At 40.2% G+C, this 144,179-nt stretch overlaps 4 protein-coding genes across 11 annotated transcripts in view; 3 read left to right on the top strand and 1 right to left on the bottom strand.

The window, feature by feature from the left end:
* The window catches only part of ATAD5 (ATPase family AAA domain containing 5), a 29,510-nt gene extending 11,254 nt beyond the window's left edge, over positions 1 to 18,256 (top strand). Inside the window, exons 11-23 of the mRNA XM_087710321.1 lie at positions 1,274 to 1,370; positions 2,534 to 2,613; positions 2,911 to 3,056; positions 3,139 to 3,289; positions 4,704 to 4,865; positions 6,480 to 6,592; positions 7,347 to 7,440; positions 9,500 to 9,564; positions 10,833 to 10,998; positions 13,051 to 13,229; positions 14,778 to 15,604; positions 16,412 to 16,576; positions 17,593 to 18,256. Coding sequence (XP_087566447.1) covers positions 1,274 to 1,370; positions 2,534 to 2,613; positions 2,911 to 3,056; positions 3,139 to 3,289; positions 4,704 to 4,865; positions 6,480 to 6,592; positions 7,347 to 7,440; positions 9,500 to 9,564; positions 10,833 to 10,998; positions 13,051 to 13,229; positions 14,778 to 15,604; positions 16,412 to 16,576; positions 17,593 to 17,665 — 2,318 coding nt within the window. The 3' untranslated portion in view covers positions 17,666 to 18,256. The remainder of the gene's footprint in view (positions 1 to 1,273; positions 1,371 to 2,533; positions 2,614 to 2,910; positions 3,057 to 3,138; positions 3,290 to 4,703; positions 4,866 to 6,479; positions 6,593 to 7,346; positions 7,441 to 9,499; positions 9,565 to 10,832; positions 10,999 to 13,050; positions 13,230 to 14,777; positions 15,605 to 16,411; positions 16,577 to 17,592) is intronic.
* A 6,398-nt stretch (positions 18,257 to 24,654) lies between these two features.
* On the bottom strand, positions 24,655 to 33,562 carry TEFM (transcription elongation factor, mitochondrial). Its single transcript, XM_087710320.1, has 4 exons — positions 33,356 to 33,562; positions 29,865 to 30,292; positions 28,169 to 28,315; positions 24,655 to 25,321 (listed from the first exon to the last, which is right to left on the bottom strand). Exons 1-4 carry the CDS (start codon positions 33,393 to 33,395, stop codon positions 24,884 to 24,886), a joined length of 1,053 nt encoding a protein of 350 aa, XP_087566446.1. The 5' UTR covers positions 33,396 to 33,562; the 3' UTR covers positions 24,655 to 24,883.
* A 74-nt stretch (positions 33,563 to 33,636) lies between these two features.
* On the top strand, positions 33,637 to 48,168 carry RNF135 (ring finger protein 135). The gene is made up of 7 exons (XM_014066403.2): positions 33,637 to 33,730; positions 33,892 to 34,230; positions 37,445 to 37,639; positions 38,823 to 38,958; positions 41,195 to 41,272; positions 43,240 to 43,341; positions 45,177 to 48,168. The coding sequence occupies exons 1-7, from the start codon at positions 33,647 to 33,649 to the stop codon at positions 45,701 to 45,703; spliced, it is 1,461 nt and encodes a 486-aa protein (XP_013921878.2). The 5' UTR covers positions 33,637 to 33,646; the 3' UTR covers positions 45,704 to 48,168.
* Positions 48,169 to 52,227: 4,059 nt separating this feature from the next.
* On the top strand, positions 52,228 to 108,574 carry RHOT1 (ras homolog family member T1). 8 transcript variants are annotated; one of them, XM_087710311.1, is made up of 22 exons: positions 52,228 to 52,468; positions 59,706 to 59,764; positions 61,109 to 61,190; positions 62,674 to 62,717; positions 64,847 to 64,900; positions 67,227 to 67,279; positions 68,266 to 68,374; positions 70,243 to 70,344; positions 74,000 to 74,098; positions 75,318 to 75,426; positions 76,123 to 76,243; positions 77,751 to 77,835; positions 78,489 to 78,634; positions 82,109 to 82,209; positions 82,328 to 82,458; positions 84,484 to 84,567; positions 85,645 to 85,764; positions 88,642 to 88,844; positions 91,557 to 91,679; positions 101,119 to 101,262; positions 103,192 to 103,305; positions 107,195 to 108,574. In XM_087710311.1, the coding sequence occupies exons 1-22, from the start codon at positions 52,432 to 52,434 to the stop codon at positions 107,259 to 107,261; spliced, it is 2,187 nt and encodes a 728-aa protein (XP_087566437.1). In that variant the 5' UTR covers positions 52,228 to 52,431; the 3' UTR covers positions 107,262 to 108,574. The 8 variants fall into 8 exon arrangements, with proteins under 8 accessions (XP_087566437.1, XP_087566440.1, XP_087566438.1 ...); XM_087710313.1 differs by lacking the exon at positions 52,228 to 52,468 and adding an exon at positions 52,595 to 52,644; XM_087710314.1 differs by lacking the exon at positions 91,557 to 91,679 and having other exon boundaries at positions 52,229 to 52,468.
* Positions 108,575 to 144,179: the final 35,605 nt, after the last annotated feature.

The following is a 144,179-nucleotide window of genomic DNA, read 5'->3' as shown; positions in this document are numbered from 1 at the left end:
ACTGTCCTTGTGTCTACTTGTCTTGGTGTGCAGTGCTCTATAGCGTCATTTTGTGGGTAGGAGTTGAAACAATTTATGTCCAGGATATGAGGGGTCTGTAAATATTTTCACGGCCCTCTTTTGGACTCGTGCAGTGCCTCAATAGAAGGCAGGTTGACAGTAATTGTTCTTTCTGCAGTCTGATTATCCTCTGAAGTCTGTGTCTGCCTTGTTGGGTTGCAGAGCCAAACCAGACAGTTATAGAGGTGCAGATGACAGACTCAGATCTCTGTGTAATTCATAAAGCTAGAACTTCCCTTGTTTTTTTTCAACCAGAAATATATTAAAGGTAGTCCTTGACTTAGGACCATAATTGACCCCAAAATGTCCATTGTTGAACAAGACAGCTTTTAAGTGAATTTTTCCACATTGTATGACTTTTCTAGCCATAGATGTTAAGTGAATCATTGCAATTGCAATTGTTAAGTGAATCTGGCTTCCTCGTTGACTTGGTTTGTCCGAGCTGATCATGTGGCCCTGGAGCACATAAATTCATGCCAGTTGCCAAGCGTCTGAATTTTGATCACCTGACTATGGGGATACTACAGTGATCAGCGGTTCTAAGTCGCTAAATGAATGGCTGTAAGTCGAGGACTGCTTGTATAGAAAACTTCATTATTGAAGAGATTGATGAGACCTAAATTGGCTAATGCACTGCATGCTCCAGAGAATTGTAATGGGAAAGTATAAAATGAACAGCAAACTAGGAAGATAATTAACAATCAATTCCCAGACATTCCTTCTGCTACAGCAGTATAATGTTGAATCTACGATGCTGCCATTTTAATTATTTATTTAGTTATAAATCTTAAGCAATTTTAAATTGTGCTATCTCAGTTAATCTACACTTCCAATAATTTATGAATTTAGATTAATCAAACTTGTCCTTTTCTCTGAAAACCTCTTGTTAATATTCACAATTTCTTATCGAAAGAAGAAAATTGCTATCTGTTTCATGAATCTGATTTGTTTAAAGTGATAGCTAAAATTAACTGCTGTTTTAGATTCAGATATTAAACTTTGATTAATTGAAGACAGAATGAAACTTCAAGTCGTGACGCTTGGTATAATGTCAGAATGCAGTGTGCTTGTTAGAGCAACGATATATTAACTTTAATGATTAGAATTCAAACCTTTACTTGAGCTAGAGAAGTGCTAGGTTTTGATGTAATAAATGCATGAGGCATCTTAAAACAACTTTATTTTCATGCCTACTTTATTTTCATGCCTACAGATTTTGCAGGTGAAGATACGCTTTGGACCGAAAAATACCAGCCACAAAACTCCAGTGAACTTATAGGCAACATAGAAGCAATTAAAAAGCTACATAGGTCAGAAATCACTTTTAAAAAAAATATAAATGATAGCCAGCCCTTCGAGGTGGTCAAGACAAGAAACCAATACCATGAGTACTAACGCTACTTTTACTTTCTATTTGTCATAACAGACTCCTGCAAGTCTGAGAGCCCATCTCTCCCCACTTGCCTTTCCTTTTCAGGGAGGGTCTCTCTTGAGAGGTTTACCACTCTTCCATTCTTTCTGTTGACAGAAGTTGCTATTCAGAGCGTTGTATTGGCTATGGTTCTTTCTCCTCCTGCCTCAAGGGTATTCCCCCAAGCAATTACAATATTTCCGTGATGGCGAACCTATGGCATGCGTGCCTAAAGTGGCATGCGGAGCCATGTCGCCTGGCACCCGTGGCTTTGCCTGTCCCTTTTCCGGGTTTCAGGTACGCATGCGCACACGATGATCAGCTGGCCTTCCTGCGTGCGGCAGTGCCGGAAACTGGAAGCGCTGGTCTTCCATTCTCCAGCATGAGCATGTGCGCTGGCCAGCTGATTGTCGTATGTGCATACGCACAAGTAACCGGAAGACATGCCCCCTGGGAAGCAGCCCTGAGGAGCATACCTGCGTTCCCTCAGTACCAAAAAGGTTTGCCCTCACTGCAATAGTTGTTATACCTGGTTCTCTCACTGTATCATTTATCTATCAATATCTTATCTGTCAATATCCATCCACCCATACAGCCTTTTAGAAACTGGAGGGTTTAAAATAAGAATGTACATGGTTCCCTCAAGCTATGACCACAATTGAGCCCAAGATTTATGTTGCTAAGTGAAAAATGTGTGAAGTGAGTTTTGCCCCATTTTACAACTTTTCTTGCCACATTTGTTAAGTGAATCGCTGCAGTTGTTTAAATTAAATCTGGTTTCCCCATTGACTTCGCTTGTCAGAAGTTCGCAGAAGGGGATCACATGACCCTGGGACACTGCAACCGTCATAAATATGAGTCAGCTGCTAAAGTGTCCAGATTCGGGTCACATAACCATGGGGATACTGCAGTGGTCGTAAGTGTGAAAAATGGGCATAAGTCACTTTTTCCAGTGTCATCGTAACTTCGAACGGTCACTAAACGTACTATTGTAAGTGGAGGACTGACTACCTGCATTGCTGTGGATGATGATGAAGGTGGCATTCTCTTTATTTTTATTAGATGGCTGTGTGAATGGAAGAGAAAAGCCAGTTGGGAAGAAAACAGGACACAAAAAGAAAAGAAGAATGGCAGCAAAGATGGTATATTGGAAACTTTCCCCATTCTTTAAAATAAAATGTATCAGGCTTACTGTAATTGTTAATGCGAGCTATAGCAAGAGCCTAGAAGGGGTATACATTTGGTGTAAAAGATTGTTGATTAATTTGATCTTTGGAGGGTTTTGTTTCCTCCTACCTTTCGTTTTTTCTCATGGAATGTTAGGACATACATTATGAAATGAATATGGATAATGAATCCAAGAATTAAAAACCGGTCCAGGGTTACATGCTCAAGTTAAGGACTGATTTTATTGCCTGTGCCGTTCTGTAACTGGACAGACTCCTCGGAGCATCTGGACTTCGTAGACGACACATCAGTCAGCGATGAAGAGAACGTTTTGTGCAACACCATGTTGCTCATTGGACCCCCGGGGATAGGGAAGACGGCAGCCGTCTACGCTTGCGCACAGGAGCTTGGCTTCAAGGTTTGTGCTAGTGGCAAATAGAGTAGAAGGGTGTTATGCCGTTGTGTTATGAACTTATCTGTTCTTTACCATTACCTTGCAGATATTTGAAGTGAATGCTTCTTGCCAACGCAGCGGAAGGCAGATTCTCTCACAATTAAAAGAAGCTACTCAGTCTCACCAGGTGAACAAACAAGGTGTACATGCTCATAAGCCGTGCTTCTTTAACCATTACAGCAGCACTAAGTCTCCAAGTAAGATATTTCTTCTTCTTCTTCTTCTTTTGCACAGTCATTAAAAGGAAAGGATGGAGCAATTACAATTGTTATTTGACATAAAATAACTGTGTTATAGCTGTATATTTAGAGAGGGACGATTTCAGTCTTACCTGATCAATTACCATTTATCTCTGTTGCACTGCACCAGGGGTGTCAAACTCAAGTCCTGGAGGCCGGAACCGGCCCGGCTTGCGGGGCCACCCTGGAAACGATGAAGGACTGGCCCTCAATGCTTCTGCCAGCAAAAATGGGCTCCCGAGCTCTGTTTTCACTGGCAGTGGTTTGTAGGAGGCTGTGGCAGCCGAAAACAGAGCTATTTATAAATAGCTCAAGGCAGTGAACATACCTATACCCCTTCCTCCTCCTCCTCCTCCAACAACCCTGTGAGGTGATATCAGAGAGAGGGACTTCCCCAAATCACCCAGTTAACTTTCATGCCTAAGGCAAGACTAGAACTCACAATCTCCTGGTTTCTAGCCCAATGCCTTAATCCCATGATGGCGAACAGGTGGCACACGGAGCCATTTCTGAGGGCACACAAGGCGTTGCCCTGTCAGCATGTGCGCCCATGGGGAGGGTGAAAAATAGCCCAATGCGCAAACCGGAAGTGAACTTCCGGTTTGCGTGTTGGGTCGTTTTTCATCCTCCGCAGTCTCCTAGAAAGTCCCTGAGGCCTGGGGAAGACGAAAAACAGACCTACTAGAAGTCGGAAAACGGGCTGTCTCTGGCCTCCGGGGGGACAGGGAGGCCGTTTTCACCCTCACCAAGCTCCTAGAAAGCCTCTGGAGCCTGGGGAGGGCGAAAAAGAGACTTACCGGCCCTTGATCACTAGATCAAACTCACTCTGCTATCAACACATGTAGAGTCGTGCTAAATATCATTAAACCAAGCAGAGAGCCAGTTTAGTGTGATGGTTACAGGCACTAGTGTCAATTAGAAACCAGGAGACTCCAAGTTCTAATTCTGCTTTAATGATAGAACCAGCTGAGTGACTCTTAGCCCTAGGAAGGAGAAGGCACTGGCAAAATAGTTCTGATAATCTTGCCAAAAAACCTGCAGGCACTTGTGCAGGCAGTTGCCAGGAATCAACCCTGACTTGAAAGCACAACCTCATTTCTCCCCACCACCACCCACCCCCAAACAAAAAAAACCCTAACAGCACCATCCCTGAGCTACGTTTAATTTTAACAATAATTACAACTAATTCAGCTCAGCCCTATGTACCTCTTAGGATGTGGCCCTCAGTGTGCTTCCCAAAGGCCAAGTGCAGCCTCTTTCGAGATAGATTCCTTTGGAAATAGCAGATTTATATTAAGGAAAAGAGTTCTCCTTGTAATATGAACGCTAATGTTTTCCAGTTGTAAGTTTATGTATAAATTTGCTGTTGTAGAGAAACAGTCTCCCAAAAAAGAGTGGTCCCCAAGGAAGTTTTCAGGTTCACCCAGGAAAGTTGGATCAAAACAAAGCTTAATGCCCAAAACGCTCGACAACTATTTTAAATTAACTTCCAAACTGAAGAACCAAGAAGAAAAAGTACCAAGGAGCAATAAAGGTAAATTTTACCGTAGGATAAAATATATGTTTTCTTTAGAAATAAAGTACTGAGTGCGCTAATTTGCTTTGTAAAAAAATTGAATTAGGTACAATGAGTGATCTGTTAGCTGCTATGGAGGTTGAGAACTTGTAGCATGTGATCTTTGGGTATGAGGGAAATACGATTTCTCTGTCCTTTTTTTTCTTTTTAAACAGAATCAAAACCTCTATTTGAAGCCTTGTAGATGTTGTGTATAATTTGCTATGTAGGGGGGCTGCACTTAAAAATCAGCCACGAAACTGTTCTACTTCTCTTGGGTTGGCAACAGAAAATTCCTGACATCCCTACTTGGTGCACAAAAAGCATCAACGCTGAACTTACAAATATTTTTTAAAAAAATATGGCTAAAATCATCAGTATTCTCACCTGACATAAGCAAGATGTCAGTCAGAGTGTCAAAATCTTGCAAGATTTGGCAGCCTTCATATCTCAGGTGAAATTCCCAATCTTTTTTTTTCCCAACTCAATGCCAAGTGTCTATGCAAGATTGAATACTGCTGTTTCTTTGATTGAACAATTCCATTTAAAGGGAGCCAGAAAGCAGACTTTCCCTCTTTCACAGTCTCTGTCTTCTGGAACAATATTCCCCAAAGATCCATTTAATCATATACCCATAGTGTTCTGGAAGTCGCCCTGTCCCTGAAACTAATTAAATGAAAAAATAAATAAATATTTGTGTTGCCTTACGAGTTAGATTTCCTGCTGTTGACCTGTATGAGGTATAACATATCCCTGCTGCCATTTGTTTTCTTCAGCTACTATATATTGTCAGTTTCTGTATAGGTAGTCCTCAATGTACGGCCACAATTAAGCCCAAAATTCCTGTGGCTAAAATGAACATATTTTAAGTGAGTTTTGTCCCATTGTTCCACCTTTTTTGCTCAATTCTGCCTTCCCTAGTCCCCAGGAGCTCTCTAAAAGCTTCCTAGAGGCTATGCAAGGCCATTTTAGTGAAGGGGCGGGGTTTTGGGACGCAAAAAATGCTGTATTAAGTGTGTAAGATGCACCCAGATTTTCAGCCTCTTTTTTGAGGGGGAAAGGTGCGTCTTATACTCTGAAAAATACGGTAATAATTACATAAAAGAAAGGATCAACTGACTGACTACATAGACCTATGTAATGGATATAAAATGTAATTGTTGAAAGATCTAATCACTATATGGAAACATTTATGCCAGAAATGTCCCACTATGTCCAATGTTTTTAATGTTTATCTAATAAAAAACTTTTTATAATATATATGTATATATATTTTATATATGAGTCAATTGCCAAGTTTCAGAATTTTGATCACCTAACTATGGAAATGCTGCAATGGTCATAAGTTTGAAAAATGGTCCTAAGTCACTTTTCTCAGGTTTGTTGTAACTGTGAACAGTCACTAAATGAACTGTTGTAAGTCCACCTAATCTAACTATCCACAATTGTATTATATGTCATTGTAAAATTAAGCTTTCATTGCAAGGGAGCCATAATTTTGTTGACATATTTTAAGGAAATTTTACATCCCATTATTGCATTACTTTTTTTCCTTTCTGATACAAATCAGATTGTACTTTTTTCTTCACACAGAAAATAGGAAAAGCTTAACTGAAAAGAAACCAGAGTTAAAATCAGGAGAAAGGAGAAACAAGGAAGAAGAATCCAGTAATAAATGTGCAACTTCTCTTATTCTTTTTGAAGAGGTAATATTAAATGCAAGTCCTATTCTCTCTGCTACTATCCTGAATAAAGGAAAAAGGACAAAGTCTGTCTCAGTTTTTAAAAATTAATTAATTGCTAAATATATGGCTACCCAGCTCTCACATAGTGACTTTGGGTGGCTTACAACATTTTTAATTATTAATATATTAATATATTTTTATATTTATTAATTCAGAATGTAGATACAATACAATACAATAGCAGAGTTGGAAGGGACCTTGGAGGTCTTCTAGTCCAACCCCCTGCCTAGGCAGGAAATCCTATACCGTTTCAGACAAATGGCTATCCAACATCATCTTAAAGACTTCCAGGGTTGGGGCATTCACAACTTCTGGAGGCAAGCTGTTCCACTGATTAATTGTTCTAATGGTCAGGAAATTTCTTTTCAGTTCTAAATTACTTCTCTCCTTGATTAGTTTCCACCCATTGCTTCTTGTCCTACCCTCAGGTGCTTTGGAGAATAGTTTGACTCCCTCTTCTTTGTGGCAGCCCCTGAGATATTGGAACACTGCTATCATGTCTCCCCTAGTCCTTCTTTTCATTAAACTAGACATACTCAGTTCTTGCAACTGTTCTTCAGATTCCACTCAAATTTTGTTATTTCCAATAAATAGAATCCTAGTGATTCTAAATAATACTCTGTTTGATTTACCATTGCACTTAAGTTACTTTTCAGGTCCTATAGTTGAGGGCTACCTATATACAACAATTAGAAACATGTTTCAATTCTCCTAGGTTGATATAATATTTGATGAAGATACTGGCTTTCTAAATGCAGTAAAGACCTTCATGAGCACTACCAAGAGACCTGTCATTCTAACCACCAATGGTAGGCAAATGTTAATTTTGTAATTTTTCAGCTGTCTGGTTGCTTTAATCTTACATTAAATATCCATTTTGAAGACATTGTTCTAGGATTTAATTAAAACAATTGTTTGAACTCTTTTAACTTCAAGAGGACAGTTCCAAAAATGAACTGCCTAGCTACTGTTTTGTGCATTGAAAGAATATTACGGTTCCTTCGGGCAACAGTTTCTTTCATCAATACATTTTGAGGTCTAGTGCATAAATTAAGTAATCAGCCGTGGGGTGACTGTGGGTGCCAGAGCATAATCTTGTCCTTCCCCCAGAGCAGTTTTCAGGGTCCCAAAATTTAAGTTTAAAAAAGATCTGTAGCATTTGCATGTTGGAATTTCCTCATGAGATGTTTTGAGATTTTGGACAAGAGTGCCAGAATCCTGTCAGATTGGATCAGTGGTGGCCTTCAAAAATTGGAGCAACGGGTTCGCTCCCCTGTTGCTGGATGGGCGCAGCCTAGTTGGCCTCCTGCACCAGGGCGGCGGGGGGGGTGTTTTTTGCCCTCCCCAGACTCCAGAGGTTTTCTTCGAGCCTCCAGGAGGGCGAAAACTGCTTCCTCCTGGCTCCAGGGGCTGGAACAGGCCCGTTTTGGACTTTCAGAACCTCTGGTAGGCCCATTTTCCCCCTCCCCGAGTCTCCACGTAGGCCTTGCACTTACCTGGCATGATGAGCGTGGTGACTCCAGGGAGAGGAGTCACCTGGCCAGTCAGAGGTGGCCTTTGGGAGTTTGCCGAACTGGGCAGAATCCTAGCTAGAGGCTTGTGCGAATCCACAGTAGCCCACCCCTGGATTGGATGATCTTTGCAGCGTTTGCCCATTTATCTATTTTTTTTTCTTTGTCTATTTTTATTTTGGCTCCAAGCAATCTTTGAAGAATAGATTTCCGATTAGGCACCATAGTTTTTATGGACATTAACTTCTAAGTTAAAGAATGAATTCCCTTCCCTTATTTATTTAGGACTCCACTAGCTTCATCCTAGCAAAGTGAATCTTTATTAATCAACCAGATATCTTCTCACATAATTTGGTCTAAGAAACATCAAGAGTTGTTGGAAGTAAGGTTTGTCACTGTGAGACAATGTTTTGCAATTGCAAAATGAAATCTGATTTTCTAATATGTTGTTTGTTGTCCAGAGAAATAGTTTTGTAAGTGCCGTTTTCAAAAACAAAACAAACATCCTGTGCTCTTTGTTGAGGGTCCCCCAGATGGTATTATCAAGTGTTTCCCCCTCAGGAATAGTACAAAATTCTGAGAGGGTATTACCAAGGCACTTAATCAGGACCAAAACAGAAATTTTAATGTTCTTTAATGTTCAGGGAAATAAGCATTTTGCTGTAAATTGATTGTTCCATGTTTTCTAATCCATTTTAACTTTATCAGCAAACTTATTTCCTCCTCTATATCATGAGTCTAAATGGTACTGTGCCCTAAATGGTACTGTATGGCCATATAGTTAAGGTAGGGTAAAAATGGATATTTTCTTTTTGTATGTATGGCCAAGTAAGGAAAATTTGAGTGAAAATATTGTATATGGAAAACATATTTATTCTGGTAAGTGTGCACTCAAAAGGCCTGAGATTTCTATGTATCTTAATTTACTATTAGGATACTAATAGCACTTAGACTTATATACCACTTCATAGTGCTATGCAGCCCTCTCTTAAGCGGTTTACAGAGTCAGCCTATTCCTCCCAACAATTTGGCTCCTCATTTTGCCGGAAGGATGAAAGGCGGAGTCAACCTTGAGCCAGTCAAGATCACGACTCACCTGGCATAGACAAATGGCTATTATGTTATTAACCAGTTATGGCAGTGAATCTTATGCTTTTTCCATTTATTGGGTGCCTATATTCTTATTACAATAGTAATTAAGTTCAGTGACCTCAAATGTGCTGAATATTTCTACATAACCACTGTAAAGGGGATACTTTAATGCTAGCTTTCTATTTTTTCCTATCTGTCTTATAAAAACAAAAATAATTCTGTATGACAAAATGGTAAACGCCTTTATTATGAATCTTTTGTGTAGATCCATTGTTCAGTGAAACATTTGATGGCTGCTTTGAGCAAATCACTTTCAGAGTACCTTCTTTGGTAAGTTTTTTAATTCTGGAATTCCAGAAATGTTGCTTATAGTTTCTTATGATAAACCTGTATCAGGTAAAACTGTAATTATAATTTAATGCAACTATTTTATGACAGTACCCAGAAAATGTCATCCATTCAATTAATGTGCAGAAAGACATTACAGATTATTTTCACAGATAGTCCTCGACTTACGACTACAATTGAGCCCAAATTTTTTTATTGCTAAGCAAGATAGTTTTGCCCCATTTTATGACCTTTTTTGCCACAGCTATTAAATGAATCACTGCAGTTTTCAGGTACTAGCTTGATTATTATCGTATCCTTTCATATTTTCTGTTGTATTTTCCTCCGATGTTTCTTCATTTTTGGGACAGAGAGCTCTGTCTTTCAGCTTTCCACACTGCTAGGGTTTATTTTTAAAGTCAGCACTACAGAATTACACAATAATCTAATACAATATATATAAAATAAAGGCAGAGATTACATTAGAGAAGATATTTATAGGTGGCTCTCAATTTACTGGTCACGTATGGCCTTCAAAACAAAAAAACCCTGATATTCCACTGCTTTAAAAGTCTTTTTGGGTTGGTTTTCCAGATGAAAGCCAGCTTTTGTGCTATGAAATTAGTTTTTATTTATCTGCATTGCAACGTTCAACACTCTACATATCAAAATTGTCAAATTTTTCATTATAATGTACAGTATATGCTATCTAGGGATGTGGTGGCTCAGTGGCTAAGACGGTCGGCAATTCGGTGGTTCGAATTCCTAGTGCTGTGCAACGGAATAAGCTCCCATTACTTGTCCCAGCTTCTGCCAACCTAGCAGTTGAAAAACTCGTAAAAAGTGCAAGTAGAAAAATAGGAACCACCTTTGGTGGGAAGGTAACAGCATTCCGTGCACCTTCGGCCTTTAATCATGTCGGCCACATGACCACGGAGACGTCTTCAGAAAGCACTGGCTCTTTGGCTTTGAAACAGAAATGAGCACTCCCCCCTAGAGCCGGAAACAACTAGTATGCATGTGCGGGAAAACCTTTACCTTTACCTATATGCTATTTATTGCATAATAAGGATTTAAAAACAGTGCATTGTATAACAAGATTGTTAATTATAGAAACGTGGAAATGAACATCTAACATCACACTTTCTAATTGGCTTAGTACCTATTTTTAACAACACTAGCAAATAAATATAATTTGTAATCTTGCAATAGAGCATTCTTTGATATGTTTACTACAGGCAAGTGTTGTCAATCTTTTCATTTGTATTTAGATAAATGTGGCTAGCTATCTCCAAGTTCTGTGTTTGGCCGAGAATTTAAGAACCGATATCAGAGACTTTGCTGCCTTGTTAACTGTGAATAACTGTGACATCAGGCAGAGTATTCTATACTTACAGTTTTGGGTCCAGAGCGGTGGTGGTTACATGAAAGAAAAAGGTATGGCAGTCTATCATAATTACAACTCATTTAAAACTGAATGGAATTTATATGAGCCTTTTACTTTGCCTGGGCCAGATTACCGTATTTTTCAGACTATAAGACGCAATGGTGTACAAGACCCACCAAGATTTCGAAGAGGTAAGTAAGAAAAAGATTTTGCCTTCCCTCAGCCCTCAGCAGCATTCTGCAGGCTTCAGCAATGCTGAGGCAAGGCAAAAAGGCTCCTCTTTTTAGAAACGGGGGTTGCCTTGCCCCAGCCCTGCTGAAGCCTGCAGAGTGCTGCTGGGGGCTGAGAGAATGCAAAAAAGACTCTTTTTTGCGAAAAACGGCCCATTTTTTGCAAAAATGGGAAGCAGGGGCAGGGCTTTTGTGTGTAAGACGCACCAACATTTCCACGCTCTTAGGGTTGTGGAACGGTGCGTCTTATACTCTGAAAAATACGGTAAGTGAAGAGGAATTGTCTTGGGTTGCATATGAAATATATATTATAATTTAACTACATGAACTTTTAACATTATTATATGATTTATGATCTCGTGGGGGCAGAGGTGTGTTTCACATAATTTTATTACTAGTTCATCATGCAACGAAACTCTGAGCGTGCATGCTCGCTTTGTGAGCATGGGCAGTCTTCCGTGTATGCGCTTTGCTCATGTGTGTGGCTTGTACGCATGCGCACAGCTTAGAAAATGTGGCGAAATAGGATGACATAGAGCCGGGGCAGGTCGCCACTACCAATTCACCCGAACTGGCTGAATACCACCACTGTGTGGGCACAACAATACTAGCTGCCCAGGGCCTCATGTGGCCCTTGGGCCATGGGATGACTACTCCTGGTTTAAGCTTTTGCTTAAACACATTTATAGTATCAAATTCCAATACAAAGTAGAGTCATGGTAGTGCAGTGGTTAAAATGCAGTATTGCAGGCTAATTCTGCTGACTGCCAATTCAATCCTAATTGGCTCAAAGTTGACTCAGCCCTCCATTCTTCCAAGATTGGTAAAATAAGGACCTGGATTGTTAGGGGTAATATATGCTGACTGTAAACCGCTTAGAGAAGGGTGTAAAAGCACTCTGAAATGGTATGTAAGTCTAAGTGCTATTGCTATATATAAGACACGTTTTACTGTGTTGGCCTCTAAATAGATTATGAGAAGAGAAAAAGCAGAGATCAGGGAACAGAATGAGGTTTGCAGAAATGTGACCGTGTGAATATGAGATGGAATTACTGATATATAACCAAAGTAGAAGGGTAAAATTCTAGCCAACGTTACTCAAAGCAATTAATCTGAGGGGCAGATTATCCCTTGTGTGGGATGGTTGAATGTATCTGACTATGTGATTACAAGTCTAGTAATAATTTGGTAGTAGAGATAGAACTTTATTTGTAGTCATCCCATAAAGCCTGCAAACCATCCAGCCCCCTCCAGTTTACCTTGAAGTTGTTCCTTTAGGATCTGTCCCCAGAAAGTTTTCCAAAATCAGGAGGTCAAAACTGCAGCACATCTTTTATTTAGCTCTGATATACTTAAGATGCCATAGTTACTGTATTTTTAGAGTATAAGACGCACCCTTTCCCCCCCAAAAAGAGGGTGAAAATCTGGGTGTGTCTTATACACTGAATACAGCATTTTTGGCCTACCGAGACCCCGCCCCTTCATAAAAATGGACATGAAGAGGGTTTGGGAGGTCTGCAAAGTGTTCTTGGGGGCTGTGGAGGGGGAAATGAGCAAAAAATGGCCCATTTTTTGCTTGTTTTTGCCCCCCCTCCAGCCCCCAGGAGCAATTTGCAGGCCTCTCAAACTCTCTGCATGCCCCGTTTTTCACAAAAAATGAGGCGTGCCGAGGGTTTAGGAGACCTGCAAAGTGCAAAAACTTTTTTAAAAAATTTACCTCTTCAAAATCTTGGTGCAGCTTATACTCCAGTGCGGCTTATACTCCGAAAAATACAGTAAGTGAGGTCAAATATACCAGTCTGTCTAGAATTTGAAGTAAATTGATGGTCTTTTGCTGAGCTCAATATTGAGGTACAAAAATCTTTTGTACAGGGAACAGGACAGAGATCAAGGGCATACAACAGAACGTTTCCATCGAAAAATCAACGAGCTCCAATTCAAGGCAACCCATTCTTGAGGATATTCCAAAATGTAGTACTGGCTGCACTGAGAATCTTCTTGGATTGAAGAACATATTTTTGCCTTCAGAAGATTTGTTCTCATTTCTTAAGGTACATTTACTAGAATGTTTAACAAGAAATGAACCTTCAGCCAAATGTTGCAACCTGGATATTGCTAGGCCCATCCATTTGCTCTCTCTTATTTTTCCCTCAGCTGTATTACATGGTCAGTGAACAAGGGAGCCTCACCGGACTTAGGTTAAAAAAGGGCTATGTATATATAGCCACCTAGGCTTTGGTACAAATAGTCCTCGACTTACGACAATTGAACCCAAAATTTCCATTGCTAAGGAGAGTCGCCAAGCCCATGTTTTTCCCCATCTGACCACCTTTCTTGCCACAGTTGTTAAGCGAGACACTGCAGTTGTTAAATTAGTAAAACGGTTCTTAAGCAAATCTGGTTGCTCTGTTGACTTTGCTTGTCACCAAAGGGGATTACGTGACTCCAGGACACTGCAACCATCATAAATGTGAGTCAATTGCCAAGGGACTAAATTTTGATCAAGTAACCATGGAGATCCTGCAACAACGGTTGTTAAGGGTGGCCATAAGTCACTTTTTTCAGCACTGTTGTAACTGAACAGTCACCAAATGAATAGTTGTAGGATGAGGAATGCTTGTTCTTTTGCTGGTCTGCTAATTAGCTACTTCCGCTCACAGGGGGGAGTGGTTTGAGTCAGGGCTTCACTTTTAAAAGACAGTTCCTTTTCCTAATGCATTGGGTTTCTTCCATCCCCACCCCACCCAACCTCACAAATCCAAACCAACATTTTTATGCATTTACAGCAGGGGTCACCAACCTTTTGGACCTCAGGGACCACTAAATTCATAATTTTAAATCCCGTGGACCACTGGTATGAATTATTGACAAGATGGGGTCCTTCAGGCACTTAGCTTGGCCACCTGTTAGCAGAGAGAAGCGCCCGGGGTCAATCCTAGGTTTACTGTGGATTGCAGCTAGGAATCTTAAATGTGCCAAGAATGAATGTTTGTCTTGTAGCCATCCTGAGCACTAGAGCCAGCCTGACTCCCTCCCATTGACTTTTGTTCATGGGAGCACCCCGGGAAGGTCACAAATAGTAATCACACGACCTTGTGACACTGCAATGGTTATAAATGTGAGGACTGGTTGTAAGTCATTTTTCAACACAGTGGTAACTTCAAAGCAGTGGTGGGTTTCCATTATTTTTACTATTAGTTTGCTCGTGTGTGCGCACAACGCTTGTGCACATGTGCAGAAACATCTGGGAGGGTAGGTGGAGCCTCCTGCCTCCACCACTACCGGTTCACCCGATCCGGGCCTAGCTGGGAACAACCCACTTCTGCTTCAAAGGTGTTTAAATGAATAGATGTACGTCCATGACTACCTGTATGAATAAAAGGTCATTTAAAAGACAGAAATTATAACAAATTTAATTCTACAGAATTAAGTAACCACATTTGAAAATTACTTTTTAAAAACTCAAAATGTCCTTTTCTGGCAGATTTTGTGTATCTGATTTTATTAACTATTTCTGGCATGATTAAAGACAGCCCTTAAAATCAAGTAGGCTCCAAATCTCTTTTTCATTAATGATAATGAACATGTTTTCTCTACAGCATGAAATCGGAACAAAAGAAGACTGGAATAAACTGATACATCTGCTCACAGAATTCCAGATGAGGAATACGGACTTAACTTATAGCAACCTTGAAATCATCTCATCATTGCCTCTTAATATAATTCCAGAAGCAATTGAAATAGCCAGTCCTGCATGTAGCTTTATTGCAGAAAAGGCATTGAGTAGTACGTGCATTGAGATTGACTGCTTAGAGGGAGCCCCTCCTGTGAAAAAGGCTAAACGATCAAAATGTCAGAAAAAAATAGCTGTATTGGAGGATAGCGATTTATTTGAACGTGAATTAAATTACTCTGGGTTTGTTACACTGTCCCCTGACACAAGCGCTTCATGCTTAGAACAAACAGGCCCAGCGGAACCTATGAATGTTGGCCCAGTGGCACCGAAGGATGGGACATCTGTCAGTGCAAAAGATTCTGTATTGGTATCCCAATGTTTAAATTCCTTAACTGAATACCTGGACAATATGTCTCTCTTGGATTGTTGTTTCACTGAACCCACCCAGGCATCAAAGCAGGCCAGCAAATATGGAGATTTTATTTGGACTAAGGGGAAGATAAAAAACGGTCTCTCTGATGAATTTAGTGTGGAGCACACTGACTGGTGGAGTTCTCAAAGCTTTTGTGAACTAAAAGCAACAATGGAGGCATTAAGTTTTAACAAATGCTCTAAGAGCATTTTAAAAATCATGGAAAATTGCTTGAACTGTACTAAAACTCTTGGGAAGAATGAATTTGAAGAACTCACTCTCCATGTTTCAAAAGAACGAGCTGATTTATACTTTGGCCAGTCAGCAGCTAATTCCAGGTTAAGTCAAAACTTTTTCTTAGATTTTAAAGCATGAAATGGGGGGAAAGTGTCCTTACCATGTAAAGCAGAAGAACCTAAAGAGAACAAAGAGCTTATATTATTTTGATTAAGGCCTGGATATTAATTTCTCTTGCTGAATTTTAAACTGAAGACAACAAAGGCAGATACCGTCACATTGTCACATTAATTTATAATAGCAATAGCACTTGGAAGACTTATATATCACTTCACAGTGCTTTACAGCCCCCTCTAAGCAGTTTAGAGTCGACATATTGCCCCCAACAATCTAGGGCCTCATTTTACCAACCTTGGAAGGATGGAAGGCTGAGTCAACCTTGAGCCTGGTGAGATTTGAACTGCCAAATTGCAGGTAGCTGGCAGTCAGCAGAAGTAGCCTGCAGTACTGCACTCTAACCACTTGCACCACCATGGCTCTTCCATAAGGTGGAAGAGAACAGAATTCTGCTCTCTTCTAACAGAATTCTGTTTTATCAACAGAATTATTTTAGAAGTAGTCTTCTTTAATATGGGAGAAAAATTTTACAAGTCCAAGTCGCTCCTCTTTAACTTAGGGCTTTAGAAGTAGTAAAATGAGAATGGAAAATTTAGCATTATTTGTTTGTATTGAATATCCAGGCTTAAGCTCTGCTTATTACATGATTCCTGAGACTTTCATTTTTAAAAAGGATACTTCAGCTTTTGTTATAGTACAAGGAAAAGATTAAGAAACTTAAGCTGTTAATTCAGCAATCTGCTATAAATATTCACTTCTGAAAAATATATTATGTACTTTCTTTTTTACAGTGTTCATTATAATGCACAGAAGAGGATAGATTTAATTAAAAATGTGTTTTCCAGTGCACCTTTAAGTCTGAATAGCAGACAAGCCAGTGTCATGGAATATCTGCCGATTCTTCGCAACATTTGTAAATCAGAGAAACTGAAACAACAGGGGAAGACAAAAAGGAGGTAAGTTAGCTAAAGTTGCTCAACAGACTTCTATAGAAGTAAATCATTGAATTCAAAACGATTTACTTTCTGGTGTGTTGGAATACCATATATGCATGTATCTGAGTTACAGACAAAAGCAGCAATGGAGAACCTTTTTTGGCTCACGTGCCATAAGGGGGGGAGCGCAGGGGGGTCATGCGCGGGTGTGCCACACCAATAATACAATGTGTGATACCCCCCAGTGCGCATGAGATGCACTCCCCCATTTTTTGCATGCTTTTTTTCGCCCTCCCCAGGCTCCAGAGACTTTATAGGAGCCTGGGGAGGGCGAAAACAGCCTCCCCTGCCCCCCTGGGGGCCCTTCGTAGCCTTCAGGGACCTGAAAAGGACCCTATGAGCAAACCAAACCAAGTCCGTTCCCGAACTTCCAGTTTGCCCATAGAACCAATTTTTTTGTGGTCCGGAGTCTTCAGGGAAGCTCCTGAAGCCTCCAGAGGGCCTCAGGGGTGGAGGCTCTTTTTGCCCTCCCCAGGCTCCTATAAAGCCTCTGGAGCCTGGGGAGGGTGAAAAATGGCTTTTAAAAAGGGTCAACTAAGCTGGCCAGCGCGCGCATAGCAATAGCAATAGCAGTAGACTTATATACCGCTTCATAGGCCTTCAGGCCTCTCTAAGCGGTTTACAGAGAGTCAGCATATTGCCCCCAACAATCTGGGTCCTCATTTTACCCACCTCGGAAGGATGGAAGGCTGAGTCAACCCTGAGCCGGTGAGATTTGAACCGCTGACCTCCTGATCTAGCAGTAGCCTGCAGTGCTGCATTTAACCACTGCGCCACCTTGGCTCAAGGTGCAGCATGCACACTGGCCAGCTGACAGGGCAACGTCTCACGTGCCCTGACAAATGGCTACGCGTGCCACAGGTGGCACGTGTGCCATAGGTTTGCCATCCAGGTTATAAAGTAATCTGGTTAAAAATGATCAAGATGTTTTCATCTTGATACTGAAACTAAACTATTATTTCTTTCCCCCCAAACAGGTTTCTCCACTATCTGGAAGGGATTCATCTTCCTAAAGAAATTTTGAACAGCCTGGCAACTGACTTTCCTTAAAACAGTGGCCAAGAATAACATTGTAAATACAAATGTATATTCAAAAGACGATTATATTTTTAATCTTTATTTATGAAAGATGCAGATATGCCAACTGGTTGCTTTTAATTTGTATAACAGTAAATCAATTCAAATAGATCCTTTAAAAAACTAGCTTTCAGCTGATCAATACAATCAGGTGATTGACTTGGAAAAGATGAGTCTTTCTAATGTTAATAAACATCTTAATACCAGAAAACCACAACTTTTTCAAGTCAATAAGTTGATGTAGTGATAAACTTTTTAAAAAGCATCTATTTGAATTGATCTAACAACAGATCCAGATTAACCAAATATTAACAGGTGTCACTCAACAATTACCCTATTTTAGATTGAAGTGGTTGGTGTGTTGCATGCATCTGCAAATATGCAGACCTGTACATTTGTCTCTAGTGGGCAAAATCTGTAAGGGAAAACAGTGAATTTTGTAAATCCCTTTGTTACATTAACAGCTCTTTGCAGCTGTTTGTCTGCATTTCTGTACATCTTTTTATACTATTTTATTATTGTACCGTACCAACGCTTGTTTTTTAAAAGTTTCTATCCCTGCAATAAAATAAAATATCTGGAAGGAAGGGCATAACTTTTTATATGGTGATTTTGTGATGTAAAAATGCAAATTTTAGGCTCCCCTACTCATTTCTCCCTAGGTAATTCCCATGTTCCTTGTACTACTTTTAACCCTAATAATGAAGGTTGTTTAGATTAGAATAAAAGAAAGTAGTATTTCCATACTTGGTAACTCCTAAAGTCTATTGCATGTCAGTTGGCCAAGTGGAAAAATAATCATTAAAACCTCTTTAAAAAAAAAAAAAACACCCCTCTTGGCAACCTGAGGTTATGCACTTAGCATCTTCTCCCAGGCATACAATATGGCTTTGAAACATTTTACAGGTTGCTTATTTATTAAGAGAACTTTTTTATTTTTCTTTAAAAAAAAAAAACACAAATATGTCATCATTTGTCAATCATTAAGACATTGAAGTACAATTTTTTTGTTGTTGTGTGTACCCCTCCCTCCACCCCCCCACCCCCCCTCCTCCTTCCCCCCCCCGACTTCCCAGAACCCGTACACGGTATGGATTTTTAACTAACACAGTCTAAAATCTATTGAGAAAAAAGAAATAAAGAAATTAATGACATTCTAGATTGACCTTAGCTTCTTCTTACTGAACTGACTTTTAACAGTTTAAATCATTTCTGATCTTAAGCATAGGCTAACTGGAATTTCTTAGTCCCGTATTTATTTTGTATATAGTCAATCCATTTTTTCCAGTCTCGTTTATATCTCTCATTTGAATGATCTTTGAGATATGCCGATATTTTAGCCATTTCAGCTAAGTTTGTTACTTTCAATGTCCATTCTTGGATTGTAGGCAAGTCTTCCTTCTTCCAATATTGCGCCACCAACAGTCTTGCTGCAGTTATCAGGTGCAGAATCAAATTGGTCTCTACCACTGTAAAGTCAGTACATATACCTAGTAAAAATAACTGAGGAATAAACTTTATCCTTCTTTTAAAAACATTTTGCATGACCCACCATATTTTTATCCAAAATGCCTTAACCTTTTGGCAGGTCCACCATATATGATAATATGTAGCATCGAGAGAACCACACCTCCAACATTTAGGCTGTACATTCGGATACATAGAAGCCAACTTTTTAGGATCTAAATGCCATCTATAGAACATCTTGTAAAAATTTTCTCTCAGATTTTGAGCTTGTGTAAATTTCACATTTCTTACCCAAATTCTTTCCCATGTATCCAACATTATTGGTTCCTCAATATTTTGAGCCCATTTTATCATACAATCTTTAACTAATTCTGTTTCCGAATCCATCTGTATTAATACATTATATATCCTCTTTATATGCATTAAGCTTTGATCTCTTATTTGTTTAAACAGATTATCCTCAACTTGAATAAAGCCAATTTTTTGATCTATTTTCCACCTAGCCTGTAATTGCCCATACTGGAACCATGTTTGAACTACCTTCTCCTCTTTTAATACCTCTAAAGATTTTAATTGTAATACCCCCCTTTCCGAGGTAAGAAGCTGTCTGTAAGTAATTCTGTCCTGTTTTTGTGCTGTATTCATATTTTCAATTGCATGTCTAGGAATTGCCCACATGGGTATCTTGTCATTTAATTTATATTGGTATTTCTTCCAAACCCGCAATAAAGCATTTCTTAAAATATGACTTTTAAAGTTCTTATCCAATTTTTTGTTGAATAACAGGTAAGCATGCCAACCAAATACCAGATCGTGTCCCTCAATGTTCAATATTCTATCATTGGTTAAATGAATCCAATCACTAATTACAGATAATGCCACTGCATCATAATATAGTTTTAAATTAGGTAGTTTCAATCCTCCTCTCTCACGTACATCTTGCATTATTTTCATCTTTACCCTCGGCTTCTTTCCTGCCCACACAAATTTGTTGATACCCTTCTGCCATTCTAAAAGGTTCGCATCTTTTTTAAGTATAGGTAACATTTGGAAAAGAAATAAAAATTTTGGTAAAATGTTCATTTTCACTGCCGCTATCCTGCCCAGCAAAGATAAGTGCAATTTCTCCCATTTTTTCATCTCTGTCTGTATGCTATGCCAAAGTGGTTCATAATTATGCTTATATAATTTCCCATTTGAAGTTAAAATGTTAACTCCAAGATATTTAACTTTTTTAACTACCTCACATCCTAGCATCACTCCTAATTCTTCCTTTTGTTTAATATTCATATTTATAGCTAATATTTTGGTTTTTCCTAAGTTTATTTTAAAGCCAGACACTTGACCATATTGATTAATCGTATTCATTAAAACCATACTGGATTCCTGCGGTTGTTCCAATATTATGACCAAATCATCCGCAAAAGCGCGGACTCTATATTCTTGCTGCCTAATCTTGATCCCTTTTAAACCATCCAAGCCCCTTATTTTATTCAACAATACTTCCAAAGTTATAATAAACAATAATGGGGACAAAGGACAACCCTGTCTTGTACCTTTTCCAATTTGAAAAGAGTCTGTTAAACTTCCATTGACTATGATTTGTGCTGTTTGCTGTTGGTATATTGCTTTAATTGACTGTAAAAAATTATCTCCTATCTGCATTTTTTGCAATATCTTCAGCAGAAATTGCCAGTTAACTTGATCAAAGGCCTTCTCAGCATCCAAAAATATAAACGCAGCAGGGATCTGGTTGTTCTTTCCCAAATATTCTAATGCATTAATAATTAATCTGACATTACTTTTCATCTGTCTCCCTTGTATAAAACCTGTTTGGTCCGTATGTATCAATTGTTGAATGACCAACATTAACCTATTTGCTAATATTTTAGTAAAAATTTTATAATCTACATTCAGTAATGAAATGGGTCTATAATTTTTGGGTTGAGTAGTATCTTGATCTTCTTTGGGTATCAAAGATATAAACGCTGTCTTCCAAGATGGAGGGACTTTACCTTCCGTTTGAATCATATTAAATAATTCTCTAAGAGGTTCTACCATTTCTAACTGTAAGTTTTTATAGTAAACCGCTGTCAAGCCATCTGTACCTGGTGCTTTCCCTGACTTTAATTGCTTAATTACCTGCAGGATTTCCCCCGAGGTTATTGGTTGATTCAATTTTTGCCTGTGTTCTTCTCTAACTGAAGGTATTTTCTCCTTGTCTAAATATTTGTCTATGTCTAAACCATTAATTTTATCCCCTTTATACAGTTCTGTAAAAAATTCCCAGAAAGCCTTTTGAATCTCTTCCTGTTGGAACACCTCCTTCCCTCTGTAAATCAGTTTAGATATATTTCGAGTTTTCCTTTTTTTCCTAATCTGATAAGCTAACCATCTGCCAGGTTTGTTTGCATTACAAAAAGTATTGTGTTTTGCATATAATAAATTAGTAGCTACCTGGTCAGAGATCAACATGTCAAATTGAGATTTTAATATGTTAATAGCTTCCTTAACCTTTGTATCGTCTGGTTTCCTTGTTAACTCCAGCTCTTTTCTCTTAATTTCCTCTTCCAGTTCTGTTCGTTTTAACCCTTGCTTATTTCTATGTGTTTTATTTATATTCATCAAAACTCCTCTCATATACGCTTTGCTTGCATCCCATACAAATTCCATAGATGTACCCTTATTCATATTCAAAACAAAATATTCAGATAGTAATTTTTTACAATCATTAATATAGTTTTCATATCTAAATAAATTTTCATTCAGTCTCCAAGACCTTCTTGCCTGCACTACCCTTCCCAACTCCATCCAAACTGGGTTATGGTCCGAAAGGACTCTAGCTGCAATCTTTGTTTTCTTGACCCTAGAAAGCAAATCATTAGTGGTTAGAATAAAATCAATCCTTGAAAGGGATTGATGCCTGTCCGAGAAGAAAGTGAAGTCATATTCCTCTGCATTTCTTTCTCGCCAGATATCTCTCAATTCAAAATCATCCATAATGTCAAAGAAAGATTTGGGTAACTTTGCTCGCATCTTGGTATTTAGGCGGGAAATCTTCTTATCTCTCTTAGTGTCTATCACTCCATTCCAGTCACCCAATAGTATACAGGAACTATAGTCCCACTGTACTAATTTAGCATGAAGATTTCTATAGAATCTATCTTGCTGTTGATTGGGAGCATAAATTCCCAAAAGTAATGTCTTTTTCCCTTCTAAGATTAAGTCTAAAGCAATATATCTTCCGAAGGGATCTGCTTCTATTAATTCAGCTTTCATATCTTTTCTTAAGTATACAACTATACCATTCTTCTTTTCCATAGCAGAAGCTGCAAAATGTTGACCAAGTTTTGAGTTGATCAAATATTTTTGATCAGTTGACTTGATATGAGTTTCTTGCAAACAAATTACATAGTTCTTAAACTGTTTAAGATAATGAAATATTTTCTTCCTCTTCTGTGGAGAGTTCAGTCCGTTGACATTCCATGTTAAAATCTTAGTTGTCATCTTTGGTTGGTTGAAGCATTTTTAGAGCTTCCTGCACGGCCTGTTTAACCTTAGGTCTAGCTCCTCCCACTGCTTCCAGATTTGTTGTTGTAGTTCCTTGATCGATGGCCGATGATTGTTGATGCTGTTGCTTTTTAGCTTGTTTCTCCATACGTCTAGTAGTCATGCGGCTAGGTCTTGGTTCCATAGCACCTTGCACTTCTAGAGAAGAGAGATGCTCCATCTTGTCTGGTGGTTGTGTAATTTGCTGTCTATCCTGTCCTTCTTGTGGTCTTTCTCTAGGTCCAGATGGTGCAGGGTGTCCGGCCTTCAATATATTATAATAAAAATCTCGGGCTTTCCATACAGAGTTGAGGCGGTACCTTTGCTTATCAAATGTAAATATGATGCCGAATGGTGCATCCCATCTATACTGTATCTGACGATTTCTGAGTTCTTCGACCAAAAAAGCGTAGTCTCTTCTGGCTCTTAACATTTGGGGTGGTATCTCTTTCAAAACAGCCAGGTCTTGACCGCCAATTTGAAGCTTAGTGTTATAAGACGCTTGCAGTACCATATTTCTGAACTCTCTTGTAGTAAAATATATAACGATGTCTCGAGGAAGCTGCTTCTGCTTTGCCAGCCAGGAGTTAACGCGGTAAGCTTTGTCAATTTGCCAGCCTTGGTTGGTCCCTGGTCTTCCCATCAGGCGGTCAAAAGCTTCCGATAGGATCTGTTTCAGGTTCTCCTGTTTCTCCTCACGCAGCCCCCTTACTCTTAATGCGAACTCCATTTGTCGGTACTGTATCATAATAATTTCTTTTTCAGCATTTTCCACTTTTTGTTCCACCACCTCTGTTTTCAATGTCAAGTTAGCATTGGCATCATTAAGAACCTCTAGAGTATCTTCCACTCCAGAAATATGTTCTGTTAATACAGTTACAAGACTCAGCATGTCGTCTCTAATTTTATCAACCTTAGCCTCAAATTTCTCATACAACTCCTGTTTAAGTCCTTTTATTTCACTTTTAATTTCTTCTTTCATTTCTTTTATTTCCTCTTTTCTCTCCTCTCTATTATCTCTAAATTTATCTTCCATTTTAATTGTCTGTGCATTAAGAGCCTCGCTTAGATTACTCAGAAAAAATTCTTTCGTTAACACATCCCCAGCAGGGGGCGTAGGAAGCGGAGGCTGCAGCTTTGTGCCAGGCACTGAGGATGTGCCCCTGGAAGTAGAGGGTGACGACTTCAAGTTAATATTTGGTTTTGAGGCCATTTCAAAATTTGTCTGCCTGCAGTTAATAAAACTCTATTGCCTAAATATGCAGCTTTAAGTAAAGAGGCTTTTATTTTGAAGTTTAAGGCTTGGCAAAACTTTCAGTGAGTAAACATTGTAACAAGACCGTTCAACAGATTCATCACCATTTAACTTACAAATAAGCAAGGTTAATGAAGGAGTAAAATTCTTCTATTGTGAAACCAAAACATATGATAAGCTATCTCTTTTGTTTTGAATTCTTTTGAAGTCTTGTGAGAATTAGCAAAAAGTGTTCGTTATTACCGGAGAAACCAGCCTGCTCGGCGCCATTTTAAAAGCCTCTGAGTAAATAATTTTTCGGAGGAGAAAAAGAAAAGAAGCTAAAATGTTGATAAGCAATTATTGTCCTCGCAGTAAACGGATTCAGCTCGTGATAAGATTAAATCAAACAAAACTTAGAGCAGAGTGGGAGAGACCTACTTTGTCCTGCACAAGGCAGTTTGAAGTTCCCAGCACGGACAGCCGTTCTGCCTTGGGCTAGCCCCCCTTTCCTTGCAAGCACAAAAGCTGCAAAAATCGAAGAGCATTTGCCAGCAAAACAGCTTCTTCTTTCCCTCTTGCCTGAAGGATAAGAAAACCTGATAAGACGTCAGATGGAAGATCCTCTAAACAGGTACGTAGCCAGGAATTCGGAGGCAGCTGATTTTTTGCTGCCCCCACCAGTAAGCTCCTCCCAGGAAGTCCTGGTTGCTTATTTATTACTTGTCACTGATCCAAAACATGTTCATTATATAATTCTTTCATTTTGAATGCGTTCAATTGTTACCTAAAGTTAGAAATAGTTAAGATAGGTTCCTGACAACAGGAAATAATTTTGACATTAACACCTAAAGATTATTTCAACTTTTGTAATGTTACATCAAATGTCACAGATTTATTGTACGATCCGGAAGTCACACAATCATTAATTTATTTGATTCTTAAGACATTTCATAAGTGTCCAATACCAGAAGCTCATAAAAAGCTATTGCCTGCAATAATGAATCACATAGTTCCTCCTCTCTTTTCCATGAATTACCTGATAATATATGCATATACCTGGCAACTACGCTGCTTGCAAAGCTCACACGGGATGTTTGTGTAGCAGAATCCAGAAATTGTTTTACAAGGTCCACTCCACTAATTCGTGCCTCTCCCAACATCAGCCCAAAATATCTGCCTACAGCATTCCGGGCGATGCTCAGCACTTGGGGTTCCCCATCCTTTCCAAAACGTTTTTGCAATAATGCAAAAAGTACAGCTTCCATTATACGAAGATGCAACGTTACTGGAAACAAGGCAGCATTTGTGGGAGGAAGTCCAACTTTTTCCAAAACATAAAAGTCTGCTTCAGGAATCTTGGATATTATAGTAGATACCTGAAACAAACAAGTGTAAGTCAGTTTTATCAAACTCAAACAATGCAGCACCACAAATCCTAAAGCATGCATTGGTTACATTAATCTACTAGAAATGTATATACTACAATGAAATTATTTTGAACTGTACCTTAAAGGCAGTTTTCAATTACTAAGTATACAAACTCATGATTTAACTTGGTAGAGAATGGATTGGGTCCATCAAAAACTTCCTCTAGATGGGAATCTCAAAAGTGCTCTTTCAAGAGGCAACTGGACTTTCTGATATTTCTTTGAAGACATTTCGCTTCTCATCCAAGAAGCCTCTTCAGCTATGAGAAGAAACTTCTCATCCAAGAGCTGAAGAAGCTTCTTGGATGAGAAGTGAAATGTCTTCAAAGAAAGAAAAGCCAGAAAGTCCAATTGCTTCTTGAAAAAGCACCGTTGGGACAACCATTACCTGGATCACTGAGAATCTCCATTGATATCTAGATGGTGAGCTACAGATCTGACAGATTTTTGCTAGGTGAACACACTGGAGGCTATTTTTGTGCATGTCCCTGCAAAAAGTTAAGGTGCACTCTAGAACGGATTCCCATCCCCTAGGCTGTGATTGGGTACCAGGCTGTGCAAATGGTAGGCAAGTCGGTGAGTACGCAAGCGCATAAAGCTCCATTTGTGCAAGCAGGTGTGCATGCAAAACCATCCCCTCTCTGCCACTGGGAGCCAGAAAGGTTGGAATCCGCTGCCTAAAACAAAGGTGGGTGATAGAGGGAAAATAATCACATATGTATAATATGCCCATGGAATTATTAGAACTACAGGTAGTCTTCAACGTGCAACCACAATGGAGCCCACATTTTTTGTTGCTAAGCAAGATTATTGTTAAGTGAGTTTTGCTCCATTTTCCAACCTTTCTTGCCACAGTTGTTAAGTGAATCATTGCAGTTAAGTTAGTAACCGTTGTTAAATGAATCTGGTTTCCCCATTAACTTTGCTTGTCAGAAAGTTGCAAACAGTGATCACATGACTAAGGGAACATCACTCATCCATGCCAGTTGCCAGGGAATGTGGTAATGGACATAAGTATCAAAAATGGTCATAATTTTTCAGTGCCATTTTAACCATGAATGGTCAATCAATGGATGGTTGCAAATGGAAGATTACCTGTGCTTGGGATTAACACCTTCTTTTCCTGTTCTATTAGCGTTCACATTGAAATCAAGGGATAAAGTAAATAGCTAAGTACCGTATTTTTTGGAGTATAAGATGCACCTTTTTCCCTCAAAAGAGGGTGAAAATCTGAGTGCATCTTATACATTGAATACAGCATTTTTGGCCTACCGAAACCCTGCCCCCTTTGCAAAAATGGCTGTGCATAGCAGTGATAAGTTCCGAATACCGTTCCAACCGCTATGGTTGGAACAGGCCCGGCATTGCCCGCATGGACGCACGGGGTGGGCACAGGCATCATACCTGCCTGGGATGCCTCTGCAAGCCTCCGCAATGCTCCAGCTGCTCGGCGGAGCATCACACAGGTGCCAGACGCACCATGCGCATGCACGAAAGCACCAAAGGCTTAAAGGACAGGTAAGGAGCTCGGGTGGGCTGTCCGGAGCATCATACCAGAATGGTACACCTGTACCAGGGCATACCGCCTGCAACCCACCACTGGTGCATAGTCTTTAGGAGGTTTCCAGAGTGCTCCTGGGGGCTGGAGAGGGAAAAAAGAGCAAAAAATGGTCCATCCCCTCCCCCCAGCAGCACTCTAGAAGCCTCCCAAAGCCTCTGCATGCCCCCCTTTTTTTGCAAAAAACAGCCCAGTGTTTTCTCCCAATGCTTGAAAAGCCAATGTTGCCTGAGGCTGATCTGTACAAGGTGAGAGGGACAGGTTAATTCCGCTTTAACTTTCAACAGATTATTCTTCTCCCTGTCAAATGAGACTGCAAGGGAACCGGCATCCTGCAGTTTTCAATCATGTTTCCAGACTCTTCTCCATTGTTAGAATCTTTCCAGTGTTCCCTGCATAAGGTAGCAGATTAATCTATATATATCAGTGGTGGGTAGCTGTGGTACATCGCATACGGCACCTGCGCAAAGCTCCGGCGAGCAGCTGGAGTGTTGCGGAGGCGTCGCTGGAGGGTAGGACGCATATGCCCGCTTATATATATATAAGCCAAATGCCACTCATTCATCACGAAATTTCAAGAACCGTAAGCCTATAAATTTGAAATTTGGCACATATATTCCTCTTGGCTTCTAGGTGCTCGCTAAGAAAGGATTTTTCGAAATGACCATCAGATCATTAGCATTTCTTATACAGTAATTAACACACTCTGATGCTAAGAACTTCTACTCCCCCTCCCCCACCTGGAAAGCTCTATTCCAACTGCCAGTTGCCTCACATACTGTTGCCTCAGTTCAAATTGGCATACATTCCACTCCTTTACTCAGGAGTGGTCTGGGGTTCCTTACAGTGCTAAATGTCAGTACCTCACAAAAATGTCTACACCTTCCGCCTATGGAACTGCTTCCGGATTCAAGGCGTCGGGAGCTATATTCCCTTATGTGTTTCAATCACCGACCACTACTGAGCCAACAGATTGAACCGGACTGAACCACATTTCTCTTGCATTGCCCGATCACATGGTTTTGTTGCGAAGTATGGGTATCCAGCTAGTATCACAAAAGTCCTTCACACATGATACTGTTTATTTATCGGAGACCAATTCTATAAGATTGCAGGTGGCTATAACTAACATCATGAGTTTGCATGTGTGACATACAGACCTCCCCCATCTGCTGTAAAACTGTAACACTTCAAGAATGAAAAAGGCTATCCCACCGAGGCAAGATAAGATGGCTTACTGTCTCAAGGTACATTGCTGGTGTGAATGTTTCTTCCTTATTTCTGTAGTTTTCCAAATGCCAGTTCTGCACAATCAAATCTCTGTTAACATGAGCCCATGAAATTTTTTGCATGCCAAAAACAATAGATACAATACTGTTTGCAGTCTGAAGGGGGAAATGAAAAAAAAAGAGTTATCAGCATTTAAATATTTACAGCCACCAGGTTTCTGGTGGAAGTAAAAATACAAGAAGTCCTCGACATATGACTACAATTGAGCCCAAAAATTCTGTTGCTAAGCAAGACAGTTTGTTAAGCAAGATTTGTCCCATTTTACAACTTTTTGCCACAGGTATTAAGTGAATCACTGCAGTTGTTAAGTTAGTAACACAGCTGTAAAGCGATTCTGGCTTTCCCATTGACTTTGCTTGTCAGAAGGTCGCATATGGTGATCACGTGACCCCAGGGCACTGCAGCTGTCATAAAAACATGCCAAGCATCCAAATTTTGATCACATGACTGTGGAGATGTTGCAATGGTCATAAATGTGAAAATCACTTCTCTGAGCCACTTTTTTTTACTGCCATTGCAACTTCAAAGTCATTAAAGGAAAGATTGTAAGTCAACGACTACCTGTATTTCTTTTCCTAATCTTACTAGAGAACATGGAATCGCTACAGAACATAGGTAGGTACAAAATTCTTGGAACACCATACATTTATTTGGATTTTTAAAAAATATAAAGCAAAGACAGGATGGTTATTAATCTTCAAGGCATATGAATCCTAAAGATGGTCATCAATCATAAACTCAGGTGGTTGAGTTTCCATGCATTAAAATCAAGTGTATATTTATGTTGTGGTCAGCCACCGGCCTGCAGAGCAAGGACAGCAAAAAGGTTGGGAAGGAACATGGGCCAGTCCTGGAGTCTGGGGAAGGCTCGGACGAGGGCTCTGCATCGGAGGCAGAGAGTGGGCCACGGCCATCTGGGAGTTATGTGCTGCCTCCAGAGCCTCCAGAGTCAGACATCAGCAAGGCAGGGGAACAGACTCTCCTTGTTCCCAGTGCGTGCATGCGCAGAGCTGCCAGAAGGCAAGAACAGTTAAGACAGAAGGCACGACTCAGGACTAAAGCTTGAAGGTGATTGGCCACTCCCATAGGACATAAAGGAGGAGCAAAGGCGTATGAGCCTTTGCAGGAAGCAACTTGGTTCATGCTGGTCAGTTTACCTTCTGAAGTTCAGTTTGGACTATTTGCTCTGTGTGGTCTTGCCAAGTTAATTGCCAATTAAGTCTTTGGCAGCGTTTCAAGGAAGATAAAGGTGGGTGCTTATCAGCCTTATCCCGAAAACCTTTGGCAGCCTACTGTAGGACTCTTTACAACTATTTGGGACGCATTGCAGACTGTGAATGTGTTCATTTGTTATTTAAGGCTGCGTACTCACCACTGTGAATTACAGAGCTTTTCTTATCTTGCCCAACCCCATCTCAGTTACCAACCTACCTCAAAATGCAAAATAATTCACAAGTGATTTTTGTAACAATCAAGTCTCCACTGTTCTCTCCCATGTAAATAAATCACACTACTATAAAGTTTAATATTCAATTATTAAACTTTGGAAAGGCAGCTACATTGAAAGAGCAGCTCTCAATTACACAAAGATAAACTCTACATTAAGATGTAGAGGAAAACACCCAGACCTGCTGAAAATCGTACCTTTAACCTTTCTCTTTTAATTGAAGGACTGATGCATTTCCTGGCAGACATAGGATTGCATGTTTTTTTCTCTTCTTTTTCTGGAGAGTTGAGAATAAAGTTGCATACTTTAACCGCTGTTTTATACCGAAAAGAAGGCACTTGCAGTAAACTTTGTAATTCCTGAAATGGCCCATGATTGTTTCTATATTCCAATACATTATGATACTTTTTCCCTTGCAATAGTTTAACTGCAGAAAGTTCTTCTTCGGATGCTGAATTGAGGAACTGCAAAATAGCAGATTGCTGCTCAGAAGAAAACAAGTTGTCTATTGCATCTTTTGCTTCAGTTCCTGATGGAGAAATCTGTTTCCTGGCACATGTAGATTTCTTAGAATACCAAAGACCTTGAGACGAAGGAAGCAGAACCTGAAGGAAGCATCTCCTTCCTGAAAATTAAGGGTAGATTTCAATCATTCCACTAGCATCCGTAACATTAGTTCAAGCATTTACTGATGAAGCCAGGTTCCAAGTTAGAGCCAATAGAAATGCAAAGACACTTTTCTCAGTTTAGATGTGAATTCTTCAAAGTATTACTCACATATTCTAAAGATTCTACCAAAAGCCCATGCAAAGCCCAGCCTGCCCTATACTCAAACACTTCAAAATGCATGCAATAATAAAAGTGAACAGTGTAAGCGATCTGGATGATTTTGGGGGAACGTTTATCCATCATTACTGAACCTATGAAGGAACTAGATTTTTACAAGCCCCTAGCTTCTTCACAGCAGAGTGAATGTACCAGACAAAACTGTACTCAAGCAATTTGCTCCATTCTCACTGCTAAATTTTAAAAAATCCTGACCTACTGCCTAACATCTGGTTGGAGATAGTCCATGAAGATATGCTGCCAATATAACCGCAGGCCCCACCAACTACATGAATAGAATAGGAATAGAAGGGTAGGGTAGGTAGAGTAGAATAGAATAGAGTAGCATAGAATAGAATATGTGGAGTGGAGTGGAATGGAATGGAACAGAACAGAACAGAATAGAATAGAATAGGTTTATTGTCACTTTGAATGTACACTATTCGGCATATGCTGAACACAGCTCTCAAAGGGTTGCCACCTCCAGTATACGCTACATAATATAACAAAATAAATATGAATTTTTTGCCTTCCTTTAACATCAGAGTATTATTTTGGTTCCACCACAAAACCGCGGTAGACTAAAGCGCGTGTGACTAAAGCGCGGTGACAAAACCGCACTGTCAAAACCGTGCGACAACAGCGCGCCGACAAAAGCGCGCCGACAGAAGCGCGCTGTAACATAACCCTAAAAATAACCCTAAACCTACCCTAACCCTAAACCTAACCCTAAACCTAACCTTAAGTTAAATCGTGCTTCTGTCGGCGCGCTGTTGTCGGCGCGCTGTTGTCGGCGCACTGTTGTCGGCGCGCTTTTGACATCGCGGTTTTAGCACCGCGGTGTTGTCGGCGCGCTTTTGACGTTCGCGGTTATGTCGTGCCACGATTATTTTTATCCCACCTTTATTCTTTTTAGAAATAACTCAAGGCAGCAAACATACCTAATACTCCTATTTTTTCCCCACCACAACCACCCTGTGAAGCGAGTAGGGTTGAGAGATAAAACCAGCTTTTATGCCTAAGGAGACCAGAGCTCCACTTTCTAGCTTGGTGCCTCAACCAGTGCTAGACCAAATCTGTTGACGGAGTTTTCTTCAAACGTGTCCTCCAGTTGTGATGGATTACAAAAGACCCCACGCGGTAAATTGGGAAAAACAAAACACCCTATCGACCTGGAAGCAATCTTCATTTGCTTCCTGGGATCGCTGTATATTTTACAATTAACAGGGTCAGGCACTAATCCCGTTCTCCTGTATGCAAATGCGTGACCGGTGTCACCACCCCTCTTGTCCATCTAACCAACATTACTTAGAATTCCCGGGCAGCAGCAAAGGACAAAATGTTATTTTTTTCTGATCGCTCAAGCTTGGCGACACCCGCTTACCCGCTTTCCCGCTTTCAAAAGCTAGCCGGCCCTCTGCAAAACTCCCCTGTCCCTCCGCCAGCAACGCCTGCAAAAGCGGCCGCTCGGAGGGCAGGCGCTTCCTCAATGCCGCATCCTTACCGACCCAGAAGAGTCCAGGCAGGCGCTTCAGACTCATCCTCGCCTTCTTCTGTTTGCCCGGTTCCCCAAAAGCAAAGGACCGGCTGCTCTGAAAGCTCACGTGGATAGTTCCGGCCCCAGCGGGAAAAGGCTCCTCTGTGCGCCCGGAAGTTTCGCAATCTCTCTCTCTCTCTCTCTCTCTCTCTCTCTCTCTCTCTCTCTCTCTCTCTCTCTCTCTCTCTCTCTCTCTCTCTCTCTCTCTCTCTCTCTCTCTCTCTCTCTCTCTCTCTCTCTCTCTCTCTCTCTCTCTCTCTCTCTCTCTCTCTCTCTCTCTCTCTCTCTCTCTCTGTCAGATTGGATACACAAATCCCTCGAAAGGGGGGCTTCGCAGCAAGGACTCTGCGGAAAGCAACCCTTCCCTCCCCCACCCCGTCCCCCAGTCGTCAAATCGCTGGAAAACAGGGAGGCGAGACGGCCAGGGGTGTGCCCGAAGTAACTTGAGAAGCCTGCCTAAAGTCACGGCTCCCTGGACAATGTAACAAGAGGATGTGTTGTTCTTTTAAAAAAAATTGAAACATTTTGTATTGTTTTATATCATACATTTCCTTTCTATGTTGAGCAGTGTGCTGTCTAGTTGTCCAAGGTGTTAACATACAAGCATACAAACATCGTCATTATGATCATTTTTGAGGAGCAAAACTATGTTAATGTGGCACTATAGGCATATTTATAGCTATGTTCCAAATGCCTTTGTGTTTTGAGTGGGTTTTTTGGGGGGGATTTCTCCTTGTTCTACCCCACCTCTTAAGTGAAATAGAGTGGATGTTGTCATACTAAAATAATAGGAAACCATCGTTTGTCCCCTGGGAAGGAGTCACATTTTCCCTAAACGCAGCAGTAAAAAAAATGAAATGTCTTGATAAACAGCTGCAGCTGGAAAATCAATTATTTTTTTCCATGTGCTGCCCTTTTAGTTGCATCTATAAATATTCCAATATGAACAATAGGAAAATAAATTATTAGCATTCAGATAGTCCTCGATTTACAATCACAATTGAGCCCAAATTTTCTGTTGAATTTGCGTACTTGACAAATGCTTTTCTTACTGTAAAGTTTCAAGCCTGAGGTACAAATATCCTCTTCTATCAGTATTTACAGTACTTAAGAAACTGCAGTTCTAATTCTGCCTTAGGGGTGACCTGACTAGTCACTTTCCCTCAGCCCTAAAAAGGAGGCATTGACAAACCACTTAGAAATACAGAACAACAGAGTTGAAAGGGTCCTTGTAGGTCATCTAGTCCAACTAGATCTACATCTAGTCTCCTGCTCAAGCAGGAGATCCTGCCTATACCATTTCTGATCACTTCCGGAAAAACTTACCAGGAAAATGTCTATGGAGATTCTCAGTCATCCAGGTCATGATTGTCCCAAAGGTGGTTTTTTTTCAAGAGGCAACTGGACTTTCCGGTTTTTCCTTTCTTTGAAGACATTTCATAGAAGCTCTGAAGCTTCTTGGATGAAAAGCGAAATGGCTTAAAAGAAAGAAAAACTAGAAAATCCAATTGCGTTTTGGAAAAACCACCTTTGGGACTTGCCAGGAAAACCGCAGGGATCAAACCAGGTAGTTGCCAGAAGTCAAAAACTGGCCAGAAGGCATGCAGGCATGCATGCATGGAAGGTCCTTGTCTTCCATCTCAGCGACAACGAAGAATAACACGATCCGTGTCGTTTCGGTTCTGTGTGAAGCCAGCCGGGGTGAGTTCCGCCTAAGCCGCCGGTTTTTGTTTTGTTTCTCGCACCGCTCCGCCCTCCCAGGGAAAGCGGCCCAGCGGGCGTGGGCAGCGCAGGGTGGGAAGAAACTCCGGGGCCCCGGGGTGCCGTCGGCGAAGGATCTAACCATGGCTTCTGCTGTTCAGGAGCCGATGCCCGTGTTGCTGGCGACGGATGACCTGCAGTGCTCCATCTGCCTGGATCTGCTCAGCAACCCGGCCACGGTGCAATGCGGCCACAGCTTCTGCCTGCCCTGCATCCGAAAATGGGTCGCAAAGGGCCAGCCGGAATGTCCCAACTGCAAGCGTCGGGTGCCCAACAAGTTGCCCGAGCGCACCGTCTTGCTGAACTTGATCCTGGAAAGATATAACTGCCTAGCCTCCGGCGACCCACTTCCCACAGAAAACTCGCGCCTGGCGGAGCCGGGCTTCCCAGACAGGGCGAGAGGCAAGCGGGACGTCTCCCTTCCCAGGCGCGGTTTCCAGGTGAGAAGGAATGGCCTCTTGGCGTGTCTAAGGTCGGGGTCTAGCCGTGATTCTTCAGGGGGTTGACCAGCTGGCTTTCGGTCCTGTCAGGGTTATTGTGAGCTTCTAGACAAGCCAGTCTCTCCCTTCTATCTGCACTATGAAATGCAGTTTTAGATTGGTTGGGAAACAATTATTGTCAGGAAATTTCTCCTCAGTTCTAAGTTGCTTCTCTCCTTGGTTAGTTTCCACCCATTGCTTCTTGTCCTACCCTCAGGTGCTTTGGAGAATAGCTTGACTCCTTCTTCTTTGTGGCAACCCCTGAGATATTGGAACACTGCTATCCTGTCACCCCAGTCCTTCTTTTCATTAAACTAGACATACCTTATATGTATAAGTATACACATATGCACTCTAAGGAAACAGCTTGATTGGATGGACATTTTTGGATAAAGGAAGGGTTACTCCTAGGATTAACCTCATTTTGTTGCATTAGCCAGCATGAGCCTTGGAGCCTTAGTATTGTCTAACTCTAAACTCTAAAGCTTAAGCCTAAATCTAAGTAGCCTTCCCTAGCCTTTATCTTTCGGGATGGAAATCTGCTTCCACCCTCTCTAGCTATCTTTCTTCTGGAAAGAGTCAGTTTGTGGCTCCTTGGGTGTGACCTAGAGGCAAACTCCCCAGGACTGCTCTGGATATCCCATTCAGGGCTTAAATTTGAACCTGGGATCTTCTGTGTGGATAACCCCTGAAGTATGTTTGAAAGCCTTCTTCCTTGGTAAACAAATAATCAAAAAACAAATAACTGGTTTCTCCCATCTATCTTCTGTTCTTGAACCAGCTACTTGTTTCCAACTTTTTTTCAATTGTTTATGTCTTCTTTCATGGCTTTGAAGTATCAACTGTCAAAAATTGATTTTGGCCCTTTTAAAGAGACTTATTTGTGATGCAATAAAGTACTTAGCTTTGAAGGAGTCAAACACTTTAGCTGGATATATGTGTGAAAATTGTGCAGTGTGCCCTCTTTCCTTAAAAGTTATCTTTATACAACTTTCTGGGTCCTTATATTTAAGGACCCAGAATCAGCATTTTTGCCATAAGTCTTTACATTCTGCAACATTTATGCGACCATTTCTGCAGTGTTTGTACTATAATAGAAGGCAAATTATTTTTATGAGACAGTGGATCAACACCTGATCTGTTATAATCAAGGATTAGTGACAGAGGGTCAGTGGCAAAAAGCCCTGATTCAGGTGTGGAGTAGGTGTGATAAACCGTTTCTCACTGTGTCAGGGCTGTGGGAATGTAAATGAGATAGTTAAGCCCTGTCAAAAAAGCAAAGGATTTTTCAGGCTGAGTTCCGCTGTCTGATTGCAATTGATCCACTCTGAATTTTCCAATTAGAGACATTTTAGGATTAGGTATATCCATCTGCAGCATGGTGAATGTGGATACCTACATTGACCAGCTGTTGGCTGAAATGCTAACACAGGAGCCACTCCAGTGATGTTCACAGCATCTTCAATGGATAATTAGAACTGCAGAAAAAAACAATTGCTACCAACTTGCCTTCCATTGAGGACCTGTATACTGCATGAGTCAAAAAGCGGGTTGTGAAAATAACTACAGACCTCTCACATCCTGGACATAAATTGTTTCAACTTCTACCCTCAAAACAACGCTTTAAGGCACTGCACACCAGAACAACTAGACACAAAGACAGTTTTTCCCCAAATGCCACACTCTGCTAAACAACTAATTCCCACGACACTGACAATAATTTACTAAGAATGTATTACTATTATTCTTCTCTTCCTTCCTAGTATCTATCTCTCCCCACTTATGACTGTAACCATATTGCTTGTATCTTTCAATTTATATTGTTTTTATTGTTTCCTAGTACGATTTGATAGCTTATTAGTAACCTTGACTATCACTAAGTGTTGTACCTTATGATTCTTGATGAATGTGTTCTATTTTTCTTTATGTACACTGAGCGCATATGCACCAAAGGCAAATTCCTTGTGTGTCTAATCATACTTGGCCAATAAATAATTCTATTCTGTTCTGTTCTATTCTATTCTATTCTTGGATAAGCCCCCATTCCAGGAACAATCAAGCTACTGCTTGTGAGGAAATACTGGCCTTCTGCTCCTCCACATATGAAGAAGGTGTTTGACCCACAATCCCCCCTCCAAAACATTCTGAACTACCAAGGACTATTGGAGGGAGATCGTGGATCTGTTCAATCTAGAACAAAAAAAAAGAAGAAGACAGGCAAGCTTGTCTTCAAGCATATGCAATGGGTAACAGAGAACTACCTGTGGGGTTGGCAAATGGATGTCTATCAAGGTCACCCCCTAAGTGTATTGTAGACTCAACAATAGTTAGTTGGCTTGGAGGGTAGATCTGGAGACCCCAGATCTACCAGAAATTAACAGAAGAAATTCAGGCTCCCAGAGGAGCTGACACTAAAAGTTGCCCTCCAGAAAAACAGCCCTGATGGCACTAAGGAATTATCCAGATCCTGACCTTCATCGCAAGAGGGAGGGCTGTCCTGCAGAGCAGTGTAATCAATGTGGCACTAAACAAGGCATCCCCTTGTTTATTCAGGAGATGCTTGAGAAATTGACCCAGAGAGCCTCGGGCTAGTTGAAAGAGTGCAAACACTCTGGCTGGACATTGCCCAGTATTTATATGTGTTTCTCTTTCTGTTACTAATTTGTTCCCTTTGGCATTTCTTGCACTGCTTTTTCTGCATTTCCTGAAAGAGTGTTCATTAAAAGAAGAGAGACAGTTGTGAGCCGACTAGTTTCACTTTTTCAAAAGCAACATACAAAGAGGCAGAGTTGCCAGCTGATCTACTTGCTCTTGGCTGATCTCAGAAAATTCAGCAGGGGCTGGGCCTAGTTAGTAAATGGATAGAAAACTGTCGCAACAGACTGGGAGTTGAAACCATTTCTGGAAGAAGAGTATGCCCAGAAACTACATAGATGTGATTGTGAAGTCAAATGTGAGCTGAGTTTGAATCAAACTTGGAGTTTGATCCAAAAAGTACTACTTACTGGTACTTTTAAGCAGTAATGGGAATGATGGATTGTGAGAGGAGTTGGTTTAGCTCTCAAACTGTTGAAGCACTTTGTTGGAATTGTAAAGGGAAAAAATTAAATGTTGAAAACATTCAGATTTCTGTGTAGAGGTCTTTCATCAGCAACGGTCCCTTTTCTGATTTTAGGATTATATGTTTCAAACCAGAAGCTCTATTTCAGAAGCCTTCAGTTTTATGAAAAAGTGCATTTGTGATCAAGAGAAAATAGTGCTAAGGATCATTGAAGAAGAATGGAATGTGGCTGAACAAATAACAGACAAGCAGATCAATGGAAAAAATCCCATTTTGGATTTGCAGAATACATCTGAAGAAGTGATGATGGTAAATCATTGCATTAATGGTACCATAAAGATCTATTTTATTTATTAATGTATCCTCTTTATATGACCACTCATCTTACAAAACTGTAAACATATTTTAAACACTGAGAGTCCTAGAACTACGGTATTTCTGAACAAATGAGTAGGAGTGAGGTGCTAATGTGCTTTGGGGGACCTTCCATTGCAGAATAGGTTGATTTTTAGTTATTAAATTTGTTGGTCCTAAAAATATAATTTGGAAGGCATTTTGATTGCTATTAATGGAGAGACATATGATTTAAACAACAGATACCTGTATGTATAGAAGTATGTAGTTATACTACAGTATTGGGTTGAGTCCTCAGTATAGTATTCTAGGGGTCTTTTTTCCCTCCAGGCTTACCCAGAGTTCTGAATATTCTGTACTATAGATCACAGGCTGTTACCAATGCTGCTTCTCCTTTTTTCCCCCTCAGACTTCGGACTATATGCAACAAATATAGTATTAAAATTTCCTTTTCTCCATGCTGCAAGTATTGACTTATGGGAATTCAGGCAGCCCCAATTGCTGTCATTAGGTGAATCCCATGTGGTCATTAGGTCATGTGATCACATTTTTAACCTCCTACTGGCTTCCCCGTTGACTTGTTAGAAGCCAGCAATGAAGGTTACAAATGACAATTGGGTGATTGAAGGACGCTGCAACCTCATAATTGCGAGCCAAGGCCTAAATTGCGATCATGTATGATGGTACGCATCTGAGAATGATCTTGGGAGATTTGTACTATCAAAATTCAAGGCTGATGTCAGCCTTCCCAGATAGATCAGATGAGGAAGCATGATCAGCTGATCTAATTCTACTTTATTCTGAGGCTACTTTAGCAGACATTTTTAGGGGTAACTCCGTAATAAAGCACACAGAAGGCTAGAAACCAGGAGAAGCTGAGTTTGGGGTTCAACACTGACTGGGTGACTTGGGTCAGTCACTCTCTCTCAGCAATGTTAGATTCTGGTGACAAGCCAGTCGGTCGGTTCCTGTCTCAACACTTGGTCCAAAAAAATAAAAACAAAAAACAAACCAGCAGAAGGCTTGCAGGAAAAAAAAAGTTCTGTTATTCAGATTCTAATTACAGAATTGAGAGAAATGCTTACTGAAATCTTGCTGGTGCCTTGTTTAATTCTTGATTTATTTTTTTAATTGTTAGAAAATGTCATCAGGACAAGAAGATTATATTGGCGATCCCATTCAGAAGATCAGCAATATTGCCAGTGCTGTTGAAGAGTTAAGGAGACAACTGGAAGCAGCAATTTTGAGGAATTTCCCAGCGCAGCCTTCTCAGAGTTGGTGGAATTTTCATTCCCCTCTTACATTAAGAGTACACATGTGCTGACTTATTACAAAGCTTTGAATATCACTAAGGCAGGGGTCAGCAACCCACGGCTCTGGAGCCGCATATGGCTTTTTCATCCCTGTTACTCAAAATATGCATCACGACCACCAATATGTGACACCCGCCGGCATTCAATTTATTGTCCTTTATGACCCCCGGTAGGCCAACCATGGATAAATCCAAGAAAAGAAAAGTTTCAGAAGAAAACAGAATGTTTAATTCAACGACATATGCTAGTTTTGCTCAGGAAATAGTCAAGCACGGGAAGGTTTTTGTGGTTCCCAGTGTTTTCTTTTCTGTGGGAAATGGGTCCAAATGACAAAGAGTGTTTAAGGTTGCCAACCCCTGCACTAGGGAAATAAAACCACTATGGTCTGGCATAGTTATTCTAATCTGATGCTAAACATGAGAAAGATGGCGTGGTTGGATCAGATCTTACTATGACTGGTGTTCTGTAGCTACCAAATTCTTCTGGGCAGTGAATACTTAGGGTCTGATGGAAATAAAATCATAGGGCTGGAAGGGGCCCGTTGAGGTCTTCTAATCTAACCCCCTGCCCAAGGCAGATGTCCTTATATATTGTTCTTTGTAAGTCTTTGAACATGCCACTGTTTTTGCTTTTGGTTATTGAATCTTATTTTGTTCTTCCATCTGATCTTTTATATCCATGGTTATTACCTTTTAACAGACCTCACCCATCAGCATCCCTACAGTGTGTTTTTTGTCTGTTGTCTGGCAGGCATTTTTTCTAGCTTTGTCAGTATGTTAAACGCACTGGCAATGTGGACATGGAATCTCTTTGATGGAGTTTTGCTTCTCTTTACTGTCAAGTTGATTATTATTGTAGATGTCTACAGATTCTCAGTCCTCTATTGTTTGTCCCCCCCCCTTTTGAACTGTGAGCCGCCCTGAGTCCCCCCAGGGAAAAGGGCGGCATAGAAATAAAGGGAAATCTAGGTCATGGTTGTTGCAAAGGTGCTTTTTCAAGAGGCAACTGGACTTTCTGGTTTTTCTTTGAAGACGTTTCACTTCTCATCCAAGGAGATTCTTCAACTCTGACTGGATGTTGGGGAAAGGAAGGATTTATACTTCTTTCAGACAGCTGGTCATTTGAATTTTTTTAGAGTTGTTAAGGTTGGAAATATCTTCAGAGAAAAACTGGAAAGTCCAGTTGCCTCTTGAAAATGCACCTTTGGGACATTTACTATAGGTACTAGAAACTTTATAAATAAAAGACTTCACTGTTTAGCAATGAATAGTACCTTCTATTATGATATGCAGGCTTAAAAAAAAAACCTTTTTTGTAATATTTCAAAGAAATATATCCTATAGGAAAAATGTATTTAAATTTCAATTGGTCAGTGAGAGGTCAGCACAGGTTTGATCCAACTGCCAGCTGTAGACTTTATACTCAGCATATGGAGGTCCTGGCCTATATACTGTACTCAGTTTGGGGGATTCCAGTGAGACAAATCATCATTGCATGATACCTTCTTTTTCGCTGAATGCTTTTCAATATCTTATCCTTGCAACAGGAATTAGCAGCTGCCAAGTGTAGACGTGAATTTGTCTTCTTAAGCAATAGTAGCCCTATCTCCAAAATTCTTTGTTTAGGTAGAATAAATGGCTGTGGGTGCTATTGAATCACAGATCCCCTCATTCCTTGCCATTAGCTACGGATAATGGGTGTTCTTCTTATGCAACCTATGGACAGTCATTAGCTCTCTCATTCAGTTTGAATTGAAAATGTATGGGTGGTCCCATTTCCTGTCAAAATGGCCTTTCTCTGAAATGAAGTGCTGATCAAAGTGATATGGGAACCTCCTAAAATGGATCAGGGAGCTCTTCTTAAGCTGAGATTGAAGCTGAAACATAATAGCAATAGCACTTAGACTTATATACCGCTTCACAGTGCTTTAACGGCCCTCTCTAAGCGGCTTACAGAGTCAGCATATTGCCCCCAACAATCTGGGTCCTCATTTTACCAACCTGGGAAGGATGGAAGGCTGAGTCAACCTTGAGCCTGGTGAGATTCGAACTGCCAAATTGCAGGCAGTTGATAGTCAGCAGAAATAGCCTGCAGTTCTGCACTCTAACCACTGTACCACTTAAAGCAGCTATGTATTCTGCCATGCCAATTTCTAGTCTCGGTGTCTAACAGCCAGGATTTTTTTTTTATTGTGTAGAGCCTTCTCCAGGAACCAGCAACAATAGTGAAGCTGCAGCTGATGGAGCAAAAGAAATGTTCCTTTCCATTGATTCCTGTAGGTAGTTTATTAACTTTAATTGGTTTTTGGGGAGATCATAATCATTATTCCACAAGGGAATCATTTTCCACATTCTGCTGCTTATCCATGTTGTTCTGATGTTGTTACATTCCTGGTTTGATTGAGCAAAACAAAAACTCTTGCTAGCTCTTTTTTTAAAAGTACAAATTGTTACAGATTAAAGTACAACTTTGCATAGTTTTGCACATTATTTACCCAAATCACAATTACAGGAATAATATGGGATTAATATGCAGGAATCAATATGCTTGGCATAAGTATTGTTGTGGAGTAAAAATAATAAGAGTATTCTTAATCACATTTGTCTGGTCATCTTCGGATTGTTACATGGTTTATATGAGGAGAAATATTGTGAGTACTCGTGGCTGGCCTGGCAGCATCGTACTTATACTGATATGGCTCTTACCATATCTGTTTGACTGGCTCTGTCACTTATCACTCTAAACCAGGGGTGTCAAACTTGGGGCCCATGGATGCAACATGTGCTGACCACATTTACCTCTCGTTTAGCGAAGGGGAAAAAAGTTGCGATACATCACACAATGACGTGTCATCACAGGTTTGACACCCCTGCTCTAAACAATCCTTGGGGATTTCTTCAGTTGTGATACCCTGCAACCCATCACTGGGTTCCCAGGTTGGGACCTGCACAACTGGCCTCCCAATTGGCCTGGATGAAAAAACATCATTTAGATCAGTGATGTCAAACTTATGACACTGGTGACACGCCATGTCATTTATGGTGACAAGTCAGGCCTCTAGTCTAGACCAGGAGTGAAATCCTCCTGGTTCGGCAGAACTGGTAGGGACGATTGTCATTGGTTCTGTGAACCGGTAGTAAAAAAATAAAGCTTCTGAGGATCACATGGCTCAGCTGTGAGTCATGCGATCCGCGGAAGCTTTTTCCCTTGGTTTTTAAAGCATTTTTTTTCCTGCCTATTCACCTGAACTGGCAGGAAAAAAATGCTTTAAAAAGTAAGAAAAAGTTGGCCACGCCCACCCACTCATATAATCCCCTCCACCAAGCTATGCCCACGGAACCGGTGGCAAAAAAAAAATTAGATTTCACCCCTGGTCTAGACTCTCTGAAAGTTGCACTAGAAGATCTTACTCTTGCACAGCCTGAAGCATCTGAAAATTGCACAATCATTCTCAAAAACTTTTCTGGGGGTCCAGAAAATGCATGTCTTCCAGAGAGTCTAGAGAAGAGAGTCCAGAGGAGAGGAGGTCCATAGAGGCCTCTTTTGCCTGGATGGATGGGTGATGGATGGTGGGTGTGTCTGTCTGTCTGTCTGTGTGACATGTCGACAGAATCAAGTTAGGCATTTTCTGAATTTTTGGATACACCAGATCCAAAAGATTCATCATCACTGATCTAGATTATTCCTGCTCATGAAAAGGCAAAAAAAGTGTTTGTTTGTTTTTTAATTTTCTAAGGCTGCCTATGGGATCCATGTGATATACCAACTACTGTTCTTGGAAATTAAAATGATACTAGAAATGGGCACTTAGCAGGATGCCAGTTTCTCATTTAATTTTACTGTATTTTTCAGATTATAAGATTATAAATTTTGGAAAAAACGGGCCAAAAAAAAGCCTCAAAAAAGGGCTGAAGAAAACCTCAAAAATAGGTCGAAAAAAGCACTAAAAACAGGCTGAAAAAAGGCCCAAAAACATTTTTGCGGAGGGCAAAAATGGCCACCGGGTGGGTGGGGTTTGGGCAATATTCAGACTATAACAAGCACCGAAATTTTCACCCCCTTTTGGGAGACAAAAAGTGTGTCTTATAGTGCAGAAAATATGATAATTAAAATAGTAAATATGCAGGGTGGAGATAATTCTCTCCTATGCCAAGGTCAATGACCCCAGGTAGCATGTTGTCTATCTCTATTTAAGAATATGAGTTGCAAAATATTGCAAACAAATTTGAATAATTTTTACAGTCCCAAGGAATGATTCCGTGCAGGAAGCAAGCAGCTCTTCATCAGCAGCGCCATCTCCTAGTGACAGAGAATTGCCGATGATTTCAAGTAGTTTTTCTCAGTGTAAGTATGTACATTGCTGCACATACAAGAGAGTGATATTGAGATCTGTAGATGAAACATACAAACTTTCCCTTTCAAAAATAATTTGAAAAGCAGCTGTTGAATTGGTATTTCAAACTTTTTTTTTTCTGGAACAGATCATTTATATTCCATTTAAGAGTGCTTTCTTAAATTTTATTTTGCTTTCTTTAGAAGTAACACTATATAGTGTTTATTAAATAAATTGACTAGTGTTAATAAAACAAAATGAGGTTAGTTTTCAGGGGTCTTGGGCAATAATTTATTTGGTTATGTAGCACATGGCAGTAGCAGGTTTTTCAGAATTGTGTGGACTTTTATAGCCATTATTTTTTCTGTGCTGGAGAAATATCAGGTGGGTATCCTGAGAATGTACCCTTTTCTAATCTAGAATCATTCCCAGAACTATCATCCTATAGGAGTGGTGCCTAACCTTCTTCCCATTGCGTGCCAAAAGTGGGGGGAACCCACACCCATAATTCTATGCACACGATCCCCCGCGTGCATGCGTGCGACCCCCATCCTTCCCCACTTTTGGTGCATGATATACCTGTTTTTCACCCTCCCCAGGCTCCAGAGGTTTTCCAGGAGCCTGGGTAGGGTGAAAATGGCCTCCCGCACCCCTCCCCGGAGGCCTTCTGAGGCTTTAGGAGGCTTCCCTGAACCCTCCAGAGGTCAAAAAACAGTTCTATTGGGCAAACCAGAAGTCTGTTCCCAAACTTCCAGGTTGCCCGTAGGACCGTTTTTCGCCCTCTGGAGGCTTCCCTGAAGCCTCCGGAGGGAGAAAAACAGCCCAATGTGCAAACCAGAAGTCCATTCCTGAAAAACGGCCGAAAATAAAGGCTGAAGTCAACTGGCCAGCACGTGTGCTGGAGCTGACAGGGATACTCATCACATGTCCTAACAAATGGCTACACGTGCCCCCTGTGGCACACGTACCATAGGTTCGCCATCACGGCCCTATAGACTTGGACAAATGTATTGGTTCACCTCCACTTTTTCCCATGAAACCGATGCCGGTAAATGGCATCCCTTATCCATTAGCCCATAGTCCATGGCAGTATTTCTCACCCTTAACAACTTCAAGATATGTGACCTTCAACTTCCAGAATTCTGCAACCAGCATGAGTTGAAGTCTGTGTATGTTAAACCCTGGTCTGCAGAGCAGGTACTTTGCTATATGACTTCGCATAGTCTTTTAAATTATAAAACAAATGAAAATGGTAGACAACTAACAGCACCGTTAACCCAGCCATGTATCCAGTGTTTTATTCCTTATTGATTCTCATTCTACTTATTTATTTTATGTTACTGAAAACAAAACCACAGGATTCCGACTAACACTGTTTCTTTTAATGCACTGACACAAATGGATGCTTTGTCTGCTGCATCCTTTAATGAGCCTAATTGTAATCCAAAAGCATATCTGTCCGCTGCCTCATCAGATCAAAAAGGAAAACTTAAACCTTAATGAATTACCAAAGATGACCTGGGCCCGTGATGGCGAACCTATGGTATACGTGCCACAGGTGGCACACAGAGCCCTCTGTGGGCACGTGTGCTAACCAGCTGATGTTTGGGTTTCCAGCACATGCATGTGTGTCGGCCAGGTGGTCTCCGCGAGCGCTGGAGCACCAGAAAAGAGTCCAAAAACAGGCTGTTTTTTTGGGTCCGTCTTCAGGCATTTTTCGGCCATTTTTCAGGCCAAGTGCTGGATTGCAGGTAGAGAAGATGGACTGTGGACTCTGAACTGTGAACAGATTTCCTTCATTTAAGGCTCCTAGAGATCTATATGTTTTTAATTTTACTTTACTTAGGGATGTCCATCGTTACATTTGATGATGAAACAGTTGGTTGCAGCCTTGAGATCACAGGCAATAAAAGGAAAGTGAGAGTGTCTCGTAGTCGCAAACAATATGAACGCTCCCCGAAGAGATTTTGCAACGGTCAAGTGCTGGGCTCTCCGGGTTTCTCTGAAGGCCGCCATTACTGGGAAGTCAACAGCAAGGGATCTTCTGTATGGGCCATTGGTGTTGCCAGTGGGGACATTGGCACAAAGGACCGACTAGGAAGAAATGAATTATCCTGGTGCCTAGAATTCAATAAACATACCTCGGCATGGCACAACAGTCAACAAACCAAAATTGATGAAAATAGGCCTTTGCGGGTTGGAGTTTTCCTTGACTTTCCAACAAAAACATTGTCTTTTTATTCTCTCACTGATAAAGAAACATGTTTACACAAGTTTGAAATCAACGCAGCAAATCCAGTTTACCCTGCTTTTTGGATTGCTAGCTTGAATATTGGTGAGAGTTTAACTATAAATGATGTTAATAGGCATTAATTTTACGCCACAATTGTATATTGTATATTGTCTTAATAAGCATTTGCCCTCTAAAGACTCTTTTAAGATTCTGATGTTTTGCTGCTTGAGTTATGAAGTGCTTCATCTTTTCTGGCTTTCGGAATGGAAATGAGTCTTACACAGGGTGAGCATGTTGGAAGCTTGCACTCTCATTGGACGGAGGTTAGAAGGTGCACAGTTTCAAAAGAAAGTTTGGGTTCGGGGTGCATAAATACAGTCTGTCAACTACCATGATCCCTGCATAGCCAGTTGCAGATTGCCCTTCACACACAATACTTCGTTCAGCATCCATTCAAAGTTATGGCACTGCTGAGCAGAGGATTTACGACTGGTGCTCAAAGTTATGACCATAGCAGCACCCCTATGGTCATGTGATCATGATCTGGGCACTTAGCAATCCATTTGAGCTAATGACCAACTTGCCAACTATCCCGTGTTCATGTGTTTGCTATATGGAACGTTCCCTGCCAGCTTCCCCACAAAGTCAATGAGGAAACCAGCAGGGTTTGCTAGAAGTCATTGGTGCAAGTCTCCCCATCCATGCTTCCTCTCCACCCCGTCTGCGCTTGTGCCATTAGGGCCACTTGCACATCTCCCATGAACCCTTCCTGACCTACGTTCCACCTCTATGCACTCTTTGATCCACACGGCACTTCTTGCACATCCATTCCAAGCTGTGTTGCACCCTGGTGCATCCTTTCCAACCCATGTCGCACCACTATGTAGCCTTCCCAACCTACGCCACAACTTGCACACCTTTCCTGACTTGACACTGCACTCCATATCCTTTCTGACCTTCATGACCATGTACACTCCCCGATCTACCTGCCTCTTGTGTACCTACCCATCCTATATTGCACCCCATCCATCCTCCCTCGCCCACCTTGCACCTTTGGCACACTCTGTACATCCTTCTCGAGTCATGCTGCAAGCCCATGCATCCTATCAGACAAGCACCCTCGCATTCTTCCCAACCAACATCACACCTCCATGAACTTTCCCCATAATGCCTCATACATCCCTGCTCACCTGGCCCTCACTATACTCCTGTATGCTCTTATACAGTATCCCATGTCCCCACAGACCTTTTCCAAGCTGGCATGCCTCCATGCACCCTCTCCAACCTGCACAGCACCTCTCACATGCTCTCTCCCTCCCTCATCCAGAAAAAAACACTTATTTGCTGGTCTGAGACTTAGAACCTCCTGCTGGATTCCCTACTGACTTTGGTTGTAGGAAGCCAGCAAGAAGTTGCCTCGCCTCACAATCGTGGGGTACAGTTAACAAAAGCAACCAGGATTACAGGGATACAGTTGCCTTTTTCACTGCATTGCTTAGTGCTGAAAATTCAGATCCCAATTGTTATTATAAGTTGAGGACTACCTATCGCACATTCAAATGACTTTATCCTAGTACTAGTATCATGGTTGACAATGGGACATACTGGAACTTGGTGGTAAACACTTAGTGGTAAACAGTTATCTATGAAAATGGGTGGAAAAATCAGGCTGTTCGATGTCACCTAAATTTTACACATAATATGTATGTAGTGTTACTACTAGATCTGTACTATGTAGTATCCAGTATGATCTAGATTTTAATACTTTACAATCTTATACTTCCAGTAATTTATGGATGTCATCATTTTTCTCAAATTACTTCCAGTGCTGTATTCCCTAGTTTCCTGTCCTTTTGTAAAAACAATAACCTCACTATTGTTAGAGGGCCAGCAGGTAAACCAATAATTAAAATTCTCCAGCAATGAGTTCTAGTTTTTAATCACAACATAATTGAGAATCCGTAGAACATAGTTTTGAAGGTAATAAAAAAGTAGAGAGACTAAGGGGACCCCAATTCTCCTCTAATCATGAAATTCAGAGATTAATTTTTCCTATTATTTACATTCAACCCAGGTACTGTTTAGGATTGAAAGGGGTTCCACGTGTGACATCTGATGAAAATCAGAATAGAAGCATTATGATAAAAAACAATGTGGGGGATATCAAGCAGACTTAGCATTATATATTTGCAAATGAATATACTTCAGAGTCAATTATTTCAGAATATAGGAGGAGTTATTGAAGTACTTTTAAAATAAATGGACCCATAACTTGATAACAATGACAAAAGTAAAAATTAGAAAAGTAAAAACAACAAATTTCTGGAAGAACCCTCACATGTGGTACTTTGTTCAGTCCTGGAACTCATATCAAGAAATTCAGTAAGAACTTTAGAGGAATAGAAGTGGATGTGAATAAATAAAACAATACTGTGTCACTTTCATCCTACATTCTCTATATATTTCAAAGTAGCCAGCTTACAAACATATTTTTGCTTGATTAGTAAAGTTGCATTATTTATAGTTATGGTTTAGTTGTATGTTTTTTAAAGGTATATAATCACTTTGTTATATACATCCAGCAATAAAACCTGGGTTCTATATACTGCACCATGTGATAATGTGGTTTGTTTTATTTTGCCTTAGTTAAGTTGCATGACTATAATACTGTGGTTCATAAATCATAGTTTCATATTTTACTGTTTTCTGAAACCAACCCTTGGGGACTTATTCAACAAACTGGGCTAAAGACCTGCACTGAAGATATAAGGTGGTCATTGGTTAGTTGGGGTCCACTATGCCCCTAAAAGGAAGTTAAATCCAAAATATAAAACAATACCAGGGATTTAAAAAGGTTCCCCTTAATAGCTTGAAGACAGCTTAAGAACATAAAATGATGAAGAATATAAAAATAATGGAATCCTTCAAATAGAGAAAGTCCCCTTTAAATCCTTGATAGAAGTTATCACTTTTATGAGAAAGGAATCCCATTCATAAGAAAAGGTCTCAAATAATGTTTTCAACACCAAGTCATCCAGGAATTGATAAAATTATGTAGAAACATTGTAACTGATTAAATTACCTACCAGACTGTCTTAAGTTTCCCTTCTCTTTGTCAGCTTCCTTGCGGAACTGAGAAACTACAGACATGCAGCTGAAAACTCTTGACAATAATAGGATTGGGAAAATTTCACTATCTTCTACCCTACAGCAAATGTAATCTTGTACCAAACAGAACAAATGTAATCAACCAAATTTAAACACTAACCTTGTGAAAGAAATTACATATAATGACACATTGTAAAACAACAGAGAAACATTTTGTATAAAGATCGGAGCTAGGTTTTACTAGGAGTTAGGCATGATTTAGACTCCCAATTATGAGATTCTCTGTTTCTGCAGAAATAAACAGCTGAAAGTTGCCTTCCTTGCTTCAGCGTGACTTAGTGGTCATTAGTGATGGGAAAACAGAATCCATCTGAGGCTTCGGCTTCGCCTAACACCCCAAAGCCCAATCTTGCAAGATCTCAGGTACTTTTGCATTTAATCTTAATTGTTTTTATGGCTTAAGCTGATTTAATGGTTTTAAAGGATTTTTAAAAACCATTTTGGTGCCTGCAACATAATATGAACTCAGGGATGCTCCCTACTTATTCGACAAGCATAAGCAAAGTGAAAAAACAAACAAAAAAGTTCTATAACAGAAGGAATGGGGAAAACAATCTGCTCTTCTACTCTTAGGCAGCTATTCTGAGAGCAAGACACCTAATAATCAGCTAAAGGACTTCTTCGATAACCTGGTTTTAATGCTCTTCTCTGCTAGAAGCTGATTCCCCTTTTTGGGCATCTATCAGTCTCGTTTGATTTTTTTTTAAACTAAAACTTTTTTAAAAATTAAAGTCAATTTGGATGGGGTTCCCAGCAGGCCAGAGGATAAGTCCCCATGGGCAACATATTGCTCCCTGCTTTAAATTCCATCTGAAAGACAATAATCTGTCCATAAAAACAGTTATTGCTGTTTTTTTTTTTTTTTTTTACTAAGCTTGAAACTGAACCTGGGGTTCAGTATGCTGTGCTAATCTGTGTTGATCTTAATACTGAGATCTGACCAGGTTTTGGCATCCTGATAGTTTGAGACTAGGATGAAGCTGCCATACCTAAGCAGGCACTTAATAAGCAGGACAAAAGCCAGGAAGAAAACCCTTCAGGAGATGGATAAGATCCCATCAACGGCTATTTGTAACTTGTTTGTCCTCCCTCCCCCTGAATTGTGAGCCGCCCTGAGTCCCCTCAGGGAAAAGGGCGGCATACAAATAAAGTATCTAAATCTATCAGAATTATCAATGAAGATTCTCATTCATCCAGATAGAGTTGTCTGGAAGTTGAGTCATAGCACCTGGAGTTCTTTTCCTTGCCTTGAAGCTGCTTATCCAAGTAGCTTCTTCAGTGGATGACTGAAGCGGCAGTTTGACTACCATCCAAGCTAATAGCAATTGATTCCCACAATATCCATGAATTAGCCCAACACCTGTTTGAAATCAGCCAAGCTGGTAGACAGCACCACATCTTATGGTACTGAATCCCAAAATGAATTACAGGTAGTTCTCAATTTATGATCATACTGGATCCTGCCCATTATAGTTGTAAGTCATAATGATCATACAGTGGGTCACCATCTGACTGACTAAATTTTGCAAACTTTTTTTGCAATGATTGTTAAATGAATGCAGCAGTTGTTAAATGCACCAGTTTTGCTGAAAACAGAAAGTAAATTTCTGAGATTCTTTTGGCTATTCTACTAGTCATGCCCAATTCCAGATAATTTATAAATACTTAAGAAAGTGAGAATAGAATTCCAGGGGATCACAGTAGTTACATCCCTCCATAGTGAGAGATGTGTATTTACACCTACTATTTTTAGTCAATTGTTTTTTCACAAAAAGATCTGCTATTTTTTTTCTATGACTGTTGAACTTATCAAGATGAGGAACTTTATCAAAGGTCTTTTGAAAATCTAAGTAGATGTTTACTGCCATCCACATTTTTATTAACATTTTCAAAACACCTACACTTCCCGAAGCTATGTTGAACATCCTTCAACAAGGCCTCTGACATTTTATCTTTAATAGCACTTCACTATCTTATCAGATGTTAAGCTTACAGGCATATAATTTCCAAGATCTCGTCATGAGTTCTTAAAAATTGGAGTGTATCCTCTCCATATAACTAAATTTCAAAATATTGTAAATAGGTAAGTCCAGGTTGGTAAACTTAGGGGATGTTATTTATAATGGACATTCTTCCATTAAATGACCTGACTTTTACCAAGAAGTCATTCAAGGCCGACAGATCTGCCATCAGGATTGAAGTATGATTGATATGACCAAAGGCAGACCAAAAGAAGAAAGAGCACCATCAGTTTAAACACATAACTTTGCAGAGTTATAAATTGAGATTGCCCAAATTAATTTTGAGATAACATACTAGGTAAAATATACATTTCCATCTTTCAACACCTTGTTTTGAGATACATAATTGAAGAACAAGGCTATTTAGATACTTCGAGAAATCCATCAAAAATAAAAGTGATTTAGAGGACGTTACTTTAAAGCTATAATGAATTTCACAGGAAAACTATCTTGGAAGCTAAAATAAATAGCACCCAGGTTCTTGTTCATTTTTTTTTTTTGCACCACTGAGTTCCATGCACCAATGTATTTTTGTCTGCTTATTTTGATGGCCTTGTGCTAGTTTTCCTCCATCAAAGGCGTTAGGACTTTCAGTCAATGATTGACAGTTACCTAGTTGACTTTTATGTACCCATGCCACAATCACAACAAAGATATCAAGCCAATAAAATTTCATCTGTGGTAGATAAAAACTTTTTGGACACAAGATTTTAACACTAGTGGAGGGCAGACAAGTTAACAAACGCCAGAGATGCTCTTCCACGGGGTTTATGTTGTACAATAATAGCAATAGTTGTACCTCTTAGAAAATTTGATTCTATAGGGCAGCATAGACATTTCAAAAACAGATGAAACTAAAACGAATTTTGAACACACATCTCTTATACCAGGCAACAAATTCAACTCTGTTCTTCCTTGAGCAGGGAGTTGGACTAGATGACCACCGAGGACCCTTCCAGCTCTGTTATTCTATGATTTTCAAGCGATATCAACGATAAATCTATCGTATCGCCATCTCTCCAAGCAACCCATTTCTCCCAATCAATTGAATGCGGGTGTACATCATAGCCCTAAATACTTGCATGTTACTTTCGTTATTATTTTCCGAATTAAATTAAATTAAATTACAGCAGGGGGAAAAAACAACCCAAGGCACTTCTTTTCTCTTGAACGCCTGTTTTTTTTTTAAATTAAACTCTAGAATACGCATGGGTTATACACTTCCGGTTTGCTCCCTCCCATCGGACTGCCTTTCCGATTCGTATGAGCAGGAAACGCCGGTGGGCTCCTACCGAGCCCTCACAGAGCAACCTGGAAGGGAGAGAGAGAGAGAGAGAGAAAGAAAGAAAGAGAGAGAGAACTTTTCCTGCCATTGAAGGGCTGTGAACTTAGCTCCGGAAGTTCAAAAGGCGCCCGTCCTTCCTAGCCTCCCGTCTATGATCTCCCCGAAGGGAAAGGTTGCGAGAACGGGCGCGAGGGAGGGGTGGCCGCGCGGTGGAGCAAAAGCAAGCGCGCGCGCGCCGGCTGTTGGGAGGCGGGACGGCGCGAGCGGGTCGAGCGTAGTAGGCCGTGGCTCTTCCCCCCCACCTCCTCTCCCTCCCTCCCTTCCCCCCACGCCTTGGGCCGAAGCCCTGATGTGAGCCGGATCGCTGGACCCAGAAAGGCGGAGACAGAGCACGATGAAGAAGGACGTGAGGATCCTGCTGGTGGGAGAACGTGAGTGAGGGAAAGGAGGGAGCGGCTGGGAAGGTCAGCATTGAAGGAGAGGGGGAAGCAAGGGAACTGGGCCGGAGGGATGGGAAGCCGGCTCGCCGCGCTGAATGAACCACGTTGAGGGCGGGGGGGGGGAGTTGGCTGGCTGGGGAGGACAGGGAGAGCCGATGTTTGCGAAGGTAAGAGATGGCACGTGTTTTAACGTCTTCCTTTTTATTGGAACGGAGGTGTGTGTGGGGTGGTGGTTGGGTGGACCTGGCCGAAAGGTGGCCGGAGAGAAGGAGAAAGTGTTGGGGGGCGGAGAAGTAGGTGCGGGGGATTTAAGCGAAAGTAGGAGAAGGAAAGGACAGCCGGGCAGGGTATTAAAAAGCAAGAACAAAACGGGATTAAGGGTGCAGTAATGGGATTTTATAGGACCTTGGGGCGGGGAGGGGGTGGGGAGAAACAGGCTGAAGAAGAGGGGGACTAGTTTTAGGAGATGCCGAAATTTGACAAGGGGTTGTAGAAAGGGGCAGAGGAAAAGGCAGAGCGGAACTGAAGGGATAAAGGTATAATATTCCGCAAATGTAATTTTTTTTTATCTGGGTGGAAAACGGAACTCTTTGGGTATAATGATGAAGTTTGCTCCAAAATACACTATTAGGACACCTGCTGAGGAGGGCAATAAGCTAGGTAATCTCCAAACTCTATTTTGATGGGCACCCGGAGACTGGTTTCATATGGGGTTAGGTTTATTTTAAGTGTTGGGCTTGCCATTTGATGGAAGACAGATGAAGATATAGAAAGGTGCAAGTTAATTTAATCTTTTCACCTGGGAAAAAGATGTTTTTCCTTCCTTTTCGTCTTTTGTCAGGGCCATCTCATCTTCTGCTTTTATATTTTGGATCAAAGTTTTTTTTTATACAGTAGCAAGTTGCTGTCACAAGGGCACCAGCTGTCCTGTCTCAAAATAAAAGTCACCAAGTTTCCTTTGCTCCCCTAACCCCCCCCCCTGCCCCAAATCAGCTGCTTATTGTAAGATACATGCTCTTGCTAGGCTTTCATTGATTATTTAAACATTATTGGCGATTTGGGCCTAAGGCTTTTTGACTCATCTCTAAATATGGAATCCAATACAGGATTTTGGACAAATATGTCCAAAGTACTGTATGTTCCCTCAGCAGATGTCCTAATAATGTATTTTACAGCAAAATGATTGTACATAGTTTTCCACTGAATATATTTGCTGAAAGTATGCTCCTATGTAAGTAATACAAACTGACAGAGCACCTCAGAAATATATTAGATTCCAGATCTCTTGATTTATAAATTGTTTAATCCCTGACTAGTGGTCATTCTGTTTGGTGCTGATGGAAGTTATAGACCAAAATATCTGGCATTCACATGGCTACAATTAACTCAGATCTAGCTATTTACTTAACTGTTCCATGTCTTTGATAATCTGTCTTCTGGCATTCACGTTATGCTTGGCTATTAAGTGTTCTGTATGGTATATGGAATACAGACTAATAGGTCCGTAATTTAAATATGTGGTAGGCTACTTAAAGGTTGAAGTGTTTGTGAATGCATATTCATTATACAATGAGCAGCAACCTAATTTGCGTAACAAGTTGGGGAAGATTTATTTTCTGATGAGTTTGTCATTAAATGTGCTTTTTTGGGTTGTATGTTAACGAAGAATGATGTGTGAATAATGTCAGAAAATTGATGACTGGCTGCTATCGTAATATTGTGTAAAGTTACCAAGATTGCTCTGAATGTTAATGACTCTGATGTCTTATGGGTCTAGCAATTATGAATTATTGTTGAAATTTGAATGAGGGATTAATTAATTAAAATGGTTTTGGTTGATTTGCTTTATTTAGAATACCGTAGTTCAAGAATTGAGAGTTTGGACTTTTCCTTAAAGCTCTTCATGAGATTTTGGGAGGGAATTGGGAATAAGAATTCTGTTGTGCTTGTTTTCTCTTTTGACCCCATCATTTTTTCTTTTAAATTACTTGAAGACTGTTGCATATGTACCTGCCAGATACTGTGAAATATTTATAAATCAGGAGTTCCTGTTTTCCAAACCAATGTTTTCTTCTCAGCATAGCAACCTGATGCTTCCAGAGATTTTGATCTTGTACAATTATATTTTTTTGCTGCTAGCCACTATAACGAGACTGATGGGAGATAAAGTCCCAAACCTCCAGAGGGCATTAGGTCATTTATTTGGGTATGCAGGGTGACATAGTCTTGCACTGAGAATGTGCACATATTTAGCTATTAGTTCATTTATATTTAGTTTGAATTTCCAGGTCAATGGTGTTAAAAATAATCTGTGAGAATTCAGCCATGGAGAGTGTGTTTTATCTTCTTGGAAGACTTAAATAAATAATGATTTGTTTAAAGAGATTATTATCCTGCCTCCTGACTTGTTTTGTTAGTTGTGTGACCTTGAAAAATGTTTCCTAAAAGCAAGCACGATGAGATTTGCATCGTAAAAACCATAGATAGGGTGGCATTTTGAACTTTTTTGACTATTCGTTTTACGCAGATTGCAGACAACTTTTAAAATCAGAAAAGCTGGTCATGGGCAGCCTGTTGACAAAGTACAATTTGAGACAAAGTGTGTTGCCCTCAAATCAAATCAAAATATCTTCTCCTACAATTCTATTGTCTTAGACAATAGACTATGTTGCTATCTGACTAAGCATGAAGAAGCTGAATTTAAAACCTCCTGAATGTAGGCTGCAAGTCTAATTCTCGAGGACTCTGTGGGTGGGTGTTTTGTTTGTATGTGTTTGCCTTAGAGTCAGTGTTGACTCCTGGTGACTGACTGGACAGACTCCTATAGTTTTCTTGGCAAGAGAGCAGAAGTGGTTTGCTATTGCCTTCTTTCTAGAGTTGAAATAGAATGACCAGCCCAAGACCACTCAGCTGATTTTATATCTAAATCGGGACTAGAATTCATGTTCTCCTGGGTTCTGCTGTCCCAGTGATTTAACCACAACACCAAACAGGCGCTCTCAGAGGGAGTTTTAGCTGCTGGGAACGGTACTGTCAGAAATGCTTCATGTTAGTACATGTGGTTCATACATGTGACAAGACTGTTGCTGCTCAGAAGATTGGTCTGAGACCAAAATCTTCAAGCTGTCCTTTAGCTGTGCTTTGATTTGTCTAGTGACTGTTGAAATTGGGAGCCTAAATTTAGAAAATAGAATCCTTATTTAGGGAAATGTTGTTTGCCAGGGGGCATGGGGAAACTAAGGCATTCTTTGAAAGGATTAGGATTATACATATTTATTTTTAGAATGTATTATTTAATTTTTAACGTATAGTCTGAAAATATTTTTTTTTTAAACTGGCATGCTGACATTATTATAGAGCTGTCTCCTCTTAGAGCCAAATTGGTTTCATAACTTTCCGTAGCATAATTCGATTCTAGAAAAACGAGTTTGCATCACTGCAATTGACAGGTATAAATGTTGATATGTTTTTTTAATAATTCCCATAATATGTAGTACATATTTCCTCTCTCCATAAGTCCTATATCATATCAAGATCAGTTTTTTATTTAGAAGACTGACAATTCTGGAAATATTTTGAGCTGAAATTAGTTTGGAATGTTTCCAGAATGATCAGAACTGTATTGGAATGTATATAGAGGATCTTTTTTATTTGAAATACTTTGTACATCGCTAATTTAAATAGAGAATGTGTATTCTCTGCCATATTGCGTAGGTTTAGTATAAAATTGAAACATAGCAGTGAAGGATCACACATTGAGAGATACAGAGGGTAGTCTGCAAATATACATGGTACAATATCCTCGACTTACAGCAGTTCATTTAGTGACCATTCAGCATTACAACAGCACCGAAAAAAGTGACTTGTGATCATTTTTCACACTTATGACTGTTGCAGCATCCCCATGGTCACGTGATCAAAACTCAGACACTTGGCAACTGACTCATGTTTATGATTGTTGTTGTGTCCCAAGGTCATGTGATCAACTTTTGCAACCTTTTGACAAGCAAAATCAACGGGGAAGCCAGATAGATATACTTAACAACCATGTTTCTAATTTATCAACTGCAGTGAGTCACTTAACAAGTGTGGCAAGAAAAGCCGTAAAATGGGTCAAAACTTACTTAACAAATATCTCACTTAACAACAGAAATGGGCTCAATTGTGGTTGTAGTTTGAGGACTATCTGTAATTGTCAATGTTTTAAGGTTCGGGCATGAAAGGATACTATAAATATACCAATTGTTAAACTATATTTTTAGTTGTGTGCTATGACGCATTTGGTGTATTTGAAGTTTACTTGTGTGGGCAACTCATGTTTTTTGAAAACAGAATTAGGCCATAAGCTACTTTCTGGAAATACTGTGCTTCAATTTCAGCAATATTGCAGCCACTTTAACATTTTTGGAAAGCTAAAATATTTCAATGTAAACTTTTGCATAACAGAGACTTTGGACAATTTTAATAACCTTTATTAAATCTGTGAAGTGTGGAAAGCTAAATCACACCCTACATAAATTTATCTTTTTGAGTACTTGGATTGAATCTGAACAAGTGCATTACTACCATAGAAAAATACTGTTTGGTGATATTGAAGTCCTTTGGATTGATATGTGGTGGTAGTTGCACCCATGTATATGTGAATGTGTCTGTAAATTTACATTTCTAAAGGAATTGTATAATTTTCATTTGATGAAAATGCTCAACTGAACTTTACAAATCCATAATTTTTAAAATATAACAAGCTTGTGCTCATTTATATTTGTTGATTATATATAAATGTATTGGGTAAATTTAAAGGAGAAGAATGTGCCTGGTGATAGCAGAACAAATGCTAATGAAAGATTGAATACTCTCTCCTTCTGCAGTTGCCTCAAATTTGGGAATATTTTCACATATGGGCTTAACATATGTGCAGTTAAATAGGAACTAAAATTCTGCTTTTCCACAAAGCAGTTCCCATGATGTTTAGTCTTATGCCACACAAAGTCAATACTAAGCTATACATTAAAATAGACATGTCTACTTGCTGGGTTTTTATTGGTTGATTTTGTCCAGGCTGATATATGAAAATAAAATAAAAGAAATTTTTAAAAAGAAAGGAAAATTATTCTAACCCAGTCTTCACAGGCAAAAAGACATGCTGCTGTTCTGTTATGATTTTGGATAGTAAAAAGTAAGCTTGCATTGCCAATCTCAGTCAAGATATTATTATTGTTATTAATTTTTTATGCCAGTTATATACAAATCAAACATGAAAAAAAGGTTTCCATATCTCCTAGGGAACTATTTGACCATCTGCAAAAAGATTCAGTGCTGTACCAGTTTTAAAAGTATTAATAGCACTTTTATTTCTGATTGCAAGATTCAACAAGGCCTAACTTTAGGAAACTCATAGAGTCATTTGAATATCCTAGTAGGCCAACAGTCATTTTGCATGAAGTCATTATGCTCATTCAGTTCTTCCTGTAAGACAAAGACTTTAAAAGGCTTTTAAAAAAATCTTCCAAAGCCGCAGCATCAAAAGTTTTCTTGGCTCAGAAAGAAGTTAGCTTTCTCCTATTCTTTCTTACTTAATTGACATAGAATATCTATCTCATTCTGTTGCATTGAAATGACAGTTGTTGCTTTAAATGACAATATCACATGATATCTACCAGTTGTTTCATAGTTAAATACAGATAGTCCTTGACTTACAACCACAGTTGAGCTCAAAATTTCTCTTGTTAAGCGAAACATTTGTTAAGTGAGTTTTGCCCCATTTTACAACTTTCCTTGACACACTTGTTAAATGAATCACCGCAGTTGCTAAGTTAGTAATACAGTTGTTAAGTGAATCTAGTTTCCCCATTGATTTTGCTTGTTGGAAGGTGATCACATGATCCCGGGACACTGTGGCCATCATAAATATGAGTCAGTTGCCAAGCATCTGAATTTTGATCATGTGACTATGGGGATGCTGCAATGGTCGTAAGTGTGAAAAATGGTAAGTCACTTTCTTCAGTGCTGTTGTAACTTCAAATAGTCATTAAACGGATGGTTGTAAATCAGGGACTACCTGTAGTGAGAATTCTGGGCCATTATTTGGGGTGTTTCTTCTGATACTTCTTAATTTATTCTCAAACTAATTTATAGTAAATACAATTTGCTTTTCATTCAAAAATAATACTGGTATAATTCTAACCCCTGTTTCCACAACACACATAGCCTATCCAGTCACTAACCTAGTCAGATTTTATTAAAAATGAAAGTGGAGCATAATCACAAAAAGTGGGCCAAAAGTTTCCATTTTGGAATGACATGTGATCCCTTTTCCATCAATTCCATGAGCTTTGAACTGATTCCTGGCTTTTTCCTGATGGAACTGCCAGCAGCAAGCATTGTTGGGCTACTACAGCAAGCTAATACTAATGTTATTCATTGTGTGTACCGTACTTATATCACAACTGATTAGGTTTAATTAACTGGACTCACACTAGGCATGATTTGGGCTATGTTTGACCACCTGGAATTTAAGTTGACTAGATCAGTTGGTCTGGTTATGATGTTCCCCAGATATTCTAACCAATCCACAACTGACCTAGTTAAGCGTGTTGTAGAAAGAAAGTCACATCAATTGCTATCCTGGTATATAGTAATCCAGTAGTCTTCAAAAGCGTTGATCAGTGCAGTAATTTGGCAAAGTCTTGTTTGTTAAATTGAACCCCAGAATTCTTTATTATGAGGATGTTGTAGTTTTAATCTTGTTTGGAAAGGAGTTGTATATCAAGGATCCCCAGGGGTCCATGGACCAGTACCAGTCCATGTCCTGTTAGGAACCAGGCTGCACAAACGAGTGAAGCTTCATCTATGCATGTGTGGGAGCTAGATAGCATGCAAAACCATCTCTCCCTTCCCCTCCAGTCGTGGTCCTGCCACCACGAAGGTTGGGGACCACTGCTGTATATTCGTGCAAGGATTTTTTCCCCTTATTAGCTGACCTATATTAAGATTTTCTTTTTAAAAAATGAGAAAGTTTTGTAGAACTCACCATATTGATTGTACTTTTATAGTTGTCATTTCAAAGAACCATGGCTCTATTTTTTAAAAATAAGGGTTTGTCTACAGTTTTATTGCTAGTTAGCAGTACTATTGCTGGTAGTAACTCTTGACACCATCCCTCCCCCCCCCCCTGCCAAGAATTACCTATGGAAATCCTTCAGGAATGTTCATCTTCTCAATTTCACAGCCAGAGTTGGGAAGACATCACTTATCATGTCTCTTGTCAGTGAAGAATTTCCTGAAGAGGTAAGTTTTCATGACACTTGATTTTTAAAAAATCCTTGTGAAATTAAATTTCTATTTATTTATTTATTTATTTATTTATTTATTTATTTATTTATTTATTTATTTATTTGACGTAACAGATTATACATACAGTGGACAGCATTCTGCTGTGAGTTACATTTGCTAGAGTACATCATTGCCATCATCTGTAAAGGGTATCGTTACATAAATTGTATATTATATAATTGTAAATTATATAAAATTGCAATAATTGCATACTTGTCAATATACCAGATGTTCATTAGAAACAGATATGTGTCCTCTGGCGCAGTGGTTAAATGTAGCACTGCAGGCTACTTCAGCTGACTGCAGTTCTGCAGTTCGGCTGTTCAAATCTCACCAGCTCAGGGTTGACTCAGCCTTCCATCCTTCCGAGGTGGATAAAATGAGGACCCGGATTGTTGTTGGGGGCAATATGCTGACTCTGTAAACTGCTTAGAGAGGGCTGAAAGCCCTATGAAGCGGTATATGTCTAACTGCTATCTATTCATGTTTCACTATATTTTTAAAGCCCTTGATAGAAATAAAAAACTCCTAAAGCATAAGCTTAGATAATATAATATAAGTATTTGCTTCTAAAAGTATCGGTATGTATTTTATGCTATTTTCTTCTAGATACACAAAAGTGGGATTCCTTTATAAGCTTTGAAAAATGTGGGAAATTAGGTTAAAGAAATTTGTAAGTTTAACATGTACAAGTTACTTAACACATTAACCATTTCTATTCGTAGTTGATACGATGACTGACACAGTATAATAATATATTTTTGATCATTAGCGTGCAAGATTTTATTGCCATAATTTTCATTAGGCTAAAATCTGACTGTATATGACAGTCTGTGATGAATGGCTTGGTAAAAATCATTGAACATCTGAGAATGGAATGGAGAGTTCCATTGTTATCCATTATGTTCTGTGGAAAAATCAATGATAAGGAATATAGTGTTCTAGCTGTTTGCTATGGTTTTATATCAAACCTTATTAGTCATGGGATTCATTGATTAGAAAGTTGTGTAGTAGAACTACTTGGAATTGTTAGAAATAGAAATTATGTAGCAGTCAGACTTTGGAACAAACTGGATTTTTTATGGTAAGGAATGCACAATGTTGAATTTCCTTAATGGAGACTGGTGAAATCAAATAAGGTTGCAAATAGTAAAAAAATTGTATTATTTAACTGCATTTGAAGTTTCCTGCTTAAGGGGAGGTATCATAGATAATTGCTCAATTTCTCCTATTAGAGGTTACAAACTTTGCAATTTATATAAAGCATTTAACTAAGATTTCTGCTTTTCATACATCAAGGTTCCTCCCCGAGCTGAAGAAATCACTATCCCGGCTGATGTTACTCCAGAAAGAGTGCCAACCCATATAGTGGATTATTCAGGTAATTTTATAAATTAAAAAAGAGACATTCATTATGGTTTGGCTGCTCTGGGAATGGAGGTATCAAAGAACAATTCATCAGGTGTATAAAGGAAAAATATGGACAGTAGCATATAGAGCTCTAAGATTAATGTATTGAAAATCCTCTCTTCTACCCAATTAACAGTGCTTCTCTGTCTTTACAGCTTATGCATCTAATATACAGGTTGTCCTTGACTTAGTAACCATTCGTTTAATGGCCATTTGAAATTACAATGCCACTGAAAAAAGTGACTTATGACTGGTTTTCACACAGCCATTGCAGCATCCCCATGGTCGTGTAATCCAAATTCCGGCACTTGGCAACTACCATATGTTTATAACAATTGGATTGTCCTGGGGTCATGTGATCACCATTTGTAACCATCCCAGCTGACTTCCGACAAGCAAAGTCAATGGAAGAAGCTGGAAAAGTCAATGGGGAAAGTACTATTTACCAAACATCACTTTCTTAGAAGTGACTTGATTCCCCCCCCCATTAAATTCATTTATAAGATGTAGCAAACATATAAAGTTTCCATTTGTCAAATTTTTAAGATTAGAGGCAAGAAAATAAATTGGTAGAGGTTCATTTGTTATCTTCACTCTGATAATTCTTTGTTGCAACACTGTTATAAAACCTTGGGTTTACCGAGCTTGATTTAACAGATTTTACATTTAGCATGCAACATTTTAATCCAAACTTCACCCCAATGTAGCAGACAGTCTAACCTCATTTAGTGGACAAATCTCCTAAATCTAAATTCAGGGTAGACCTAACTTGCCTTATTACATAATTTTGCTGGTTATGTTACGTCACATTATGCAAGTGATACATATTGAAATATAATGGTCATTCACATTTAACAAATACTATCTCCTCAAGCTTTTACTGTATTCCCCATTCTTTTTTATTATTTCCCATTTTATCTAACTTTACTTGGGAGACTGGAAAACAAATAATTGATCAAAGACTGTCTTACATTGCACAATCAAAAGAATAACGTAGGACTTTATTTTTCCAATACATTGAACCTGCATGCTTAAATGATCTTTCTTTTCTCTGGCTCTAGAATGCTAATGTTTGTGTAGTCAAAAATGAGATCAATCAAAGATAAGGACTTTCTAGTTGTCCTTTTAATAGGTTGATAGAAAGTACAAATAGAATAGCAGATGGCTTGGGAATGTGCTTGGTTACAGAAAGTTAGAATAGTATGTGGAAATTTATTTATTTTATATCCCAACTTGTGTGCAAATGCTTAGGGCAAGGTGTAATGGAGCATCTTGAAAATCAGTTGTTAATTATGTATATAGCATTCCAAACTGCAATATTTGCAGTTTGGAATGCTATACTAATAGTCTGATTAAGACTGGAAAACATTTTGTCTCTTACTATTTAAGTATACTTACTGGCCTTTCTTTGATCATTTAGATGAATAATAATTGTAACATTCTATTCCATGCAGAATATGAGCAAAGCGACGAACAGCTCCATCGTGAAATATCTCAGGTGAGCGGAATGTGTCTTCTGTCCTGAAATAATTGTGATTTACCTATTCTGTGGAACTTGTTGAATTTCTTTCCATGAGAAAAGTCAGAATCATTCTGATTATTATGAAATTATTGTGTAATGAAAAGTATCCCCTTTCCTTACACACATGAACTGGGTTCATTACCAAACCGACCCAAAGCCCACTTCACTTACCCTTGTATGTGAACTACTTAAAGTACCCTTATAGTGAAATATTCACAACAACCTGGATTGATTGACTCTTGAGTGCTGAAAGGGAAAAATCAGACAGGAACCAGAGGCCAAATGTTTTATATTTACCTTATCTCAATTTTGGTATAGCTGATGTGCTACCTAGTAAAACAGCTTAAATAAGGAGACGGCCTTCCCGATGGGATTTTCAAAAGCATTCCAGTAATATGCTGTAATGTACACTGGGTCTGCCTTTTTCTTTGTCTTGTCTTTGAAATATAGTAGGTCAAAGATATAGAAACTCTAATTCTGTTTTTGCCCAAAGCTACTCTGCTGGAAGCCCAGTGTACACAGGTTTTTGTTTGTTTGCAGGCTTAATACATTTATGTTGCATCTTCAAAGTGATTTGGTTGCTTTAAATGAGCCAGGTTTTCAACACCTGGCAAATCATCATTTAAAAGAAATGATTTATCTGAGTGCTGATGTAGGAATGAGGAAAGCTTGTACCATGATGAATATATCCTTGGGCTATGAAACATTCTCACTTTCGGTTCTTCCCATTAGACTGTCAGTCGAAATGTCTTAACTGGAATGGATGTTTAGTAAAGTATATCCTTGCAGCTGTGTGGTTGTCAGGAACAGGCCCAGGTTTTCAAAGTCCTTCATGCCAGAATGATGGGGGGGGACGGACTTAAGCAAAAATATTTCCTATACATTTATTTTGAAATTTTTACATGGCCATTAGAACCTCAAAACTCAAATACAAACTAAGTTAAAAATAACTATAATACCATAGGCAGGCACCTGAACAAACTCACAGTGCAGCTATATATCAACGATGGGCACTAACATCCCAGCGACTGAGGTAACATCCAGGACCAAGTCTTCATGACCTTCCAGGACACCTGGAATTTTGGGATATTTCCGATCTTAAGGAAATTATTACGCATAACAGGCACTACAACAGAATGGGCCCGTCTCCTAGGTCCCATCAGATGATGTTTAATAGGTGGGACCTGGAGCATGCCCACTTTATCAGATCGGGTGGGAAAACTGAAGTTCAAGTCATTTAATCCTGTGCCATGCAAGGCTTTGATGGCAATAACCACATTGAATTATATCCAGAATTGTACTGGGGGCCAGTGTAGCACCCACAAGAGCAGGGCAACACAGGAATAATACAAACCACATCCAATGCATTCAGAATTTGGATATGCTGCAACATATGGATCAGTTGAAGCTTCTGGGCATTTTTCAAGGATATCATTGTAGAATATATTTGCAGTAATCCAATTGGGAAGTGACTAAGGCATGAGTGATTCCAGGCAGCCTTTCTTGGACTAGGATGGGCGTACAAGATGATTTTAAAAATAAACTAATGGATCTTTGTCTTGATTTGATGACTAATGAGCAGACTTCCTCTTATGGATTGAAATTTTTCAATCTAACCTCAGAACACCCATCCCATGGAACAACAAAAAAGATAGGGAAAAGATGGAGAAGAAATGCCCTTTGCACAAGCAGAACAAGTTTCTGTTGAAATAATAGGCTGCTTTTTTCAGATGCTGAAACTTTTACTGATAAATTTGGTGGGAAAGTTAGTGAATTTGTTTGTAAGTATAGTTCACTTTGAAGCATATGATTCCACATTTTCGCAAATCCATTTATGATTTTTCTAATCTTTACCAAACAAACTCCAAACAAGATTCACCAAATTACATTCAAGTTTCAAGTTTCAAAAATAGGTCTATATTTGTGTTTTTATTCTTTATGCCCACAGTACAAAACCTACAAGCAAACTGCTAGTTCACAATTTTAATATCTCATATTTATTGAATATCAGAAGGAACTATCAAGTGGTCTTTCATAATGTCTTTTAAGATATTTGCTGAGAAAAACCTTACAGTTATAAACCATTTGCTTCTTCTTTGTCCCAGGCAAATGTAATTTGCATAGTATATGCAGTTAACAACAAGAATTCAATTGATAAGGTATGAGGAAAGCACTTTTTAATTTGTCCATATATTATTATAACATACCCTATATTGTCAAAAGTATTCGCTCGCCTTCCTTTACTTGCATATGAACTTACTGTATGTGACATCCCATTCCTAATCCATAGGGTTCAATATGATATCGGTCCACCCTTTGCAGCTACAACAGCTTCAACTCTTCTGGGAAGGCTGTCCACAAGGTTTAGGAGTGTGTTTATGGGACTTTTTGACCATTCTTCCAGAAGCGCATTTGTGAGGTCACACACTGATGTTGGATGAGTTTACCTGGCCTACCACTTCGTGGCTGAGTTGCTGTCGTTCCCAAACACTTCCACGTTCTTATAATACAGCTGACAGTTGACTGTGGAATTTTTAGGAGCGAGGAAATTTCACGACTGGATTTGTTGCACAGGTGGCATCCTATCACAGTTCCACGCTGGAATTCATGAGTTCCTGAGAGCGACCCATTCTTTCACAAATGTTTGTAAAAACAGTCTGCGTGTCTAGGTACTTGATTTTATACACCTGTGGCCATGGAAGTGATTGGAACACCTGATTCTGATTATTTGGATGGATGAGCGAATACTTTTGGCAATATAGTGTACTTCTTGATCTTGAATATGTTTGCTTTCATATGTTAAGGTCGCCATTTTGAAAGATGATGAAATTGTCTTTTCTTAATTTTCTATCAATCCAAGTGGATCTTTTCTTCTTTAGTCCTAAAATGTGTGGTAGAATTGCTTTGTTTTCTTGATAGACAAAGTGTGGCCCTTTCACTTGTAATCATCTAATGCAGGGTAGTCAACCTTTTTATACCTACCACCCACTTTTGTGTATCTGTTAGTAGTAAACATTTCTAAACGCCCACCAGTTCCACAGTAATGGTGATTTATAAAGTAGGGAAGTAACTTTACTTTATAAAATTTATAAAGCAAGAGTTACAGCAAACCCCTACCGCCCACCATGAAAACTGGAACGCCCACTAGTGGGCGGTAGGGACCAGGTTGACTACCACTTATCTAATGAAAGGGCATATTTTGCTGTTTTTAAATTTAACATATTGAATGATCCAGATGAGGAAACTAGGGACCTCATCTGTAAAAGAATTCAAATAAACTTTAAATGCTATGGAATATATATTTTTTAGTTTGAGTAGAACAGAATATATGCAGTTTATGATTAAATTGTGGAGTCCTTGATGGTCTCTGAGTTTGTTATTTGTTTCCAGGCATTTCATTACTCTATTAGGTAACATCATCAATCATCAATGCCAGTATGAGGTTTTCCCCTTGTTTACACAGTAATTTGCCCTGCTAGTGTTGATGGTGACATAGTTCCTTGATTAGACATTGTTTTTTGCTTGATAGTTTGAGTGTCTTGATTAATCTCTGCTTATCTGGATATTGGCTGTTGGAGAGTAATATGTCCTGTTTCTATTTGTCTCCTTAGCTTTTTGTTGCCTCTTTTAAATGGTGTATAAATATATTTTCTTTCCATGTGTTTATTAATGGCTGATTGTCTGAATTCCCTAGCTTTTTTGAATTTGGCTTAACACCAAGCAAACCAGGGAAACAAGCAGAAAACAATCAAGGAACTACGAAGGAGAAAACCACATTCCCACCAGCACTGTCCGAGCAAGCTAATGTATATATCATAAGCAGGGAGCAAATCCCACACTCACTGGCACTGATGATGTCACCTAGTTGGGTAATAAAACATCTGCAGCAAACAACCAAGTTTAGAGAGCACCAAGAGCTCCACAGTAATTTTAGTTTTTCTGATGAAGTCTTGTGATATTTCATTTAGAAAAACTTAACAGTATTATTAGTGTTGATACATTAATATTTAGGCATGGAATGTGAAAGTAATTTGAATTTAGTGAATATTGCATGAGGTAATTATATTAGAATCTGAAAAAGATCCAATTATTTAGAAAGTTGCATTCATTTTGGGGTAAGAGGGTAGGAAAATTGTTTGTGGCGCTGCTGGATATCTTTGAGGAAAATGTGCAGTTCCTACATAGGAGATTATGTATTTTTTGCATGCAATTATGTTGAATGGAGTTTTTGTTCTATTTTTTACCCCCTAAATTTGACACTGGAATTTATCATTTCACAATTATCAGTGAAGGAAAGCAAACTTAATTTTTGTATATCTGCCATAAGGATTACCTTGTCTTGCCTATTTGTTCCTACCCTTTGCACTTGCATTCTTCTTCAAATGTATTTTAAATATTCAGAAATCTAATAGCAAAATAGAAATATATAGTGAAATGAATAATGGAGCCTTACTTTTTAAAATGAATATTGATTTATTGCTTTAGGTAACAAGCCGGTGGATCCCTCTCATCAATGAAAGAACAGATAAAGATAGCAGGTGCACATTAAAATCTTTTAATGTTCAATAGTGAAAAATTAAAGAATATTATTGAAACGCCAATTATAATTACATTTTAGAGGAAGGTTATTGATAAACTCACAGTTTATTTCCTGACCTTTTCATTAGCTTGCTTCTTACTGTACTGTTGGGAATTGCTTAGCTATCTGGAATTGATGTTTAAAAAATAATTGCATTTATTTTGTTAGATTTATATCTGGCTTTTCACCCAGGAGTTCAAATTTGTCTACCTGTGATAGTTCGATAGTTTGCACATGGTTTGAAAACAGTAAGGGAATTTGGGTAATTCAGTGAATATATGTATGTGGTCTAATCCAGGTAATAATTCTAAACTTAAATAAATGTAAACTACCGGTATTAGATATTAAAGTTACATTTGAAACATAACTGAAATGCTGGCATTCTTTTATACAGTATAAGATGTTTACATTCCTAGACATGCCCAAGGAAACCAGGATTCGTTATTGTATTGAACTGTGATTTTCACATAAGGGAAAACTACTCATATTTTAATGAACAAATGTATTGTGCATAATTAACTTAAATTAACATAATTTTTATCCTAGCCATGTTTGTTTATAGGAATGTATTGCTTGCTGTGGTAGTGAAAGATCATATATAGCCTTCAAACCAGCCATATAACCGATTTAGTTAAAACTATTGTGTTTTATGGCCAAAGAGACCAGAATTTTCAATGTCACATATTTATTTATTTATTGGCCGTCTATCCTAGCACAGGGTAACTCTGGGCAGCTTACAGTATTAAAAGGATAAAACTACATGTGGTTGATTTGAGAGATGGTCCTATCACTTCAGAAATTATGTTCCTTTACTACGGTATACTATGGGGCTAAAATTTGAATACCAATTTGAACAGCAAATAATAGGGTTTTTTTGCTGTGTGTTTATGAGCTATCTAATATTGTTTTAATTTTTCAGTGTGAGAACTTCTATTTTTTTTTCAGGCTTCCGCTTATATTGGTTGGAAACAAGTCAGACCTGGTTGAGTACAGTAGCATGGAAACCATCCTTCCCATCATGAACCAGTATACAGAGATTGAAACTTGTGTAGAGGTATTGAAAAAAACATGTTTGTGGTTATGCATAGTTACATCATGGAAATCAGAATTCTAATTTTAAATAAATCTAGGATTGCAGTTCTGACCTAGGCTTCCTGATACAGTAAAAAGCACACACTTAGTCCCCAAAACCCTCTTTTTATTTCAGCAGCTGTGAATTATGTTCATTCACAGCCCTTAATGAGTCACAAATAATTTGTAGAGTCTGCCAGAAGTCTGCCAAATTCTTTCAGGATAAGGCTGATAAACACCCGCCATTATCTCCCTTGAAACATTGCCAAAGACCTAACTGGCAATTAGCTTGCAAGGCCACATGGAGCAAAGAGTCAAAAAGGAGCTTTAGAATTTAAACCCACCAGAACGACAATGTTGCTTCCTGCAAAGGCTGCCATGCCTTTGCCCCTCCTTTATGTCTTATAGGAGGGGCCAATCACCTCCAAGCCTTACTCCCAAGTCGTCCCTTTTGTCTTAACTGTTCTTGCCTTATGGCAGCTCTGCGCATGCACGCACTGGGAACAGGCTCCCCCTGTTCCTCTGCTTCACTGATTTCCAACTCTGGAGGCTCCGGAGGCAACACATAACTCCCAGAGCCCTTGTTTGAGCCTTCCCAAGGACTGGCCCAGGTTCCTCCCCAGTCTCCTCACTGTCCGACTCTGCTGCCAGTTCCACAGGCTTCCGGTGGGCCACAACAGTAGTAGAGGGAAGCACCTGCTGTACCGGCTGGGGGAATAAGGGGCTGTTGGGAGGTTGTGTCTCTTCTGTCCCAGAAAATACCAAGAGAACAGCTTAGCTTCAGCTACAGGTAGTCCTCAACAATTCATTTAGTGACCGTGCAAATTTACAACGGCACTGAAAAAAGTGACATGACCATTTTTCATTGTTATGACCTTTGCAACATCCTGATCATCATGCGATCAAAATTCAGATGCTTGGCAACTGGTTCATACTTACTACCGCTGCTGTGTCCCAAGGTCATGTGATCCCTTTGCAACCTTCTGACAACCAAAGACAATGGGGAAGCCCGATTCACTTCACAACCAGATTACTAACTAATGAACTGCAGTGATTCACTTTACAAGCGTGGTGAGAAAGGTTGTAAAATGGGGCAACACTCATTTAACAAATGTCTCACTTAACAACAGAAATTTTGGACTCAATTGTGATTGTAAGTCGAGGACTACCTGTATTGATCAAAAAAAGGGGCAGATACAGGAAGCTTTTTTTCCCCAGAATGAGTACTGGCAGTTTTTTCATGGAGTATTGAATTGTGGAGAACAACATTCTGCTTTCTGTACAAAAGAGTTGAATTGAGTGTTACTAGTAACAGCAAAAAAAGAAATCTGTTCACAACTGAATACAAATGCCATTTTTATTGACCATTCCTTTTTTTAAAAAAATGTATTTCTAGATTGTAAATCAGCAGGGCTTTTTTTTTTAAACGTAAGCTGCTTTGGGGAAGAGTATTTATTTGCAAATTAGATTAAAATATAATTAAAGGAAATAGAAATGTAACTGTTTTTACTGCCCAGGTATTCTGAAATCATTTTCCATTTTAATTAATTTCAAGGATTTGCATCTAAAAATAAAATTGAAGCAGCTAAAAATAAAAATAAAACTGATGCATATGGTAAAATGAGGTCAAGATAACAGTAGGCTTCAAAACTAAAACTTTAAACACTAAATGAGATAAAATTTTTTGATGTGATATTGTTCAAAAGAATCTCTTCCATCATGACACTATTCCATAAGCAGAATATGCAAATGCTTGGATGAAGAGACTTTCAATCCAATAGCTATATATTAAGCCTTTTTCTTCCATATTGTGGTAAAGATTTCAAAACTCCTCTTTATTTTTTCTTCTAGTGCTCAGCAAAGAATTTGAAGAACATATCTGAATTGTTTTATTATGCACAGAAAGCAGTTTTACACCCTACAGGGCCCCTCTATTGTCCAGAGGAAAAAGAGGTATATTGATACTTTTCTGCTATAAAATCCATCTCTGTTAATAACTCCCAGTCTTAAAGAGCTAAAAGAGACATAGTATATTTGGAAGTGATCTTTCAGCGTATGGTTCTCAGTGTTTTGCCATTTTCTGCTTTATTTGCAGATTTGTTTGAAGGAAAAAAAATTCAAGGTGAAAACGTGAATGCTGTTTAAGGTAGAGAGGTTTAGTGGCTGGAATGAGATATAACATTTTAAGAAAATAGAAATATCTTCACCCTTCCAGTCTTCTCCAAGTCAGAATGTTCCGAATTGATGTGTCACCTATCTTTCTAGTTTTAATCATTTCTTCTACTCTCTGGTAGTCTCCTTCCCCAAGCAGACCAAAATATTATTGAAAATTACAAACTGATATTCTACAAGCTTTCATTATGATGTTAAACCTCTTCTTTACTGTTCCTAAGGATTGCCTAACAGGTCATTCTCTTGATCAGTTATGTTTGTTCTGAAAAATCAATTCCACTTTATAGAGTTTAATGTTAAGTGGGCATCCCTGTCACTTCACAAATGAAAGATCACGTAGAATACATGATTTCCTGATAGCTCTTGACTAGTTCTCTTGGTTCTTATCTTTGACAGCAATACTGTCAAAACACTGGTTGTTCTATAAAATAAAGAAAAGATCATACCGAACCATTATATATTTGGTGCTGGTTTAGCACAATGTACATACATAGCTAATTGTGGTTTATTGAATCACAGTTTAGCACTTTGACAAAGATTTCTGTCTCTCCTACTTATAAAAGCTTGTTTCCTTCCTGATTTTCTACAAAATAGGAATAATGAAGTGACAGGATTGATGGCTTTTACTGTAATAGAGAAAAAATTATGACAAGCTTGAGCATGAGTTAGAAATTGTTTTAGGCTCTATTTTACAAAAAGATTTGCTAGCATTGTGACCACACAGTAGCAATATGCATTGCCTTTCTGAGTGGCAAAGATATACAGGCTCCTTGTGAACAGAGGAGTGGAAAACATCCAATATTCCAACACGATCACTTTACAAATAATTGTATATAAAGAATTGATTGTGTCCTGGATTCCACATTGATTATAGATACAGTATTATAATGAACGTTCCTACAACTCCACTTTTCTTCTGACACTGTAGATACTTTTCAGCTTGTGCAGCCTAAGTACATTACATTGGCAGACTATTTAGGAAGAGTGAGGCCTAGTGCTTGCTCACTGGACATTTGCCTGTTCTCAAATCATCTTTGGGATGATAGGATACCTGTAATCAGAAAGAAGTAGTGAGTAGGATCCTGCCGTGAGAGTTGATGATGCTTGCGCGTTTCAATAACAATCATTGCAATTATTCTCAGTCTTAGATCAAAATTTCAGAGTGATCAATTCCAGGTGATTCTGGATCTAATTGATGCAGATTCCATTCTTCAAGATTTTTGGTCTTGTCTTTGACTGGAATTATTGCTGCTGTGTTTGACATATAGCAGTTTATCATGATCATATGCCCTGTTGATGAGGGTTGTTGTTGTTTTTTAAACTTTTTTTGCAGCTTTAGTGGTCTAATGTTTACTCAGATGTTACCTGAAGGTTCCTTTTTATATTGGCTTTATTATTTGGATGCTAATACCCAATTCTGTTCACTGAAATTAATATTTGGGAACAATGAAGAACTAAATGTGGGCTAACATACATGTTTAATTCGGGAGGTTCAGTGCGTTTATGTCTGAGTTTCATTTGGATTTAAATGTTTGACTTCAAAAGGCATGTAGAAGGAATTATATTATGATTTGGGAATGCTCGAGGATTCAGATCTGCTGTAACAAAAATGGCTAAGAGTAGCTTTCATCCTCTGGTGTTGATTTAAAAAAAAGGGTGGTGGTGGTAAACAGTCCCTGTGGATTTTCCTCCACTAGTCATTGCCAACTAGAATAGTGTTTATTTCCATTTCAAGGCCATTGAGCCAGTGCTGTCTGAAGACATTTCTGCAGTCATGTGGCCAGCATGACATCACGAAGTGCTTTACCTTCTCACCGAAGTGGTACCTATTAAACTACTCAGATTCATATTTTGAATAGTCTTGGAGGGGGGGGTTGCAAAGTGCTCCTGGAGGGGTGGGGGGCCAAAAACGAGCAAAAAGTGAAAACGGGTCCATTTTTTGCTCATTTCTGCCCTCCCCAGCCCTAGGAGCTCTCTGAAAGCCTCCATAAGGGTATGCACGGCCATTTTGGTGAAGGGGCAGGGCTTTGGGAGGCAAAAAATTCTGTATTCGATGTATAAGGCACACCCAGATTTCCAGCCTCTTTTTGGAGGAAAAAAGGTGCGTCTTATACTCCGAAAAATATGGTATTAATCTGACACTCTGGCCCACAGTGTTCCTGTGTAATTTGATGGCTTAATGAATTCTTTTCTGTTTCTGTTGACTGTGAATTAAGAATAATCTTAAATGAAATCAATTGACTAATTTGGAACCTAATGCTTAATAGATCTCTCATATAATGGTTACCTCTTGTGTTGTGATACTTTGAGTTTGCAGACTGAGGGATGAATTAATATTTATTCTCATGCTTTAAAGACTTGATGGATGAAATGTAGTTCTCATAATTAGCTAAGAAATGTGATTTGCAAAACAGGCTGAATTCATGTATCTTATTCCTGCATGCTAAATTATGAGTGACATTATGAGGCCAGTTTGGAAAAAACTCCAAACAGAAAACCAATAAAAACCACCTTAAACCAAATGTAACCTACAAAATGTCACTTTTGAATTTTATTTCAGGATAGGTAAAATATTACAGGGACAATGCAGAGGAGAGGACCCATTTTAGAGTTGAAATCCAAAACCTTGTACAGTTTTAAATATTACAAACAAGGAATTTTGTGAAAACTGAGCTGTTACTCTTATTGAAACTTATTTTATTGTGCATGCATATTTCCCTTTTTTTCACTTACACAACTTTTTGTGAATCTGGATTGGGACTTTGTCAGCCACCCAATACTTTGGAATACCAGTAACCTGACTTTTTCTGTGTTTGTCTGTATTGTGACCTTGTTAGCAAGGTCACAATACATTAGCAGATTGTACATTAGCAGATTGAACCCATAAGTGATCCATTCAGCAAAGTTATTACCATGCATGACCCCAGATTGGATTATAAGATCCTCTATATATGCTTGGATATCTCTATCAAATCGAATGCCAGATTGGCCCCTAAGATAGCCTAGCTATTTATTTCAATCGTAGGTTTCATTGTCCCAGCCATAATCAGTATACAGACTTCTAGGAGGAAAGATTAAGACTCAAATCAGGTTTGCTTTATACTCCCCCCCCCCTTAAAACTTGTCAGTAGATTACGTAATATTGTTTTTACCACATGATGCTCAGCAGATCTGTCTGCAATTGTGGGAATCATTTGTCAAAATAATTTGGAAAAATAAACAGATTTAGGAGGACTGACCTACAACATGTAAACAAAAATGTCAATGGGTGTTTTGGAAGAGATAGGAAGGTAGCATGTGTGAGAATATTGATTCAGATTATTATTTTTTGGTTGATTGTGTCTTGTGAAAACAGTAAAGTTTTTAGATTGCATCAAAATATGGCAGGGAAATAAAATGCAGTAATCCCCATTCCTTGGTTCACCTAAATCTGTAGATGAAACCTGCCTGCATAAAAGCCTTAACTCGGATCTTTCGAATTTCTGATCAAGATAATGATGGCACCCTGAATGATGCAGAACTCAACTTCTTTCAGGTATTTCTTCATTTTCTGTTGTGTTTCATCCTGAACTGTTCATTAAACCTCAAGAGAAATACCTCAGTTGAAACCACTGCTGATATTTTAATGTTTTGGCCATGTAAGGCCGGGGTACTATGCTCATTGTAGAGGACTTTAATTGTGGTGGTAAGGGTGGGGTTGAAGTGGCTGCAGAAACAAAGGCTGAAAACGTTGCAAGACTTTTGCTATCATCCTCTCCTTTCAGAGAGATGGGAGCAGTGAGCTTCTGTGTCTCCAAAGATACAGCAATTGTTTGTTGTTCATTACATGTATATAGCAATAGCACTTAGGCTTATATACTGCTTCACAGTGCTTTCCAACCCTCTCTAAGCAGTTTATGGAGTCAGCCTATTGCCCCTACCAATCTGGGTCCTCATTTTACCCACCTCAGAAGGATGGAAGGCTGAGTCAACCTTGAACTGGTGGGACTTGAACTGCTGGCAATCAGCAGTCAGCAAATGTAGCCTGCAGTACTGCACTATTGCGCCACCATGGCTCACATACCACTTGTCTCACTGTTGCAGTGACTCTGGGCAGCATACAGAATGATAAAAAGTCTTTTTTTTAAGTAACAGAGAAGGATTAAAAATAAGAAGGTTAAATAAGAACTAAAAAGCAAGAGGGCAGGCAATGTTGGGGTTGGGATCGTCTCTCTCTATCCCATCAGCCACCCCAGCATAGGGTGCACCAATTGAGGCTGTGACCAAGCACCCAAACCAATTTTTAAGGCTCTTCCAGAAAGCCAGGAGGGTGGGGGCTGACCTCACCTCCAGTAGGAGAATATACCAAAGGACGGGGACATTTATGGTTGGACTTCTTTTTTCAGTTCTTCCTAAAGAAAAGCAGGGGAAAGTAGCGCTGCTCTAAAGATTCATTCCACCAGACATAGAAGAATAAGATGCCAGAATATAGCCACGCTATATTGCAAACAGTGCTGTGGATTCTGTATTCAGAACTCTCTTGCAAAAAGTAGTGACGTATCTTCTGAGTTGGACAGGTGCAACTAGCTTCTGCTTGACCACATGGCTGGCTAAGAAGCTGCAACATGCATCTTCTGCACATCTAACCACAGGGCTAGTAGCTAACCCTGCTACTTGTATGAAACTGGTAGTCTAACATGAGACATGGAAGCTGTTTACAGTGCACTGAACCTTTATCAATGAATATTGATTTCAAATATTTCTACTCTCTTTAGAGAATTTGCTTTAACACACCACTGGCATCTCAAGCATTAGAAGATGTAAAGAATGTAGTAAGGAAAAATCTAAGTGATGGAGTTGTTGACAATGGACTAACGTTGAAGGGTGAGGACCTCATTCTTTTTCGTTATTATATGAAATATGGGAAGGAGATCTGCTGACAAATCTAGAAACTATAGCAAAAACCACAACTTGATATCTATTTATGAATTTGGAAGCCGACAGAACTGCATGGATTTAAATGCACCATGCTTGTACTTTGGCCTTTCTGTGTAGACCAATAGTTTGGGTATGGAATTAGTTAGGCAACTTATTAACCCATTTTATGTGTAAATCGGAGTCCGTAAGTTCTAGATGCATATTTGTTAAGCTGGAAACAATTGGGTCTGTTGATTTGCCTGCATCTGGAAACTGGCTGCAGGGGTTGTGATAATTCATTTTCTACAAGAATGTGCAGTTTTCCAGATTCACAAGGGAAAAAATGATGTGGAGTGTGACTACATCTGCCAGTAATATGTGCTGGTACCTCTTAAAAACACATTTTCTTGGGTTCACATGCAGATTCTTAAGGAGCTGTTTACAGAAATGATAGCTGGGTCCACATGCTTTGAATCACCTTTTTCCTAGAGAGCTGCTCAGTGGTCAGCCAGATTGATGGAAGCATGATGCTTTCATAGCATTTGGTAGGATCTTATTTAAAAGATACACTTGCATACCTGGAGCATCTTCGTTGTGTTTTCAATTCTAACCTCTCTCCCTGGCCTGTGTTCTAGATTGCCAATTAAACAACTGTCTTTTCAGGCTTTCTTTTTCTCCACACATTATTCATCCAGCGAGGGAGGCACGAAACAACTTGGACAGTATTGCGGCGCTTTGGATATGATGATGACCTAGAGCTCACACCAGAGTATTTATTTCCCCTGTATGTATCAATCAGTTTTTAAAACTTAGTTTAAATTGAATTGGTATTATTGACCTATAAAATGTAAAACCTCTGTTTCACTGCAGAAAATCAGGTACTTTCTAGAACATGAAAGTCTGTTGACTTGACCAAGTAATATCATTCAGTGTTGCTTTCCATTGTGTCCAACCAAGTAGTTTTGGATTGTTTCTACCCAATATAGCGACACATATAATGCTGAATTGGATCTATTTTTAAGAATATTGCTCATAGCATGAAATTATTCCAATCTACTCATCAAGAGGAAACATTTAGTTAGTCGGCGTCTAAAATTTTGAAACTAGTATGTGATGTTTAGAAGGTTATTGGCCAATTATGGTAGTTCTAGAGAATTGGAAGTAAATTTTAACACCTACATAGCACTGGGTTTTGAAGAAACCATGATAGTAAAATTCTTGCAAGGTATGATCATTAGATGCCTTTTCAGTCAGGAGACTCTTTGAATGTGCTTAATTTTTGTCATTGAAGCAAACTGGATTTCAAAACGTTTGGATTTTTCTAGCTACCTTCCATATATGCACCCAGCATTATAGAATAAGCCTCCAATGATGAGTGCAGGTTATGATGTGGGTGTGACATATGGGTAGTTCTTAACTTATCACCATTCATTTAGTGACAGTTTGAGATGACAATGGCACTGAAAAAAATTACATACAACAAATTCTCACACTTGTGATTATCATATCATTCCCACAAGCATGTGATCAAAATTTGGGTGTTGACAAAGAGCATATATTTGCAACAGTTGAGGTGTCCTGGGGTCATGTGCCTGTCAATTAAGGCCTTCCCAGCTGGCTTTCAACAAGCAAAGTCAGTGGGGGAAGCTGGATTCAGATAACAACTGTGATTTATTGAATGACTGTGTGATTTACTTAACAACCTTGACAAAAAAAGATTGTAAAATCAGGTGCAGCTCTGTTAACCACTGCCTTACTTAGCAGCAGCAGAAATTCTGCTCCCAATTATGGTCATAAGTGCAGGACTACCTATATTACATTCAGAGTTTGAATATTGGACATTTCAATATTAACTCTTAGAGAACAGCGGCAGAAAGAGTACTCATCTCTTGCTTATGGGCTTCATAGGATCATCTGATTAGCCATTGGAGATAGGGAATAGTGGACTTGATAAGTCTCTGGTCGGTTTGTCGGTCTGTATGCATGCATGTATGAATTTATTCAACATATTCAACATTTATCCATCTTACCTGGAGGTGACTTCAGGTGATCTATGATCATTAAAAAAGAACTACATGTTAAAACCTTAATGCAGTAAATAGTAACATTAAATTAGTTTAAAATTGACAAAGTGGAGAAAGAAAGAAAGATGCACGATGGGAGGTGGAGTTTTTATCTTAGTCCGCTAACCACTTCCAGAATGACACGCCCCCAATTGCAAGACTCACTTTGTTCTTTTTTGTTAGGTAAGCATACTTCTTTTTCAAAGATATTGCTTTTTCTCCAATCAGGTTAAAAATACCTTCTGACTGCACAACAGAATTAAACCATCATGCATACTTGTTCCTTCAAAGCATGTTTGATAAGCATGATTTGGTAAGTTTTTTATCTGATTTTGGAATTTTTTAAGATGAACACATGATTGATTGAGCAATTGGATAGTATTTTTGTAACCAGCCTCAGACTGAAAATTCCTGGCAATATACAACACTATGCAAGACACACACACACACACACACACACACACACACACACACACACACTATAGTTGTTTTAATTGCTTTATGAAACACCTGGAGAAACAGCACTTGGTCAGTGTCTGAGAATAGTGAATTGCAAAACATGGACATCAAACTAGGAAAGGCTTGCCATCTAGTCCCATCCCAGTTACTTTGCTATTGAAGGCACTTGAAATGATTAAAATATATTAAATATTTAACTTGTTTTGTTGCATAGTATATTTTAGGATTTGCCAATCAAGTGACTCTGTTATATATAAAATACAGGTTTTGTGGAGTCCTTGGTTCTCTCTGAGCCTGGTTATTTTCTTGCAGACATTTCATTACCTAGCTAGGTAACATCATCAGTGCTAGAAGGAGGTGGGATTTGCGCTCTGTTTATCGTTCTCTTTCCCAGAAGTTCTTAGTCAAAGCCATTTGAGGCACAATGAAGCATAGAAAACCAAGCTATGTCAGTTGACTTACTAAACAAAGCTAACTGGCTATAAATAAATATAAATCTATTTTCAGGACCGAGACTGTGCTTTGTCTCCTGAAGAACTCAAGGATTTGTTCAAAATCTTCCCTTACATGCCATGGGGACCAGATGTCAACAGCACTGTTTGTACAAATGAAAGGGGTTGGATAACATATCAGGGATTTCTTTCTCAGTGGACGTAAGTGTAGCATATAAATTAGAGATTGCCCACAACTTGTTTAGAAACAGCTATTCTTTTAATGGTAGAAAGTGAAAAATGAACTGCTTTCAAAGATAGTTTATGTGATTGGTACTATATGGTTGTTTCTTTGGATATGGCTACTATTTCTAATTGCAAATACATTATTATATTATTGAAAATTATTCCCAGCACTCTTAAGAACAAGCGTGTTTGAAAAAGAAATGAAGCCAAAATGTTCTTTCTCATATACTATGATTTAATCAGGAAGGAAGTTCAATAATCATATGATTGTAACCCAGGCAAGTTTCACAAGTTAATTCTGCATTGAATTAAAAGCCAATTGCTCTCTCTGAAATTTCATTAAGACCTGCTTAATAAAGATTGCCATACTTGTTTCACACAAGCAGGTTGCCCAAGAGAACTATTACTATGACTAGAAATAAGACTATGTGATCTTTCTTTCTACTATCCATTCCACTATCTTGACTTTTTAATACATGACATGCAAACTGATAAATGTAAAACATACCTTAACATGATAAAGTCTTGAGCTGTAATCCAACTGCATACTACTTATTTTTTAAAAAATAAATAATTTTTTAAATTAAACTTATTTCAACATTAAAAAACAACATATAGTTCCACTCATTAAAGTGTTTCCATATCAATGTCACTTAATATTAACATAAATTATGTAGATAACAATACTATGTATTATATATTTATTTAAATTTACAAATATTATACATTTTGCTTTTTTTTTTAATTTACATCTTACATATGGTTCACCGACAAAAGGGCACCCGACAAAAGCGCGCCTGACGAAACCACGATGACAAAACCGCGAGTTCTAAACCGCGCTGACGAATGAGCACTGAAGTGCGCCGACAACAGCGTGCCGACAGAAGCGCGCTCTAAACCTAATCCTAACCCTTAACCTTACCTTAACTTAAATCACGCTTCTGTCGGCCGCTGTTGTCGGCGCGCTGTTGTCGGCGTGTTGATGATGTCACGGTTTTCATGCCACGGTTTTGTCGGCGCGCTTTTGGCATGCGCACATTTGTCGGGTCACGCTTACATATTCCTTATGCAGTAACTTTATGTCTATCTTCCAGCCAAATGTACATATATTCCAGATTTAATAATATTCCGATTCTTCTCTATCTTTTAACTCCATGGTTAACCTATCCATCTTCACATTCAAGTATCTTTCTTATTATCATTTGATCCGAGGGCGTGTTGTTCTGTTTCTAATTCTGAACAAAGACTATTCTAGCTGCAGTTAATATATGCAGTATAATGTATTGAAATTTTTTACACATTTACCCTTAATATGCCCAATAAGAATACTTCTGGTTTCAACTCTTGTCTTTTGTCCTGTAATCTCTTCTAACCATTTCTTTACTTTGAGCGGGTACTCCCTAGCTTTAGGGCACGACCACCACATATGATAGAAAGTTCCTTGTTTATAGTCGCATCTCCAACACTCCGGTGAACACTTTGGAAACACTTTGGCCAATCTCGCCGGGGATAAATGCCAGTGATAAAACATCTTGTATAAATTTTCTTTGTAGGCTACTGACATTGTCAGTTTGTAGCTTTTCTCCCATAATTTTCCCCAATGTTCCAATTCGATACTATAACCAAAATTTTGGGCCCAACTTATCATTGTCTCTTTCACTGTTTCTTTCTCCATTTTAAATCTTAAGAAATAATTATATGCTTTGGTTATCATTCCCCCTCCCACTTCCTGGTCCCCCGTAGTATTTTATCTAATTCCTGTTGTTCTCTGTAGAAGCCATATTGTTCTAAGTCTTTTTTTATATCTTGTCCTAATTTGTAAATATGGCCACAACTTATCTCTATTCCTTGGCTCTTTAATTCTTGGTCTGATTTTAATATCCCTTGTTCATCCAATAAATCTTATTTATTGGATGAACGTTTCACTGCCTTATTTACATCTAATACATTAGGGTATACCATTGCCATCATTGTTGAAAGCCAGAGTGGGATTTCCATATAATGATGCTTCTTAATTTTCTCCAAATGTATATAGGGCAGGTATGGCGAACCTTTTTTGGCTTGCATGCCATAAGTGGGGGGAGCGCAGGGGGGGTCATGCACAGGCGTGCCACACCCATAATTCAATGTGCAAACCCCCAGTGCACATGCAAGCACTAAAGCCCCCCCCCAATTTTTTGCATGCTTTTTTCGCCCTCCCCAGGCTCCAGAGGCTTCAGGGACCTTCAGGAGGCTTCCCTGAAGCCTCCGGAGCACTTAAAATGACTCTCCGAGCAAACAGGAAGTCTGTTCCCAAACTTCCGGTTTTGCCGTTTTTTTTGTGCTCCAGAGGCCTCAAGGAAGCTCATGAAGCCTCCGTGGGAGGGAGGCTCTTTTCGCCCTCCCCAGGCTCCTATAAAGTCTTTGGAGCCTGGGGAGGGCGAAAAATGGCTTTAAAAAAAGGTGAACTCAGCTGGCCAGCGCACGCTAAATGCATGCCAGCCAAGTTGAAAGTTATGACCCTCTATTGTTAGTATCCTTTTTTTATTTAGTTTTACCCAATCTTTAAGCCAAGTTGCGGCTGCCGCATAGTAATAGATTTCCCAGTCTGGGAGTCCAAAACCTCCCCTATTTCTACTATCTTGCAAAAGTTTTAATTTTATATGAAATTTCTTCCCCAGCCAAATAAACTTTAATGTTATTTTATTTAATTCTTCAAAAGAAAATTCCCTAATTTTATCAGTATTGTTTGGTGGAGAAACTAAATTTTAGATAGTATGTTCATTTTGATCGTGGCAATTCTTCCAATTAGTGATATTTGTAATTTTGCCCAATTATCCAAATCTTTTTGTATTTGTTGTAGTAGTCTATTATAAGAGGATAAGCATATTACTTATTTTTGTGGTATGTGAGAAGTAGTATATAAGCACTGATACAAATATTATTAATTTTGCTTCCTGCTGCCTTCAATAGCTTTAAAATCTTTTTCAGGGTTTCCAAATAGGGAAGATGCGAATTCCAATGCTTAAGTGCATATATAAAATTGTCCTGGATTTTACTGATAGCTTTGTACTGCAAAGTGCCCTTAAGGCAGGGGTCCCTAACTCCTGGGCTGTGGCCCACTACCAGGTTGGGGCTCATGCAGAACTGGGCCATGCAAGCAAGTATGCGTGCGCTCACACCTCCACATGCACAAGTGGGAGATGCTCATAGGTGAAACTCCATTTGTGTGGGCGCGCACTCTCAACACAAAGCTCTGTTTGTGTAAGCGGCAGACTTGTGCAACTACCACTCGCGCAAATGGAATGGCACATGTTTACGTGCATGCCTGCTGCTTGCCCGGAACCATCCCCATCCCCACCACTACCACATGTCCCACCCAGTGTGCCAAGCTGGAAAGGTTTGGGACCGCTGCCTTAAGGCTACAACAGATGCCGAGAACTTGGGAAACATAGTTGTTTTCTCTTATAGACTAACTACGTACTTGGATGTACAGCGCTGCCTCGAATATCTGGGCTATTTAGGATACTCAATATTGACTGAACAGGAATCCCAAGCCTCGGCAATCACAGGTATTGGCTTTCACTTTTCCCAACTTATTCTGGGAAGAATTTGGATACTTGTAGGATGAAGTAAAGCATTGGGATTTTAGGGAATATGGCTCACTTATCTGTCCATTTTTGTTTTAAGTAACCAGAGACAAAAAGATTGACCTTCAAAAAAGGCAGACTCAGAGGAATGTGTTCAGATGTAATCTAATTGGGTTGAAAGGTTGTGGGAAAACTGGAGTTCTCCATGCGCTGCTTGGAAGAAATCTCCTGGTAAGCCTCTTCTGTTTTTCTCTAAAACAATGTGTTAGAGTTGGGGCGGAATTGCCTATTGCCAGCACTTGGTTACTGCTTTTACAATATATTCTTAAAATGGTTCTTTTCATCCACTGTTTATTTTTATTTGTGATCCAGCAACTTTGAGGCAGGACAGCTGCACAACCAATTAGTTATGGGTCCTTTGGGGACCAAAGGAAATGTACTGCTAAGTTAGTCATGTGCCAGCATTTAATGTTCTGGCAATGCTGCTTTGTTGTTGTACAGAACCAGAGTGCAGTGTTTACTAATTATACATTGCTTATCTCACCTAAGTGTCTCTGGGGAGTTTACAAATGAAAATTGTGAAAAGTGACATACTGTAGTTAAAAACTCTGGTTAAAAACAATGCTTAAAAGAGTTAACAGAGGTTGAAAAATTTGTTTTAAAGGTAGAGGGAGTGCCCTCATGCCACCAGTCGCACCCAAGGTTGTATGCTACTCTTAGACTCCCATACCAGTTGGCAAAACCAGGCATTGATGGTTTTCCAGAAGGCTGGGATATAGTGGGAGCCTACCTCACCTCTGGGGGAAAGATGTTTCATGGGGAGGGGCAACAGCAGAAAAGACCCTTTTCCTAAACCACAAAATTATTTAGTTGAAGAGGTCTACAACAACCCCGCCCTGATGGATTGAGTAGGACACATTGATGAAATAGGGATATGATGGTTTCTCAGGTGGCTTGGTCTCATGCCACGACAGGCTTTAAAGGTGATAACCAACACTCTGAATAGACTTGGAAGCAGACCACTACCCAAAGCAGCTTACATAACAGAGGTGCTATATGCATCCCCTCCCAGGATGCCCCAGGATGCTTGTGCTCCCGAAGTCTGTACCACCTGATTCTGCCAGGGCCTCACAACCAGCAACTTGTGAAGCAGTACTCCTGAAGACTAATACTGAGTCCCTCCGGGAATAGGGCGGCATATAAATGCAATAAACCTTTAATAGGATTTCCGGAAGACAACTGTTATTGTCCCTCTCCTGCCCTGGGATCTTGGCTGGTGCCATACCCTAAACCTGGCCAGGCACATTTCAGACAAGGAAATCACCCCATCCCCTCTGGGCCTAGCCAGGTCTCTGTAATACATGCCAGGTTGACCTGCTCCTCACTGATGAGATCACAAATTAGAGGAGCTTTGTTATTAATTGACATGGCATTAAATAACAACAGCCGAAAGCCCAGCCCTCTGTCTGTCTGTTGATCCGGGCCTGGGTTGGAGTTCGCAGGAGTCAGAACAGAACAGCAGTACCAAAAACCAGGGACATCTTTTCCGGGAGCAGCCTGCGCTCTCTCTTCCACCAAAATGCCCATCAGTACCTGAATGATTTATTCTGCCCCAAATTCCCCAAAGTCATTCCCCCTCCAACTCCAACCTGCTGGCTCTTCTGATTGTGGATCCCTGCAGCCACTCTGATTCCTGCAGCCACTCCAAGGATAGTTATGAGCTCCCACAGTGCTCCAACCCTCACTCTTGGCACTGCTGAGAGCCCTAGCTGCCAATATATTACATTGGTATATACCAAAATACCAATATATTTAAATTTGTTGTTTCTTAATGTAGTACAGTTCACCTCGGTGAGCACAGGTGGGAAATGTGCAGGCCAAGCAGTAGAGTGGACAGCTCCAACCTGCAAGCAAGGAGCTTGCTAAAAGACCGCTGATGTCCCAGCTCAGTAGAAGTTCAGGTCTAGAAATCTACTACCCATTCATTCTTAGCTTGTGGGCTGTATACTGTAAAAATAGATGGCAGGTTGGATTTGGCCTGCGGGTCGTAGTTTGCCAACCCCTATGCTGCACTTTGAACAACCAACATGGTCAGTGAGGAAAAAGATTGTGATTGTTTTGATCCAAAGTATTTGAGAGGCACAGCATTGCCTAATGCAGCATTATAGTCTGGGAAATAGTCTCAATGGATGCATGAAATACACTTTATTAGAAAACTCTGTATTTTCTTACATTTTTCGTCCTTTGTGCTTTCAGAGGCAGAAACATATACGTCCAGAGCACAAATCCTACTATGCAATTAATACCGTTTATGTGTATGGGCAAGAGAAATACTTATTGGTAAGTTACCCTTATAGTAACATTTAAATTTGACCTTTTCCTTTTTATGAGGACTGTTGGCATTGTATTTTAATGGTATATAGTAGAACCTCTGGTCATGAACGCTTCTGACCACAACCAGATTGGGTTCTGACCGAAAAATTCACAATTATTTTTTCCCCACAGTTTATTTCCCCTTCCGTGCCAATTTTTTTGTAAGCACCAAATTTCCAAAACTAGGTTCGAATCACGCCCAAATTGGGTTGAAACCAAAGTTATGGAACCAATTATGGTCGTGGCCAGAGGTTCTACTGTACATGCCCCCTTCCCCAGTTTTCCATTGTTAATCTTCAGAAGCATGTTTGGGATGCCCAATGTACTATTGTGAACCTTCTTGTTACAATCTGAGATGATTACAAACAGCTGTCTCTTATAGTAAGGTGTCTTCTTTGTTTAATGAAGAGCTTAGTAGATTTCTAGTATTATTTACTTTAAAAATACATAACCTGTTCATGACAAGATTTTCCTGGGGCTGTTCGTAACAGTCTAAGCTTTAATTTAAAAAAAAACTGTAATATAAGATGTAAATATTAAAAATGTAGAGCAGTGTAGCAAATATTCATAAAAATGAATCTGTATTTCAACAAAGAAGATACATAATTTGAAATATTAGATTGGGGGCCTATTAAACACATACCACCGGAACTCATTTTTGTGCTTGTGAGATCATTTCTACCTGGTGTATATCCTAACTTGAGGTTGGAACTGGCATATCCTTGCTCTTTTTGTTTGGGTTAATAGTATGTCTTTGGAGACTATTAAATGAACGGTACATTGCTTGAACAGTGTATGTACTGGCAATAAAATATTGAGAAGCCTGTATCTGTGCAATATTGTGCATTATGGTAGACACAGATATAATCCAATGAAAAAATTGCAGTACCAGTTTGGGTCTTTAGATTTTTTAATACAGCACCTATTATGTCCAACAGAATAAATTGGAAAAACTTAACAGGCTGCAGTGAGTACAAAAAAATAAATTTGTTACAGCATTTGTAACTTTATAGTGTTTGACATTGCTTTTCTTTCTCTTTTCAGTTACATAATGTTTATGAATCTGATTTCTTATGTGATGCTGAAATCATGTGTGATGTAGTCTGCCTTGTATATGATATCAGCAATCCCAAATCATTTGAATATTGTGCCAGAATATTTAAGGTTTGTATCCACATAGAAAATAATTGTGTCATAGAATCATTGATTTCAGAGGGGTTGTATAGGCTATTGAATTCACCCCATGTATGAGAATCCCCATTAAATTACATTAAAGAATCCTGACAAGTTGATTTCAAAATGGACTATCTTTCTGAGAAATTAATTCTGATGGTGAAAGTTGTGTGGATATTTTAAATATCTGAAAAAAATTGGACATACTAGCAGTCTACTTACTGCATTTTGGTTCAAGGTACAGTTGCAAGAAAAAGTATGTGAACCCCTTGGGATTACGTGGAGTTTTGCATGAATTGGTCATAAAGTGTGCTCTGAACGTCATCTAAGTCACAACAATAGAAAAACACAGTCTACTGAAAATAATACTACACAAACATTAGATGTTGCCATGATTTAATTGAACATAACATGTAAACATTCACAGTGCAGGGAGGAAAAAGTATGTGAGCCCCTAGCCTAATGACTTCTCCAAGAACTAATTGGAGTCAGGAATGAGCCACCCTGGACTCCAAGCAGTGTGATGATATTGGATGTGTTGCTGACAGCTGTCCTGCCCTTTAAAAACACACACCTGTTTTGGATTTACTGGTTTCAAGAAGCACTGTCTGATGTGAACCATGCTTCGCAGAAAAGAGCTCTCAGAAGACCTACGATCAAGAATTGTTGACTTGCATGAAGCTGGAAAGGGTTACAAAAGTATCTCCAAAAGCCTTGATGTTCATGTGTCCACGGTAAGACAGATTGTTTACCAATGGAGAAAGTTTAGCACTGTTGCTACTCTCCCTAAGCGTGGTCATCCTGTAAAACTGACTGTAAGAGCACAGCACAGAATGCTTCATGAGGTAAAGAAGAATCCTAGAGTGTCAGCTAAAGACCTACAGAAATCTCTGGCACATGCTAACATTTTTGTTGACACATCTACAATAAGGAAAATATTAAACAAGAATGGAGTACATGGGAGGACATCACGGAGGAAGCCATTGCTGTCCAAAAAAAATATTGCAGCACATTTGAAGTTTGCAAAAGAGCACCTGGATGTTCCACAGCACTACTGGCAAAATATATTGTGGACAGATGAAACCAAAATTGAGTTGTTTGGGAAAAACACAACACTATGTGTGGAGAAAGAAAGGCACAGCACACCAACATCAAAACCTCATCCCCATTGTAAAACATGGTGGAGGGATCCTCATGGTTTGGGGCTGCTTTGCTGCCTCAGAGCCTGGACGGATTGTTGTCATTGATGGGACAATGAATTCCAGGGTTTATCAAGACATTTTGCAGGAAAACGTACGACCATCTGTCCGCCAACTGAAGCTCCGCAGAGGATGGGTGATGCAACAGGACAATGACCCAAAGCATACAAGTAATTCATTAAAAAAATGGCTTCAACAGCACAGAATACGCCTTCTGGAGTGGCCCAGTTCAGAGTCCTGACCTCAACCCGATTGCAATGCTGTGGCATGACCTTAAGAGAGCGATTCACACCAGACATCCCAAGAATATTGCTACACTGAAACAGTTTTGTGAAGAGGAGTGGTCCAGAATTACTCCAGATCGTTGTGCAGGTCTGATCTGCAACTACAGGAAACGTTTGGTTGAGGTTATTGCTGCCAAAGGAGGGTCAACCAGTTATTAAGTCCAATGGTTTACATACTTTTTCCTCCCTACACTGTGAATGTTTACATATTATGTTCAATTAAACCATGGCAACATCTAATGTTTGTGTAGTATTATGTTCAGCAGATTGTGTTTTTCTATTGTTGTGACTTAGATGAAGTTCAGAGCACATTTTATGACCAATTCATGCAAAACTCCACATAATCCCAAGGGGTTCACATACTTTTTCTTGCCACTGTAGTTGAAATTATTAAGACATGGCTATTTCTATTTGCTCAGAATTTTAATATTAATTTTATTTTTATTTTATTAATCAAATATACCTGGCTGCCCATCTCAGAAGAAGTGACTCTGGGTGACCTACAACAATATGTATGTCTATATATATTTAGTCCATGTGGGATGGTACTTAAAACGAATGAAGGTGAATATACAGGCTAATGTTTCAGGATCCATTCTAGATCAGCCACCAAGACCAGAGGTTTTGTCATCTGAGTTTTTGGACTTGTACTGGAGCCCATCCTCATGGAACTTCTCTCTAGTGGAAGAAGTTATGTTAGTTACATTAGCTGTTGCTCAATGACTCAGTTAAAGAAGGAAACTTAATTCCAATTTTGCTATGGATTAAGGAGGGGCTACTTTCCACTATGCAGGTTCTATTAGGCTTCCATTTCTAATCTACGCTGCTAGAGAGAAGTTCCTAGCTACATCATGAGTCCAAAAGCTTGGAAGACAAAACCTCTAGTTCTGGTGACCGACTCAGATTGGATCTTGGTGCTTAAAACATTCATCATTTAGTCCACAGGTGTCAAACTCGCCATGTCATGTTGCTGTCACGTGACATATCACTACATTTTTTTCCCTTCGTAGATCTGGAGTGGGTGGCCTGCACATGACACATCTGGCCCGCGGGCCGCCAGTTTGACATCCCTGGTTTAGACCAGGGGAGTGTTAAATTCCATATTGGACTGATTAATACCAAGCCAAATCTTTTTCGTACTCTGGGTTACTTACTTCACAGAATGACTGTGAATCTATAGTAGGAAAAAACCACGATCACCATATGGAATATATGTGAACTGTGTGAAAGAAGGATGGCATATGCATTTAAAAAAACCTAAATTGCACCTCTGAAGGTATGGCAGACTGCTGAATTCACTAATCACAGTTCTGCAGATTTTAAACCTGTGTATTTTATTGAAGCTGCTAGTTAACTTTTATTCCATTTTTATTTTAAATGCCTAGCAACACTTCATGGACAGCAGGATACCTTGCTTGGTGATAGCTGCCAAGTCAGACCTACATGAAGTTCGGCAGGAATACAGCACTTCTCCAGCTGACTTCTGCAAAAAACACAAAATGCCTCCACCCCAAGCCTTTACTTGTAACACCGTGGATGCACCAAGTAAAGATATCTTTGTTAAACTGACAACAATGGCCATGTATCCGTATGTATCTCAAACACCCTTCTATTCATACTGCATGGATCATGACAGTGTTGCATGCTGTGGTTGCCATAAGGATGGAACTCTGTGCCCCATTGAAATTGTGTTTAGCAACAGAGGGAGATGTTAGTGAGGGATATAAATAAATATAAATGAAGGGAAATGATCCCAAATTGGCAGAGAAGTTTATACCTGTTTAAAAAAAAATAATTCTTATGCGCAAGATTTGGCACATAACCTTTTGACAAAGAATCTTTGAAGACTGGGACGAATTAGATTGAGTTTAAAGAACATGGGGTTCGATTCTCTTCATATACGCATGTATTGCATTGCTCGTTACCATTACTCATCCATTAATGCAGAATTGTGAATCTGTCCCCAAAAGATTGGATCCTTATATGCTGAAACCAAATATAAATACAATTTTGTCTAGTCTTTTTTTAAAAAATGTATCAGCACTAAAATGTTTTATCTTCCTAAATGGATAAGAAATGAATTTTCAGGTATATGTATAAATAAGGATCATTTTGTTTTCATTGGCTTATTTCTCAGCATGCTTTATTATTCAGTCTGTGCATAAGATCCAGGATCCAAAGGATCATGAAATTAGTTCTATATGCCCCCTAGGTCTTTGGCTTGAGGAGTAGCTCTCTCCTCAATATGTCAAAGTAGGGGAATGTGCAAAATGTTTCATCTCAGAGTGTTCTGACCTTAGAACAGGCCCATGATGGAGATAGACCACATCTGGACCACTTGTGGAAGAACTTGTTTTAAGTTTGGAACATTGCATGATGGAACATTTTGCAGATCCTAGTGGCAAAGCACTTCCATATATAAAATTGTTTGCTGCTGTTTTGCAAATGTGGCATTAAGCAAAATAAAAAAACAGAATCCGAAAAATTGTCCATCAGCTATTTACATTTTGTAATAGGGATGATGAACAATAGCAGCTTGATTCTAGGGGACAATTCTTATTTGAATTGTAAATGGATTAATTTCTCTGGAGACAATTAATCAGCATTCTCTTTCATCTCAGGGAGTTATAGCAAGGATTGCTTCCGCTTTGAATGATTCCGCTTGCTTTTCTGAACTCCAGGCCCTAACAGACTACAAGGAAAAATAACCCCTCCAAAGTGCATATGAATTTAGCATTCCCTTAAAATCGTTGAAAGGTACAAATATTCTAAGTAAGACTTGCTGCCATGAGTTTCAGAACAAGGTAGAATAGGTAAACATATGTGTTACATAATTAGAGCTTTTTAGCAATCAAGTTTATACATACCTTTCAGTGTACTTAGTTAGGGAAAGCTATATAAAATAAGGACATTTACCTCACAGCGTATTGTTTACAAGTATTTCATAATTTACTAAACAGCGGGGGAGGGAAAGATTCTCCCCCCCCCAAGGCATTATTATCCTACAGCAAACAGACATGTATCAATGTTAAAGTGGAAAGCTTTAATTTTCCTTTGAAACCTCTCCTTTCTTTCTAGTCACCCAGAGAAGAACTGCTAGACGATAGTCTCTTGCTTATTTGTCTCTCTCAAAATTACATGGCTGCTGGTAAAATTTTGAACAGTCGGTGTTTCGCGCATTGTAGAGCATTGTCAAGCTCAAGACGTATGATCTTAAAAGGTTGCTATTACTCACTGAGCATCTCACTCTGTTGCCAAGCAAGCCCACTCTGCAGTCTCTGCATTTGACAGGACAAATCTTCCCTGCAGGATTCGACATAGATGTCCTTCAGATGGCAGATTCAGAATGGTGCCGTAGCCGATATTAAGGGCATCCTAAGGCCCCTCAATGTGTATATATCCCTGGTATCTATGGCTCTGCTGGAATATAGGCTTCCTAGTCGTTTCTGCAAAGGCAATGTCTATGCATGGCAACCTCTATTCCAGGCCTCCCCCCCCCAAAAAAAAAAATCCACATGGCAAGAGTTTGCTCTTATAGCCAGGAATTGGAAATACTCTCCATTTGAATATTGGCTTTCTGTTTGTAGCTCTCTCATAAATAGCTATTGACCTAAATTCTCCCTTAAAACAAAACAAAACACCACTGCTATCTTTCTGTACTCAATTAGACTATAGGGAAACATCTTGACGGTGCAAGGATCAGTGCTGCTGGGTGGGAGGCTTTCAGTTGTTCAGTGAAGGTAAAGTTGCTTCCATTCCTTGGAGAGTCCAGTTTTAGAGTGGGAGGAAAAAAAGACATCTAAATTCAGGAAATTCCGCTCTTCTTAATTTCTGTTGGCAACCTGGGATATTTAAATATTTGGAGAAATCTAAGCAATAGCGTATTTGACTTTCTTCCCTTAATTCTCTTAAGCATGTGTGTGTCGGTTGGAATGCCAGAGGTAAGGGTAGCTGTTGCTTAACGACTTTCCGTTAAACAAGGAAACTGAATTCCAATTTTGCTGGGGATTAAGGAGGAGCTGCTTTTGTGCTAGGCATATTCTGTTAGACTTCCGTTTCTAAACCCAATGTGGATGGAAAATGGATCTTTTTTTTTTCCTTATGGGGACGCTGGCGTATCAGCACAGTCCCTTACAATACAGTATGCTCCTCCTGGAATTCTGCCCAGCTTGACTCTACCCTTGCCTCGCTTCCTGACCCTCCCAAATGTTCCCAGTTCCTATTTCTCTTGGTTTTGGCTCAGATTTCTCATGGTTTCTGCCCAAGGTCTCAACTCCTGTCCTTCTGTGTGTTTTCGCAGCCATGCCCGGTTACGCTGTATGTGCACCTGCAACAGGTGTACATTTTGCATCTGTCAGAACCTCCTCAACTCAGACTTGCTGCAATCTGTAAAGAACAAACTCTTCACTGCAGTTCTTAACAGGTCTTTGATTTTATTTACTAGGTACCAGCTGTGCTTGGAAATTACATGAATGAAACCCATTGCTGAACTTTGTAAACCGACAGACCTGTCACACCATATCCATTAAGCAGCCAAATGTCCTGCCAGTTATTGATTGATTTGCTATACATGCTGTGTGACTTATGGATAGCATAAAAAAATAAATTAAGAAAAGAAAAGAAATAACCAAACCCCAGTAATAGTAGCTATTAACACATCACGGAAAATATCCTAACATTAATAATTGCCTACCATAGGGAAGAACTGCTATATCATCTAGCCCTAAAATAATCAGGTCCACTTCTCTGACCACCAACAATGTTGGTGCTGGCTTGGGCTTGATTGAAACATATTCCAAAGCAGATGGGCATCAACAGAAAATGTGGGTCCTTGGCCTTGAAGAATGTCAAAGGGAAATTCTCTATTAGAAGCTACTGGGTGGACAGAGATGGCTGGAAGAAGACATACCTCTTTGTAAATAATGGTTTTTCTGTTCTCTTCAAGGTAACAAATCTTGAAGCACATCAGTCTGACTATTTGGCATCAATTATAGGAGTTGAGTTGGCTCTGAAATCAATACTCTTTCTAGTCATTCAGAAGTAATTGCCAGGAGAGTCTTTATCAACTTATAGTTTTCTTGCCGACTCTGAGAAAGGAGTCAAACCTCAATTCTCCATCCATTAAAATCAACTTGTCAGTGAGTCAACTCTTATCTCTGAAACCATGGGTTTTTTGCCTCTAAGTTGACAATCAAAAAAATTAGTTGCTTTTTGGGGAGGGCGGGGGGGAAGATACACACACACCCAATGACACAAACATCCTGGATATGTTACATTTACTTCCAGCTTTTAGAATATATACATTTGGTTCTTATAAATGGATATGGTGTGATATGATCTGTGGCATTTTAACAACTAAATCAACCCTCTTTAACAAAATGCTACTTATATTTTTTTCATTTTAAGAATGCACAAATGATTCTCTACTCAGGATATTCCACTGTATTGGAAAGAAAATTTAAGATAAAGAAATATCTAGTAAAAAATGTTTCTTGTTGTAAACAGTACTGCATCTCACTAATACCACATTGCAAATTATTTAAATGTTTTCATACCAAGAAAAATGGGTTTAACAAAGTCTTTATTAAATGCATGGTCGCATTTGAGGCAAATTGGCTCAAGAAATGAATGAGAGTTCAAATCAGATTCCTTTTCAGTGATACTGCAGTTCCTTCTATGCCAGCATTATTCTTTTATGTCCTTTGATTATGCATTTTAAAATATAAAGGTGGAATATATGAATATCTGCTCCACTATTTCAATGTGTGGAGGAATATAAAAGCATTCAAGTAAGATTCCACACTGTGATTTGTTCATTCCACCAGTGGCTAGCAATTTATATTAAGGGATTATATTTTGTTTGTTGGTCTAAAGGCAAGGGTGAACCATTTAGTCTCCCCTGTAAATTAGGCAGACTGATAAGGAGATCACATTGATTCCTATACTGTGCTTGACAGAAGGGTGGGCATAGCATTATATTGTGATAGAAAGAAATCCTCAGATCTTGGCCATCCTACCATTCTGAAAAGCAGCTGCCCATCAATCTCCACTTAACTTCCTGCCTTCATGATGAGAGAGAGGTGGCTATTACGAACATGTTTATCCTTAACACCCCCCCCCCCCGCAAAACAGTTGTATGCACATAGCAGGGAATAGCTTCCAGCACAGCTGTATGGCCCTAGAGAAAGATGCAGCTGCTTTAATTGGGTATGAAGAGGCTGTTTGGTATTTTCCCACTATTCTGAATCCCCCCCCCCTTTTTAAAGAAAATCTGCAGTCCTAATATATCCCTGAAATAAGAAAAACGCAAGAAAATATGTAATCATAGATAAACTAGCTGAAAGGAATTATACCATACTGCTAAAAATCCCTTTCTACCCATCTTCATTGGAATAGAATTATGGTAAAAAGAAGAGTGTTTGTTTTAAAAACAATCTGCCCTTAAAGATGATACCCCACTCATTATTTTGAATATGACATAAAATAGTAATTTAATATCTATCTTACAGCATCTGGGTTAGACAAAAGCTCACCTTATTCAAACATTTATATCTCTTAGTAGCCAACCAGCTACTTCTGGGATGCTTGCAAGCATCATAGAGTAACAATCTCTTCCATAGTTGGTCCCCTATAGCTGGTGTTTGTAGGCATGCTCCCCATAATCTGATGTTAGCCCTCAAGAACTCCATCCTCCATTAATCCATTTGTTCTCTTTTAAAGCCATCCAAGTTAGTGAGCATTCATCACTATGGGCTGTGGGAAAGAATACTTCTTTATGTCTCTCCAAAATCTTCCAATCAGTTTTGCAGATGACCTCTGATCTTGGTGCCCTAAGTGGGAGAAAAACTGCAATCTACTCTCTTTATGCGATATATGATTTTCAGCATCAGTTATCATTTTTATAAGATAAAAGAACTCCAAACATTTTACTCTTTTCTCGTAAGGAGGGTGGTGTAGCTTGCTGATCATTTTGGTTTCCTTCTTTTGCATCCCCTCCCACCCCGCTTATGTCCTCTTTCAAATATGGCAAGCAGAAGCATTCAGAGTTTACCAGATATTAATGTGCCATAGATTTATCTTAGGACTCAATGTTGATGGTTTTATTTTCATTCCCTTTCCTATTGATCCCTCACATGGACTATGCATTTTTCATAGCTGAAACATATGAAGTCAGCAACTTCATTGAAATATCCTTTATAACCTTCAGATCTTCTTCCTAATATATTAAAGCCCATCAGTGTTGTGCTGCCATACGCATTACTTTTCACTTACTTAAAGTTGCCCTGTGTTTGCCATTTAATTGACCATTCAATCACTTTGAACAGATTCTTTTTCTGATCCAATTTTGAGAAGCTGCAATAGTACCCGTGAAATATCCAAATATCCCTCCCAATCGTCTTAAGCCAAATAGAATAGATACAAATGGCTGATTTAATAGTGTAAGGCACTCAACCAGCCAAATAAAAGAAGTCACTGGGAGATCTTATTCTTGACCAGCCTTTCAGATGCCTTTTTTGGGGGAGCATTGCTTTCCAAAAATATGAAATCCAGTAAACTGGTACACACTGAAGAAATGTTAGATCTGTCTATATTGTTTGAAGTTTTTAAAAGATTAATTCATAATAGACCTGAGGTTTAGACTTGAGGGCTGACTGGAAAAAGCCACCTGATTCTTAGCTTTGAGTTCCCTTGTAGTGGTAGAAATTATCTTTATCCAAAATGTCTTGCAGAAATCTGCAGCTATACGTGAAATAATATCACGGTTAGCCATCAGCCTATTCTGTGTTGGGTCACAGAAATATTTCCTTCCTCTGCTATGTCTAAAATATTTGCTGCCTGGTCCTTTTAAAAGCAAATGAAATTTTGTGCTAAGTTATGAATTTCTGATTTAGAAGGAAGACATTTAGATTCACCTGTTATAGTGGCACGTGGTCATGTGATCTGTAATATTACATCAAAGGAAGGATGGGATCTATTCCATTTTTCTCCCCATCCATTGGCATTGTCCTGTAATATGATTGGTCCCTCCCTCTCTTTCTTTCTTTCTTTCTTTCTTTCTTTCTTTCTTTCTTTCTTTCTTTCTTTCTTTCTTTCTTTCTTTCTTTCTTTCTTTCTTTCTTTCTTTCTTTCTTTCTTTCTTTCTTTCTTTCTTTCTTCCTACCCCTAACCTTGAGTTCTCAGAATTTTTAAAAATAATTTTAAGATTATTTTTTAAAAAAATTCATCAGAAATGTTGTTGAATGAAGTTCTCTTGTATAGTGACTGAGAAAGACATTCTTTCTTGTCTTCCCTGAGACATTTACCTAACCAAGCTTAGAGGAATGCCTTTTTTCCAGGTTAACTACCAGCACTCAAGGAAAAGAAAATTGTTAGCCGTCTCAGTAGGGGATATTCAATCTTGATCCATTAGACCAACTTTATACTGCTTGGAAGATGCAGCCCCTATTTTTTCCACATACAATAGCCTGCTTTTGTAGACAACTGAACGGATTATGGATGGATGGAAGAGGTCACACAGTCAAAAATACAGTCTGTTATCTATCTCTTTGGAACTGAACTAGCTCCAATCTGAATTTCTTTTGACATACTACCTTCCAGATTGCCCACATTTCAGTGGGTAGCATGATTCTTATTAGGCATTTTTTGCACAGCTGTGGTGGAGGGTTGGGTTAATTCCACTAACACAGTGTAGTTATATACATCTCTTCTCAGAAGTCCCAATAAGAATAAGAGAGCCCAGTTTTATTTTGAATGCCATGGAACTGAAGTTTAAATGAATGAGAATCATTTATATTTCAAAAATGTGTTCAGATGAAGAAAATGCATTTCACTAGTTGTAGCCTTATTTTAAAAAGGAATTTATTGATCTGTAGTCTAGTGTTACACTCACTAGAAAATGATACAAGAGTATTAATAAATTTCCTGTCATTGTGAGAAAATTAAAGGTTAAAAAATAGAACTTTTAACAAGGGCTTTAGCTCCACAGGTCTTCCAATTGAGGCAGGGAGATCTATCATTATAAAGTTAGGATTTCATTTATTGTGAAAGTGACTCCACTGAGAGACACAAATTGTTGATTTGAACTGCCCAGGATTTCTTCCTCTACAGGCTTCGAAAGACGTGGGGTTGTATGTAAAGCAATATATACCACACATAGTTTAGGAAAAGGAAACATTTGACCATGCTGGATTATTTTGATTTAATTTGTTTTTTCCTCTAGGTCTTCGTTTTCATTTCTCTGGCTGGCACTTACACTCCTCTTGCTGCATTCCTGTGCATCTTTTTAAAAATATTACATTTCTAAGTATATTTTCTAATTCATTGTGTGCTTTCAAACCATTGGCTTGGCGTTTGCTTTTTGGCTATTTGCATGTGCCATGAATGGTAAAGACTGATTTACTATTTCTGCCTCTGCCTCATCATCTTAAAAAACAAAAAGAAAGAAAGAAAGAAAGAAAGAAAGAAAGAAAGAAAGCTCCTCCCTCTCATAGTTTTTTCAAAAATGTCATATGAATATCCCAAAGGTGCTTTTTCAAAAGGTAACTGGACTTTCTTGGTTTTTCCTTGAATACGTTTCACTTCTCATCCCAAAAGCTTCTTCAGTTCTTGGATGAGAAGCGAAATGTCTTCCAGAAAAAACCAAGGAAGTCCAGGGACAACCATGACCTGGATGACTGAGAATCTCCATTAGACATTTAATGCATATACTTTAATGTTGAAGTCCCCAAATATTGGAGCCAGCTGGAATCAAGAGTTTGATAACATGTCCTGGGCATGCTCACAAAGTCATTATTTGTTAGCTTGCCTTTTTGGGGGGGGGTGTTCAAGGGGGAATATATAATCTTTTCCCATTTTTCCACATTGAAATAGAGCAGTACCCCAAAGTAGCAAGGTGAATTTTCATGAGGGAGGGTAGATTTAAAGCTGGGTCTTGCTAATAACAGCCCAATACTATTGCACTAACATTAAGTCTCCTAGCTGCCCTAAAGGGCATAATGAGGTCCACAGCACCCATTAATCTTTTCTGGGCAGACTGACCCTCTTCCAAAAAAAGTAAATAAATGGTGCAGCCATCCACAATTTTTAAATTCTATGAATTATTTTGGTGCCTATATGAAACCCAGCTTTTCTCTCTTGGAAATAAAAATGGCGGCCAAAGCTAGAGGTTTTTTGGAATATTTAAAACATAAGATACCTGGGAATCGTATGGGAAAAGATCCTGAGAGGTCTTTTGGGTAAACATCATCCTGCAAGGTTATGAACCCAGACCTTAGTAAATTACGTTATTGGATCAGTTTCAAAAAGGGAATCTCCATTGGACAGTATTCTGAGCATCTGAAATTGCCTTATTCAAAATACAGGTTTTTTGTAAACAAAATACAAGTTTTTGTGAGAGGATTTAATTTGAGTTCATGGAAATGAATCCAATAAATAATTGAAAGAGTCTTACTATAAATAATTGAGAGGGAGAAAAAACTAATTACATAATATTGGGATTACACACACACACAGATACACACAGACATTATGCTGGAAAAGAGCTTTATCTGTACTGGTTTTTTCCCATTCAATTTGTCCTGTGTAGTTTTGTAGAGAATTCCTCCAGCATCAGGGGCATTCCAGCCCTTTGGCTTCTTGATCCACAAGTGCCTTGTCATTGTTGTGTGCGTTAGCATATTTTTCCTACCATGTTCCTGATGTTTCTTTGATGTCTCCTTAATCATGGGATTAGCCTTTATGTGCTACTTGCTCTGGTGGGCTCTAGATTAGGTGTATCTTCCTGTTTGTAAGGGAAGCCAGAGGCAAATGAGTGGGAGGCAATAAGGCTATTCTACCTGTATTTGCAAATAGCATATGTAAACCAACATGTACCCAGTCTTCATGGGGGGGTGGGGTGGCCAAAAAGGATCTACCTGTATGCGTAAGTTCATGTTAATTCAACAGATAAAGGTTGCAAATGCAGAGCCTTTTTTTAAAAAAAAAAAAGCATTGTCTAAAGTCAGTATCAGCACTGATTAGCCAGTAACTAAAACACATTAATTTATGGTTGGTACTATCAGATAAGATGCCAACATATTTTTATTTTAAGCAAATGAAAGATAATCTAGAACTATCATTCCACTGCAGCTGCTTATACTGGGAGGAGGGTAACACTGATTTTGACATTTGATGGCAGATCTCTTAATATTTAGAATTCTCCAGTGCAGGGATTCTGAAGTCCTGTTACAACTTTTGCTAATTTCAAATTTGTGACAATGGGATAAGAATTCAACTATATACCAAACAAATAGTTGTCTTGCTTCTACATGGTCCTCCTCCTCCTCCTCCTCCTCCTCCTTCTAATTATTCTTCTAATTCTTCTTCTTCTTGGAACTGTACAAATTTAATGGTTCTTCTCTCTTAATTTTTTGAACTAATATGGAATTGGTTTATAACTTAACACTTTCTGCTTTTGAGCCCAGTGACTATAATAGTGAAATAATAGATGGCTAAAAATTAATGTGATGAAAAGAGAGGTAGCAAATACAGTTTTTGCTTGAGCCAATTCAAACAAGATTTTCTACTTGATTATGTGTGTGTGTATTATGCTTTAGTACACGCACACACATACCCCATCGTTCTCTCTAGATGAATTGCATTCCCAGCAGTCTCTTCACACATCAATTTTGAAAAATGGTTCTGAAATAAAGAACTTTATTTATGAAAGGGCATTTATTGGCCCATAGTGAATTTTAATTTATTTTCTGTACTTCATATATAAATATGCGAATATGACTATCCAAAGTGTAAAGAGATCCACAGAATTAGGGCATCATGCTGAGCTCTTGCAGAGCCAAATATGAAAGGACTGGTGTTCTCCTGGGGTTCCCTTTCTTCTGCATGTTAGAGAAGAGCTTAGAAATGCCAGTTTCTGCTTTGATTGTCCAGGCTGACAAACTGAGTTTAATTGCAAGATGTGTGTGTGTGTGTGTGTGTATGTATGTATGTATGTATATATATATGTATGTATATATATATATGTGTGTGTGTGTGTGTGTGTGTGTGTGTGTGTCTCTAGTTGTTCGGGTTTTCTCCCGCGTAGAATTGGAGATGTCTTGGCGACATTTCGACGAAGTCTCATTCGTCATCTTCAGGCTGCTTCAGACTACACCAAACCTGAAGTAGTCTGAAGCAGCCTGAAGATGACGAATGAAACTTCGTCGAAACGTCGCCAAGACATCTCCAATTCTACGCGGGAGAAAACCCGAACAACTAGAGACCTACATACTAACACCCGCGAAAACCTCAGAAAACACACACACACACACACACACACACACACACACACACACATATATATATACACACATACATACATACATACATATATATATATATAATGTTATATTTATGCTGATAAATAAATAAAGGGAGACTAGTATAGATCTATTTCAAGCTATTTAGCTCTCATCAGCTATATATATAAAGTTGTGGTTTGCTTTTTTTTTAATGGGCTTGTTCAAAATGGGTCATTGTTTATTTTAAACACAGTTTTGGAGTTCTGACAAGTTTTGTAAATTACAGTTAAATTATGAGTGGAGGGCAACCTTTCAACATTGTAACCTCCTGCAGGAAGAGAAAAAAAAGAGGACAGGATCTGGAAGTGGGGTGGCTTTTTGGTGTCTCTAAATCACAAGTATGCAAATATCTTTTTGAGCTTGAAACGGTTACTGTATTTTTCCAAGTATAAGACGCACCTTCCCCCCCCCCCCAAGAGGGTGAAAATCTGGGTGCATCTTATACACTGAATACAGCATTTTTGGCCTCCTGAAACCCTGTCCCCTTCACAAAAATGGATGTCCAGAGGGTTTGGGAGGCCTGCAAAGTGCTCCTGGGGACTGGGGAAGGCAAAAAAGAGCAAAAAATGGAGCTTTTTTTGCTCGTTTTTGCGGCTTCCCCGCCAGGAGCACTCTACAAGCCTCCTAAAGCGTCTGCATGCCCTTTTTTGGCAAAAAAAAACTTCCATTTTTTGCACATTTTTGCCCCCCCTAGCCCCCAGGAGCACTTTGTAGGCCTCTCAAACTCTCTGCATGTCCCATTTTACACAAAAAATGAGGCGTGCGGAGGCTTTGGGACGTCTGCAGAGTGCAAAAACTTTTTTTAAAATTTACCTCTTCAAAGTCTTAGTGCATCTTATACTCCAAAAAATACAGTAATTCCCAGCTAATAGCAACCCTGAACTTAATTAATTGATAGGGCACGCATAGGCTTTTTTTTTGTTTACTTTAGTCTGTGTACGTGACTATAAAAAGTAGTTAGGATTCTCCTCCTCCTCCCAGCATGGGGTATAACTTTGGAGAGAAACATCTCTGCTTCTTTAGTAATGTGAGGCGAGAACTTTGTCAACCCCTAGCCTGATCCCAGATTTCTTTTGTGAGGAATTGCCTTGTTTTGGATTCAGGAATGGTCAAACACTCCAACCAGAATACCCCTTTCCCCATAGGCTTTTGCATTAATCAGCTGCTGTGCAGGAATTTGCTAGTAATATAACATTCTACTTGCCACTATCCAGTGTTGTGATAGACCTTTTCTTCAAAATTGCATGTCTACAAAAATGTAATTCAAAAACAAAGCAAAGTAGAAGAAGAATTCTTGAAAGAAGGGGATTTCTCTCAGGTGGGATAGAAAAAGGAGAAACTTTGATGAGAGATTTATATTTCCTTTGTCACTAATTTCCATGCTACTTTATTAACCTGAACCTTATGGCCAAGACTTTCTGATTAAAAACGGATATTGAAACTGATTGTAAGCCATATTGATGTATAACTTCCTGTTCTGAGCCATGCTGTGAACTGCCATCTGTGTGCATGTTGTGTAAAAAGGTTGAGAACCCACATAGATGAGTTGGGTGCCTTGCTGTTGTCAGATGAGGAGAGCAGTATTGTTCACCAAGTACATGCCATCAGCTCGATGGAGGATTCCATCTTCATGGAGTCATCCCTTGGTCCACAGTTATTGGAAGACAGGTAACTCTTTATAGAGAAGCAATCCAGTAAATGTCTTGCTGTGTGAGATTGGAAAGAACTAACCTATCAGCATCTATTGCCTGATGATCTGTTTCAGATCACACCTGAAGAACCAAACTTTGAAATGAACTGAAGATAGTTTTGTACCTGCCGGCTTCGCTGATTGCTAGCAATAAACAAGCAAGGCCGTTAAATATGCAAAATGCTAAATGTGTTGTTGCCTGGATGTTTGAAAAAGAACACCCATTTTGGTCTGATAAACTGGACTTTGCCATTTGTTCCAGATTTTCTCCAATTATGGTTTTGTCCTAGTCTTGTTTGCAGCTGGGACTCAAAAGTCTTCATGCTGTCCCCTGAATATCCAGTTCAGATGATAAGAGGCAAATAATCTGAAAGAGTGTTATTTTTAAAAGATAATAGTTGGATTTTTTTCTTGTTAAAATAAAAGTTCCTCTCATAATAATCAGGTTATATTTCTTCCAGGGATAATTCTCAATTCTGGTTCTTCCTATATGTGCTGCCATTTTGTGAATGGCTGATTCAGTAATTTTCAGCCCTCTTAAGTGGATGATAGATATTTTCACATTTTTTGGTAATAATATATTACAGTAGGTTTTTAAATTATCTGTTCTTCTGAAGGTAATGGTGTATACTTTTGTAGGTTTCCCATTATTTCTGATTTAGTTTTAAAAGTGCCTAGGGCAGGGAATTATTTCTTGTGTCCTATTCTGTAATGCAGTCCTATATCAATTCTGTAATACTCAATTGAGAATCACTGTGCCTTGAACTAAGGTCATTGCAAAAACTCCTTGCTGATAGCTTTTTATCTGTTGCATTGTGGTCAGCTGTGTTTTTCATGAAAGCCAACTGAGCATGCTCACAAACTGGCATGCTGGCAAGCTTGGATCATTGGTTTTTCATTAATTTTTGCTATTTTGATCTTAAATTTATGGTTTTCTTTCATCCTCCATACTGTTCTGTTGCAGTTTGCTTTCACCTGTTTAATATTGTGTTTCATTAACTATTTGGTGTGCCTAACAGTTTTATTGTGTGGTGGTGTCAAGATTGTTTTCTGTGGGTGCCCTTCAGCTTTTGAATAGAAACACCACAGCAAAGAAGCTAGTACATAAAGTCACATGGGTAGTTAATCTGAAGGGACAACTTTGTTGAAAAGGCTGACTAGTAAGCAACACAGCGTATATTAGGTTTTTTTTTTAAGTCATCTATATTTAGATGATTCTAGAACAGAGGCCCCCAACCTTTTGGGCACCAGAGAATGGTTCTGTGGAAAAAGGTTTTTTGACAGACCAGAGGAGGTGTGTTTTGCATGCTGCCTGCATCCCATGGATGGGGCTTCACTTGTTTGCATGGCCTGGTTGCAGAGATGGGTTGCTACCGGTTCAGGCATACCGGTAGTTATTGTTTGGCCTTAGTCACCCGAACCGGCAGCAACCCAGGCTGCGACCCAGGTTTCCCAGTCAGCGATGCCATTGCTGGCATGTTTTTTAATAATTTGTGGTTGGGGACCCCTGTTCTAGAACAGTCATTCCTTGATTAGATTGTTAGTCTTTTTACAACTACAAGCTATGCACTGCCCAATGCCCAAGTCTTCAGAACAGCATAAAAGCAATTGGCTTAATATTGCAGGATAAGCCTAAATGTGATCTATTTACTTTACATTGCTGTGAAAAGTTAATGGGATTATAGTTAGGTGAAATTGACCTGTTAGCTGAGTTGAAATTTAACCCTTCTTTTCTGAATAGATAGAGCAAAACATTCACTTTTCTACATTACATCAAAAACATTTAGTTTACAAATGCTTTAAAAGAATACACAGTAGATCTCTGAAAGCGATCTTACACGTTTTGATGCTTGTCTATATCTCAATATTTGTTAATTATTTAAAAAAAAATATTCTTTGTATTTCAGGCACGTGACACAGGCAGACCTCAAGAGCTCTACCTTTTGGCTTCGAGCAAGTTTTGGTGCTACAGTCTTTGCTGTTTTGGGCTTCGCCATGTACAGAGCATTATTAAAACAGCGGTGATCTGGAGAAAAGCATGGTTTTTTGGGGGGGAGGGGCTTATTCAAAGTGAGGGGGGAATCTTTTATGTACATTCTAAAATCTGCTAGAAATATTTATATATGCAAAGTACTTTATTATTTGTAATTCATGGATAAGATTATTTTAAATAATAGTTCTAAACTTGCAGTATTGCATAGGGTGTGGAAAAGAGGATTTGCATTACAGTGGCTACTCTTGGCTACACTTGTAAAAGCCAAAAGGAAATTATTGTAAAATAATTTGTATATATATACATATATATATATATATATTCAGGCAGGGAAGCCTAATGTCCCCAGAGGTTATTAGAAATTCCATTCATAAATGTTTCAAATAGAGTGAAAGAATTGCAAGTAGGATTTGTTTTCGGCAGTATAAGTTCAAAATCAGCGTTCATGTGTTTATTTATTTCACTGGTATCGAAAGTTCTTGCTGGACATACCAGGTTTGAGGACTGACCTTTTTTTAAAAAAAAAAAATCCCTTTAATAACTCAACTTTTCCTGTAGCCACTGGTCATATATTACAGGAGTGTTCTTCTGTGGCAGATTTGATTGGGTTTGAGCTGATTATTTCTTGTGCATCGAAATGTGCCTCAGTTCAAGGAAAGAGAGAGAAGGACGGTATTCCCTTGGTTAAATGAAAATGAAGTATCATCAATGAAACACATCGTCATCATCTGACACCATGTGCCATTCTGCGCATCTCTCATCTTCCACTTGACGTTTTATAGCCTTTTCCAGTCCCATGGGCAATGTATTATAATTGTTTATAATTCACCGGAAGTCTGTGTTTCATTCCTTTAGTTTGGAAAGTCATTCCCTGACAAGCTCTGTGGGGTGTGTGTGTGTGGGTGGAACTAAAGCGGAAACACTCTGTGCTTTACCCTTCTTGGTCATAAACGAATTGCATGGTTTGTACTGCATCTTGTATTTGGCTGGAATGACCTCTAGGTGGCATTTTTCAATCTACCAAGAAGGTTTACTAAATGGAAGTTCCTCCTGTCCAAACTATTTTCCCCATCAATGGCCTTTTCTGGTATTTCAATAAATAACTGTACCGTGCTATGTTTCGAATGCTTGTTCTTGTAGTATTGATCTGTATTTGTCCTTGATTCCCAGCCTAGAACTGCTTTGCCTCTTGATTTAGATTTCTGCCCAGTTATTAATGTCAGTAGGAAAGCCTTAGCTAGCCACTTTCCATACTTCAATGGATGTCAGCTTAAAGGAGGAAGGTTTTTTTTTTAATTCCCAAAAGGGAGGAGGAGGAGAAGTACTTTGACAAGGTAGGATAGACAACAAAGTTTCCTTACAGAATTCCTACTGAAGAAACTACACAAACTAAAGAGGAAGTTTTGGTCACACTGCGTTAAGTGGAAAATAGAGATATAAGAGCAGAGTGACCAATTAGCACTGTAGGACATTTAGAACATAAGAACAAGTCTACTGAATCAGGTCATCAGCATTGTGGGCCCTACGATGGCCTTCCTGGACATAGATACTAAGAAGGATCTGCCATAATGAAAAAGAGTGAGGAAAACTCTACTGGCTAGATCCTGTAGACAAGAATACAAAGATTCAGGGGGGAAAGGGCACAAAACAAGTTAAATCTATAAAGTTCTGTTCTCACTGTGTGTGTCTCTCTGTTAACAAGTGCTTTCTTCCAACATCTAGCCAACTATTGTCTACTTCACAGATGATAGCAGGTATCATTGTTGTCTTTGTGGTAGCAGAGTCTATCCTCATTTTGCCACCTGTTTTTTAATGTGAGATACTGAAGATGGTGTTTAGTATTAGGTGGCATTTATTTATTGATCAACTGAACAGCTCCGCTCAAATAAAATTTGGGGCGAGGGTCATTCAATTCCCTAGTAAACCTCCTACATGTATTACCCTGTTTCCCTGAAAATAAACCCTTCCTGAAAATATTGTTGCAGCCATGAGGTGACCATGCTCGCCACCTCCTGCACCTTAAAAATAATAAGACTTTCCCCAAAATAAGACCAAGCGCTTATTTCAGGGGACAAAAGAAAATAAGACCCTGTCTTATTTACGGGGAAACATGGTATGTTCTTTGAGGATTTTTTTGATTTTCCCACCACATAGCCCTTCGCTATGTTACAAAGGGCAAAATCCAGTATTGTGCAACTAGGCTTTACTCACATAATTTAATGTTGTTTTCCTCTTTTCCTTCCTCCATTTCACTTGGCTCCATAATGTCTCCCACCCTTCAATATTTAAGGTTCAGAAAACCAGAAGCTGTTTTGTTAATGGAAAACCAGCATTAGAACCATCTCTCTTGGTCCCCATTCTTCCTTTACTTAGAGGCTATCTGCCTCTTCTGTTACATCACTGTTTCCATGGAAATATTCTGTAAAATGTATGTTTGTCCATGAAACAGACAAGAGAAGAATATTAGACATTGCCCCAAATAATGAGACAATTCAAAAGTGGAGGCTTGGTTTAGGAAACCTTGCTAGATATCTTTTTTTTGGAAATCTGGCAGAAGGACAATGGTCTTTAGAGAGATGTGAACCCTTTTCCAATCACATTTTCTATTTCTTCTTTTTAAAAATCAGCTATTATCCTGCCTCTCTGCTTCATGCTACCTGATTTCACTCTCAGCAAGAAATAAGAAAGGATGTAGATATTGCCATGGTAATATATGAAAATAGCTTTTTCCAAACGACGGATTGCTAAATCTGGCACTGGCAGATGGGCATGTAGTAGCTGATCAGTACTTAGGAAAAGAAGCATGAAGACATTGGTTGAAATGTAATAAAGATACTTCTGTTTGCTCCTATGAGATAACATTGATAGTCAAAGGTCTGATTTGCTAGAGCTGTGCAGAATCTTTCTCGATTGAGTTGACATACAAAATCTGGAAAATCAGAGGAGCAAATGGAAAATGGAGGGACCAGAATTTGAACTACACAAAAAGACAGATCTTAAATAATATGTCAAGTGGTGTCCCATCAACCTTTTGTATCTCCAGTCCCACCAATTTCTCTCAAAGAGTTTGACTCCCACCATGAGGGACAAACTCACTTTCCCTAAAGAACCACATTTAATGTTTACAGATATCCTGTTGTTATATGTATCGTTTACTGAAACCTTAAGGGACTTACCATTTTAATGTCTTCTGTCCCAACTAGATTGCTATATCCCATTGGGTAATTACCTGTAGCTCTAAATACAAGTTGTTTTTTCACACGGTCCACACAAAAATTTATCTGGGTAATGTTGGAAAAAGTGTCCCATGATTCATATCTCGTTACTGTACTTGCTGAGAAAGTAGACAGGGACATGGCTTCCCCAGATAGGGATGCCCAAATCCTGTTAGCTACTGTATTGTTGTGGGCTAGACTCCCAATTAGTGTTTTGAGCCCTTATGTCTGCTTCAGTTTGTCGAATTGGGTTAGATTGTTGTGCTATTGCCTTCATGAAGCTTCTCTTAATAGCAATTGAGTAACTTTAATTGTGGTGATGGTGGGAAAAAGTGACCTAACTTGCACTGGTTACACACTTTATGGGCCCAAGAGATGTGATTTTGATATATAAGGTGGACTTCAAGTGTTCTGGAACATCATTTCTTTTTCTCTATAAGCATGCCCTTTAACCATTATCAAGATTTTTCTCTTTCTCTCATTTGGTCTGCCAAATTCAAAGAGCTTCCATGCTCTCTTTCATTGAGGGAACAACTGTTTCTTACATTTGTGGACAGGAATTATGAGACATTCTGCTTGGGATTGATATTACACAGCCAGGATTAGAAACAGCGATGTCATACCTTTATGTCTATATAAATAACTATATTCTGTGGAGTTGCTGCATAATTGACACATCTTATCCATCATCTCTTCCCCCAGAATATCAAGATTCTGGCTCTTTGCCCAGACACTGCATAGCCTGTGGATACTTGTTGAGACATCCTAGAAGGACAACTGAAGCACTGGTTGTTTTGTTTTCGTTTCATGGATTTTTATGGTTTTCTAGTTCCAGATTTGCTGTGAGCCACCCAGAGTTGTTCTTTTTAAAAATAAAGAAATGGGTAATCAATTGAGTGTCTCCAGATGCTTTGAACTAGGGCTCTTACATACACTTCTGGCTGTGCTAGCTGGGAATATTGGGAACAGAAATCCCAGCCAACCAGCAAGCACCAGCTCTTTCTTGCCCCAGCTCTGCGGTTAGCTAAATATTTATGGTTACTGTGAGAGAAACAGACGGGGAAAATATTTTTATGTGTTCTGTCACATATAACCAATCCTTTGGCAGGCAAGAGGAGAGGATACACATCCCCTGGCTTCTAGTCAGAAGTTGAGAATATTCAAGCCCATAGCTGACTAGAAGAATGACACATCTTTGATCACCACTGACAGGCGTCCACGACAGCCAACGTGAATGAAGGTTGCTAGCAGTTTTAAGAAAAGAAAAGAAAAATGTAGTAGCAACCAGCTGCCGGCTGAGGGCAGCCTGGTTTCAAAAGCCACATTGATGTTTTCGGTTTCTGCGTACTTGTTTCTCCTTTCATGATGCTAATTTAAGAGCCACTCTTGTGTCAAGGGCATAAAGGTGGACATTGAAGAAGATGGTGATTTGCTTGTTTCTGAACTGTCTTTAATTGCACAAAGCAGCATTGAACCTCAAATTTGTTCCCTGTCCTGGTCCCCAGTTCATCTCCTTGGAACACACTGGCCCGATTGCATCACAGCTTGAACGTATAATGTCACTCATGAGCCATTCCTACCTTCTTGCTTCTTTCTTAGGTCTATTCAGAGCACACAGAGAATGGGTGTGCTGCTGATTGCTTTTTTTAGATGATTTTTGCAAGAGAGTCACGTTACCTGTGTGCACAATTCAGTGCAAGTGAATGACTGACTATTTACATACTATTTATGTGAATGTATTTACAGATTATATTTGAATACATCCAATGCTGTAAAGGCTGAAAACTGCGCTGTGTCCTGAATTGGGACTCTACCAATTCTGTGTTGTTTTTTTCCTTCCCTGATTGTTACTTGCTGGAATTTTCTCAGCTCTTAACAAATGTTCAGTTCTAGTGGAATAGAAAAACCTGCAACAGGCACCAAGGTCCTAATGTTCCGATCGACAGCTTATTCTGTTACATTTAAATTGCTGCAGAAGGGAGGGAGGGTCTTTGACTAAAGCAATCCGTTGTGACATCCTCATTCACATCCTACCAATCCGTGGGCAGAACAGTATTAAAGTATTAATCTCATGCTGCATTAGATCGTTCGTTGCTGTTTCTTTTTTTCTTTTTAGTTGTGCTGCATCAGTTTTTCCCCCCTCCATTTTTGCAGCTGCTTTTGCAATTAATGAGGTTATGGAGGAGGAGAGGGGGTTGATAATGGGAAATGGGTTTTGAAATTTAATAGAAACAGTGAGCAAAGGAAGGCAGTTCTTAATAACAAGTTGCCCTTCACAAGGAGAAAAGACGACAAACTAATCATTCCACTGGTTGATTAGGAACAAAAGGAAAGAAAGTCAATCAAGGTCTGCGTCCCATGCAATATTAGGCAGGGTCTGCTAAAATGGCCTAATATCAAACTAAGGTATTTTGCTTTTCACCATGATGTGACCCAAATAATAAAAGGGAGAAAAAGTGGCAATAACCAGGTTTTTCAGTACGGATCATTCCAAAGATGAAACAGAAGCTCAAGGATTTAACTTAAGTTAGAGCAAGGATCCCCAAAACTCTGGGGCCAAGGGACATATACTTGGAGTATTGAGAGTTAGTCTGTCCCAAAACAGCTGCCACTATCAATTTCCTGGAATGAATGAGTGAGGCTAAAGGAGGATTGTCCGATTCAAGGCCCTTTACTATTAGAAGGGCTGAGTTTCAGATTATCTTTCAGGAATCTTGTTTTCTTTTTTTGACAGATGGCTCAATTGATCCAGAAATTAAAAAAGATTTTTTTTTGAAGATTTGAAACACCCCCACCCCAAGCCAAATTGCATATTTCCCATCACAGAAAGCAATATAATGGTCCTTCCAAATGACTTGAGGGCTCGGAAAATACATTCGTAACTATGTCCAAGCCTAAAACTCTTGTAAAATACCCAAACTTGCTATACACATCCTCAACTTATGATCAGATCTCTGTTTCTAAATAAGGCAGTTAAGTGAGTCATGCCCAATTTCATCACCCTTTTTGTCAGGGTTGCTAAGTGAATCGATGCAGGTAAGTGAATCGGACGGGCGTTAAAGCAAATCCAGCTTGCCCCATGGACTGCTTGTCAGAAGCTGGTTGGGAAGCTCGCAAATTGTAACCATGTGACTCTGGGATGCTGCAATTATTGTAAATATGAGCTAGTGTCAGGCGTTGGAGTTTTGATTTTGTAACTGGGGATGCTGCTACAGTCATTGAGTGCGAGAACCAATCACAAGTCACTTTTTTTCAATGCGGTTGTAACTTCAAATGGTTGCTAAATGAATGGTTGTTATTTAAGGGCTAGCTGCATATTCAATCAATAACCCAAACTTGCTACATATTCAATAAGTAGTCCAAATGTGCCTCAGGTTTGATCAATATATACATAAAAAGCTAGCTGGCTAGCATCATCTCATACTGATGTTCCTGCTACCTTTCTAGAATTCCATTATTTATTTGCCTCAGATGGGCTTAGTTCATCCCAGTTTCTAGAGATCCCAATAATACAGGTCTTTATTGTTTTACTAAGCGACCATAACTTGTTCCTCCATCCCAGAGTAATTTAGTATAGCCTTTGTTTTTGTTTTTGCACTGGGCTGCCTTCAACCAAGCATGCCAAAAGGCCATCTTAAATCTATTGCAGACGATCCTTTTTGTCATATTTTTTTCTCTTTTTCCTAATGTCCAACCTATAGGTGGATCACAACTCAAAGCCAAGATCAGATGGAGCCAATCAAATGGCACATTTTGGAACAGAAGCAATTCTAATGTTCCAAATGAACTAGGAGGGTGAGAATTGTCTACATAAGAACAAACATTCAAAGACATTTTCAATATTAGCACCAATTTCCCCCCCTGGAGAATCTTTTCCGGATTTGACAGAAAAGGTTTACCCCTCTGTTTTGAAGAGCAGTTAGATTTGCAAAGATTAGCAAGTGAAATTTGGGTATGAAGGAGTTGATTTTTCCCAGCCACTGTCTACAATGTGAACTTTATGATGAAAAAGTCCTTGAGGACAACAATCTTGGAGTGGAGCAGAAGGTGCTGGCTTGCTCACCGCTTGGCAAAGAGAAGCCAGATGGTGCTAATATCCCAGTTAGGCCTGCACAAAGCAGTCTGACCTCCTTGAACCATAAAGGCTGGGGGACTGCTTGGTGAATAAAACTGGATTAGACCAATGAGCTGGAGTGAAAGGAAATAGTCATCAACAGTGAAGCCATCTCTCTCAGGCTTTCAAATCTATTTCAAGGATGAAGGGAAGGGAGAAAAAATGAGAAAATGAAAAAACCCTTATGAAAACTATTGGCAACAACTCAGGTGGAAGCTGAAGCTGAGACAAAGAAATAGTCTTTTTCTTTGTTGTTTTTGCTGCTCTGCAATTTAGTAAGTCTTGCATGGTCTTTCAGCTTTTGAGATGCTCTCCTGTGCTGTAAGCCAGCATGACAAACATTTCCCCAGACAGATTTTTTTTTTAAGGAAATATCCTTTACCCAGAGCTCTTGTTCTGTTGCCACTTTTATGCAAACACAATAGATTAGTTTTGCTTTGTGGGGAAGGGAAAGGTTGTTTTCATTTCATGGCATTCTAGAAGAAATAAAATTGAGGGAATTCCCATCTGCAGCCAACTTCTTGGTTAGCATTTGCTGACACTGGATGTTCCCTAGTATTGAAAGAGTCAAAAATTAGGATTCAGCAGAGATGCTGGGGCTGTGCATTCAAGTACTCCCAGTTGAAGATCTCTTCCCAAGGCAGAGCCCTTCTCACATCACTCTAATTATTTCCCATTGCTTGCCAGAGAAAAAAATGCAGAAAGAGAAATGAAGGCGGTTTCTTGGTCTCCTGGTTTGGCTGCCCACTTTCTCTTATGAACATCCATTGCTTCTGCTGATCTCGGTGACCATCCGGTTAATCATTCTTGTCTCCAAGCCCTTCTGAAATACTTGACCCTGGCCAGCTCATTGTTCTGCTTGTCATTCCTTTGTGCAGGCAAAACAATCCAGATCAGTTGCTCCTTTGGTTACAGGATTCGCTTTGTAGGCTCCTCTCTGTGAGTCTTCAACTACCTCATAAACAGCAAGACACAATGGCTATTTCTCCGTTATGTGAAGGCTGTTTACGTTTATCTAACGCTGCAAAAAGTTCTCAAATGGAAATGGGGAGAAGATGTTTTGGTGGCATTTGTGTTTTCTACTGGAGGACCCTTGATTTCGGGGTAAGGGGGTGTTCCTCCAAATTCTCTTTCAGGCTTCAACATGACCCAAGCCTTGAAGAAACAGCCGGTGTTGTCGAAGAGTTAAAAACACCAGGCTACAAACCCGAAGGAGCAGATTTATGCCTTAGGCATGAATGCCAGCTGGATAGTTGATCACTCTCTCTCAGCCTTAAGAAGGTCCTAGCAAGCCACTTCTGGAAAGTGTCCTCGAGAAAACTATTTGAACTTCTCCCTGTGGTCACCAGGAGTCAGGATTGCCCTGAAGGATGCTAATAAGGGCAACCCCTATGATCTCCAAATTTTCTCATATGTAATAAGTATCTGTCAGTATTGCGCCTCACAGAGAAAGAAATACCTCAGATCCAGAACTACCGTAAATCCCAACAAATCCCCTTACAATACCCCTTTGCTGCAGGTGTCCTCGTGCAGTAATTAGCTTAGACTTCGTTGATTTGAATGTGATCAGAGTAGATGTTTGATGTTGCCATATGTACACATACTGGGAACATCAAATGTCGTCACAAACATTACATAAAATATGTTAGTCGGCCTGACAATTCTCAGAATCCTCAACTATGTTGTAATCCTAATACACCTGAAGGACATCTGTTCCATTGTATGAGGCCTTCCCTCTCTGCCACATAGCTGATGAGGCAGCAGCAGGTTTTTATGAGAGCTTCATGAACTATCCTCATGAAAACTGATGACTATCCATGTTGACAAATCTCTCATGTCCATGCTGCAGCCGGAGATGCCAAAGTGGTGAGATAAATCCTGGCCTCAGACAGGCAAACTGACTAAAGAGGCCAATGGGGAGAGAGGAAGCAGCATGGCCTCCAAACCCACATTATTTCAGTGGGAATTGCTCTGTGCTAATGGGATTTGTTTCCCTTAGCAAGGGCTCTCAGAGGTAGGCATCCCTCTGAACTGGCACAGGACCGAGTCATCCATTGCAAGGGATGCATAAAATGTTTGCATCATGAAGCAGATGAGCCCAGAATGGGCTTCAGGCTGGTTCAGATGGCCACTCATGCCTTGCTCAATTGGATTACTGTAAAGCTTGCTACATGATGCTGGCCTTGAAGGCCACTTGGAAGCTATCATTGTTCCAGAATCCAGCGGTACAGACAGTGTTTGAAGTGTCATATGCTTATGGGACCCCACTGTTCTGCAAGCTGCAAAGGTTATCAGCAATTTAAGGTCTAGTTATCACCTTTAAAAGTCTTCATGACATAAGGCCTGGCTATCTGAGAGATTGCTCTCTCCAGTTATATTTTTATCCCATCTGGTGAGCTGAGTGGGTGCATTCTGGTTCCTATTGATTAAACAGTGCCGTTTTTATGAGCTTTCTCTGTTCTACCACCTGCCCTCTGGAATCACATTTCCCCAAAGATTCATGCAGCTTCCACTTATGTGATATTTAGGAAATTATTAAAAATGTAATTGTTGTCCTAGGCCTTATGATAGAGTAGTCAAGGGGCCATGTTTTGTTATGTGTGCTCAATGGGTGCGAGTATTGTTGTCCCAGGCAACCAGAGTCACTTGTTATTCATATCTCTATAGGCTGTTCTTTATTTGTAAGCCACCCAGGGTCAGGGGTCATTAAGGAGTCAGGGAGGGAGGGAGAGGAAGGAAGGAAGAGAGAGAGAGAGAGAGAGAAAAAAAGAAAAAGAAAGAAAGAAAGAAAGATGGATGGATGGATTTGAGGACTGGTGTTCTCTTAGCAAACCAGATTCAACATTACTGATTTTTGCCTCCTAGCCCTTTTTCTCAATCAGAACAAAAAAGGATTGGAAAAGATTCCTACAAAGAGGAAATTGAATGCACCTCTGATCTAACAATTTGAAAGTTGTACCCCTTTAAAAAGAACCTGAAATGTAAAGAGCAGAGAGAATTCTGCTGACATTGCTGGGAGTTTCTCAGGAAATTTGAAGGGAACAAGCAAGAATTATATTAATTGTGCTGCTTTCTGATGAGAGAAGACAGCGGAGATGCGTGCTGCTAAAATAATACTCTGAGCCTATGCATCCTGGGACATAATTTAAAGGTAGATGCTACTTGCCTTGCTGTTTATTTAGCCTTTTCGTTCTGCCATCTTTCCTCCCAGAATCTTCCCTGAGCTATCGGAGCTACCAAAATATCTTCTTTCATATCTGCCCGATAGATGATGTATATGATGTATGATGGCATAGCTCAAAATATAAGAATCCCCTCTGAAAGGGACACAAAATTAACACAAACTGAGCACTGACATTTCTCTAGCAACATTTCCATCTATTCCATAAGCAAAACAAGGCTGTATCGCAAATGACACTCATTTTGCTGAGGAAGTAAAACAAGTCCAATTAACGAATGCATCCTAGAATTCAAAATACAAAAAGGAACACCTTCCGGAAAGTCTGCTGTGGTGGCCTTGTCGTTTTTCAAACTGCAATGCACGTTTCTCAGAAGAACATCAAATATATACCAATAACAAGCTAAGACATAGTACTGTTGTTTGCTTCAGGCATGTTGTAAGAAAGCCTAGGCTTGCATCTATGTGGGCATAGGCAGCCAGTACTCCTGAGAATGCGGTCTTGTACTTTCCCTCTGCTGCGCTCAACACAAAAGATTTGGTGCCGTGTCTTTCGCACGAACATGTTGGAGAGGAAAAAAAAATACTTCAAGGAGAATAACCGTGTCTTTCGGGCACCAATTAGAAGTCAAGGCTCTTCTCAGCAGGATTCAACAGTATCGAAGTTGGCTTCCTGTCTGGGGAAATCCATGACATAATACATACAGTAATACTGTTAAAGGAGCTGCTTCCCAAAGCATTTTAAAGAGGCTCCTTGGTGCTCCCTGAGCTTGGTTGATTTCCTGCAGAAGTTTCATTATACTCAACTAGGTAACATCATCAGGATGTTCCCTGACAGGATAATGAAACATTTGCAAGAAAACAAACAAACTCAGGGAGCACCAAAGACTCCACAGTTTGACCCTGAGCTGCAAATATTCTTTTCTAAAGTATATTATTCCAGGATTTATTTGTTAACTATGGTTTGTTAACTATCTTAACAATAGTTTGTTACCTATCTTAACAAACTGTATCCAGACAAATGTTAATGTGGTGAGGTCCATCTCAAGAGATCAGGGAATTGGTATGAGGTCTATCCATTGTTCTGACCTAGGCTTCCCAAAAGCATGAAGCTGACTCCTCATCCTGATAAAACCCCTTTTATTTAGGTTAAAGGGAATTCCTCTCCAGCAAAGTCCTAGCCAACAGTCTTTCAAGAGATTTCACAACTACAGACCTTTATCAGGCTTGGAAAGCTGCCAGGCCGATATCTTCCAAATGCCACTCTGTAGCAGACAATACTTGGCAAGAAGTCAGGAACAGATCTTCACTCTAATGCAGTGTTTTTCAACCTTTTTTGTGCAAAGGCACACTTTTTTCATGAAAAAAATCACGAGGCACACCACCATTAGAAAATGTCAAAAATTTTTAACTCTGTGCCTATATTGACTATATATAAAGTAATTTTCCCACGGCACACCTTACACTATGTCACGGCACACTAGTGTGCCACGGCACAGTGGTTGAAAAACACTGCTCTAATGAATTGAACTAGTTGTCTCCTGCAAACTCCACACCCCTTTCCTTCCTCTTTATTTCCTATGGGAGGGGCCATTCACCGTCCACCTGTGGCTTTACTCACGAGTCAGCCCTTGTTCCTTAGTTGTTCCCTTCTCCAGGCAGCTCTGCACATGTGCACACTTGGAACAGGCTCCAGCTGTTCTTCTGCCTCATCGAAGTCCAACTCCAAAGGCAGCTGATAACTGTCAGACGGCCCTGGCCTCATCTCTGCCTCCGACGCAGAGCACTCATCAGAGCCTTCCCCAGACTCCCCAACATCCTCACTGTCCAAATCTGCTGCCAGATCCGCTGGCGGGCCACAACACCCCTTCTCCCTGACCTCAAAGATGTCACAATGTACAGTTGGGTCTGTCTCCCTTTTGCACTGATCCACAAAATATGGGAGCCCTGAACTCTACTGCAAATCAGAACAGATCAAGCTCACACTCGTTGCTGCTGTTAGGCAGAAAGAAGCAGTTGCCCCAATGACATTTTCATCCAGGTTATGCCCTCGCTCAGAGAGGAGAAGGAGACGTTCGAAAATGAGGACATAGAATCTGGGTTGCCTGTTTAGTTCCAAGGCTCGGATCAGGGAGTAGAGGTGGAAAACAAACAAAATCCTTTGGGATCCTGTAGCTTAAACCCCTGATCCATAGCTCCTAAGCATTGTCTATTCTAGGCCCTTCGAATGACCATCTCCCAATCATCTATGTAGAACAGATTTCCCAGTGCTTTCTACGTTGGCTATATAACACTATTCTCTTTCTTAATCCTTGGTTCTCTGCAGGGCAAGATCTTCTGGCATAGAAGGTTGCCATGTGAATTGGGCTTATGTAAAAGCCGTGCTTGGTTCTGCTCTTACAACATGCTTAGCTGGGTCAATGGTGAGTGGTGGGGGTGGTTAGAACATCAGGAAGGGCTCAGCTGACCCAATTCAATAAACTTTAATGTAAAGACGATTCAGTATAGCTAGTTTGCGGTGAGGGCATCGAAATCTCATCAAAAGCCCCTGAAGGGAAGAGATATAGAACAGCTAAAAAAGTAAGTCTTTCCATTTATAACACTTAACTAGCAAAATCTGGATACACAGAACATATAACAGCAGACAGAGACTGACTGCAACGTACAGGCCACATCTATTGCTGACTGGGAAGGGCTCGTGACATCACCTTTCCTTGGTGATACAATCTGAGATATCAGAAAATCCCTGGTAAAAAGTGGGTAGTTGGAACACGTTAGTGTGTAATATCCCCTTGGCAAAACCACAGTATGGAGATTTTAAAAAAAAGGTCGTACAATATTGTAAGAACAGCATCTTTGCCTGAATTAACTCCCATAAAGCTAGGGTTTTGGGGGTTGTATATAAAATATATTGGTAGTCCTTGACTTACGATCACAATTGAGCCCAACGTTTCTGTTGCTAAGTGAAATGTTTGTTGTGAATTTTGCCACATTTTATGACCTTCCTTGTCACATTTGTTAAGCGAATCACTGAAATTGCACAGTTGTTAAAGCGAATCTGGTTTACCCTTTGACTTTGCTTGTCGGAAGGTCGCAAAAGGTGATCACATGACCCCGGGAGACTGCAACCATCATAAATATGAGCCAGTTGCCAAGCGCATGAATTTTGATGACATAACCATGGGGATGCTGCAAAGTTTTTAAGTGTTAAACACAGTCATTTTTTTCAGTGCCGTTATAACTTCAGTCACTCAACAAACTGTTGTAAGTTGAGGATTACCTTTAGTAAGACCCTTTAGGAGGGTTACTTGATACTGAAATTCAAAGAGCGGCCTTTTCATTTGTGCTTGTGTTCTTCATGTAGTGACTTTGTCTCCTGAGAATAAGGTGGACAAGCTATGAGCTGAGTTAGATCTACTAACTACTTTCTGATTCCTATCAGACAGTTTCTAATCTGAAAAAGTGTCAAGAGTTTGTTGCATAAATTCAAATCCAGAAGTACAGACAGATAACTGATACAACAGGATTCATTAACTTCTTTATATAGATAAGAATAGGTGAAGAAATGTACAATACCAATAGGTGGTTCTTTCAAGTGAACACAAGGCAGGAGAGTTACCGTATTTTTCGGAGTATAAGACGCACCAAGGTTTTGAAGAGGCAAATAAAAAAAAGTTTTTGCACTCTGCAAACCTCCCAAAACCTGGCCATTTTTTGTGAAAACGGGCCCGTTCCCCCCCCCCCACAAAAAAGGCATGAATGCCTTTAGGGGGCTTGCAGAGTGCTCCTGGGGCCTGGGTGTGTGTGTGTTTGGTTTGTCAGAAGCATGGCTTAAGGCAAGCCTCCCTCCAAAAGCCCCAAACCACCAACAGATAAATTTTAAAAAGGAAATAAGAAAAGAAAGTTTGTTTCAGAGCTGTATAAATAATGAAGAAGGGAAGGATCAAAAGGTAGAGAAAACTATCCTACAGTTCAGGGGTCTTTTCAGCCCAGAGACAGAATGGATTCTTGGCTGTTCTGTATCTACAAAGGAGGACACTAACTATGGAGATGTCTTTGAAAAAGCTGGCGAAGAATGTTTGCATTCTGAATGTTAAGAGAACCCACTTCTTATTTCTTTGGGAGGCCAAAGGGATAAAAAGGATGCTGTATAACCTATGGTCAAGGTTTTGTGGTCAAGAAGTGAAGGTAAAGCTTACTTTACTCAATAAGTCGGACTGGCGGGCTAGAGAGACCTTCCACCTAAAAAAAGGTCAGTGATGCTGAACCTTTTCAGCACCGAGTGCTGAAAAGGGAGCACACTCGTCAACCCGGAAGAGGAGCTGCCCAGGGCGCATGCCCCCCCGAATATAAACTTCTGGTTTCCAGCGTGCGGTGCGCACTGGCCAGCTAGTCTTCCAGTTACTGTTGCACTTGTGTGTGTGATAGCGCACATGCTCAAGCAGGAAAACGAAAGACCAGCTCTTCCAGTTTCCGGCACTGCATGCACAAAGGTCAGCTGATCAATGCACATGCATGCGCACCAGAAACCCGGAAGAGGAATGGGTGATGCTGCATGTGCCAGGTGACATGGCTCCGCTTGCCACTTTGGGCACACGTGCCATAGGTTTGCCATCACAGGGCTAATTAAAAGACCAATGCTTCCCACTTTAATTATTATACAATTATTCTCCCAAATCCTTCCACATGTCTTCTTACCTTTGATGTTTATTGGTGACCAGGGCAAGGGCTGGATTAGACCAGACTTTTTCTCTCTGCTCCTTCTGAGTGACAGTGGTCTTTGATATCTAGAAGATCTTTCATAATGTCTCTCCCCAGAGACTGAAATTGGGTCTTTTTCTTCCTGAACAATCTGGCATAAGGTATGGAGAAGAACTGTGCGAAATGAAGGGACCAAAATAACATCCAAAACAACATTTATGGAAAAACAGAATTGAGGTGATCAAAACTGAGGAGTTCATATTTGAGTTGGCACGGTGATGGTAAGGACAATGAGGGCATCCCTTCTTTGTGATGATATGGTTGATTGCATCTGAAGACTTCTGTCTTTTCTGGAAAGGTGGGTGGAATGATTTGCATGCAATGCCATTAGATGAATTTGGGATAGGTGGGTAGAGGATAAAGTCAAACTTATACAATTCTGGATGCCAGTTAGGCAAAATGCTGTTGTGGCATCTTGTGCTACTATTTGGGATTTCCTTAAGCTTGTACAATTCAAGGAAGTGGGTAGCAGAGGTGGTATTCAACAGGTTGTGACCAATCCTGGAGAACTGGTGGCAGAAATTTTGAGTAGTTTGGAGAACCGGTAAATACCACCTCTGGCTGGTCCCGCCCCCATCTATTCTCTGCCTCCCAAGTCCTGGCTGATCAGGAGAGAATGAGGATTTTGCAGTAACCTTTCCCTGGAATGGGGAGGAACTGGAGATTTTACAGTATCCTTCCCCTGCCACGCCCACCAAGCCATGCCCACCAAGCCACGCCGTGCCCACCAAGCTACACCCAGAGAACCAATAGTAAAAAAATTGAATCCCACCACTGGTGGGTACTTATTCTCAGTAGAGGATAAGAAGATATGCTTGAAGGAAAAATGATGAAAACCATTATCTAGGCAAAGAGGGCTTAAACATTTTTAAATCCGAAGAAACAAGATAATATCTGGAAATGATTCATACAGCTGCCCTCTTGATTCACCATAGTATATCAAGGGGAAAGAGGTGTAGCACAGTGAAACATGCAAAGTTATGTTACTATACTCGATCTCAATAAAATTAATATTAGTCTTCTTGTGGAGTTGATTTCCTGGTCTGGTTTATCTAGTGGAGCTAACTGATTTTTTGTTGTAAGAACTTTGAGACCTTAGAAATAGATACTTCTCCTTGCTTCCTTGGACTGAATATCAATCTCTGATCTGAGACTCAGTCATTGCTTCCTAGGAGGGAGTAAAGCCTCCTGCTCTGGAGGAAACGATAGCTCTGCTGAAGAAAGTTACCTGGCTTGATCTAACCATTTCAGATAACTTTCAACTGATTTCCAATTATTTTTAGGGGGAGGGGTTATTTTAAAAAGGGGTAAGGAATCCGCTGCAGCAGATTAGCTACCAGGAAACAGATCCTGTTTTCTAGACTTCCTCTGTTGGGATTCAGTCCCCGTCATTGGCATGAAAACGGCATTGATCACTCTGATGGATGGATGACTTCTGTCACAACTTCAGTGGGATGAATGGCCCTTCTTAGTTCTACTAGACTTCCCAGTGATGATGATTATTACCAACAACTGTATCCTTCTACACAACTTACAAGGAAGGTGAATTGCTGCTCTATCATCTATCTATCTATCTATCTATCTATCTATCTATCTATCTATCTATCTATCTATCTATCTATCTATCTATCTACCTACCTACCTACCTACCTACCTACCTACCTACCCACCCACCCACCCACCCACCCACCCACCCATCCATCCATCCATCCATCCATCCAATTCACATAGCTTCCTACTTACTCACAGCGACTCTAGGTAGCTTACAAACAAAAAAAGCACAAAATACAGAAAAATAAATTTTTTTAAAAAAAACAATACCCCCCCCACACACACACTGACACCCAGACACCCATCCACCCCTGGCTACAGCACACAATATTATGGAGGGTTCTCTCCAATCTGAGTGTGTGGATTCAGTCAGTAGCTGGGGACAGGGGGAGTTGAATCCTTAATTGCTCTCCCCTGACATAAATAATACAGGGCTCAGGGCTCTCCCCTGTTGTTTAATCTCTATATAAAGCTGTTGGTAGAGGTCACCTGTTGGCTTGGAATGAAGAAGTGTTTGATGTTTAAATACACCTTATGCCACTGTAAGCTGAGCTGGAAAGCCTGGATGGGTGTCTTGAGGCTTTTAAGGATTAGATATGGAAAACTCAGTCAATAAAACACCTGGATAACCCAGTAATCAGTCCCTGAAGTTGCTCTGGATAGGGTTTTCAACTCAACCTGTACTGGTGGCTTCTGCTTAAACTGCAAATGAGAGCTGTCAGAGGGCCTTTGCTCATGTTCAGCTGATGCACCAGTTCCAAGCATATCCAGGTTACAACGCCTGGAAATGGGAATTTGCATTTGCTTCACCATGCAGCTGGACTATAGTAATGTACAGTAGGGGCTGCACAAGAGGAGGGAGCTTCTTTGGGAAGCTGCAACTGGTACACATTGTGGTGTCTCATGCTCCAGGCAAAACAATCCCATCACTTCAGAATAACACCAGTTTTAAAGTTGCCGCCCAGGTGATCTCTAGGTTTCCAGGCTTAAGCCAAAGCATTGCCTATAAAGCCATCTATCGTGCAGCAACAGTATACATCTGGCACCACTTTGGCCAAAGTTATTTTTCCTGTAGGAGTAAACAGCTGGCCTCTTTTCATGGAGATGCCCAAGCTCTTACACTGATACCATCTTGCTTTGCCTTTTGCAAGCTACTTTGCCAGTACATTTCCGCTGAGCTTTTGCTAGGATTATGTCTGTTTGTCCTAGATACTATGTATGAGTGCAAATGGTATTTTTTAAATTAATTTGACTTTGTTTTTTCTGTATTATTTTTGCTTTTGTATCTAAAGTCTTAACTGATTAGGATGGCCTACAGGTAAGGTAAATGTAGAACTGGATCCTCTACAAATCTGTCTCGTCCCATTTTAAAAACAACCTAAATTGGTAGCCATCACCCCCCCTCGTACCAAGCACTTTAATAGGTTAACAAGGTGTTGTATATGGAAGTAATTCCTTTTGTCAATCTTAAATCTTTCTGCACTTCATAGAAATGAACTAATCCCCCTCCCCTAAGCTCTAAGGTTGTGAAAGAAAGAAAAACATCTTTTTCTGTTCACAATTTCTGTGTGTAATACATCATTTTGTATATCTTCATTGTGTGTTTCCTACGGCAACATGTCCTCTTTCTAAGCAAATAGAATTGAGTTCTTCCTCATGAATGCTATGTGCGAGAAAGAAGAAAAGACATTTTGCAAAGAAACGTACGGACACATATGCACACACACACATGCAAGCTGAGTAAGAAGTAAAACACTTTTATCCATAAGTGGTTCTTTCTACAATGAGAGTGTGGCGTGTTTTCTCTTGTAGAAGTCACTGCTGGTTCTTTCCATTTAGCTTTTTCTTCCAGAAGAGGTAAACCTCACCCCCTGAATGATCATTGTGACTTCATGGCCAAATCCCCATAATTTTCATGGCACAATCTAGAAGTGGTTGGCCATTGCCTTCTTCTAAGCTTTCTTTTTTTCTTTCAATCTCTTTCTAAGCTATAGTCCTAGACCAGGGGCCTGCAACCTGTGGCTCTGGGGCCACATGTGGCTCTTTCATCCCTCTCCTGTGGTTCCCTGTCACTCAAAATATGCGTCACAACTGCCTATGTGTGATACTTGCTGACACACAATTTATTGAGGTTTTCGACCCATCTTTTTTTTGGAGTTCAAATTTTTTTTGTTGCATGCAGAAATAAAAATGTGTTTTCTCTGTAGCAGTTTATTGATTTCATAAATGCAACACATTATAGGTTTTTTTATACATAGCATAAAGGTAAAAAAATATATGCAGTGCTATCTTCATTTTAGATGTCAAAAGGGTTTTGTGGCTCACGGTGTTTTCTTTTCTGTGTGAGATGGATCCAAGTGGCTCTTTGAGTGTTTAAGGTTGCTGACCCCTGCCCTAGACGAGTCCTGTCTAAGTACAAACAAGGTGTAGAAGGTAGAGGGAATGGCCTTGAAATCAGGAGGAAGAACTGCCTGCAAGGCAAGACCAGATAAGAGGGACTTGAGCCCGCCAAGAAAAAAACCTTAAAGAAACGTCTCTGACAAGCCCCTCCTAAATTCACATGAAGATAAACTGAGGGAGGGGAAAGCAAATTCAGACTTGCAAGATTCGGACACAATAAAAATAATCCTGACCTACACAGCATTGGTTTCTTAGTCTGACCCTACTCTGTAGAGCTGACACAAATCAATGAAGAACTGCCACCTGTGCAGATTGTATTTTTCTATTTGAAAATAAAAAGACAACTAGATATCCAGGGGGGGGGGGGGAAGGAACTTGTCTTAAGATAAATCCAAAGCTCACTTGAACCTCTTTCAATAAGGAAATTAATATTTCTGTTTGGGTTCAGTCCTCTAAGCTTCCTCGGGCTGTTAATACTCTCACTTATTATTGCATATTTATGAATTGACCTTTCTGTGTTATTACATTAGATCATTAAACATATTATTATCCTCTCAAAATCATAACACAGGGAATGAGTCTGCTTGTGTTCGTAAAACTTTATGGAAATCCAAGACCTATGTATTTCCAGAGTTCTCACACAACTCTCTTTCGATGATTATTTCACAAACTCCAATCATCTGGAACTCAGTAAGGAGAAAATAAATCTAAATCAATGGATCCCAAGAGGTTGTGTGAATAGGCAGCACAATTCCTTAATTAAAAAAAATATGAAGGAGAGAATGGCAGCTCCCATATAATTCAGATTTCTTAGTTAGAATTGGAACTGTGGATTACATACTTTTGATCAAGATAAATGATAACTGAAGAACTAGAGATATCTGTCTGCTGTTTTTTACAGAGATATTTTCACCTCCTGAAATAACTCACCAGTGTGTGACTGTGTACGAGAGAGAAAGAGTGTTAATCAAAGGTGTTACATTATCAGCCCACAATTTTACAAACGATTTCTTTGAATTGGTATTAACAGGAACACTACCCATAAAGATAGAACACGGTGAGATTATTGCATAGTTGCTGGAAATGAGGCTGTTATGGGAATAATGCCATTTAGGCTGCACAATCTTGTCCAGCAACAAGTCCCACTAAATTCAGTAGAACTTACTACAAAGCACTTACTACAAAGTGTAGTAAGGATTGTGTAGGATTGTGGCCTTATGCATGGTTTTAATATGCAGGATTCTTGATGCATGCACAGATAGGCCTAATTTATAGCATCTTTTCTTAGATTTAAAAAACAACAAGCCAACCACCGTATTCCCTGCTTGGAGACTAATAATTTGACTATCTTTATGTATGTTCTACTGACATCCAACCAAGTTTAAATTGCATGTAGGAATCTCTCCTATGAGTACTTAGAAACTGTAAATTGCTACTCTGTCTTGAATGTTAATTAGTTTGCTTGAAGTGTTTATATTAGATGAGAGATGTACAATTGAAGAATTATGGTATACCAAATTTAAAAAAAGCATTGGTTACAAATCTGAAATAAATAAATTACTGCCACCAATACTAAGAGTTTTGATTAATAAAATATTCCTATTGTTAGATTAAAATGCTTAAGGAGAAAAAAAAGGCAGCAAAAAAAGAAATTGCTAGAAAAAAGAGATACACTCTTAAATTAACAGTGAGCTGGTTCCTAGTTAGTCTGGAGCATAGAATGCTGTTTTAAACCATCAAAGCCTTAAATGGCCCAACATTTTTCTGATGAATCTCCTACTTAGTCCTGAAACTTTTCTCCATTTATCCCTGTCATTTGAAGTTTTCCCCCCCAGTTATTTTAATATAAAGCTGCATTTTCTCATGCTAATCCTTTGTTTCTAATGCATATATGTTGTACATTTACTTTAAGTGTATATTTATCACCAAGACACTGCAGAGACGACAAAACATGAAAATAGAAAAAAAGCAGATGTTGAGCAGTAAAGCTTTGTTTAAACCATTTCATGTTTATACCCTACAGATAGTTCTCGACTTATGAGTCCAAAATTTGAGCCCAAAACTGCTAAGCAAGGCAGTTAAGTGAGTTTTGCCCCATTTTACAACCTTTTTGTTACAGTGGTTAAGTGAATCGTGAGGTCGCTAAGCGTATCTGTCTGACTTTGCCTGTCAGAAGACAGCTGGGAAGGTTACAAATGAATATCACAGACGCTGAAACACAGCAATTGTCATAAAAACACAGCAATTGTCATAAATACATGTTGCATGCCTGAGTTTTGATCTCGTGACTGTGGGGGATGCTGCAACAGTTGTAAGTGTGAAAAATGGTCGTGTTGCTTTTTTAAGTACCACTGTAACTTTAGACTAACTAAACAAATGGTTGTAAACCGAGGACTATCTATAGGCTAAGAAACTGTAAAGCACCAAGGAAATCAGGAGATCCAGGCAGTTCAAATGGATATAAAGATTTATTGCAAACTGAAGCTCAATTGTGCTCCTAAGTCAAGGATTACATGTATTTTCCATTCACCAGATGACTGGTAGTCTTAGGACAACCCCCACTCCCATCTTAACCAGGAAAAACATCTGACTAAAGACAGAAACTCGATCTTGTCCCACAGGGTAGTTGTTCTTCCTGCAGATAGATGATTTCTTTCTTGGAGTAGACAGAAAGTGGAAAATCCACCAATCATTTCCTGGAACTCTACCCTATTAAACCTGTAAGGAGAACAAGATGCCCATCCTCTTAGTTGCTAAGGTAAAGGTAAAGGATCCCCTTGTACATATGTGCTAGTCGTTCCTGACTCTAGGGGGCGGTGCTCATCGTTTCAAAGCCGAAGAGCCAGACATCTCCGTGGTCATGTGGCTGGCATGACTAAATGCCAAAGGCTCATGGAAGGCTTTTCCCTTCCCACCAAAGGTGGTTCCTATTTTTCTACTTGCATTTTTACATGCTTTCGAACTGCTAGGTTGTCAGAAGCTGGGACAAATAACGGGAGCTCACTCTGTTACGCGGCGCTAGGGATTCGAACTGCCGACCCTTCTGATCAACAAGCTGAGAGTTTTAGCCAGAGCCACCACGTCCCTGTTGCTAAGGTACAGTAAAGCTTTGCTGTGAGGATAGGGCTGCTTCCCCTGATATTTTTTTCCTACTCAAGAACAGGAGGAAGGTGCGTCAATGCTGCCGCAACCCTGATTCATAGTCAGAAGATCCGTCCAGAAAGCAGCATGTTCTTTGAGACGTGAATGCAAGTTGAAGCAGGATAAGAAGAGTGCTGGGAGTTTTCAACTTTGGTGTGGGCCAAGACTCCAGAGAATACCATGCATAAACAAGACAACAAACAAATGGGTCATCAAACAAGTCAACCTAGTGTCAAGAGTTGAGGCACAAATGACCAGGCTCAATTCATCACACTTCAGGCACATTAGGTGAAGACCTAGAAGGCTTTAACACTGGGAAAGGTGGAAGGAAAAAGAAGAACAGGAGGACCGGCAGCAAAGTGGATGGATTCTGTCACAATGGTGATGTGAGAAGTCTTAAAAAAACCAGGTTAGGGATGGATCATCTTGAAGAAAAATATATCTAAGTGGTCACTAGGTGTCCAAAGCAACATGATGGCACATAATCAATCACATCTTGAAAGCACTATTTCTCATTTCCTCAGGCACACAACATAACACTATGGCAACTTTGAACTGGCCAGAAGTCTTTCTGCAGCACATTGGAGTCTGACAAATTGGGCAATTGACTTGAGGGGGAGGTAAACTAAATAAAACCACATGTTACAGGCCCATAAACAAAGGATGTTGTTTCTGAAATAAACAGATTATCAACAATGCTAAGCCAGGGGTGTCCAAACTTTTTGCAAGGAGGACCAGATTTGGTGAAAATGTGTGGGGCCGACCATTCAGCCTGACATTCTTTGAACCATTAACATTAATGTGCGGTGAAGGAAAAAACGCCAGCCGGTGGTGATGAGTGGCAGGCTGAGTCGGTGGGGAGAAGAGGCTGCAGGCTGCTCAAAATTTGAAAATGGGGAGCAATTGGTCCCCAGGCCAGACTTTGGACATGCCTGCTCTAAGCAGTTCCTTTCTGAATGGGGATACTGAAGTCCCTGCCTTTGTGCCCCTTGCAAATTTCAAAAGTGGAAACATGGTATTTGTTCTGCTTTAGGAGGGCTATTCAAATATTATGAAGGGAAAAATACATCACCATCTTTTGTAAGATTCTTATGGAAACAATTTTCTAGTGTGGCAAAACAAAAAAAAAGCCCATCCTTTTGGTTCACATGCAGTGGTGAGCTTTCCCTGCTTCACTTGGGAAATGGCAGGTGCCGAGTTATAGAGCGGAAGTTAATTCAGCCCTGAAACGTTATCATCCAGGTGTCAAATGGACTTTAATGGTTGATACCAAAATTAATAGCAAGGTAATAATTGATATTAAAAAAAAAAAGAAACAAATTACTAAGAGGCAGATGTTTAATGGAAAGTTGGAATGATACCATGAAGTGATAAGCCTGAAGGTGGAAACATTAAACATACACACACTTTAATAGCACACTGCCATCTGTTTTCCTGTGTGAAGCAAAGCAGAAATACATCAGAATGTGTGTGTGGAAGGAGGGAGGCAGAGACAGACAGACAGGCAAACAGACTTCTCCAAGGAGACTATCCATATATGTAAGTTTTGCATTAACATGACAGCAAGAAATTGCAGTGCAGGTGGTCCTTGACTTACAACCACAATTGAGCACAAAATTTCTTTCACTAAGACAATTCTTAAGGGAATTTGGCCCCATTTTAAGGTCTTTCTTGCCACAGTTGTTAAGTGAATCGCTGTAGTTGTTAGTAACACTGTCATTAAGTGAACCTGGCTTCCCCATTGGCTCTCCTTGTCAGAAGCTCACAAAAGGGGATCACATGACCACACTGTAATAGCAATAGCACTTAGACTTACGTATATACCGCTTCATAGTGCTTTAAGCTCTCTAAGTGGTTTATAGTCAGCACAGGGGTGGGTTCCTGCCAGTTCTAACCTCTTCTATAGAAGAGGTTCCACAAATCTACAGTGCCGTTTAGAGCCGGTTCCAGCTTCCTTCCCCTGTCCGTTTGCATATCGTCAAGATGAAGAGCAAGAGGAGGAATTCTGGGAGTTGAAGTCCGCAAGTCTTAAAGCTGCCAAGTTTGAACACCCCTGCGTTTTTTTTTCTAAAGGGTTAGGGGTGCAAGAGTCTTGTAACTTGACAGCTTTAAGACTTGCATGCTTCAAATGCCAGAGTTTCTGAGTCAACGTTTTGGCTGCTAAGCAAGAGCGTTGTTAAGTGAGTTTCACCACATTTTACAAGTTGGCCACACCCACCCAGTCACATGGCTGGCAAGCCACTCCCACAAAGCAGGCCATACCTACAGAAGAGGTTCTAAAAAAATTTGAAACCCACCACTGAGTCAGCATGTTACGCAACTGTCATGAATCTGACCAATGGTCAGAAATGTGAAAAACAATCATAAGTCACTTTTTTCACAGCTGTCTAACTTCAAATGGTCACTAAATGAACTGTTGTTAAGTCGAGGATTACCTGTAATTTGTATGGAAAGGATGGAAGTATGAGCCCCTTCAGACCTCAGGAAAAAATACACATGCACACTTACTATTTTGTGCTGGCCTTATCAAAAGGAGATTTGTAATAGGGATGTCTCCATGTATGGGAGAGCTCCCAAAAAGTTGATCATTGTTTTTGCCTATTTATTGTTATATAACCTTTATTATTTTTACAAATAACTCAAGGTGATGAACGTATCTAATACTCATTTCTCCTCCTATTTTCCCCACAACAACCCCATGAGTGGGTAATGTTCAGAGTCTGTGACTGGTCCCAGGTCACCCAGCTGACTTTCATGCATTCCTGAAAGATCTACAGTCTTCAATATTTTGATTGATCCCAAATTTCGTGATAGAGCCAATAGAAACACTTCAGTAATTTTAAGTTACAGAGCCATGTTTGACAGCTGTTTAACAACTGTGGCCAAAATGGCTGTAAAACTGGGTGCAAATCTCTTAACAACTGCCTTGGAGTCCCAATTGTAGTTTTAAATCCAGAGCCGTGGTGGCGCAGTGGTTAGAGTGCAGAACTGCAGGCTACTTCTGCTGATCACTGGCTGCCAGCAGTTTGGCAGATCGAATCTCACCAGGCTGAAGGTTGACTCAGCCTTCCATCCTTCCGAGGTGGGTAAAATGAGGACCTTGTTTTTTGTGGGCAATATGCTGACTCTGTAAACTATTTAGAGAAGGTTGTAAAGCAGTGTGAAGCGGGATATAAGTCTAAGTGCTATTACTGCTATCTGTATGGAAAGGACTACACATAGTCCTTGACTTACAACAGTTCATTTAGTGACCACTGCAAGCTTACCACGCTGCTGAAAAAACAGACTTATGACTGCTTTCCCACACTTACAACCATTGCAGCTTCCCCAACGGTCACGTGATCAAAATTCAAACACTTGGCAATTGGCTTGTATTCATGACCGCGGCAGCATCCCGGGGTCATGTGATCATTTTTAGCAACCTTCTAACAAGCAAAGTCAATGGGGAAGCCAGATTTATTTAACAACCGTGTTACTGACTTAACAACTGAAGCATTGTACTTAACATTGGTCGTAAAGGTCGTAAAGTGGGGCCAAACTCACTTAACAAACATCTCGCTTAGCAGCATAATTTTTGGGCCCAATTTTGGTCGTAAGACAAGGACTACCTGTATTAAAGACTGGCTGCAGCCAACCTGCTGTTTCTTCATAGCATCTTTATAATTAAAATATTAAATGTTAAAACTACATAGATTAAGTTTTTAAAAACTAAACTGAGCTGAACTGAAACCAGAACTTAATTCCCCTTCTGTTTGTCAGAAAGCCAGGAGTGAAGCACATATTAGTGCTGATCCTTCTGGTTGCTGGCTGGTGAATTCTGGGAGTTGAAGTCCGGACATCTTCAAGTTGCCAAGGTTGAGAAACACTGCTCTATAGCATCTTTATAGGATCTGTTGATACCAAGACGAGGGAAAGGCGATCTTCTATTGAGAAACAATTGCGGGTGGATCCAGGGCCTGTGGTTTCCCAGCACATCGGTTGGCTCATAAAGACCGTGGTGGATCCATAGCAGAGGCCTTCAAACTTGGCAACTTTTAAGACTTGTGGACTTCAACTCCCAGAATTCTCCAGACAGCATAGCTGAATCCTGGGAGTTGAAGTCCACAAGTCTTAAAGTTGCCAACTTTGAAGGCCTCTGCTTTATAGCCTTCCCGGGCAGCGATAGGAGAGAAGGAAGCCAGGCCGGTCTTTTATTTATTTATATTTTATTTGTCAATTGTTTACAAGTTAATAGGTATAAGAATAAACATGAGCATGAATGAAATGGTTACGAATAAACGGGGACAATAGGACAAGGACGGTAGGCACGATGGTGCCCTATTCTGACAGAAAGCCTCCTTTGCATTTTTTTTTTTTAACAAACGAACGACGGAGATCACCGAAGGAAGAAAAAAAAAGCCGAGCCCCCGGGATTACTCTCGGTGGAGCCCCGCCCCCTCTGCCACCTGCTGCCCGAGGATTTCCGAAGGAAAGCCTCTCTCTCCCCCTCCCCCGCCCATCCACCGGCTCTCTCGCTCCGGACTCTCCACCGCTGGCGCATTGACCACGTGCGCTCCGCAACGCGTCATTCTCCCTATGTAAACAAGGGGGCGGCGCTATGCTAATCAAGATCCCGCTCTTTCTGGAAAGTAATCGGGACTCCCACTTCGGGTGTCCTCGCTGAGGGAGGGGGAGCCGGCTGAGGTGGAGATGGCGGGCGATTAATAAACTTCCAATAAATCACTCCTCCCCCCCCGTCTCTCTCTCTGTTCTTCCCCCGCCCGGTTTTTAGCGCGCAGTTACAGAGGGAAGAGACGGGGAGGCTGCTGGCTGGGCAGAAAGCCAGGAAGGGCGCGTCGGGTCCCGTACCGGTCCCGTCTCATCCCGTCCCCTCAGATCTTGCGGGCAGCCGCTTTGCCAAGCCGCCCTGAGGAAAAATCCCGGCGTCGGCGTCGGCGAAGCAATGCAGCAAAGGGCGCTCCTGAGGCCGGTGCCGGCGGCGAGGACGCGCTTCCCTCGCTCGCTCTAAGGGCCCCCACCCCTCCGGGCTCGAGAGATGCCAGCCGGGGCAACCCACGTGCCGTTGAGAGCCACAGCCGGCTCAGAGCGTCGCTTCTTCCTCGCCTCGTTGCCTTTTCTGCCGTTTCGTCCGGGCTGGGAGCGGATGGTTTTTCCCTGCCGGCGCTGGAAGCGGGTCGCCGTTGAGTCCTCGTAGCGATCGGCTGCTTCGCCTTCCGCAAAGCGGACTTAGGGCAACAGCCGGCGACGTTCCCTGCGCGGCCGTCCCGAGATGGTCGCAGAGTTACCGGCTCATCGAGAGGCCGAGATTGCCAGTCTGACAACGCCGGGAGCATCTGGGAGGGAGACCCCCCCGACCCCTCCTTTTTTTTGCAAGGTCACCGGAGAAGAGAAGGAGAGAGCTCTCTTCGCCCCGCGTGCCCTCTCGCCTTCCCCGGGCTGCTGCCTGGTTGGTTGCGGTGCTTTGCAGCCGGAGAGGGCTCCGGATCCGCCACCATCGAGGGAAAAGCCGGCGGAAACTTCTGCGCCTCTGCAGCGCTTGTAAAGGCGGCAGCAGAAGCCGGGGGAAGGATCGGCAACTCTAGGCGGGCGAGCTCCTCCCGGGATCCCGGGCTAGGAAATCTTTTGCGGGGTGTAGCAGCCCCGGAGAGTGGGGGAGCGGGGAGAGGCGTCCTGCCAATCTTGGGAAGGAGCGCGGCCCCCACTTCCTAGACAGAAAAGGGGAGGGGATGAAGGCGGCGATGGCTCCGGGGACGCCACGGAAGAGCGGGTGTCGTTTTCCCGCGTGGCGCGGCGGCGCGGCTCCCCGTGAGACTAAAGCGGTGGAGGCGACGGTGCGGACCCCGTGCCCGAAGGCGCTTTGAATGGTCGTCTGCTAAGAGTGGACGGGACGCGCTGCCCGAGGGACAAAAGTTTGGCCGAGTCTCCCTGCAATATTTTTTTTTTAAAAAGGGGGGGAAGCTGCCCGTAATAAGTTCGCGGATCCCTTCCCCGGATCAGCCCTTGGACTCGGAGCCGAGGCAAGCCAGCCCGATCATGCCCGTGGGGGAACCCGATCGCGCCGCCGCGACTCTCGTCCTGCAGGGTTCCCGCTCCTGAAGGCGACCTCTTGGTCCCGGGCTGCGAGCGGCAATGGAAGGGCGCCGGGACAGCCGCGCGTTGCGGAGGCGGCTTTGAAAGTTGGGCGCGCCCCGTCCCTTTTCTTGGCTGCCCGCGCCCCCAAGTGAAAGGAGCTCCCTCCCGAGGTGGGCAGGGAGGGGATCGGCAGCTGAGGCCTGCGTCTGCCACTGCCCAGCATGGGAGACGGATTGCCGGAGCCGGCCCGAGCTGCCAAGCCTTCCCCTGCCGTGGCCGCCTGCTCCGAGGCAGAAGCGATCGAGGTCCTGGAGAGCGCGGAGGAGGGCTTCCCCGGCGCTACAGAGGACGTAAGTCTGTCGATGGGGGTCGCTCGCCCCTCCGTGGGCTTCGAGCTCTTGAAAAGTCAACCTTAGCATCCCAGAGAGGGAAGTTTGATTTTTATTTTTTTAATAGCAAGAGAAAGTCGGAAGATAATTCCCGGAATCTTTGTGGGTTTTCTGCCGCAGGTTGCGGGGAAGTAGCCTTGCTGAATTTACCCGTGGGAAAGTGTGCCCAGGACCAGAGCTTTTTAGCTTTCTTTCCTCCCCTCCCTTTTAATCTCTGGGACACTGAATAATAAATAGAATGGCCAGTGGTGTTTCCCCTCTTATTAAGCATATATTTCGCCTTTCCCGACCTGGTGTTTCTGAATATATTGAATAACACAACAGCCATCCTGGGGATTATGGAAGTTGAAGTCCTTTACAACCGGAGGCACCAGGTTAGGAAGAGCCAGTTAAAAAAAACAGATGCATTTCTTGGTTTTAATTATGAGGCTTAAGAAGAGGTTTTTTTTTTAATTGATTGTGTCTTTCTTCTCAAATGTTTGTTACTAAACAACAGCCTAAAACAGGCAGCCAAATGTTTCTCAAACCAGGCAACTCCCAGATGTGTGGTCTTTCAGAGCTCCCCTGTCAGCATTGAATTGCTGAAAATTCATTGGTTGGGAAATTACTGACTGGGTCATAGAAAGATAGACTGGCTGCATATATATGTCCAGGAATGGCGGTTATAACTTAACTTAACTGAGTTAAAAGTTGAATGAGCAATTGTGATAAAAAAGAACAGAGTGTCAACACATCTCATATACTGGGTCCATTTTGGCCTTATGCATGGCTCCTATTGAGCTGCACATGATGATCTTTGCCCATCCCATCTCTTAGGCTCACCTGCTTGTCTTGCAGGGCTGCTTTCAGAACCAAACAGGTTCCTTAAATTGCTTACTTAGAGAGAGTTCATAGAAAAGCAGAATGGCGGTTGGCTTCATTCATCATGAAAATTCATACTTTGGTTTGGTTCAGGAGGGATCTGATGTGTGGACCCCACCATTATGATTTATTCAACAAAGCAGGGCTAAAACAAACATTCTTTAATCTCATGCGTAAACCCTGCTAAATCAGTGTTTAAATCTAGACTATTGTTACTTCCTACTTCAGTGCTGGATAATTGCTTCAGGTTTATCACGCATTGCCACTGTGCCTCTCTCTGGCTGAATAACTGTGTCCTGTTGTACATTGCATTAATGTCCTTCCCTTAACTTATTCTGGTTGATGACATGAGAACATTAATATGTAACACAACACAGTATAATTTGGAAAGGCTTCTGAAGCAAGCCCTGAATTCTTTAGCGCATTGATTCTCAACCTTTTCTTCACCATTGGGCCCCCTTTAAATACCTTTTGTGGTCATGGATCGTGGCCATGCATGGAGCCCCAAGACTTAAGTCAAAATTTAAATCATAACATTTTTTCAAGCCTTTGTGGATTCCCTGTTATGACATTGCACCCCCTCCCCCCCATCAAGAGTCTGCAGACCACAGGTTGAGAACCACTCCTTTAGGGAATTCCCAATATAATTGTATTGCTTTGACTGCAAACCCTAAATGCAAACCTCTATGATGTGTGTGCAGTGACATCATGACGCAAACCTCACTCTTTCTTACTTGTGTTCTGATATCAGGATAGAAACGAAGGGGTTTGTGTCATGATGCAGGCTTTATCACTTCTCTTCCCCATAACACGTATGCCTGAACTACAGGTTATGACTCTCAGCTCATCTCTGCCAATGTAGTTACTCCTAAGTTCATGTTAACATTGCTTACAAGAAATGGCTTCTAGAATTTCTGAAAACGTCTTGTCAAAACTACATTTCTCTGAAGCCCCCACAGCCTGTTTAGAATATGTCCATATGCATGCTCATTAACTGTGACATTGTGCGTTAAATGTGAACTTCCAATCTTACTAAGCAGCCTAACTTGGTTTTAAGCCTTAATCTCTAAAGATTCTTAAACAGAGAACCTTATTATTTAACCAAGTACAGCATCTTTCTTGGTGGATGCATCCCTCTTCATCTCCACAACTGTCTTCTGGAAGATTTAAAGATGTCCCGCTTTGCTCTTAACCCATTGTTGTTGCAAGATGAATTGCTGAGAGGTCCCAGGGATAGACAGATAGCACATATATTTAAGCATCTGTACAATGAATTGCCTTATTCCGAGGAGTAATTCTGTGGATGCTCGTTCTGACAGGACTCTAAGGAAGACCTTTCTTTTCTGTATTCTGTATTTCTGAAAACTGACCACTGGAAAAACAAGCCAGGTAACACTTGGTGATTCCATTCTGCTTCTCCAGAGGGGAATCTGTGTGAATCTTCCTCTGGTTTCACTCTGTGCGGGATGTGCAAAATTCTCCAAGCTTCTCAATAAATTCTTAATACATTTTAAAGAAATGGGCTACATCAGAAGATTCAAGGAAGTTTTTTGTTGTTAGTCACAAAGTCATGTCCGACCCATCGCGATCCCATGGACGTTCCTCCAGGCCTTCTTGTCCTCTACCATCCTCTGGAGTCCATTCAAGCTCATCAACTGCTTCGGTGACTCCGTCCAGCCACCTCATTCTCTGCCGTCCCTTCTTCTTTTACCCTCAATCTTCTCCAGCATTAGGCTCTTCTCCAGTGAGTCCTTCCTTCTCATTAGGTGGCCAAAGTTTATTGGCCACCTAATGAGAAGGAAGAAAGGAAGTTTATTCTGTCTGAATGGGGCACCACTACAGTTCTTTAGAATTGCTCTCTTTTTTTTTCCTTCTTGCAATGTGCAGCCAGTTTGGTATGGGCTATAGTGTAGGGCTGTGAAGTCTATGAACTCTGAAGGCTCCCACAGTTCCCAAACCTGTTTTCTGTAGATTCTAGAGTCTTTAAAAATGATAATAATAGCAGGATTGCCAGAAGTCCACACTGTAGTAGCATGGAAGCAATAGTCTAACGCTAAAATGGCTTGACATAATTAAAAAACAACAACAACCAACTAACCAAAGATCTCCAAACGGAAAGAAAATTTGGAAAATCTCAGCTTTCCTGTGAAAATTATATAGCTGTCCATTTGGCATAAGCCCCCTGCCTCAATGGCTGAGTTTCCCATCCAGTTCATGCATGCTACTCAGGTGCATTCAACAGGTAAGATGGATCTTTGGTCTAAATAGACGTTTTAATCCAGATGTTTGGAAGGCATTTCATTAGGAAAAACTCTTTTAGGGAATGGAGTCATCCTGAAGCACCTCTTTGCAAACTAAGAATCTCCCTGCCATTATCTGAAACATGAGATGTGGGGTGGAGTTCAACTGAGAAAATAATATGATTTTTTAAAAAAAATGGATAGAAGGCCTGTAAACCATGGTTCAAGTCTAGAACTTTTCCAAGAGACTATGTCTCTGTGCACTAAACCCCATCCCTTGTTCTTGTATGAAACCAACTTGGCACATTAAATCAAACATTATCCAAATGTTTATTGCCTGAGAGATGTTTTTGCAGTTCAAGAATTGTAGTCCGTCCTGTTACGTGTTAAAGATATCTAGACCATAAAGACAATCCCCAAAAGCCTTTTCTGATTTTGGGCCCTGCATGCTGATTGAGACGTGATGGGTGTTGCATTTCTAGCCCATCAACAGATGTGTTGGAGAAGACCAGGTTGTGGTGTAATCTTAAGGCAAACCCAAACAGTTTAGTTTTAGGCTTGTATAACTGGTTGGACTGTTTCATGGAAACAGCTTCAGATTTATGGCATCCTCAAAGGGAGGCTAGAGTTTCTTTGTGAATAAACCCCAGCAACTTCATAAGTTGCTAGGATTCCACGGATAGGAATCATGGCAGATTAGAAATGGGCTTACATGGGCAGGGCACACATGCAAAGGAATTCTCGTAGGATGCCAGTTAAAAACCAAGGGAGAAATGAATATTTATGGATGTTGCTGATGTAGGGTGAAATATCACTCCATCAGGTGTAATCTCCCATGTTCAGATGGAATCTCTTGGGCTTGGTTTGTTATCTTGTAGAAGCAACAAGCTCCTTCATGCCTGAACCCTTTGAAATCCTGGCTCATGGAACTTTGGAATTCCAGACCCAAGTCTCACTGCCCAGGCTATATGAAAAAACAACAACATGGAACGCAGCAGTTGCCAAAAAAGCCAACACAGTTCTAGGCTGCATAAACAGAGGGATAGAATCAAGATCATGTGAAGTGTTAATACCACCTTATAATGCCTTGGTAAGGCCACACTTGGAATTCTGCATTCAGTTCTGGTTGCCACAATGTAGAAAAGATGTGGCGACTCTGGAAAGAGTGCAGAGAAGAGCAACAAAGATGATTAGGGGACTGGAGACTAAAACATATGAAGAACGGTTGCAGGAACTGGGTATGTCTAGTTTAATGAAAAGAAGAACTAGGGGAGACATGATAGCAGTGTTCCAATATCTCAGAGGCTGCCACAAAGAAGAGGGAGTCAAACTATTCTCCAAAGCACCTGAGGGCACAACAAGAAGCAATGGGTGGAAACTAATCAAGGAGAGAAGCAACTTAGAATTGAGGAGAAATTTCCTGACAGTTAGAACAATTAATCAGTGGAACAGCTTGCCTCCAGAAGTTGTGAATGCCCCAACACTGGAAGTCTTTAGGAAGATGTTGGATAGCCATTTGTCTGAAATGGTATAGGGTTTCTTGCCTAGGCAGGGGGGTGGACTAGAAGACCTCCAAGGTCCCTTCCAACTCTGTTATTGTATTGTATTGAATCCATTACAGGTTTTGGTGAAGTTTGTATGGGAATCACCTTCATGACAACTCTCTGAACTGCCAATTTGTTCATTCAGGATTGATATTTTTAGCAGTCATATGACAAATATCCCTCCCACCCAAATCTCAACTATGCTTCTCTCCCCTGGGAGATTTCCATCTTCAGTTCTCTAATCCAATAGACTGGGGTGAGAATAGCTTGATCCTACCACAGTCATCTTGGGTGATAACAATTGCGTAGACATTCAGCATCTGATCCCTTGAAGAAAGTTGTTGGTAAACTTTGCTTGTATTTTAAGTTAACCTCTGCCCAAGTGGCAGACAAAAAAACATATGCTGTTTCTTACCTTCTTCCTAACATCTATCCCATTACTTCCTGCATTACAGAACCCTAGAGGGGGAAGGAACCAAGGTTCATTTTCTACTCCAACCAATGGTCCACAGCCACAGTTGTCAAGACATCAGCCCTCTGCAGAGCAGCCTTTCTTGACCAGAACACAGGGCGACCCAAGCAAAGGGCAGAAGCATGCCAGAAAGGTAGGTGCAGATCATGCCATAGATGGAGCTTTGTGTGAAAGAGCCCTGTTTCCATTCACTAAATGGAAAACAGAATTATAAGGGCATGGGGAATCATGGGGAAGGTTGGGCAATAGAGCCATAACAGGCTGAGTTAAAGTATTGTACAATGCTCTGGGCCTGGTTCTGTTTACACTGCAATGTAAGACAGGTTCATTTTGGGAAAAGTGTACTGGCCCAAAGTGAGTGTAACAATTATGCATAGCAGTTACTGAATACTTTCTGCAGAGGCGTGTTAATCTGTGCTTCCAGGGTGATTGGATTACACTCATGTTCAGCATTTTTCAGGGACAGTGCATTGCACAATCTCATTGAAACCCCCTCTATTTGTTTCTCATTCAATCTTAGCCCCTAAGATCTTAATACGCAGCCGGGGTGGCACAGTGATTAACAAGCAATATTGCAAAAGATCTTATACGGAACCGTGGTGGCGCAGTAATTAGAATGCAATATTGCAAGCTGACTCTGCTCACAGTTAGGAGTTCAATCCTGACCATCTCAAAGTTCACTCAACCTTCTATCCTTCCGAAGTTGGTAAAATAAGGACCCAGATAGTTGAGGACCGACTTTGTAAACCTCTCAGAGAGTACTGTAAAGCACTATGAAGCAGTATATAAATCTAAGTGCTATTGCTATACAATGGGTTGTATTGGCATGACCCATATCCCACAGCTAAATGCCTGTGATGGAGATAGGAAGATTTTAAAAATGAAAGAAATAAACTGGAGATTTGCAACCAAGCTCAGAAAGCACCAAGGACCCCACTGTTCAACCCTGAGCTACACATAGCTCTCCTATCAATAAACAAATTGCCATTCATTCAGCTAACCCCATTTTCAGGCTTTGTACAACACACCGGACCAGACATTAACTATGAGTTGGGTGCACGTGAGTTCTATGCTAAAGTTTGTGTCTGACAGTGTTGTGTGAATGCAGTCTTAAACGAGAATCCTGTCATCCCATACGGGATGCAGAATACCTAGCATCTCCTGTGGCTAGGTCCTGAAACATGAACAGCTAAATAAGCTGAGAGTTAGGGGTGAATAGATGGAAGCTAGGTTCAAGGATGGATTAAGACAGCCCTACTGAAGTTGATAGGATTTACTCCTAAGTACAAGTTCGTAGGAGTAAATCTCCCAGATTTCTGCTGCTCTTGCTGGCACTTTATTGATTGGTATTTTTATTTATAGAAAAGATTTCTTGCCGCACTTCTAATGTGGGTTCGTCCCTTAAAGTGGCCGAGTCTGTGCAGGCAAAAGAACCACAGGTTGCCCATAGGGTGGAAGGCTTATTACCATAATCACATTGCAGGTTAACATTTCAGAAAGATCACTTCGGAGATTACAGGAATAAACTTCAACTGATAAGAACAAGAGCCATAAAACACGGGTGAGAGATCATCTTTGTTGCCTTGCCATTTCTTTCATTTTTTCTTCCCTGGTGAAAGCAGCTTCTGGGTTATTTTTCCCCCCCGTCCCATCCTCAGGCAGCTTAAAAACAACTTTTGAATTTCTCTTGATGTTTCTGAGCTCACTTTTTTTTTTTACTGAACTGCTACAGGTGGCTACTGCTGTTGTGGCTGCACTTTGGAAACCTCCTTGGCAACTTATATCTCCTGAAGAATTTCCTTTTGATGGCTTCCCTGGAATCTAATTGAAATCTAGGAAGTCAGGAAGGCTGCTGACTGTTAGAGAGGTAGCTGTATGGTCAAGGTGCTTTTTCAAAGGGCAACTGGACTGTGTTTTTCCTTGAAGGAGCTTCTCATCCAAGAAGTTCCTTCAGTTCTGACCGAATGATGGAGGATGTAAGCATTTATCCACCTATCCATCAGAACTGAAGAAGCTTCTTGGAAGACAAGCAAAAGGTCTTCAAGGGAAAACAAAATCCAGTTGCCTTTTGAAAAAGCACCTTTGTGACAACCATTTGTCAGGGTTCCAAATAACATCCAAAATTAAATCAGACTCCAAGGCAAAGTATTGCTCAAAGTTCCAATTTATTAAGAGAGCCATGTTGGCACATCTGGGAAAACCAGAATCTGAAAGCTTCCCGGTTTTCCCCACCCAGTTGAAAGTTCAAGATCCTGCCCCCACACCCACATCACATGGTCCAATCTCCCACTGCCATGCTGGCTGTTCCACCCATCCAGTTCCAGTCAGGTGCAGAGGTGTAGAGACAAAGGATGACCTTGGATTCTAGAAAGGAATTTTATTTTGACCACATCACATTCTATTCCTTACTATTCCCCCTCCCAATTCTCCACTAATGAAACAGCATAGTAGAATAGAATATTAGTGTGGCAGGCCAAAGATCCCAAAAGGAATTGGCTGCAGGCCTGACACCATGACCTGAATGACTGAGAGAATCTTCATAGATATTTGTTAATACACTGTTAGTCCACTTTGTAACTAAATCAACTGCAAGAAAGCAGCATTCCAGCCCTGAGAGACTGTGCCAAATGATCTTCTCCTTTAAAAAATATTGAAAGCAAGTTCTCTTTCATTAAATGAAGTAAGATCTGATAGGAAATGCAGAGGACAATTATTTGCATGTAATAGCTTAAGCCTCTAGCTGAGCGAGCAAAATAAGTGACTTTAGATCCTTGCAGAGAGTTGCACTTGCCCTATTGCTGTGCTTGGCTAAGATGGTCATTTAGAGAGCAATAACATAAAGCATTTAAAAATAAGGCATGAAAGACCCCAGAGCCCAGTGGTGCTTCCCAATTTTTCAAGACACACAATCAGTGGTGGGATTCAGCTGGTTTGGACTGGTTCAGGCAAACCAGTTGTTAAATCGCTGGATGGCCCTGCCCCTTCCTGCCTCGCCTCTTCCAGGAGTCTCCACGCACCCTGTTTTGGTTCCCAGGTAAGTGCAGGGAGGCCTACTAGGCCCAAAATGGGCCTCGGGGGGGAGGGGCATCCCCCACGTGGCTCGTTTTTGCTCCCAGGAACTGCAGGAAGGCCTACTAGGCCCAAAACGGAGTGTGGGGTGGTGCCCCTCTGAGATCCGTTTTTGCTCCCAGGAGGTGCAAGAGGCCAAGTACTGTCTGTCACACCCCCTGGCCACACCCACCATGGCCACACCCTCCCAGCCAGTCATTAGGGCAAAGAACCAGTTATTAAATTATTTGAATCCCACCACTGCACACAATGCATCTTTGAGAGCAAGAAGCTGATAGACTTCTGTCATAGGCTTACATTCACTAGGAGAAGGGAGGTTTGGGTGGTGGTTTAATTCCCCCTGCCCCTCCCCCCCGGCCTGTTTCTTTGCACGACTGAGATCCACGTTGGCCCCAAATTCAGATTTCCCAGGAATATATGTTGATTACAGGAGGATTTTCTACACCGTCTCAGTGGAAGTATCAGATTCCTTCACTCTTGTACCCATCCTTAATATTTAAAGACATTTGACTTGCTGGATTTCTTTCCCAGGGAGTAATCATAAGCCTGGTATTATTACCTGGGAAAGCTGTGTTTAACAATACATGTAATTAGAGAGAAGAAGCTGCATTTAATATTACACAAGAGACCGGAACCAGCCTTTCAGAAGCAAACCGGCTTTTAACCCTCCCTAATTATAGCTCCTTGAATGTCTAGCATTTAAAGTGTCTCCAATCTTGGTTTTTTTTAAAATTCCATCTTGCAATCACTGGGCTCACCTCAGTGGGTATGTTACTTTTCCGCTGCAGAGACATTAAAAAGCGATGTTAGATAGTGGGATGAAATCTGCAGCAACTTCACTGCTGGAGCCGATCCATGACTCAGGGAAAAAATGAAAAGTTCTTTGGAATTTTGGACAGGTTCTTGCTGGCAAAATCATCCAGTGAAAGTTTTGTAGCAAATTAAAGATTGCCTTCCATTAAAGGCTGTCAAAGGCCCAGCTCCAGAGGCTGGTTGAACCCTGAGGGCAGCTGGATTTTGTGGAAAGTGATCCAGAGGATGTTCGGTCTGTAGTGGCATCTTTTGATTAGCATTCTGCTTCACTTCAGTCTTTTTTTTTCCCTTGGCAAAAAGAAGAGATTACAGTTTGGTTTGCTCCTGCTTTCCTCCCTGTCTCTCCTAACATCTTCCCCTAAAGGACAGAGTTCCTTTTCCAGCAGAGGGATTTCACTGCTGAACCAAATGCTTTTCAGGATTAGAAAGATCAGTCTATCTATGGCAAATAAACAGATAGTCCATATATATATATATATGTGTGTGTGTGTGTGTGTGTGTGTGTGTGTTTATTTGTGCTGATAAATAGATATATAATCTAATCTAATCTAATCTAATATATATATATATATATATATATATATATATATATATATATATATACACACACACACACACACACACACACACACACATATACATACATACATACATATATATACATATATATACATATACATACATATATATATACATACATACATACATACATACACCATACATATACATACCATTTAGTGATCGTTCACAGTTACAATGGCGCTGAAAAAAGCAATGTGGCCGTTTTCACACTTATGGCCATTGCAGCATCCCCAAGGTCACGTGATTGATAAGTGGTTCATATTTGTGACAGTTGCAGTTTCCCAGGGCTACCTGATAACCTTTTGCGACCTTCAGATGAGCAATGGGGGGAATCCAGATTCACTTAACAGCTGCGTTACTAGTGTAATAACTGCAGCGATTCACTAAACAAACATGGCAAGAAAATCGTAAAATGGGGAAAACCTCATTTAACGAATTTCTGACTTAGCAACATAAATTTTGGGCTCAATTGTGGTCGTAAGTCAAGGACCACTTGTATTCTGGATGCGAATGAGCCTTGCCCTCTGAGTGTCCAGATGAGAGTTCCAGGGCAGTGACTTGATGGGCTGCAGGAGAACCTTGGTATCCTTTCCTCCATCTTCCCTGAGTCTTCACGCTGCCTGGTATCAGGTCGGTGTTTGGGGCTCAGGACCCTGGACAGCACTCCAAGTTTTGGGGAGCTGGTTAGAGTTTTTAAAGAAGATTCGGGTTAATGTCAGGGTTCCAAGTAACACCCCCAACGAAAGAAGACTCCGAGGCTTGAAGTTCCTCAAAGTTCCGTTTTATTAGAGATGTCATATTGGCACCTCTGGGAAAACCTGAATGCTATGGCCGCCAGAGCCTCCTTGCCAGGTGGCTATAATTCCTTTCAGCCCTGGACAAGGTGCGAGAATAGAAGGCGATGGGCGCTTCCGAGCTGTCAGGAAATTAGTAGCTCAAAATGGCACCCATGCCATAGGGGATCACAGGCCAGATGGAGGGGCAAGCGCTTGTTGTACTGCGCGAGCACGGGGGCAGCTGTCAAGAGGCGTTTGACAGCCACGAGCGCATGCGCCTCGCGGCTGGTCCAGGCCCAGGAGCGGACGAATCTAGCAAGCGGTGAAGGGGCTCCTCCACCAATGCCTTATGTGGTATAAAGGTGGCATAGAAATTAAGCAGCCCCAAAAATGCTTGAAGCTCGGCCTGGTTGGAGGGGGTGGGGGCATTGGTGATAGCCTCCACTTTGGCGGGAGAGGGGTGGATGCATCCACGCGGAAGCCTAGGAAGTCAACGGCGGGAACTCCAAGTTGACACTTGGAGCGCTTCAGGTGGAGACCTGAGGCACGGAACCGGGAAAGGACAATTCGTAGGGTGGAGATGAGTCCTGATTGCTCCGGAGCGGCAATCAGGACGTCATCAGAAAGATTCCAGGTTTTCCCCACCCGAACGAAAGTTCAAGTCCCTGCCCAGCACCCACATGTCCATCACATGGTCCAATCAGGCACCATCCCAACTGGAGATGCCTTCTAGTCATGCTCTTCCAGGTTCAGGGCAAGATGACTCTCTGAGAAAGGAAAGTTATTTTGACTATATACCTCTCATACTCCATATAATCCCCCCTCTCATTTTCCCGCAGCGTTAAATGTGGCAGGCCGGAAGGCCCAATGCAAAAGATGGCTTCCAGTCCTGACACTTGGGATGTGTGAAGTAGTAAAGAAAAAAAAACCCGACTAGAATAGTGAAAACTGGCAGCACTTTTTGCTAAGTAGTGACAGATCCTTTTTCACACTTGGAACTCCCGCTTGCAAAGTTGGTCTGTCACACCTGTAAAAGTGAGATTGCCCTTCATGAGTTTGGCTGGTCTTTTGCATTGGAGCACTGGATGATAGTGAAATTGGAGAAAACCCAGAGCTCTTTCAAGGGCAAAGCATATGTGCTCTGGCATCAAGAAGTGGGCTCTTTTTCACTTGCTGCTTTCGTGCTGCATTTGCAGTCACGGCTCATGCAAATTCGGATTCTGACTTTCCCAGAGCCTAAGAATGATGAATTCATTTATTCTATTATAGTCAGCAATCAGATCATGCCAGAGGTCCATTATTGTTTATCCATTATTGATAAACATCTGACCTTCTGCTAACTCTTCAGACAACCAGTTCGCGTGAGCAGCGCAGCTCAGCAGGAATTAAGTCCCGCGAGGCTTTGATATGACCCTATTTCAGCTTCTGATTTGGGTCAGTGTGTGGGTGTGACTCTCCCATCTCTCTGCTTACTTGACAGACACACCAACAGAGCCTTTTTCAGGCTGATGCTCTTTGCATGTATTGTAAAGTGGTATGTGCAAGGTTGAAGAAAAGGGGCCAAGCCTTTCTTGGACGGTTTAATATCTGTTTGATAGATTCTACATGGCAGCCAGGATTAGCATCCATATATTTTATTGAAAAGTAGCAGCTTTCTTGCACTTGCACTTGGGGCCTACTTCCCTGCACGTTAAATGTTGACAGTATCATGTCTTCCAAGCCCT

Source organism: Thamnophis sirtalis, unplaced genomic scaffold (genome assembly GCF_051295495.1).
Source record: "Thamnophis sirtalis isolate CommonGarterSnake01/CBP01778 unplaced genomic scaffold, rThaSir2_p1.2 scaffold_3, whole genome shotgun sequence".
Lineage (NCBI taxonomy): Eukaryota > Metazoa > Chordata > Lepidosauria > Squamata > Natricidae > Thamnophis > Thamnophis sirtalis.
Note: the sequence above shows the minus strand (reverse complement) of the source record. Positions and strands in the feature narration are given on the sequence as shown.

Bases quoted from the DNA above. Each gene is read 5' to 3' on its own strand.
- TEFM (XM_087710320.1), bottom strand. From the start codon at position 33,395: ATGACCTGGATGACTGAGAATCTCCATAGACATTTTCCTG. The intron at 30,293-33,355 runs GTAAGTTTTTCC...CTTAATTTTCAG, and splicing joins TCTCCATAGACATTTTCCTG to GAAGGAGATGCTTCCTTCAG. The intron at 28,316-29,864 runs GTACGATTTTCA...TTCCCCCTTCAG, and splicing joins TTAAAAGAGAAAGGTTAAAG to ACTGCAAACAGTATTGTATC.
- RNF135 (XM_014066403.2), top strand. From the start codon at position 33,647: ATGGAAGGTCCTTGTCTTCCATCTCAGCGACAACGAAGAATAACACGA. The intron at 33,731-33,891 runs GTGAGTTCCGCC...TCTGCTGTTCAG, and splicing joins TCTGTGTGAAGCCAGCCGGG to GAGCCGATGCCCGTGTTGCT. The intron at 41,273-43,239 runs GTAGGTAGTTTA...TAATTTTTACAG, and splicing joins GTTCCTTTCCATTGATTCCT to TCCCAAGGAATGATTCCGTG.
- RHOT1 (XM_087710311.1), top strand. From the start codon at position 52,432: ATGAAGAAGGACGTGAGGATCCTGCTGGTGGGAGAAC. The intron at 77,836-78,488 runs GTAAGTTTTTTA...ATCTATTTTCAG, and splicing joins TGTTTGATAAGCATGATTTG to GACCGAGACTGTGCTTTGTC. The intron at 101,263-103,191 runs GTAACTCTTTAT...TTTGTATTTCAG, and splicing joins CCACAGTTATTGGAAGACAG to GCACGTGACACAGGCAGACC.